This window comes from Canis lupus, chromosome 15, assembly GCF_003254725.2.
Source record: "Canis lupus dingo isolate Sandy chromosome 15, ASM325472v2, whole genome shotgun sequence".
Taxonomy (NCBI): Eukaryota; Metazoa; Chordata; class Mammalia; order Carnivora; family Canidae; genus Canis; species Canis lupus.
In genome coordinates this window covers 6,500,389-6,619,138 of record NC_064257.1, presented here as the reverse complement: position 1 = coordinate 6,619,138, position 118,750 = coordinate 6,500,389, and the positions used below count along the sequence as shown (strand labels likewise).

The 118,750-nt window shown below is 47.9% G+C and overlaps 2 protein-coding genes across 3 annotated transcripts; one reads left to right on the top strand and one right to left on the bottom strand.

Moving 5' to 3' along the window:
* Positions 1-698: 698 nt before the first annotated feature.
* Positions 699-19,564, top strand: TFAP2E (transcription factor AP-2 epsilon). The gene is made up of 7 exons (XM_025419957.3): positions 699-725; positions 1,304-1,768; positions 2,185-2,236; positions 13,134-13,356; positions 14,645-14,763; positions 15,206-15,347; positions 15,894-19,564. The coding sequence occupies exons 1-7, from the start codon at positions 699-701 to the stop codon at positions 16,171-16,173; spliced, it is 1,308 nt and encodes a 435-aa protein (XP_025275742.1). The 3' UTR covers positions 16,174-19,564.
* Positions 19,565-23,620: 4,056 nt separating this feature from the next.
* Positions 23,621-57,122, bottom strand: PSMB2 (proteasome 20S subunit beta 2). Of its 2 annotated transcripts, none has more exons than XM_025419956.3 (6): positions 56,905-57,122; positions 51,549-51,671; positions 48,293-48,363; positions 27,429-27,591; positions 25,857-25,906; positions 23,621-23,856 (listed from the first exon to the last, which is right to left on the bottom strand). In XM_025419956.3, exons 1-6 carry the CDS (start codon positions 56,993-56,995, stop codon positions 23,749-23,751), a joined length of 606 nt encoding a protein of 201 aa, XP_025275741.1. In that variant the 5' UTR covers positions 56,996-57,122; the 3' UTR covers positions 23,621-23,748. The 2 variants fall into 2 exon arrangements, with proteins under 2 accessions (XP_025275741.1, XP_025275740.2); XM_025419955.3 differs by having other exon boundaries at positions 56,939-57,103.
* Positions 57,123-118,750: the final 61,628 nt, after the last annotated feature.

Below are 118,750 nucleotides of genomic sequence, written 5' to 3'. Positions count from 1 at the left end.
CTGGCACTGCACACCCGCAGGCATACACGTTACACGCTGACACACGCGTGCCCTGGGCCAGTGGCTGGAGTCTGCCGCTCTCACACTGCTTCCACGTTGCCGAGGCCCCATCCGCAGTCGGGCCAGGCGCCTGCTGGAAGGGTTGACACCCATTTTACAGGCCAGGAGGCTGAGGATGCGCAGGAGCAGCGTTTGCTTTGCTCAAAGGCAAGTGAAGGCGACAGGGCCCATCCCAGGCCAGGCCCCCGCATCCTGGCCTCCAACCCCTCTCGGTTCGCGCACAGCTGGGAGAGCTGCGCCCCGCTGGGGCCGGTTCCCGCCCCGCCACCCTCCCCGCCGTCCCGCCTGCGCCACGCCTCCCCCTGAACTGTCGCCGGGAGAAGGGAGGAGCGGCCACCGCGTGTCTCTTTAATGCGCGCCCTGGAGGCCCAGCGCGCCCCCGCCACTATAACTGGAGCGCATGGAGCGGCCGCGCTCAGACGGCGGAGGGCGGGCGCCGGCGCCCCGGGACCCGCTTGCCCGACCGCGCCCCGCGCCCGCCCGGCCCGGCGCCCCCCATGGACCCGCCCCGGGGCGCCCGCCGCTGAGCGCCCGCCGCCCGCCTCGCCCCCCGCCGCGCCCCCCGCAGCCCCGCGGGCTCCGCAGGCCCCGCGCGTCCTCCTGCAGCGCCCGCCGTCGGGCGAGGGCTCCGCCGCCCCATGCTGGTGCACACCTACCCCGCCATGGTGAGTCGGCGCCGGGCCGCGGCCGGCCCCTAAGCATCCCCCGGGCCGGGGCCGGACCCCCGTAAGCATCCCCCGGGCCGGGGCCGGACCCCCCGTAAGCATCCCCGGGGCCGGAGCCGGACCCCCCGTAAGCATCCCCCGGGCCGGGGCCGGACCCCCCCCGTAAGCATCCCCCGGGCCGGGGCCGGACCCCCCGTAAGCATCCCCGGGGCCGGGGCCGGACCCCCGTAAGCATCCCCCGGGCCGGGGCCGGACCCCACGTAAGCATCCCCCGGGCCGGGGCCGGACCCCCCCGTAAGCATCCCCCGGGCCGGGGCCGGACCCCCGTAAGCATCCCCCGGGCCCCGCGGCCGGACCCCCCGCCCGCCGCCCCGCCCCGGGCACCCCCGGCCCGGCCCCGCCGCGCCCTCCTCCAGCCATCCCCCGTGTCGCCCCCGGGCCCCCGCGCGCCGCTCCGAGGGAGACCCCAGGCCCCGCGGGGCGCGCAGGACGGGTCGGACCCCGCGGGCCGGGGTGGGGGGTGCCCGGGGCGGGTCCCTGGGCGGCGGCCGCTCGCCTGACGCGCCCCCCGCCCCCAGGAGCGCCCCGACGGGCCGGGCGCGGCTGCCGTTGGGGCCCGCCTGCCGCCCCTGCCCCCCGCGCCCTACGGGCCGGCGCCGCCGCTGAGCCACACGCCCGCCGCCGACTTCCAGCCGCCCTACTTCCCGCCGCCCTACCCGCAGCCGCCGCTGCCCTACGGCCCGGCGCCCGACGCCGCCGCCTTCCCGCACCTGGCGGCGGACCCGTTCGGCGGCCTGGGCCCCCTGGCGCAGCCGCAGCCCCCGCAGCCCGCCTGGGCCGCGCCCCGCGCCGCCGCCCGCGCCCACGACGAGCCGCCCGGCCTCCTGGCGCCGCCCGCCCGCGCCCTGGGCCTCGACCCGCGCCGCGACTACGCCGCCGCCGCCGCCGCCGCCGCCGCCGCGCCCCGCCTCCTGCACGGCCTGGCCGAAGCGCCCCTTGGCCTCCCGGGGCTGGCGGCGCCCCCCGGCCTGGAGGACCTGCAGGTGAGCCCCGGGAGGGCGCGGCAGGTGCCGTCGGGGCGCAGCAGGTGCCCTCGGGGCGCTGCAGGTGCTCTCGGGGCGCAGCAGGTGCCGTCGGGGCGCAGCAGGGGCGCTGCAGGTGCCTTCCAAGCGCGGCAGCCCAAGCCCCTTCCCGAGTTCTCCGTGGCCCCGGCACCCCTGTGGCCCCGCCCCAGAGCCCGGGGGGGGGGAGGGGGGTGCGCTGGGGCCGTGCCTGCAACAAAGAGAGGCCCAGGCATCGGCTAAGGTTCCAAATAAGGTCGCGGGCCAGAGGGAGGTATTGGGGCTGCAGCCGCCAGGCCGCCCCCGAATGGGGGTGCTGAGCGCAGGGGAGTGGGGCCTGGGGAGGTGACGGGGCCTAGGTCCCCAAGCACCCTTACCACAGCCTCTCCTATTTTCAGGCCGTGGATGAGCCGGGAATGGGTTTCCTGGACCAGTCTGTGATCAAGAAAGGTAAGGAAGGCACAGCAGGTGGCTGCGGGGGGCAGAGGGGGAGTGCGGGCTGCAGGGGGGAAGTGGGGGAGATGATGCAGGCTGCAGGGGGAACTAGGGGAGACAGTGCGGGCTGCAGGGGTAACTGGGGGAGATGGTGCCAGCTGCAGGGAGATGGGGGAGACAGTGCGGGCTGCGGGGGGGGCGGGGGGGGGGAACTGTGGGACACGGTGTGTGTGTGGGGGAACTGGGGGAGACGGTGCAGGCTGGGGGGACAGGGGAGGCGGTGCGGGCTGAGGGGGACGGGGACACGGTGCAGGCTGGCGGGTACCGGGGACACGGTGCGGGCTGCAGGCCCTACCCTGTGGAGCTTGCCTCCTGTGCACCGCAGGCTTCAGCTGCGGCCGGCAGCTTCCTAGCCCAGGAGAGAGAGCGGGGCGGCAAAGAGGGGTCCCCTCCAGAGCTCAGGCACATGGCAGGTCGGGGTGTGGCCCCCAGAGCCTGCAGCCTGGGCACACTGAACCCCCGGGGCTCACTGCAGCTGGGGGCCTGGAGTTGCACGGAGGGGCCTGGCCGCCCCTGCCCAGGGGAGGGAGCACTCGGGCTCCGGAACTAACTGGCCGTGGGAGTTAAACTACTTCGCTGATTCCTAAGAGGCCGAACGGAGTGCAGTTCCCGGGGTTCCCTAAACGCCCTCCTCCTTCCAGAGCCTCAGCACTTCCCGGCTTCCGAGCCTTCCTTCCCAGCCTGGCCGCCGCAGAGTGGGGTGGGGGAAGCGAGGGTTTTCCTGGGGGCATTTCCTGTTCTTGCCGGAGCCTCTTTCCACATTTAGGGTGATGGGACTTGGCGTGTGGATATATGGGGTGTTCGTCCGAGGGTGGGATGTCCTGCCCCTGGATGTCCTGCGTGAGTTCGGGCTCCTGTGTCTGGCGTGTTCCTTTCCCAGGTGTCTTTCTGGTGTTTCTTGGCTTGGGAGTGTGTCTCCGTTGCTGAGTGTGTGATGCGTGCCCAGGATGTTGGTGTACATTTCTGGGAGTTTGGGAGTCTCTCTGTGTGTGTCAGGGTCTTTGTTGTGTCCTGGAGTTTGTTCTTTGCTCCAGAGGATCTCTAGGCATGTGAGAATCATTCCTGTGCCTTTTGGGGGGTGCCTGTGTCTCTGCACTAGTGAAAGCTGGGGACGTGAGACCTGCCCTCCAGTGGATTTTCCCGCTGGAGGACCCAGTTCTGGACGTGCCAGGAAAAGGTGAGAAAGTGAGAGAAAGAGACACACAGAGAGTCAGAGGGGTCCAGGCTTCGGGTGGGCTCCTTAGATTTAGGGCAGGGGCCCCAGGAGGAATTCCATGGCACACACGAGCCTGTGGGGCCTGGTCAGGTGCCGCTCCCTCAGGATTTGGCTCCGGTTGTTTTCCGAAAGAGCCGTTTCAAGCCCAGGCATCGTTTGCACTTCACCTGTTCTCGGGGGAGGCTGGGCTGAGGCTGGGGTAGGATGGGGCGTGAGGCCTGACCCTCCAGGGGCCGGGGCTGGGTTGCCAGGGGCGGAGAGCTAGTTGGCCAGCCTAGAGTGTGGGGGTACAGGCCCCGAGCCTGGAAGAGAAGGGCCTCTTAGTGTTGGCCTGTGTCACCCGGATGCAGGGATGTGGAGGGGAAACCAAACCGGCTTCCAGGAGCCGCTGAGGTGGTGGATGCGGCCCTGACTTAGTGGACTTTTGGGAACACGCAGGACGGAAGAGCTCCATCTGCGCTTGGCAAGGGCCTGCGGCTGGGCTGCGTCCCGCCCCGGACAGACAGTGTGGCTGCGGTCCCCAGCTCCCCACTTCTGCCCAGGGGGTGGCCTGGAATGGGGTAGGGAGGGGGACTAGGCTCACTGACTCCCTGGGGGCCAGCCCCCCCCCATCCCAAGCATGCCCGGAGCCTGCGAACCTCTCCGCGGGAAGTCGTAGAAGGCTCCGCTGGGGCTCAGAGTGCCTTGACCTCCAGTCCAGAGCCAGGCCCCGGCCAGGAGACTGGCGGTGACGAGGCCCTGGATTGGCCCGGACATGGTTTCTCTCAAAGGATGGGAGCTGCCATATATTCTGGGTTCCAGGCAGGCACCGGGCTCCCCAACAGTGGCTCCAGAACCACAGGGAGGACCGCGGGATTGTCCTGAGTGTGACCCACTGGGCCCATTGGGCCGTGCAGGTGCTGGTGCCTGCTGGGCCTCGGGGGGGCGGGGGTGGGTGTGGGTGCCCGCTGGGCCCCTGGGGAGCAGATGTGGATGTGGGTGCCCACTGGGCCCTGGGGACCGGGGGTGGGTGCTGGTTCCCCACTGGGCCCTGGTGGGGGGCGCTGGTGGCCAGTGGGCCCTGGGGGGGGGTGTGAGTGCGGGTGCCCGCTGGGCCCTGGGGGGAGGTGGGTGCTGGTACCCGCTGGGCCCTGGGGGGGATGGGCGCTGGTGCCTGCTAGGGCCTGGGGGGGTGGGTGCTGGTGCCCACTGGGCCCCTGGGGGGGTGCGGGTACCTGCTGGGCCCTGGGGGGGGTGGGCGCTGGTGCCCGCTGGGCCCGGGGGTGGGGCGTGCACATCCCCTGCACCGCACACAGTGCCAGCTCTTGGCCACCTGGGTGCCCCCCTGGGCCAACGTGGCTCACCCGGGAGCGGAGTGGCCAAGAGAGAGGGGTGGGAGCCAGGCTCGTGCGGAGGGAGCGCCTGGGTCCCCAGGTGCGAGCTGGGCCTTCCGTGGCAGCACCAGGGAGCAGGGGACAGGGCCCACAAAGCTGTCCCCAGGCCCTGACCCGGCGGCCAAGCAGGTGGCCGGGTGTGAGCAGTTTCCTCAGGGACTTGCACCGTCTCTGTCTCCGCAAGACCCCGGGCGGCCGGTTGGTGTCCTCCTGGGCCCTCCGGACCACGCGACAGCTGCGGCGACACCCAGACGGCCCTCGGGCCTCTGTCACCCACGGGAGGCGGCCGGGCCCTGGCCCCCTGGACGGGGGGGGGGTGAGTCGGGCGGGGCTCGCTGTGTCGGTTGTGCGGCTCCGCAGCCCCACCAGAGGGCCGCTCGGGTTGAGGTCCTGGGCACCAAACCCCAGAAGCCGAGTGGGGGTTCGATGAGGGGAGCCTGACCTTGGCTGTGAAACCTTCGCTGCCCCAGGCACTCGGCCTGCAGGGGGAAGGAGGAGCCAAGCCTGCGCCCAGGACCCCCCTGGGACGGGGTGCTGGCCTGCTGGCCCTGGGTGTGGGGGCCCCTGGGTGTGGGGGGCACAGAGGAGAGGAGAGGCTGCGAGCGCTGCATCTACTGCCCAAGTCAGGTACTCCCGGTTTTGCAACCTGCCGAGCAATGGGGGCTGGCGGGGGCCAGACCTGGGGGGAGTATTGTCTGGTGGAGAAACACGGAGAGGTGTGAGACGAGGAGGAAGCTGAGTGCTTGAGGCTGGGGGCTTCCTCCAGGAGAGGTGAGCGCGGGTCTTCCAGGTGTTCCACGGGGGTTTGTTGAATGAATGTGTGACGGGGTTTGAAGTCAGAGTGCGCTGCAGAGACATCCGGCCAAGCTACTGTCCCCCAAGGAGACACAGCACGTGCAAAGGCCCTCCACGCGGGTAGGGCCAGGCCGCCTAGTCTGCGTGGGTCCAGGTTGTCCAGCCGCAGCTGGGGGGCCGCGGTGCAGGGAGGAGAACTGAGACGAATCACGCCTCCCTTCCAAGAAGGTGGCTGGTCAGCTGGGCCTGGGGACGGGCCTTCCTGCTGGGCTCTGTGGTCCAACCCAGGGTCTCCAGGAAGGGGCTGAAGTCAACGGCCACCGTCCCCTCCACTGTCCTTGGCTCTGGGGCTCCAGGAGGCTGCGGGCTTCCGGGTGAATCTCCGCAGGGCCAGGCCTCGGGTGCGGAGAGCGAAGTGCTCACCTTTGAGGCAAGGATTGGATCAATATAAATATATTTTAAAAAAATATTTATTTGTTTGCATTAGAGAGAAAGAGTGCAAGTGGAGGGAGGGGCGGAGGGAAAGGGAGAGAGAATCCTTAAGCAGATTCCCTGCTGAGCACGGAGCCCCACTCAGGGGCATCAGGGCCCCTGAGAGCATGCATCGGGGCTCCTGAGAGCATGACCTGAGCTGGGGTCGGGAGTCACGTGCTTAACCCAACGAGCCACCCAGCGCCTCAGGTGGATGACATATCTTAGCGGTGCAGCATTTTTAAAATTTATTTATTTATTTATTTATTTATTTATTTATTTATTTATTTATTTATTTGAAATATATTTTTTAAAATGGTTTTCTCTTTATTGGACCCCACTGACTTTTTTTTTTAAGATTTATTTATTTATTTATTCACGAGAGACACAGAAGGCGAGGGAGGCAGAGACACAGGCAGAGGGAGAAGCAGGCTCCATGCAGGGAGCCCGATGCAGGACTCGATCCCAGGAACCTGGGTCACTCCCTGGGCCGAAGGCAGGCGCTCAACCACTGAGCCCCCTGGGGCGTCCCTCTTAGTGCAGTATTTTAAAATAGGAAGCACTTGCCACAAATCCATGATGAACAAAAAATCAGAGTTTCACGTAGAGAGAGGAGGGGACCCGGCACTTGCACGTTCCTGCCTCACTTGCCTCCCGGGCCCTGGTCGCCCCAGAAGGAGAGGGGAGGCCCAGTGCCGAGCAGGTGGGGGTCTGGGTGGTGGCTGAGGCCAGGAGGGCGGGCAGGTGAGCCCAGGTTAGTTAGTGGGAAGGAAACTTAGCCAGTGGGTCGGGGGGTAGTGGGCTGGGCAGGGTGGCCTCCCCACCCGTCTGCCTTCTCCAGCCGCACCCCTTGCCCCCATGCACCCTGAGTGTGGGCTGAGGAACCGCAGGCATCAGAGGCCCTGGAGGTGCCTGTAGAGCCAAGGTTTCCCGGGTGCCTCTCGCAGCGGGGGGCCCTGCAAGCTCGGGCAGGAGCCTGCCTTCGTCACGCAGCCACTGCAGTCAAAAATGTACATTCCTGAAATCAGCCATGTAATGGTATAATTCGATGATTTTTAGTCAATGTACAGAGTCCTGTAGCCGTCATTCCCAGCGTTCGGCCCACGGCCTGTGCATCACCCTGAGATCTCTGCGTTCTGCCTGTGGCTCATCCTCACTCCCGCCCAAGGCGGCCCCATTTCCAGACACGCTGCATCCGTGGAATCCATAAACATGCCAGGGGTGCATCCAGCAACTTCTCCCTGTGTAGTGTTTTGGAGGCTCACCTGTGTCAGGCAGGTGTGAGTAGTTCTGCTTGGGTCCCTTGTTTCCTTGTGTTGTGGGGCCGCACCCCGCGGCGTGCGGGGTCACCCGTTGCTGGGCGCTCGGGATTTTGCACCCTCGGGCTGCCGTGCTCATGCTGCTCCGATCACTCACACACGTCTGTGTGCACACCTGTGTTTTCATGGCGCTTCGGTAAATCCCGGGTGGTGACATCCTGGGCGTCACGGTAAGTTGGTATTTAATTTCCTACAGGCCTGGCACGCTGCTTCCCAGAATGTTCTGTTCCACATTTCTGCTCCAACAACAGGGCTCCGGCCTCACCTACACTTGACATTGTCTTTTTTTTCTTTTTAAGATTAATTTATTTAGGGACGCCCGGGTGGCCCAGGGGTTGAGCGTCGGCCTCCTTGATCACATATGTGATTTTCTACTGTTTCCTTCAAGTTCATGATTTGTCTTTCCATTTTTTTTAAATAGTGCCTTCCGAGGTGCAGAGGTGCACAATTCTGCTGAGGTCCCGCTTTATCACTCTTTTCTTTTACGGATCGTGGTTCCAGGGTTGAGCCTTGGAACCCACTCCCCAGGCCAGGGGCACAGGGAGTTTTTTCCTGCCTTTGCTTCTAGACGGAATTGAAATTTCAGTCCGCTTCCTGGGAGAGTCTTTTGCCTCCTCCCCAGATTCGGTGCTCGGACCGTAGCTGCCCGCCGTGGACGCAGCGTGTAGACAAGTGGGTGTCTTGTGTGACCGGCTGGACGACCAGGAGCTCTGGTGTTGGTGGTAGGAGTGTGTGCGTGTGGAAGGCTTGTGCTTGTGCCGTGGGGGGAGGCCGGGGAGGCAGGGAGGACGCCACGGGCGTCAGGCGGTCGGGGAGCCAAGCACCAGTGTCCCTGCTCTGCAGTCTGTGCTGCTTTCATTCTACCTTCATGACTGTCCCTTTCTCACGCCACCGCCTCCCCAGCCTTGGTTCCCATTCCTCGTGCCACTTCTTTTCTTTTCTTTTCTTTTCTTTTCTTTTCTTTTCTTTTCTTTTCTTTTCTTTTCTTTCTTTCTTTCTTTCTTTCTTTCTTTCTTTCTTTCTTTCTTTCTTTCTTTCTTTCTTTCTAATTGTATTTATTCATGAGAGACACAGAGAGAGAGAGAGGCAGAGACCCAGGCAGAGGGAGAAGCAGGCTCCCTACAGGGAGCCCAACGCGGGACTCGATCCCAGGACCCCGGGGTCATGCCCTGGGCCTAAGGCAGCTGCTCAACTGCGGAGCCCCCCCCAGGCATCCCCCTCTTGCCATTTTGGAGGGAAGAGGCCCCAAGGAAAATGGGAAAGATCCTGGGGCTCGGGGAAAGGCACAGAGCCTGGACTTCCTTTCACACACACAGACACACACACATGCGCGTGCGCGCGTCTACCTGTCGCACACCTACGCCGGTGGCACCTGGATCTGCATTAACCTGGCGCAGGCCCTGAGCCGAACTCCCATCAGGAGCTGAGGCCCTCGCAGCCATCGGCTCACTTGGGGCCATGTTCCCGCTGCACCCAGGACCACGGAAGCTGTGACTGCGCAGCAGGGACCGGGCCTCACGCGGGGGGGTGGGGGGGCACCTGCCAGTCTGACCCCGGAGCCCCGTCCACGCCGGGCGTCACGGTTTGTGCCGCCACCTGTTCCATGTGCGCGGCCTCTCCCGGGGCCTGGCCTTGGGGAGCCCCTGGTCGGAACACAGTGGGGCTGGAGGACAGAATTTTCTATTCCTTCTGACTTATTTCTGTTCCTTTGCCTTCGGGGTCATGCGAGAGGGAGGCCGGTCATTCCACCCTTCTTTTTCTTTTTATTTCATGGATTTGTAGAGTTGTTTGGTTTGGTTTTTTTTTTTTTTAAGTCAAGCTTGAGGTGTAGGTAACCTTAAAGGCACGTGTCTTTGCATTTTGACAAATGTCAACACATAGTCGTGCAACCACTGCAATAGGGAACAGCTCCATCACCCAGATGAGGTTTCCTCGTGGCAGAGGGACACAGGGGACGAGGGACACAGGTGAGCAGGGAAGCTGTGCACAGGCTCGGGAGGCGCCAGAGCAGGAGGTGGGGATGGCACACTGTCAGCCCAGTGTCACGGGCCCGTTGGGCTAGGACGCCTTGGCCCGTCACCCCGGGAGGAGGCTGCGGTCAAGGAAGGGTCCACGGTGGGGACGCCTGGGTGGCTCAGTCGGTTGGGCGTTCTGCCTTTGGCTCAGGTCACGATCTCGGGGGCCTGGGTCGAGCCCCATGTCAGGCTCCCTCCTCAGCGGGGACCCTGCTTCCCCCTCCTCCTCTCCCTCTGTCGCCACCCCCCTGCTTGTGCGTGCTCTCTCTTAAATAAATAAAATGTTAAGATAAAAAAATTTTTAAATGAAAGGTCCATGAGGCAGGGTGGGGCCAAGAGCAGGATCAGAGACTCTATTTTTTTTTTTAAGATTTTATTTATTTATTTGAGAGAGAGAGAGCGCGCGCACAAGCAGGGGGAGCGGCAGAGGGAAAGGGAGAAGCAGGCTCCAGACCTGGGGCTCGATCCCAGGACCCCGGGATCATGACCTAAACCCAAGGCAGGCGCTTAACTGACTGAGCCCCCCAGGCATCCCCACCCTCCGAGACTGTTTCTAATTAAAATCTTGTTTACATTAATTTAAAAATATACGGCATTAAAGGGGCGCCTGGGCGGCAGAGTCGGTTGTGTCCCCCTCTCGGTTTCAGCTCAGGTCGGAACCTCAGGGGTGTGAGATGGGGCCTCAGGTCAGGCTCCGCGCTGAGCCTGGAGTCTGCCTAAGGTTCTCTCTCTCTCAATCTCTCGCTTTCTGCCCCCCCTAAAGTTATAACCTGCAGTAAAATACCGTTCATCTTGCTAGATGAGTTTCTGGTGCTTCCCAGGGCACGTGGCTCTTTTGCTTCCCCCTGGGGTCCTGCCCCGGGATGGGGACTTGCCTGCAGTGGGACGTGTGCTGCTCACCCCCTACACATCCTGCGCTTTTCTCTTCTTCCACTCGTGACCTCTCTGACCTCCTGGCCCGTGCCTGAGGGGTGGTTTCACTACCAATGGAAAGGACAGGGATGCCCCCCTCTCCGTTCAGGCTGCTCCGCTCACTCATCCCACAGGCACTGATACCCGCTTGTGCTGAGGCCCTGCCGTCCAGGCACCCTCCTGGTCGGGGAGGAAGAGCCATGGAAGCTGGGGTGGGGGTTCAGGGCGAGGAGGCCAGGTCTAGACGGGGCTGGGAGGCTGGGGGCGCAGATGGTGCCCGCACTGAGGCTGGGGACGGAGGGGCCTGCTCAGGAGCACGGAGTCCTTCTGTGCGGCTCGAAGAGCTCATAGCCTAGTGGCCCCCCTTCGCAGGTGGCACTCCCCCATGTTCCCTTTGGCCTGTGCTGGGTTTTTTTTAAGACTTGGGATTGGTTGCCAGGCTCTAAGAATCCAGAGCCTTCACAAAGAAATCCCAAATCCTGGAGTCATCGGTAACCAAACCAGCCAGGAGTCCTGGCCACGTTGGTGTGTCCTGTGTGATCACCAACAGCCGAGTAGCAGGTTTCCATAGGGCGGCACCTGTCCCCCACACCTTGCTCACTGGCTACCTGTTTGCCGCCCCCCTTCGACGTCTAGAGCCACTAGGCACCTGTGGCTGTTGGGCACCGGCAACGGGGCTTGTGCGAATTAAGATGCGCTGGAAATGTAAGGCGTGCGTCGCATTTTGAAGGCTAAGTACAAGGAAAGAATGTGGAATCGCTCATTAATAATCTTTAAAATACGGATTACGTGCTTCCATGATAGTGTTTTTGGCATATTGGGGTAAAATAAAAATATTAAAATTAACCTCACATTTCTTTTTGCTTTTTAAAAATGGGGCTACTAGAAAACTTAAATTTATAGTCTATGTATATATAAATTATATGCGTATATATAGGACAGTATATTTTTGCTGGTCAGTCTGGGTCAAGAGCCTAAAGGACAAATGGGGGCCCGGGCAGTGGCCAGAACGCAAAGTGGGCGAACGAGGGCGTCACCTGGCAGGTGCTAGGATGGTTAAGGATGTGGACTTTGGAGTCTGATCAGGGCCCAGGACCCGTCTGTGCTCCCCGCCTGCTATGCCGTCCGTCTGAACCCCTCTGGACTCTCTGTTTCTCCGACGTGCAGTGGGGACGTAATAGCACAGACCTCGCAGAGCTGTGGGTGTCAAGCCCTTGTGTGCAGTTGACGCCCGCCGAAGGATGGGCCACGTCGTTCTGGCCACGGCAAGGAAGCTGGGATTTGACTCAAGGGGCGTGATGGGCAGCGCCGATCTTAGTCTGGAGGGTGATGTGCATGGGAGGGGCCCTGGGCCCGTGGGTGCAGGAGGACGCGGTGCCGGGAGGGAGGGGGCGGTGCGGAGGGCGGCACCCGGGGCCTGGCTGGGTGTCCGGGTGCGGGTGCGAATGCACCCCCGTGTCCCCAGCCTTGCTTGCCTCTCATGCCCTGGCATGCGGGCCTCACAAGCGGTTGCTGGATGGCTGCAGGACTGCGGTGCTGCCTCGCAGACCCGCGTGCAGGGCTTGCTCCCGGTGCCCCGCCTGGCGGCTCTGTGGCCTCCCCTCTCCGGGCCTCACTCTCCCCAGCTGCAAAATGGGAGCAGCAGACACGGGCCCCTCGTGGGCTGTGCTCAGGATCCCGCAACATCACCCGTGCGAGTGCAGAGTGTGGTGGGTGCTACTGAACTAGCTGCTGGCCTCAGGCTTCCCAGGCAGCCCCCCCACCCCGGGCTGCTTTCTCCCCCGAGGCTCTCCCTTCCCCTGAGGCTAAGCAGCTGGATGGAGGTTAGACCACAGAGAGAACTTTCTTTTGGAATCAGGATTATCCAAGTGGGGGTGTTTTTTCTGAGTTGTTTTGTTTTGAAGCAGGCTCCACGCCCGGTGTGGAGCCCAACACGGGGTTTGAACTCCCGACCCTGAGATCATGACCTGAGCTGAGACCAAGAGGGGGCGCTGCACCCGCTGAGCCGCCCAGGTGCCCCAGGTGCTCCCTCCGGGGAGGTTTTAGGAAAATTAATTTCTGGGGGCGCCTGGGTGGCTCTGTCAGTTATGCATCTGCCTTCAGCTCAGGTCATGATCCTGGGGTCCTGGGATCGAGTCCTGCATCAAGCAGGGAGCCTACTTCCCCCTCTCCCCCTGCTTGTGCTCCCTCTGTGTCTCTCTCTCAAATGAATAAATAAGAAAGAAAAATAAAAGAAAACCTCTGAGAGTCCCTTCACCGCCCCACGCGGATTAGGAGGCAGAGAGCTTTGGGGCGGCCCGTGGGGTGTGTGTCTTCACTCCGGTGTCCCTGAGCGGCCCACAGTGACGTGGCGGGAAGGGCGACAGGGCCCTAAAGGGGCCGGACCCGTCCCACCCTGTGAGGGACCCCAAAGTCCCCAGACACCCCCCCCCCGAAGCAGGCAGGGGGAGTGGCGGGCTCCTGGCACAGACCCCACTGGCCTGGCCTGGAGTCCCGCCTCCGGGTCCCCCTCCCTCGGGTTGCACCTGCCCGGACACCCGGACTCTGCAGCAGCCGTCGGGGTCCCAACGGGGCGCCCGCCAGCTCGGGAAGGGGAACAGGTGCGGGGAGCACAGGAGAGGGGAGCCCCGCGGCCGTTTGCCCCGCCCGTCCGCTGCGTGGACTCGGGGAGTCCCGCTCACCCGCGGGCCTCAGTGTCCCCTTCCGTAAAGTCCGGCTCAGCCACGCCCCCGCTCTTGCTTCCGTCTGCAGCCCCTGTGCCCCCCAAAGCCAGCGGCCTGGCGGCCCTCTCGCTGCCCAAAGACGGCCTGGGTGGTGGCGTCGTGAACCCCAGCGAGGTCTTCTGCTCGGTGCCAGGCCGCCTGTCGCTGCTCAGCTCCACGTCCAAGTACAAGGTGACGGTGGGGGAGGTCCAGCGGCGACTGTCGCCTCCCGAGTGCCTCAATGCGTCCCTCCTGGGTGGTGTCCTTCGCAGGTAAGACGGCCAGCCACAGCTCCTGGCCGAGCCCCCGGGGCCCACCCCACCCTGGGCCGCAGCCCCTCGCCACCTGCGCGTCCGTGGGGACCCGTGCATGTTCTGGGGGAGGCCGGGGCCCTAGCGGCTCCCACTGGCCCGGGGCTGGGGGCAGGTGGACGAAGAGGCCCGGCCGCAGGCAGGGGACAGACGACCTCCCCGTGTCAGAGCGGACCGGGCTGGGTCTGGCGAAGAGAAATGCCGTCCTCATCCTTGCCCCCAAAGGGCCCCAAAGGGCTCCCTGCCCCCCGTGGAGCACAGGCCTCTGGTCTGGAGGTCCGTGCACCGTCTTCCTTGGCGTCTGTGTGTCTGTGTGGGTCCCTGTCCCGGGGAACCCTACCCAGGGTATTTGTGCTTCGGGGCCACGAGTTTCTTGTGCCTTTTGGTTTTTTAAGATTTTAGTTCTTCATTTGAGACAGAGAAATACAGAGAGGGAGAGATGTCAGAGGGGGAGCGGCAGAGGGAGAGGGACAAGCAGGCTCCCCGGGAGCAGGGGCCCACAGGGCTCGATCCCGGGACCCCGGGGTCACGACCTGAGCCCAAGGCGGACGCTCAACCACCTGAGCAACCCCCCCGGGTCCCCAGGGTTCGATGTGTCTGAGGATGGTGGGGGGTGGGGGGCACCCAGAAGTCTGTGTTTCCTGTGTCTCTAGAGTGTGTCCCTCGCCGTGTGACCATGTGTGCTCGCAGAGACGGGCAGGTGTGTGTTTACCTGTGCGCAGCCCCACACGGAAGCTGCGTTGTGCAGGTCTGGGGGTTCGCCGTTCCCGGCCCCCTTGGGCTCCCCGGGGGGCTCGTAGGAGTCCATGCGTGTCTGTACATGTGTCCCTGGGACCTTGGCTGGCGTGAACGTGTGTTCCTGTGTCGCTCTCTGCGTGTGGGTCTGTTGGGGTGCGTGTCCATGTGGATGCGTGCTTATGCCTTGTCCCCTGGTGACCATGTGGCTCGGCTCCTGTGCTAAAGTGGGGGGAGCCCCCCAGACCCCGTCGGTCCTCCCGCACCCCGGCTGTCCCCGCTGCCATGGAGGGGCCTAGAGAGAAATGGGGGGCTCTTGGAGCCATGGCCCAGGCCCCCCAGCCCCATCTCGGCCGCACAGCCAGTGAGGTTGGGAAGAGGTTGGGCCCGGGCTGGAGGGGCCCCAGGGGGCCGCAGGGGTTGGGGCGGCGGGGCCCTGCTGGGCTGGCGCAGCCACGCGCCTCTCTGTGGCCTTCACGGTGTCTGTGTGTCCGTCTGTCCCCTCGACGCCAAGGGCCAAGTCCAAGAACGGGGGCCGCTGCCTGAGGGAGCGCCTGGAGAAGATCGGGCTCAACTTGCCCGCCGGCCGTCGCAAGGCCGCCAACGTGACGCTCCTGACCTCCCTGGTGGAAGGTGAGCGCGGCCTGGGGGCGTGTGACCGAGCTGGGCGGGACTGCCCCGACGCAGCGTCCACGCAGACGGGCGTGTGCGGGCCTTGTGGACGGGGGCGGTGGTGGCCGGGGCTTGCACGTGGTGAGGGGAGGGGGCGCAAGCATCCCTTTCCTGGAGCCTGGGGACCCTGGGTCAGTCTCCTGGAGGCCGGGACCCTGGGTCAGTCTCCTGGAGGCCGGAACCCTGGGTAAGTCGCCCGGAGCCCGGGGACCGTGGGTCAGTCGCCGGGAGCCTGGGCCCCTGGTGAGCTCGCCTGCCGCCCCAGGGCTTCGGGGGCCCCAAGGGGCGGCAGCGGGGTGTGCAGGGAGGGAAGCCACGGAAGCAGGCGCAGGTGCAGCCGGCCGGGGCTGGGGCTGGGGTGCGCGCCCCGGGCTCCAGGCCCCACGCTGTGCGCAACCCGCAGGAGAGGCCGTGCACCTGGCTCGAGACTTCGGCTACGTGTGCGAGACCGAGTTCCCGGCCAAGGCGGCGGCGGAGTACGTGAGCCGCCAGCACGCCGAGCCCGCGCAGCTGCCCGGCCGCAAGAGCATGCTGCTGGCCGCCAGGTGAGCACCCTGCCCCGCGCCCTGTCCCCCCACCCCGTGGCCCCCCCTGCGACGGAGCCTCCGGGCGCCGCGCAGTCCCCAGCAGGTGCCACCCCAGCCTCCTGCCCAGGCCTCCGATCCCTGAGCAGCCACGCGGCCGGGTCCCCGGGACCGTGAGGCCTTGGGCTCCGGCCTGAGCCACGTGCCGGGTGCAGGACCCTAATCCCGGCCACGGACTGGGCGCGCCTCGCACCCCAGCTTCGTCCCCGCGGCTGCTGGGTGACAGCACCTGTTGGCACGAGGACAGCGGGCGCAGGGGGCGCAGCACCGAGTCCTCCGTCGTGCCCACCGCCAGCTGCCATCCCGAGGCCACTTCCGGAAGGTTCCCCGTTCTCCCCAAATCCGTGAAGCTCAGGGTGTTTGCGACGGGAGGCCGGGGAGCAGCCGTGACCACGGCGGGTGTGAGGCTCTGGGCGCGGCCGCGAGCAGCGGCGGCCCCGGGGGTGGGTGCGGCAGCCCCCGGCAGTGGGTGCGACCTCTGTCCCGACGCCCGCACCTCCCCGGCAGGCAGATCTGCAAGGAGTTCGCCGACCTGATGGCGCAGGACCGCTCCCCGCTGGGCGCCAGCCGCCCGGGCCTGCTGCTGGAGCCGGGGGTGCAGGGCCGCCTGACGCACTTCAGCCTGCTCACGCACGGCTTCGGCGGGCCGGCCATCTGCGCCGCGCTCACCGCCTTCCAGAACTACCTGCTCGAGTCGCTCAAGGGCCTGGACCAGATGTTTGCAGGCCCGGCCGGCGGGCCCGGGGAGCCCGAGGCCCCGGGGAAGGACGCCAAGCGCCGCAAGTGACGCCCGGCGGCCCCGGGGGCTCAGAGCTGCAGGCGGCGGGGACCCGGGTGCAGGGACCCCTGGGGCTGCCCCCCAGCCGCCACCTGCGTGCCGCTGCCCGGGCGGCAGCTAGGGCCTGGCTTGGGGCACTGGAGGGGAAGGGGGCAGCCGGCGGCCTGAGGACGGGGCGGCCCAGATGGGGGGAGGAAGGCGCCTCCTCCTCCAGGACGGCAGCCATCAGAGGCCTGTCTGTCCCGGGCAGTGGGGCAGTGGCCGTCGTCCCCAGATGCGCAGGGTTAAGAAAGGGTGCAGCCCCCCTGTCCCGACCCGAGGACGCGCTCACTGTGTCCTGCGCAGAGGCCCTGGAGCGGGACTGCAGGGGGCCGGGGGCTCCGGGGGACACGGGGCCGGGGCCGAGATTTTGTACCTGCTGCCGTTTGTCTGGACCCCGCCGTCCTTGCACCCCTGCGACTCTCCGGTCGCTCCCCCATTTTCTTAATAAAAGCTTTTTACCGCGTCTGTAGCCCAGGCCGCGGTGGGGCCCCAGGTGGGCACGGGCCCTCGGGGAGTCATGGGGGTGCTGAGGGCACCAGTGGGAGCGCCAGGGGCAGGTGGCGCCGTTACCGGCTTTGCCACGAGTCCCAGGCCCATGGACTCCTGTTCCTTCTGTCTGGGGGGCCAGGGCCGTGGACTCCTGATTGGCAGCCTCCGTGCAAAGGCGACCGTGTGCCTGTCGGTGCGTGTGACCCGGCACCAGGGCGTCGCTGGGGGGTCTGCGGCAGTAGGGATGCGGGGACCCCGCGTGTGTCCCACGCTAACCTGGCCACTCTCTTGAGTCCGATCCTCGGGCGGCTCTTCCCTCCTCTGTGCACAGGCCCCTACCACGTCAGCCCCCCAAGCAGTCCCGTTCAGTCCCCTGCGGTTCAGGCCTGTGACAGGCCCCCGTCCCCCCGTCACCCCCACTTTTCTCCCCCGCCTGCCTCGGCCTGGCTTCCTTCGCAGCAGCCTGCTGCCACCCACTAGCAAGGTCACCGACGGCTGCAGTGTCCGGTTCTGGACTTAGGGGCACCCGACGCGACCGACCACCTTCTCCTCGGCGACTCTTCTCTGGCTCCCCACGCCCAGTTTCCTCTGACCTCTCGGTGTGACCTTCCCTGGCGGCGCCTCTCTGCCCTCCAGGTTTGCGGTGCCCATGCACGTGCGACGTCTCCCCGGGACTCACAGGGTCTCAGATGTCCGTCCAAAATGGGGCGCGTGACTCGGGTCCCCCAATCCGACCTCGGCCACACTTCCCCTCCACCCAGCTGCTTACGCCGGAAACTGGGGAGTCCCACCCCTCCAGCCAACCCATCAGAAGGCCTGGGCGCTGGTCTTGTTGGCCGGGGCGCGGGACTCGATCCCAGGACCCCAGGGTCATGCCCTGGGCCGAAGGCAGACGCTCAACCTTCCCCCCCCCCCCCACCCCCCGGTGCCCTTAAGCTCTGCTCCTCACCATCCCCTGGGCTCCGGCCACACTAGCTTCCTGCCTGTTCCTGCAGTGACCACTTAGTCTCACGCCTCACGGGGGCCACAGCGCCCGCTGTTCGCGTTGTCGGGAATGTTCTCCAGCCAGTTCCTTGCAGGTGGTGTGGCCACAGATGTGGAGTTCTGCGGAAGTGGAGGGAGCGTAGCTCTAGGCACCGTCCCCTCGGGCAAAGGCCCAAGGATGTGCGTTCTTCTGCAGAGAAGGGCCACTGCCTCATCGCGTCCGTAGGACGGGAGGACTGCAGGGGAGGCTGGAAGTGTGGGTGTTCTGCTTCCGCCAAAGCCCTGGGCCCGGCCACAGACCCCCGACTACAGAAGCTGTTGGGGACAATGAGAAGCTGAGAGAACACGTCGACAGATAGCACGTAATGCTTAGCACGTAGTAAACCAATAAAAGGCTGTTAAGTGTCTCTAAGGTGGACAAGGAGGAAACCGGTTATTATTATGAGTTATTCGGGGCTGGACAACTTGCCCTGTTAACCACGGAGTCCTAACCAAGTCTTATTTTAGATATGGGAAAAGTCTATCTTAGCATAACTTGACAAAGGTCACAGAGCGAGCAAAAGGGACTCGTGCAGGCGGGTCTCATCCCGCGCCTCCACTCCCACTGCCCCACGGGCCCTCTGCAGAGCGCAGGGAGCGGAGCAGGTCCAAGGCTCTGGTCCCCCAGTATACAGTCAAGGTGGGGACAGTGCAGAGGAAGGAACGCACGGAGGAGAACATAGGTGGCCTAAGAAGCTTCTAATGGGGTCTCAGCATTTGGTTCCTCCCAGTAAGGTTTGTTCGTTATTCCACAGGCGGGAAAAACTGTGTTTTAGCCTCTGATAAACTGGGTCTTTCCCTAAGGAGAAGCAGATGATAATTCAAGTATATACAGACAGATTGTGCAGCCTCTTTTTTGCAAAGCAGGTAGATGTGGATTAAATGGGAGAGTTGGGCAAGCATCAGCTTTTGGAGTTTACGTTCATTTAGAGAAAAGACTTTCCTGTTTTTCTTTTGAGGGATCACGGGGCTCCAGGAGGAGTAAGAGTAGCCTTTAAACACCTGCCCACTTTCAAACCTCGTGAAGTGAGGTGGGCGAGGCCTTCCTCCTAAGGCGTGTTCCTAACTCACACGGGAGGGAGCGGAAGGCAGCCGGTTACAATCCCCGATGCCCCTCCTGCTCGTGCAGCGTCGCTGCTTTGGGCAAAGGGCCATGGAAGGAGGCAGTGACAGGAAAGGAGGCAGTGACAGGACTCGGGGCCGGCTCAGTGGGGACTCGGGCAAAGCAGCCTCAGCCACTGCTGCTGCGCAGGGAAGCCAAGCACCTGTCAGGCTACCTCAACTCTGTCCGCTTCCCTAACCTCTTCCCTAGTCCGGGCTGAGCTTCCCGACCCTGAGGCCGACCAGCCGCTCTTCTCCATCCTGGCCCCTCTCCCCCCAGGTCAGGGAAGGAACAGATCGTTCTCCACGTATTAATCACCTAAAGCAGATGGGAACCAATCGGAAGACCATCCTGAGCAGTTTGGGCAGGAGTGTTAAAAAATCAGTGACTTCCCAGGGTTTTCCAAACTTGAGGCAATCAATTTAGAGGGACCCAGTTGGCATTTAAAAAAGAATCTGGGGGTGTCTGGGTGGCCCAGTTGATTGGGCATCTGACTCCTGGTTTCAGCTCAGGTGATGATCTCATGGGTTGTGGGATGGAGCCGCCTCCTCCTCCCCATTGTCCCCCCACTCAGGGGGGAGTCTGCTTGAAAGTCTCTCCTTCTGCCCCTCCCCCATTTTCTTTCTCACCTTCTTGTAAATAAATCTTTTTTTAAAGATTTATTTATTTATTTATTTATTTATTTATTTTTTATGATAGACATAGGAGGGAGAGAGAGAGGCAGGGACACAGGAGGAGGGAGAAGCAGGCTCCATGCAGGGAGCAGGACGTGGGACTTGATCCCGGGTCTCCAGGATCGCGCCCTGGGCCAAAGGCAGGCGCTAAACCGCTGAGCCACCCAGGAATCCCCTAAATAAATCTTTAAAACAAGTAAGTAAAACAAAATCTGATAGAAAGATTAGAAAACATCAGAACGGACCACTTTATGACTCAATCGCACACATAATCTGTATGAAAGGCTTCATGCTGGGGGATCCCTGGGTGGCTCAACGGTTGAGCGACTGCCTTTGGCCGGTGCATGACCCTGAGTCCCGGGATGGAGACCCACGTTGGGCTCCCTGCATGGAGCCTGCTTCTCCCTCTGCCTGTGTCTCTGCCTCTCTCTGCGTCTTTCATGAATAAATAAAAATCTTAAAAAAAAAAAAAAAGGCTTCATGATGCAATGCTTAACCTTCTTCTTGTAGGTATCTACAGGTGTGACGTCAGATGCAGGCTAAGTCCATAGAACTTCATTTGGATCCAGGGCTTTTTTTTTTAATTGGATCCTGGGCTTTATGAGGTCCCAAAGAGGGAAGGGACTTGGGGAGCTAGCACGAGAGAGGATTATGAAATGCCTACCATGTCAAACTAAAGAACTGGGTTTTATTCTATAAACAGTGGGAAACCGTCAGGAAGTTTTAAGTGAATGGATGGGCACTGGGTGTTATGTTATAGGTTGACAAATTGAATTTAAATTAAAAAAAAATTTAAATAAAAATAAAAAATTTTTAAAAAATTATAAAGAGTTTTAAGTGAAAAGAGATACAGATGATCAAACTTGTAGAGCACAGAGAAAGAACTAGAGAGGAAAGAAATGAAAAGTAGAGAAGGCAGGAGGGTGTTAAAACAGTCCAGGAAAGAATGATGGGGGATACATCAGAATACTAGAGATAGAGATTTTTACTAAAAAAGATTTAGGAAGTGGGATCCCTGGGTGGCTCAGCGGTTTGGCGCCTGCCTTTGGCTCGAGGTGTGATGCTGGAGTTCCGGGATGGAGTCCCACATCGGGCTCCCCGCATGGAGCCTGCCTCCCTCTGTGTCTCTCATGAATAAATAAATAAAATCTTAAAAAAAAAAAAAAAAGATTTGGGAGGTCAAACTGCTAGAACTTGTTGGTGACTATGTGAAGGTAGAAGAAAAAGAAGGCACCAAACAGGGCACCTAGCTGTGTATCAAGTGGTATCCTGGCCTGTATTCCAGAACAAAAAAAAGGACATCAGTGGGAAAACTGAATAAAAGCTGGAGTTTAGTTGATAGTAATGTACCAACCCATGTTGGTTTCTTCGTTCTGATAAATGCACAGTGGCTACTTAAGACGTTAACACAAGGGGGAACCATGTGAGAGGTATACAGAAACTCTGTATTATCTTTGCAACTTTCCTGTAAAACCAAATTTATTTTAAATTAAGTTTATTTAAAACAAATGATGCTGGAACGCCTGGGTGGCTCAGCGGTTGAGCATCTGCCTTTGGCTCAGGGTATGATCCCGGGGTCCCAAGATCAAGTCCCACATCAGGCTCACTGCAGGGAGCCTGCTTCTCCCTCTGCCTGTGTCTCTGCCTCTCTCTCATGAATAAATAAAATCTTTTAACAAAAAAATAATAAATGTTGCCAGGGCATCTGCTTCGCTTATTTGGTCGAGCATCTGATGCTTGATCTCAGGGCTGTGAGTTCAAGCCCCACGCTGTTTATAGATTATTAAAAAAAAAAAAAAAAAAAAAGATGCCTAGGTTTCTGGCTTGGGGATTTGGGAGCTAGGTGACTATTACTAAGATGGAATGCTGTAGAATTTTGGAGGAAGGAGATGGTAAAGCTCAGCTTTATACATATTTGATGTCCCTATGGCTAATAAGTTGATCTGGAGCTCAGGAAAGAGACCTGGGTTGGAGAAAGACTGGGAATCAGGGTGGGCTGGTGGGCTTATTTACCTAGACTGGTCTGGGGACACGTAACATTCAGAGGCAGAGAACTACTTCATTCCTGGGGAGGTGTGGATGCAAAATACGGAACTTACCAACAATTACATACTTACGGAGCATGTACGCGTGCCAGGCCCTGTTCAAAATGCTTTACTTCATCTCATGGAATCCTCATAACCATCTCCCATGGAATAGATACAATTTTGACCACTTCACAGATGGGAAAACCATGAAGCAGGAAGGACCACCTGTATTTTAGTAGTACTCAACTGGGGCAAGCGTCGGACTCACCTGTGGAGCTTTAAAACTGGATGTCCTAGAAAAAGATTCAGGCATCAAGCCAAAAGCCCAAACCCATGCATATTCATAGTGGCACTAGAGTGCTGGGCCAGCTGTGGTGAAATGAATCATCTCTTTCCCCCATTTATCCAGTGACTTTCTCCTTATGGTAGAAAGCATTTACCATTGTTGTGTCAAAGAGTTTATGACATTCTCATCTGATATTAACACAATACTGTTAGTATGACTGTTCTAACCTGTAGGTAACAGAGAGATGGTATTTTCAGATAAAACCTATCTGTATCTGGTATTAAGAGTAGCAGAGAACTGGATAAAGTAGGCCTTATCCTAGTTTAAGATCAAATGGGGGGAATCCCCGGGGGGCTTAGCGGTTTGGCGCCTTCCTTCAGCCCAGGGCGCGATCTTGGGAGTCCCAGGATTGAGTCCCGCGTGGGGCTCCCGGCCTGGAGACTGCTTCTCCCTCTGCCTGTGTCTCTGCCTCTCTCTCTCTCTGTGTCTATCATAAATAAATAAATCTTTAAAAAAAAAAAGATCAAATGGGGTTTGAAGTGCAGTTCCTGGGCCACCAGCAGCAGCATCAACTGGAATGGTGGTTGGACTGAGTGATTAGTAAATACTTTTTTTTTTTTAACTCAGCAAGCTGTGTCAATACAGCTCAGTACATAGTCCCCCCCAGAGGACTGGGGCTCAGGCTCAAGTTTGAGGACCACTCTCTAAAGAAACTTTCACCCAGAGGTATTCTATTATGGTTGAAGATAAGAACTACTTGGGAAGCTTCAAAAAATATTCCTGTCTGGGCCCCAAACCTACTTAATTAGAATCTGGGAGTAAGGGAAGCCTAGGTGGTTCAGTTGGTTACGCATCTACCTTCAGCTCAAGGTCACGATCCAGGGGTCCTGGGATCCAGCCCCAAGATGGGTTCCCTGCTCAGCAAGGAGCCTGCTTCTCCCTCTCCGTCTGCCCCTCCCTCCGCTCCTGTTCTCTAATAAATGAATAAAATCTTAAGAAAAAAAAAAGATTCTGGGAGTGAGTACAGCCTCATCATGTACCCCAAAAAAAGAAAACTCCCCAGGTGATTCTGATACAAACATCCAGTTAAGAACCACTGTTTTAGTGGCACCAAAAACCATCTACACTGTTCATTCCAAAAAAAAAAACTAGGAAGTAAAACAGATATCTGGTTAACTGCCTATAGTACAACTTAATAGAACATTACACAACTGTCAACAAGAAAAAGATAGCTATACACACACACACACACACACAGATACAGGACAATCTCTAGTATAGTGTTAAAGAAAAAAATGTGTAGAACATTTAAAAGTATTTTTAAGAGGGAACGTGTGTGTGTGCGCGCGCGCGCAAGCACAAACATGGTTTATACAGGAACAACTTAGATCTGAAAGGATAAGAAATTAGTAGATGAAGTTTACCCTAGGAAGGGAAGCAAGTGACCAAATTATGGGGAAATAAGTATTTTTTACTATGTGTCTCTGCATATCATTTGCATTTTTTAGTAAGTGTATGTATCACCTATTCAAATTGATTAATTTTTAAAATGTTAAGCTTTGGGGCAAAAAGAACCACTACTTTAGGGGAATGAGACATTAGCGAGCAAGATACATGAAAGAGCGACGGGAAGGAAGCTGGGCAGTGAACTAGAAGGTGGGGCTGTCAGCTGCTGAAGGGCAATTAAAGCACTAATGAAGGGAAGAGGTTGGAAGGAAAGACAGTCCTAGCAAAAAGTCCAATCCAGATAATCCTCACTCCATTTCTGTCCTGAGATGGTCTTAGGGCAACTGAGACTCAAACCACAAAGTGCTTAATTTATCCAGATTCAGCTTTATTCTGAATTAACTATCTATCAAGGATACATGTCAAAAGAGTAGAAAAAGATGAAGGAGCCAATCAAAAAAAAGTTCCCTGGCAAGTGGGAGGGACAGCATATGGTTAGGAGCCCTGTTTAGGGAAGGAAATGTTGTCCAGGTCATGGATGCCATTTTTGTCAATGATTCGAACACTGAAGGTTGGCAGGTTCAGGATGAAGCGTTTCTGGAGCTGTGGAGAGACATGAAGAAAATTAGTCAAAAAATATTTACTGAGCACTAACTACAGGCCAGGCTCTCTGAGGCACTGGGCATACAACATGCGCATAGATAAAAATCCCTGCTTTTGTGGAGCTTATATCCTACTGGGGGTGGTCCGTACTCAGACACCAAAGAAAGCCCAAACTGCAGCTGGAGGCTGGGGGGCAGTGGGCAGGACCTGGAAGATGCAGCTGGGAGCTGGTCTCTGGTCAGTCAGCTGATGAGAGAATAAGACAAGTCAAGGCTCTATTCCCCAGTCCAGTAAACACAGGCTTTTTAAAACTCTCTCAAGGTAGTAAGCCAACAAAGGAGTGACTGCCCTAGGAATAAGCTTTGGACCAGAGCAATGTACTCCTACGTCCCCAGATTTTGCTCCAGGCACCCCCACCCTCCAACATTATATAAGGACTGGGTGTGTGTAGCTGGGAAGTGGAATGGTGGGAAGAACAGTGGGAAGGATGTTGGCAGAGATGCTCTTAGAACAACCCTGCCTCTGACTCCCGCAATCCCAGCCGACCTGTGATTAAAAGAACATCTCCCGGGAAAAAAAAAAAACATCTCCCGACCTGAGAGGCTGCTCCAAAGGAGCTGCGCTCTACGTGCATGGATGCAAATGGCCCCTCTAGCCTGGCTAGAGATTACTGAGGAACACAGCTGTAGGAAATCTTTGCTTCTGTGGCCACCGTTCCTGGACGCCTCACTTAGTCTTCAGGGGGAAGGCATAAGGCTATGTGCTCCTTTAGGAGCGTATCCCAGAAATGCCCACCTCCACAGGCCTACACCCTCCTTCCCAGATTTCCCATCTCCTTTATTGCTGAGAACTGGGCACCAACAACGCATTCCATTTCCAGAGTGTCCTCTAGCTGATGACTCCTGTGTCCAGAAATAAGCTCCAAAATCAAGAAAAAGGTGACAACAAGGAAATGTAGGTTTCTATAATGATCATCCTTAGAATCCACAGTGAATAAAAGCCCAAAGCACTACTTTCAAATGCCAGTGGCTTCTCTCTAGTTGCCTCCTGTAACACTTATGACTGCTGGACTAGTATGGCCTCTTACCTGCATGGTTAAGGAAAGCACATGAGTCAATTCTCAGCTTTTGCTTTGGAAAGGGGATTTGCTAACAAGAGAGAGAAGGGGGTACTGTGGACTGAAAATGACAGGACTGTGTAAGAGGCAAATTGACATTATGCCCAATGCTCCCACCTGCTCCCACCCTCCCACTGCCATTAGACCACAAATTCAAGTTTATCCTTAGGCCCCAAGAACAGTAGAAGAATTAAAAAGCCTAAGGGAGATGCTTTCTCTTCCTTATCCCCCAGACATACCCCAAAAGCCTTAGACTCTGAGGAGTAGTAGTGGAATGCGTGAGGTCTGTATCCTAGGACTCGTAAACTAGAGGCTACTCTCCTCTTCTGTCTAAAGCTTCCCAGGGCTTTCTATGGCCTCTTGAATTCTCAGGGAAGGCTCTCTCCAGGACTAATGCACTATTGAGAGAGCAGACAGTATGGCAACTGCAGGTGGCACAAAAATAGGCACAAAGTTTGGGCAGTAGTAGTTCTTAAAGTATGGCTCAGCTACCACCTGCAGCAAATCACCTGGCACTGTGAATTCAACACTCAGGCTCTACACCAGGACAAATGAATCAGAACTGGGGGTGGGGATGGGAGTGGGGTAGTCATGAATCTGTTTTATTTATTTATTTATTTAATTTTATTTTTTTGAATTTTTTTTTTTTTTTTTTTTGAAGTAACTAAATGGTAAAACGGACATCAATGAGGAGAAAACCCATGAGGGGAAAAAAAATCAGCTTGTTAGCCACCAAATTCTATCCCTGGTAACAAGTTCACATCTGGTTAGTGGGTATTTATTATACCTTCTGGCAAAGATTAGAAAAATACAACCAAGGAATGGAACAACACTGGCAAACAGAGATAAACATTCCTTTCAGGATCCTGTGGGAGCTACTCACCTCCTCCAGACATTTCCTAAGGAGCTCCACGGCCCTCTCCCGAGAGATGGCTGAAAGAGAACACAGAGGCCATGCACTCAGGGTGTGGCCAGGAAGTCCAGCTCTCTGCCACAACTTTTACATTTCAAACTTCTTCAGGTCAGTATGTCACACAAATGGAAATGGCACACACACAAAAAAAAATGCCTAATCTTTAGCTTGCGACAAACTTATTCCATATGCAGTGGAAGGCGCCCCAGACCCCGTACTCTGGCCGCCACCGGCCGTGGCAAATTGATTTGCTACAGAGAAGGGTAAGCATGACGGAATTCTGCTTCCCAGGGCCAGGGCCAGCCTCTAGAAGGTCCAGCAGCTTGCCTCTTTATAGCCCATCCCCCTCACCCTACACGCACCACCACCACCACCCCTTTTAGAACAGAGCTTAAATCAGTTCCATCTGCCCAGGCCAGCTGCAAATCAGGGGAAAGGAGGATAGGGCCAGAGTTTTAGTCTCATTTTCCCAGCTGGGTCTCAGTTTAACAATGGAAAGAGAATTCATGGGCAGGGCTAAGACTCTCATAAAACAGAAGCCAAAGGAACTGTCCACAAGCATGGCAAACTGGGATGACATATTATGCAGTTAGGCTTCAGGGGTGGTTAGTCGTGGTTTCGGTGGGCAAGTCAGCTGCATTACTGACAGATGCCAAATCAAGAAACAGTCACTAATAGGTCAGGCTAATTCTTTTCAGGATGTGGCCTAGACCTCTGTCATGGCTAAGGTTGAGTGAGAGGGCAGCACCAAAAAAGACTGGAGAAGCCAGATTTCTCCTGTACTGACAGGGAAGAATGGAACTTAAGGAAAGAAATGGCTCCCTGTGCTGCACATACAGCCTGTAAGAGCGAAAAATCCCAAGTGCCTATTGCTCACAGTGGCTAAAGTCAAGCTTAGGATTGGAATCAGAAGATACAAGTTATGAGCACAAAAGCATCCCTGTGCTGGAAGCTTTGCCAAGCTAACATTTCACTGACAAGTAGAAAGCCAGCTTTTTCTTACAGGCTGAGCAGCCATTAGGTGATGAGAACCAAGGGAAGGGCCCAGGTTGTGGCCTTCGAAAGCATTAACGTTCAAGCAAAGAAATCCTCAGTTGTCATGCTGGGGAACCTGTTCTTCCTCACAAGCTCAAAACAAACATACAAATCATTTGGTTTACTCTCTCATTCTTTATAGCTGAGATGGTAATAAGCATCTTGGCAGGACAAAATGAGTTAAAAAACTGAAAAATTAAAAAAAAAAAAAAACTGAAAAATTAGTTTTACTACTCCAACACTCTTTAAAACAAACAAAAAAACCCCAGCTCTGGACACCAACAGTATCTCTTTTTGTCTGGCAAAAAAGGGATTTTTACTAGCCTTTTAATAATCCTACTGACCTGCAGGCGAGAACAGCTTCCACAAGGTACCTGGATGTGCTTCCTAAGATCCATGCGCTATTCAAACCCTGACCACCCAACTCCAAGGGGTAGTGTACAAAACCGGGAAGCAACTCAGGACGGGACTCTGCTACTACTCCCTACCTGGAGTGCGAGGACTTACTTGGTGTGTAGTATCGGTCCAGGATACTGAGAGTCAGGAAAGCACCATAGCCATGGGCTGCAAAAGGGGCCTTGGCCAAGGCTGCCAAGTAGTCCATGTAGTAGAGCGCTGGACCCTCATGCTCATCGTAGCCAGCCAGGAGGAGGTTGACATGATACGGGGTCTGCGAAAGAAAGACACGGTCAAAGCAATGACACCAACATCCCTTTCTGTGACAAAGGGAACATTCCCATTATTGATGAGTAAGAAAACAGCAGTAGCTAAGCAAGTCATGATGAAAGTAAAAATTGAGGGGAATTTAAAGGCCCAAGAGTGTGGTAAGACGTAAAGGGAGGTTGGCTTTTTTTTCTCTGGAGAGCTTTGAGAGCACTTAGAGGTATTCAAAAAAAACTGCTTTCTTCTTAAAGCCTATGAAAGCATTTCTTTTTTTTTTTTTTTTTTTTGCATCAAGGATTTATTTTATTTTTTTATTTTTTATTTATTTTTTATTGGTGTTCAATTTACTAACATACAGAATAACCCCCAGTGCCCGTCACCCATTCACTCCCACCCCCCGCCCTCCTCCCCTTCCAACACCCCTAGTTCGTTTCCCAGAGTTAGCAGTCTTTACGTTCTGTCTCCCTTTCTGATATTTCCCACACATTTCTTCCCCCTTCCCTTATATTCCCTTTCACTATTATTTATATTCCCCAAATGAATGAGAACATATGTTTGTCCTTCTCCGACTGGCTTACTTCACTCAGCATAATACCCTCCAGTTCCATCCACGTTGAAGCAAATGGTGGGTATTTGTCATTTCTAATAGCTGAGTAATATTCCATTGTATACATAAACCACATCTTCTTTATCCATTCATCTTTCGTTGGACACCGAGGCTCCTTCCACAGTTTGGCTATCGTGGCCATTGCTGCTATAAATATCGGGGTGCAGGTATCCCGGCGTATGAAAGCATTTCAAAGGCAAAGCATCGTTGCTCTTATATCTTTCCTAATTGCTGAAACCAACACACACAGTTCTGAGAGTGTCAGGCCACAGACTAAGAAAGCAGCAACCCCAATTACCTCTTCCAAAATAAACAAGTTCAGTCTGGGCACCAAAATCTCAAGTGGTAGACTGTATGCCCCAGTATTAAAGAAACAACTCTTGGGGTGCAAAAGGACAGTAGGTCTCAAAAATTTAAGTCAAATCACTATACATTTTTTTTTTTTTTTTTAGTTTTTAAAAAAATTTTAAGTAGGCTCCACACCTAATGAGGGGCTTGAATTCACAACCCCTACCTAGATCAAGAGTCAGCCAGCCAGGTATCCTTCAAATCACTAAACTTTTAATGCAGGGAGTAATAATGGAAGTCCATAAATATGTTAGACTGTGGCAAGAGTAATACTAGGAGAACCGTAGATTTAAGTGAAATGCTAGTAATATTTTTCTCATGTAACAAGGCTCTCCTAAGGTAACTAAAAGGTAACTTATATCAATGAGACAAATACAAGGTAATAACAGGTGTCCTTTCTTTGCATTACCAGCAAATCTCATGCAAATTTCTACAAAGAACCTTGACTAAGTCTGCCTTGCTCTTCATCTCCAAATGGATGATTTTTTTTTTTCTAAACCAGCTATTTACCATGTTAAAGTCAGCCTGTCTATGCCCCTAGGCATCAGTGGTGAGATTCCCATTTTAATGGCTTTCTTTTTCTCTGTAAAATGTGTTTTTGTCTTACATTTGCTCCAGTGGGTAGTGAGGCTCTGCTTAAGGCTATGTGCCCATTCTTAAATTTATATATTCAATTAAATTCACATTAAATGAAACAATATATTTACACACCCTTTTATAGACCATAAAGAAGTCAGAGCTAGTGACACTGTACATTCCTTTAACAATGATTAACATGGGCACTAGGAAGCTTGAAGAAACAGATGTTAGAAGAACACAGGAAAACATCATATGCTACTTGGAACTCCAAGCCAGTTATCCTAGTAACATTTCCTAAAGACTACAGAATAGCCCTAAACTGCAAACAAGTTTCTGCCTCGGGAATAAGATGGTGGACAGGCTGAGAGGAGGAAGAACTGACCAGCAACAGTCAAGACTTAATTGACGAATTATTGAAAATAATTACCTGCCTGCCTAGTGGGCAGCTTGCTACACTCCGCCAGCCTCCAGGCTCCACACTCTCCGCCACATTCTGCAACTATGTTCTTAGTAAGTCTGATCTTAGACAAGACATTTAACCCCTATGAGTTTTTATTTCCTTATGTGTAAAACTGGGTTAATTAATCCTTCCCCTTTCCATTTTCCAGGGGGTATTGTGAGAAAAAATAATAGAGGTGAGGCATCCTAAACTCTGGAAGAAAAGATGCTGCCTAGGGATCCCTGGGTGGCACAGTGGTTTAGCGCCTGCCTTTGGCCCAGGGTGCGATCCTGGAGACCCAGGATCAAATCCCACGTCGGGCTCCCGGTGCATGGAGCCTGTTTCTCCATCTGCCTGTGTCTCTGCCTCTCTCTCTATCATAAATAAATAAAAATTAAAAAAAAAAGATGCTGCCTAAATCTCCCTATATTAGCCATACCCCAGTCTCCTTTTAGTAGCTTACCACTTTAAACAACAAAGACAAAACTGTTTAAATTAGCTAAAGATAAAAATATATATCTAATAGAATTTTTTCTAAGTGTGAAAACAGTCCTGTAAAATCAGGCCGACATAGAATACCTTCGTGTTGTTATGATTCAAAGTGGAACAGCAAAGAGGAAACAGAGAGAAGGAAAGTGGGGGCAGGGGAGAGACAGACGGCTGAGATGCGGATTCTAGCATCTCAGCAAATCCAAGAAATTTCATAATAAAGTCTCTTACCTATTTATTTATTTATTTAACACAATAGCTTTTTTTTTTTTAATTTTTATTTATTTATGATAGAGAGAGAGAGAGAGAGGCAGAGACACAGGCAGAGGGAGAAGCAGGCTCCATGCACCGGGAGCCCGACGTGGGATTCAATCCCAGGTCTCCAGGATCGCGCCCTGGGCCAAAGGCAGGCGCTAAACCACTACACCACCCAGGGATCCCTCTTACCTATTTAAAAACAAAAAAAAGGTTCATCTTTTTCTTAAGAGGCTAACTACTATTCTTCATTCTCAGGCCAAAATACCCACTGTACAGTCAACCAGAACAATTTTATCAAGTTGTAACGGTGAGTTAAGGATGCACTCAGCTACCCAAAGAAGTCTAAGCAACGGAACTCAGATATGCTCTGTCTCCAGGGAGGATCCTGCCCATCCTATGAGACTGCACTGTGTTTAAAACATGGGATTTTAAAGGCCACCACCAAAAGATTTTACATGAAACTGTATCAATGGAACTTCAAAAGCAAACTGTACTGCCAAACTGGTCTATATAATATCATTTATTTATGCTGAAGCATCTGATACACTCATCAAAGTTGGTATTCAGAAGCCACAACACGTGGTAGAGAAGAAAACTCACAAATTATTGTGTGACTTTGAATTACCAACTTTTGCAAGTGTGAGATGCTCAAGCATAAATAAATGGTGTTATCTAGACTAATTAAATCAATACATCTGTGTAACAACTTGCAGTTTCTGAAATTCTGACAATGCTCCATCAAAGATCCCTGGCTCACACTAGTTTTTTTTTTTTTTTTTTTTTTTAATTTCAAATAAAGTCTTGTATACTGTCACTCTTGCTCCTCTCAGAATCACGGTGTTCAAAGTGACAAAGCCATAGTTATGGGTTTCTTGACTGTTATAGTCCCTCATATTGATTCCTCACCACTTTCCTGGAATGAGACAATTTCCAAGCACTTCAATTTTGTGCTATTCTGACAGCATACACAGTGTGTGACTACTGGTGGTGTGTTTAGGTAAATTCTTACCTGTAAGCTACAACTCACCTATTCAAATATTTATGTCAATTCTAAGCTCCACGAAGGCAGGATTATGTATGATTTGTTCAATGATATACAAGCATATCATACACGCTCAATAAGTATTTGAATGAGTAATAATCATACCAGAAAGCATTACACGTTTTAATTTATATGTAGCTACTGCCTAGGTATCACAAGATGATGAGGAAAATCACTAGACAAATGTCATAAAGTAGTACTAGGTCTTATTTCCAAGAATTTACTCATGTTTATGGAGGGCCAGCTCTCTCTGAATGTACATACATTGTTGCTTTTTGCTAGACTCCTGGGTCCTTCTATTTCTACCTCCCTTTAGACATGGTTGCTAAGTAAAGAAAAAATGAGGCTACAGGTTAGGCACTTAGAATTCAACGAAGCAGAGAACAATAGCATAAATAAGTATCTTTGGAAGAAACAGATGGCTTACACTGTACAGTTAGACCTGAGTTCGAAATCTGGCTGTCTTACCAATCAATGTGTGGCTTTAGAAAAGCTAGTCACTTCTCTGAATCTTAGTGTCCTCATTAAAAACATGGGCTAGGGGCAGCCCCCGGTGGCGCAGCGGTTTAGCGCCGCCTGCAGCCCAGGGTGTGATCCTGGGGACCCTGGAGTGAGTCCCACATCGGGCTCTCTGTATGATGCCTGCTTCTCCCTCTGCCTGTGTCTCTGCCTCTCTCTCTCTCTATGAATAAATAAATAAATCTTAAAAAATAAATAAATAAAAAATAAAAACATGGGCTAATACCTACACAAAAGAGCTACAGTGAAGATTCAAAGAGATCATGCATATAAACAATAAGCATAGTGCCAAGACACAGTAAACACTCAATAAATACTAAAATTATTACTAGAGAAACACAATCATCTATGAAGTTCATGGTGTCCATGAAATACAGAGGGCAAGTACTCAGGAGAAGCCCACTTACTCCTAGCACTGAAATACAATTTCTCATAGGTGTCTTCAAAAGGGGACACAGAGAGATGTTAGTAACAAGTGCCCAGCACACTGCCGGACACATGGCAGAAATGCCGTGAATGACAGTTTCCTTCCCTCCGCTTCCCTGACTTGTTTCAGAGGCCTCAAGGTGATTGTATTCACTGTTGAAGACATTCACAAACATCTTAACTTAGAGCATATCCACTTCACAGTCAACCAACCCTAACCTATCTTGAGATTGACACAGGCTTGGAGACTTAAGAGATTTTCTGGAAGTCTGAAAAAATAAAAACAAAAACAAACCCCACATGCAGACTTGGAGAGTTAAGTACCATTTATTTATTAAGTACTTTCATGCTGTTTCTGCTGATATAAATATATCCATCTGAGTGCCAAGACTCACTTTCTACTTATTTTTTCATCAATTCCTTTCTATCCCATGATTAGCTTTACCTGTGAGAATCTGCCAATTATTCTGGGGAAATGGAAACACTAATCACTCATGACAGATTTGCTGGGAAACCTCTATCCTTTATAAAGTAGTTCTTGTTCTGTGCATGATATAATCGACTCTTTGGTTGTCACCACTATTCTAATTATTTAGATAGCAAGTCTAGGTAATAAAACAAAGTTATGAGGTCCCCAAGGCAAGAACCGTATCTTGAATGTCAAGGCATCTTTCACAACAAAGGGTAGGACCAAATATTATATACAATTCTGAACTAAACATCCAGATGACCAATAAATGAATCCAAACATTTAGATGAGACATTCTCTGCCCGATAGCCCTGAGGATTATCGTCAACCGTTTGCAGTGTAAACACCAGAATACTTAGTTTTAAAGATATATCTATCTAATTGACAAAGAAAAAAATTTTAATGAACCGTCCTAGTAATTCAAAATGAATTTTAGCTTCTAAAACAAAGTACTGCCAAAATTTTGCCTCTGTTTACAAGTGTAAGGGGGAATGCTAAAAAATGTGCTCTTTTCCTCCCTTAAAAAAATATATGAGGGGGACACCTGTGTGGCTCAGCAGTGGAGCGTCTGCCTTTGGCTCAGGGTGTGATCCCGGAATCCCAGGATCGAGTCCCCATTGGGCTCCCTGCATGGAGCCTGCTTCTCCGTCTGCCTTTGTCTCTGCCTCTGTCTCTGCCTCTGTCTCTCATGAATTTACACACACACACACACACACACACACACACACACACACACGAGGGGCACCTGGGTGGCTCAGTTAGGCATCCAACTCTTGATTTTGGCTAAGGTCATGATCCCAGGGTTGTGAGATTGAGACCAGCAACAGGCTCTACAATAGGGGAGGAGCCTGCTTAAGATTCAGTCTCTCCCTCTCCTTTTACTCCCTCTCCCACAATACATGATATAAGGTTATTTTTAAATGGAGAGCTTTAAAGTCATTTTGAGATTTCTTCACCTATACGACAGGGACAATAATAATAAACTGCCCATTACAAATGCCTGTTAGATAGTAATACAGAGTAGTTATTATGACCATAATCAGCACCGTCACTTTCAGGATCTGACTGCATTAATAAGATCAAGATGTCCCACAAAGAACCAATCAAATCACACACACCCTTTATTGGGTTGCGAAAAGGGATAAAATTTAAGCTAGGGAAATTAACCAATAAGCACATCTCTTGTGCACTTCTCCCTGGGACTGAAATGGACTTCCTAAGTACCCAAGTCCGGCAGAACTGAGCTCTGTTTCACTGTGCATATGGAGGGTTGGGGGGTGTACATGGTACACACAAGCAAACTTCCCTCAAGTTAGGTGGAGCATTTCCAGCCTTCCAACTCTGGTACATACAACTCCGTATATTCCCTCTCTCATGAAAAAGAAACACTGTAGTGATTAAGAAAAGTGTGAAATTCCATAAATTTTACAGCTAAAGAGAACAGTTGTGATAAATACACAGAAACAACAAAATCAGCGACGAGAGTCTGGGCGGTGACAAGCAGCGGTGTGACATCTGGCGGAAGCCAAAGTCACAGCAAGGGGGAGAGAGGTGGGCGTGAGGAAGCATCCTGCCGAGCGTGGACACAGAAAAAGAGAGGAATTGACAGTCTTCCTTTGGAGCCAGGCCAGCCTTTGCCACCTCTAATTGAATAGGATGATGTCGCTATGAGTGAGGTGCTCTGGAGGTGCAGTTTCTTTTGCACTGTGCTGTACCCTGGAACATTACACAGTGTGTAAAGCATATTTCCATTCCTGGAGTGATCTGGAAGGAGATGCAGAACTACCAATAGGACAAAGGAGTCTGTCTAGTGAGGACAGTGTTTTAATCAATAGACTTCTAAATAAACTAAACAGAGACTGGGTTTTATTTTATTTTATTTATTTTAAACAGAGACTAGGTTTTAAAGGGACAGTGCATGCTAATTTCTTTTACCCCATCAACTGTCAAAGCTTCCTAAAAATCTCATCTTTGGCATTGAGAGTATTTCACAAAAATGCCATCTATAGAGTTGAAGAAAGCTCAACTAGTCTGCCCAACATCCCTTTTACAAATGTGAGGACTCAATTTTAAAGAAGAGACAGTGATGTGCCCTAAGCCACACAGCTAGTTAGTGTCAGGACCAGAGTTTAGGCTTTCTGATTCCAAGCTTGCATGCTTTTCTAGGAAACCATGCTGCCTCCACAAAATGGAAATTAGTGTGAAAATACGATTCAATATGTAAATGTCAGTTTCACACTCAAATATTTCAGAATATACTATTTTGCATACCAGTATCTATTGCTATTTCATGTATCACATCTTACAAGACCAATAATACTTTTAAGTTTTATTATTTTTTAAAGATTTTATTTATTTATTCATGAGAGACAGAGAGAGAGAGAGAGAGGCAGAGACACAGGCAGAGGGAGAAGCAGGCTCCATGCTGGGAGCCTAATGTGGGACTCAATCCTGGGACTCCAGGATCACGCCCTGGGCCGAAGGCAGGCATTAAACCACTGAGCCACCCAGGGATCCCCAAGTTTTAAAGAGATAAATTTAATGTTGGACCGCACAGCTCCCCTATAGGGTCTGAAACTATATAAAACATGTAATAAGTACTCAATAAGCACCTGTGATAAGCAGATATCGATACCATAAATGCTTTGCCAATGCCCAATTTTACAAATTCATTAATAAACAAAATGGATCAGTTATCATTTTCTTATACTAATGCTCTGAACTCTGAATCAAGAGCTTGTTTCCAATCATCAATAGAATTCACTAGCTACTTGCTTTGCATGGGTTTGATGGAATAATTGTGAAATTTCAGTATCGGGGCACCTGAGTGGCTGGGTTGAGTACCCAACTCTTGATTTCCGCTCTAGTCATGATCTCAAGGTCATGGGATTGAGCCCTACATCAGGCTCCATGCTCAGTGGGGAGTCTGCTTGAGATTCTCACTCTCCCTCTGTCCCTTCCCCACTAGCATGCTTGCTCGCTCGCTCTCTAAAATGATAAATAAACTTGAAATTTCAATGTCAATTTTGCCATTTTATTTAAAAGACTCTGTACTTATGTTGGAATTGCACTGTTCACTATATAAAGACTAAAAAAAAATCTCAGAGATTTCAGCAACTTCTGTCTTCACAACCTATGAACCTTTTCTAGCTCTAAAAGACTGTGGCTCTATGGATGGGGCTGGGGAAGATCTACCCATACTGCCCAAACAATATAGTTCATGTGTATTCTGACTTTAATCCTCTGCAACACAGTCCTTTTTAAGGAAATCCATCAATCTCTTTAACAACAATGCTAATTATGCCTTAAGTATAAACGTACACAATTTATAAAAGGCTTTAACCAAATCCTGCAAGAGCTGAGACCAGAACACAGAGTTATTATGAAATGGGCAGATATTCCAGCCAACTTTGCTTTTGCATTTGAAATGGGATTATAGGGCAGTCCCGGTGGTGCAGCGGTTTAGCACCGCCTGCAGCCCAGGGCGTGATCCTGGAGACCTGGGATCGAGTCCCACATCAGGTTCTCTGCATGGAGCCTGCTTCTCCCTCTGCCTGCGTCTCTGCGTCTCTCTCTGCATCTCTATGAATACATAAATAAAATCTTAGACAAAAATGAAATGGGATTATATTTTATTATTATTTTTAAGTAATCTCTGTATCTATACCTAACATGGGGCTTGAACTCACAACCACAAGATCAAGAGCTGCATGCTCTACTAACTGAGCCAGCCAGGGGCCCCTTTATTCTAAACTTAATAGATGTTACTTACTGAGCATTTACTATGTGAAAAGCATTATGGCAGGTGATGAAAATGGAAGCCTGGTTGTGGAAAGAGCTCATAAAATAGACAGGGATAGGAGGATTCCAGATGAAGGAAACAGTACATGTGAAGGTAAAACAACATGGAGGACATGGACTGTGTGGGTACTGGCGATGATGGGAACATGTATGCTGAGTGAATTAGGTGATTTTAGCAGGAAGCAGAAGACCTGGGGTGGTGCTGTCATTGGCTTCCTAAAGAATATGAACTTCAGCATATCAATCAAAGAGGATCCGGTGAAAACCACTCCTATCCCCCTGCTGGGCCAAGCCTTTTTCATGTCACAGGACACTCCAGAAGTGGTAGGGATAGAGGGGGAGAAATGGAATATGAACTTTAGTTAGAAGGTAGAACTGACAGGTATTAATACCTAATAGAACAGAAAATGAAGGAGAAAGAGGCGTTAAGTAGGCTCTCAGTAAGGGGAAAGAAGGTAGAGCAAACATAAAAAACTCAATTTGGATCCTATGAGCTTATTCGGTTGAGCTGTCCAGAGGCAGCTGGAAAGAGAAAAGAGTATACAATCCAAATCAGGATTTGATTTGAATGAAGAGCCAGCTAGTTGGGATGTTTTTCATTTCCACAAACACTCATTCCTGTATTCATATGTGGAAGAAAGTGACCCATTACAACAGGACACCAGAGCAGAGCCATTCCTAGGCTGCCATGAGACCACCAAGAAACTGAGGGTGACGTGTGTTTGGGGGGTGGGGAATACAGAGAAAGCTTCCCTGGAAAACTGAGTCTTAACTATTAAAAGCTAGCCATCTGGAGATGTGGAGGTACATTCAGGCGTGAATGCCTGGTAAACAGGCAGAGTCAGCAAAAGCAAAGAGACAAGAAAGAACACACAGCAGACTGGGGAGTGTGAACGACTGGACATAAAGTGGAGAAAGTGAGTGTGACAGGGGTGAGGCAGGTCTGGAGAGACCAGGCAAACAGTAGATGGCGACTGATGAGCAGAGGCTGATCTCAAAGACTGCACTAAGTTTGGGGAGACATTCTGGGGAGTTGGGAAAAAACTGGACTTTCAAAATCACAAGCTGGGACCAGCTCTGTTATCCACTTTGAGGGCAGGGAAAAAGGAGGTATGAAGTTGGAAGCTGTAAACAGTCTTGGCCTAATCCTGCGACTGAAAAAAAGTAGGGAGTTTAAACTGATCAGGATCAGAATATTATCTGAGCTTCACAACAAGGAAGCTAAATTAAACGGACTGCTTGACTTGCCTTGTTTTCTCTTGTTTCGGATACATTTATCTTTGTAGCACTAAAAAACAAAATGGCCCATGTTTACAGAGTCTCACACTAACTTGAAAAATATAGAAACAAGCAAACCTCTGATCTTTAGAGGCCCAAGACAAAAGCAGCATTATCCTGAAAATGAGACTAACCAAAATTTCCCTTTCTCTTTTCTCCACCGTAGGTCCTTCTCTGGAAGTCTACTTGGTGTATCTGTTTGATGCTGGCATGTGAAATCATCCTAATATAAGAACTGTCCTCACTTTCCTTTTATAATGATTAGCTCGTGTCAAATGTTTTGCTTACCACACTGGCAACAATCCTTACAACGGCTGAGTTCTTGAACTTAAGATCGGCAATGTTATTGCAATTACAACCAAGATGTTAAACTTTAAAAGCAAACATCTTTTAAATTATTTGAATAAACTATGATTTTAAATGCTATAAGTCAGAAGATAGGGATGTATTTTTGTGAAAAAAGCAATGAAGACCCAAGATCAAATGCAGCTTTATCATTTTACATTTGTTACTTGAGTTGTCATTTGGTCCTGGAGCTGCCAAGTGCCCCATCTGAATATGGGGATAGGATTGCTTGCCTGACAGCTGTGAGGAATAAAGAATGCTAGTCTCTCTTAAAGTTCCTGAAAGAAGGCCTAGTAAGTAGTAGGTGCCCAAATAATGTCAACTGAATCTGAAACTAAGGAGCAAAAAATTTGAATATTGTGCATATTTCAATTTTTAACAAAACTAGATTTTAAAGGTCCCCTTCAAGAATTCCAAAATTTCTGTAAATTTTACTTCTCTAAAGCCATCACTAACCCCAAGTTTGAACAGTTCTCCTGTTAAAGTTGTAATCTTACCGTAATTAGAACTTTAGAAATTTAATGAGTTGAAATGCAACATGGCACAGATGCCTTATTATACCAACTAGTTAACACGGGATTTGTTTTCTACATTAATTTTACTTGCTAATCAAAAATACTGCTTTCTCCTAAATAACATCAAAATAAAATTGCTGATTGTGCAATGGTAAAACCAACACCACCATGTCTGCAACAAGACCACTTGAACTTTTTTCATGAGCTGGCAGTTTCCAGGGAAAATTTAAGATCCCATATACCTTTAAGCCAGTTCTCAAAAAATTAAGTGCAGAAGCCATGCCTTGTATACTACAAGGCAAATATTAGGTTGTACATACTAAGCATACCCATGAGTATCTATGAATATTGAACATCAGAGCTGATTCACCTTCCCGAGTCAATAAGTAAGTCTGCTAGAAAAGATACTTAGGACTATATATGACTGTGTATGTTTCTGGATGTCCACAGCAATCAGATATAGAACACTAAGGAAACCGTGTTTACGAGCCCCTCTATTAGAACACAGTGCTCCCCATTAGCAGCCTATGTTCAACACAAGATAGTCTTACCTCTTCAATTGACATAGAAGCTCCTCATTGGTCTCCCTGCTTTTCTCTTCTTTCCCCAAACACTTCACCAAAGAGGAGACAATGGTCTAACCAAATCTTATCTGATTATGCTAACTCCCCCTCTTAGTCAACAAGCTTCCAGAGAGCCCCACTGCTTTAGCAAAAAGCTTTTTCATCAGTGTTCATAACATGGACTACCTCTCTAGTTTCGATCTCTTCCATTCCCCTGAAAATCTCAGCCATATTTAACAAACTATTTAGATTGTGGATTTTACATATGTAGAACACGTAGTAAAAGCTAAATAGAGATAGGTATTTATATATGTTTTTCAATCAATAGAGCCCTAATTTGTATACAGTACAAATTGTATACTAGTTAAAACAGAAAATTAGGAGGAGACTTAGAGAACTCTGTCCTTGTCCCAAACATCATTAGAAAAACCCTGTGCCTCACTTAACACACTCCCTTACACAACTCTCTGGTGGTCTGTGCTTCTGGTTTTCCTTTTTGCTTTACCTTTGCCTTAATGACCGCTGGTCCTTTAAGGCTCAGGTTAGGTTCTGTTCCCAGAGCACCGATCTAACTGTATAGCCATTGTGGCACTTGTCCCTCTGCAGTGCAATTTCTCCATCTAAAGGCACTCACTGAGCTCTGCACCTGTTTCCCCAGCCCCAAGGACAATGCAGGCAGATTTACTGAATGAATGATTATCAGCACCAGTGGGACTTCTCAGCTATGGAAAACTACACGTTAGGAGGCATCAGAACGGCAATATAGAGTTTCAGCAGGTTATTTTAGTTTATAAAGATTCAGATATCATTATTTCCTCTCCCTGCCTTTTTTCTTTCCAATCTAGTTAATCCTATTTGTTCTACCGTCTACACTCCAAAGCAATGGTAAATTTGAACTTCTTTTCTTCAATTTTTTAAATAAAGATTTTATTCATGAGACATACAGAGAGGGAGAGACACAGGCAGAGGGAGACGCAGGTTCCCTGTTGGAGCCCAATGCGGAACTCAGTCTCAGGACCCCAGTATCACATCCTGAGCCAAAGGCAGACGCTCACCCACTGAGACACCCAGGTGCCCCTTCTTTAACTTTTCAAAAAATGTGTTATGCTTTCTTGCCCTTTTACCCTTTTTATTTGCTTAAACTTTTTTTGTGCACACATAAAGGTGCATACAATATACATACATAGCTTAATGAATAAAATGATTATACATGTAACTACCTTCTAGATTGAGAAATAGAACAGTCAACTCCTTCCCCCTTCAAAAATGTCCCACTGTCCTTCACTTTAGATCACTTTTTGGGGAGAGTATAGGAAAATCTCACAGAATTTTTGGCATTAGCCCCTGAATTCACATGCCTGAGTGATCCTGGGCCAGGCCAAAAAAAAAGAGACACCAGGTTGAATCACATATTGTACACCTGAAACTAATATAACACCATATGCGAACTATACTGGAATTAAAATTTAAAAATAAAACAAGCATTAGAGATTGGGACGGGCACAGGAAGAGGCATCAAGATGTCAGAGTATATGTGTACTTGTATCTGTGAGCATGTGTGAGGAAATGCCCACACACACCACGTTTGAAGCAATCCTAAAAGGTAGGATAAACCTGTACTTCTAGTGGTAAATATTTTCAAAACAAAAGCATGTTTTTACTAAGCAGACACAGTACTCTGCTGCTCCTGCCTTAAACCATACCTTAATAGGAAACCGTGTAATTTTCACTACACAAGTTTCAAAAACAGTATGAATTTACTGTCAAAAACAAAACAGTATCAATTACCTTCAACCCCATTGTGAGAAGGAAAGATGCTCTAAGGTACAAGGTGGCATTACGGGGTTGCATGATCCCGGCTACCCAATAAGCTCATTCCTTTCAACCAGAACGGGGTTCTCTCAGCTCACAGCAGGCATCCACAGGGTAGCACAGATATGCTCTCTGAGTGAGAAAGCAACACCTTCTCACATACAACCCCCTGGAGAGAGATGGGGAGTGGGAGGGAGGAGGGCTTTACACCTGCGAACTCCTAATTCCATCAGCACTAGGGCTGGGAAAAACAGCACATATTTAAAAAAAAAAAAAAAAAAAGAAGGATTCCTGATAAAGCCAGTCACTTTCAAAGAAGGATCTTCTTAAACCATTTTTTCTTAGAAAATGAGTAAGTGTAATGATTCAACATATAGGTCTTTGTCTTCCTAATGGACTTAGTCAAACCCTAATGACTGCGTAAGTAAAGTGCTTTATTTAAAGGGCAGCTGTCAGAAGTCTTATTCTACTTGGTAGGAAAACACTATAAGCACAAAGTGTCACATTAAGTCATCTCAACTTTAAGGCATATCTGTCACTGGGCCGTTAGATAATCAAAATGACCACTAAAAATAGAACAGAGCTATCTCCAATGGGACAGACATAAGCCACCTCAATCCTCAGCAACTCCTGTGAGATGTGACCTGGGATGCACATGTGTTTTGCATACCACTGAATATCCATCTAAAGGTAGCCATATGTTTTCAGTTTTTATTGTATGTCCTATTCAGGCTAGGAAACAAAGTAATCAACAGACATATAACTCTGGGCCCATCATGAAAATCTAGTTAGCTGACTAGCTGCCTGGGGTCTGGGGGGAAAGAACTGTTCTCCAGGTCTAAATGGACTGCTGCTCGCACTGAAATTCCATGAGTTTCATGATGAACCTCTTGATTTTTTTTTTTTTTTCAATTTCCTCATCACCAAAAGTAAGCCAGCTTTGTCTGTCAAGATGCCCAGGCTGTGTGGCAGTGGTGTCAAAGGCTGCCATTTGCTTGAAGGCACTGCCATCTGTGGCAGCAAAACATTTTGTCTCCGGAAAATAAACACATCTGTCTTTGCCAGTGTCCTCCCACTGTGTCGCCCATCTGGAGCAGGTGAGCTGGAAGGCAAGACTAGGCATGGGTGAGACGGAGGTGAACAGGGGAGACACGGCCTCAAGGGAGATGGCACATGGAGGAAGAAGGTAATGCTGTGTCATGTCACATCCTGCTAACCCCATTTGACAAAAAGCATGTGAAATTACCCTTGTTAGGGATATTTTAATCATATGTAACAAATGGTTAATCGTGTTTAGAGGACAAGACCTGCAAAGCCAAGGTTTCACCAGGGCCATCTGCTCACCATGTCACATGACCTCACTGATACCAATAAACAGATGATGTCTTTGTGACACCCACCAAAGGCAAGAGGACAATAACTCTAGGGGTCAGATTAGAGGCTCAAAGCAACCAGGATTCTTCTAGGACACACTATACATGCCTACTATAAGCCAGATGTAACACACTCAAATTCAGGCCAGGGTTTTGGGACAAGTCATGGTCACTTCTAGAAATGACTAATACTTGAAATTCTTTCTGACATATTGTTTCCCTGAAAAAATGAATTTAAGTCTGGTTATGGTCTTGACATTAGATCTTTAAGTTATACCATTTGGAGTCTAGAAGATACTATTAAATTTCCAATCAAATTCCTTCTTTATCCCAAGGTTTTTTTCAATTCTCTCTCAGGGAAGCTAGTACTAAACCTTCTGAAACAGAGCTCTTTCAATTACACCACTGGTTTTCAAACTTTGGTGGGAAGGGGACAGCAAAGCTGCTTTTATCAAATAAAATTTTACATGGAACCTCAACATATAAAATAAATAATAGTGCTGATCTATGTGAAGCAGAGCTAAAGTTTTACCATACTGGTCTTCCTTGGTGACTTTCCTGAGGCAGCTTCAGGAATCTGTGATCCTGGAGCCCCGGGATCGAGTCCCACGTCGGGCTCCCGGCATGGAGCCTGCTTCTCCTCCTGCCTGTGTCTCTGCCCCCCTCTCTCTTTCTATGTCTATCATGAATAAATAAATAAAATCTTTTTAAAAAATTATGTTATTATCCACCCAGATCTCCATTTTGCGTATGTAGAAACAGATATGAATCAGCCAAATCCGGTATCTTTGGGGAATGTGGAGTTTCATGGCAAGGTTTAGAGTAGAACACTGCCCTCTTTGGTATGTAATCTTCAGGGCTTTACTTGTTGGCCATAGTGTTCTCATAGAACCTTTTCTGCCAAGTACTTGGTAAGCCTTTGGTAATTTATCTTTTTATAGGGCTATATTTGTTAATATTTAGCACCTAAAAAATAGAAGTAAAATATATCAGCCAGCCTAGCGTAGTGGTTTTCAAACTCTGTTCCATGAAGCTGCCTCAGGAAAGTCACCAAGGAAGACCAGTATGGTAAAACTTTAGCTCTGCTTCACATAGATCAGCACTATTATTTATTTTATATGTTGAGGTTCCATGTAAAATTTTATTTGAAAAAAGCAGCTTTGCTGTTCCCTTCCCACCAAAGTTTGAAAACCAGTGGTGTAATTGAAAGAGCTCTGTTTCAGAAGGTTTAGTACTAGCTTCCATGCCGGGAGCCCGACGTGGGACTCGATCCCGGGGCTCCAGGATCACGCCCTGGGCCAAAGGCAGGCACTAAACTGCTGAGCCACCCAGGGATCCCTGGATAATAACATAGTTTTAGGGCATTCAAATACTACACCAAATATGCCACCTAATTAATTTCAAGCAAGAAACAGTCCCATTAACTTATCACTCCTCTTCTATAGTCCATTAATCAAATCATAAAGAGAACTTAAATAAGCATCATTGCAAACTATGCTTATAAGCCATTACAAAATTTTCAAAATAATCCTATTAAAAATCCAACTAGTTGGACAGCCTGGATGGCTCAGCAGTTTAGCGCTGCCTTCAGCCCAGGGCATGATCCTGGAGACCTGGGATTGAGTCCCACATCGGGCTCCCTGCACGGACCCTGCTTCTCTCCCTCTCCCTGTGTCTCTGCCTCTCGTTCTGTCATGAATAAATAAAATCTTTAAAAAATAAAAAACAAAAATTTTTAATGAAGGGCACCTGGGTGGCTCAGTTGGTTAAGTGTCTGCCTTCAGCTCAGGTCATGATCTCTGGGTCCAGGGACGGTACCAGCATCAGGTACCCTACTCAGCAAGGAGTCTGCTTCCCCCGCCCCTCCCCCCATGCTCATACACACACTCTCTCAAATAAATCAATAAAATCTTTAAAAACATTTATTTTAATGAAATTCCCTTCCAGTATATAAATATACAATAACATTTTCAGTGGTATCTATGGACCAACTAGATGACATTCACTCAGCAAACATTTACTAAACACCTACAATGAGTACCTATTTATATGTTACCCACATAATCCTATATGGAGATTTTTTTTTTAAGATTTCATTATTTGAAAAAAGAAAAGATTTCATTATTTGAGAGAGAGAGAGAGAGAGAATGAGAATGTGTGTGTGTGTGCATGGGAGCTGGGGCGGGTGGTAAAGGGAGAGGAGAGAATCCCAAGCAGACTTCACACAGAGCATGGAGCTGGATACAGGGCCTGACCTCAGACTTCATGACCCCCAAGATTATGATTAGAGCCCAAATCAAGAATTAGATGCTCAACCAATTGAACCACTCAGTGCCCCCCTATATGGAGATCTTGACATTTTAATAAAACTGGAAATTTTATGCTTCCCCAAATGCACATATTTGTACCACTAGTCCAGTAAAGTAAGGAGACAGTATGAAAGAGGATGGTATTTGAAGTTAGAATCTTACCTCAGCCTTTGACAGGCTATATATGTGTCTTTGGTATACTTGGACACATACCAGAAATACTTAAGCTCTTTATTGACCAGTCTAAGTAGGCTTATAAGTAAAATGGGGATAACATTCATCTTATGGTGTCTAGTGAGCACTAAATAAGGTCACATATATAACTAGGTAGAGTAGCACTAAGAGAACCTCCTATGACAATGACATCTGCAATGTCCAATATGGTAGCCATTACCCACATGTGACTATTGAGCACTTGAAAAGTGGCTAATGTGAATGAGGAACCAAATTTTCTTATAGAAACAAAAGCTTATTTTTCATTCAAAGCCCAAGAGACTCTCACCTAGGAATTAAATTTAATTTTAAATTTAATTTAATTATTTTATTTAAAATTTTAATTGCCATTTATGACTAGTGGCTACCATAGTGGGATGTGTTGATCTAGAACAAAGCCTTGCGTAATAAATGATCAATGTTGCTTTATTTCTATCTTCCTTATCCATATCAATACTTTTTCTTTCTTTTTTTTTTTTTAATACTTTTTCATATCTTCTTTACCAGCAAATACATTCAACTGAAATAGCACAACACAGAATCTCCCATAAGAAACTAACTTATAACTATTAAATTGCTTCTTCGGGACGCCTGGGTGGCTCAGTGGTTGAGCGTCTGCCTTTGGCTCAGGGCGTGATCCCAGAGTACAGGGATCAAGTCCCACATCAGGGTCCCTGTATGGAGCCTGCTTCTCCCTCTGTCTATGTCTCTCCCTCTCTGTGTGTCTCTCATGAACAAATAAAATCTTAAAAAATAAATAAATAATTTTTTTTCTTCAACCAAGGAGCAATAACAGCACTGAAACAAGTGATTAGTCATATGTGCCACACACTGTGCTAACAGCTTTGCAAGATTACTTCATTTACTATTTATAATAATTTTGTAAGTAAGTGCTATTATTTTGTAAATAGAAAAATTAAGTTAGAATCTGTCCAAAGACGCACAGCTAGTAAATCAGTGAGCTAACTCAGACAGTCTAGGGGCGCCTGGGTGTGGCTCAGGTGGTTAAGTATACAATTCCTGATTTTGGCTCAAGTCCTGATCTCAGAGGTCATGAGACTGAGCCTCGCAACTGCTCCATGCTCAGCACAGAATCAATCTGGTTTTCCTTCTCCCTTCCCCGGGCCCCTCCCGCTGCTCATTCTCTCTATCAAATAAAATAAAATAAATAAAATAAAAATAAAATAAAATAAAATAAAATAAAATAAAATAAAATAAAATAAATAAAATAAAAAATAAAATAAAAAATAAAATAAAATAATAAAATAAAATAAAAAAATAAAATAAAATCTTTAAAAAAAAACAAAACACAAAAACCTCAGCAGCTTAAATCCAGGGACAGTGCTTAACCACAATGATAAACCTGCTTGCATTTTAAAGAACCAGTTTACAAAAAATTCATTATATACTCTGCAACAAATGTCCACCCAACCACATACCACCCCCAAACACACACCCCAAATTAGAAATCAATTTGAGCTACAGACACAAAGTTATACATGGTAAGTGGCTGACCCAAAATAAGTCTCATGTACCAACTGATGTGACTGTATAAATGTACCAAATCTAGTGATTTCACACTTATTAGAAAATCACCTTTCTCCCCAGAATAAAAGGACTAAAATATAGGCTCATATTTTAGAGCTAACCATCTAACTTGATAGAAGGGTGTGGGAGCAGAGACTGGACTCAGAACCATAGGCAGAGGTAGTCAATATTTACTAGAGCCCTATGTCACGGTCTACAAGGGATATTTATCTGTTAAGACATCAAACATTTCTGCTAGGAGATTAACTAGATCCACTGCATTTGCATGAAGCACATTGCCACTCTTATCTCCATTCTAAAAGGAGCTTATTTCACTTAACATCTGCTGTATTTATGATAAAGTATTTATTGTGCCCAAAGCTGAAATTCTTATTCCAGTCCTGCCTGACAAGTCAGAGGAATATTTTACACAGCAAGCCACAGCATACTGTTTACCAAATGCCACAGGAATGTCTGAGCAGCAGAAAAGGTCGTATCTAACCCATTTTCCTCTCTCACAGAGCAGTGAACAAGGAAAGGCCACTGACCTTTAACCCAGATCAAAACAATGTAGGTATATCTCTAACTCTTCAAACCCCATGATTGTTATATTGCACAAGTCCCTGGGCCAAAGGTAGCACTGAGAAAAAGATAATCTATTTATTGAGAAGTTCTCAATCCAGTTATTAGGTACTAGAAAATAAACTGTTTTAAAGAGTTGTAATAAGAAACTTTAAAAAAATAACATCTGTACGTGTTTAGATTTCTGTCATAACTCAGCTTAAGCGAGTGCAGATAAAACTAAAACCATAATAAAAACATGAATACCATTGATGTTCCAGCAACACTACTGAAAAACCAATGTGAGGCAGATAAGTCAAGCAATTACAGCACCATTAGTGTAGCGGTCTGACCTGCTGTGTGACCTGGAGCTAGTCCCTTTGCCACTTTATGCCATTTCATTCCGTATCAGTGATAGAGAACTGACTACTATATCTCAGTGGAATAGTGAGTAGATTAAATTATTAAGCAAAATGCTTAGGGCAAAAGTCATATGAATGTTAAGTATTATGATTTACAAGCATTCATTTTCCTAGCACTCCTGTGGGGTTAGGAAGTTATCTCGATTACATAGATGAGTAAACAGGCACAGGGGGTAAGGTCACGTGGTAAGGCTCCATTCACTTAGTCCCAGTGGGAAGGGAATAATACACACCTTTAGCAATCATATGCACTTTCTTGGCACATCCTACACAGTCTTTAATACAAGTTCTTAACTTGATGCTGCCATCTTTTAACATACTGTTGATGGAACAAAAACAGCTCTACGATAGCAACAAGGCCAAAGCAAGTGAAGATGAATAATTCTGTGTGCTTTGGCAAGAATAATCACAGAAAGACACATAATCTCAAGATGAAATTTGCATTGTTATTTTCAAAGTTTCGCCCCCACTGCCATGTAAGAACCTTCAGCCACAGGAATTAAGGAACATGGTTTGCTATGAAAACACTTTGGAAAAAAAAAAAAAAAAGTTTAAAGGCTTTCATAGGCCTTCATGTTGGTGTGCTCCATCCAAATTCTCTAGGGAAGTGTACATTTGCCCTTTGGGATTTAATTAGCAACTACACAGAAAAAGAAAACAAATCCAAAGAGACTTAAGAATGAACAAGTACTAAGGAGAAGGGTGTAGGAAGTCCAAAAAAAGGTAAAAATACTTTTCTTTGTATAATAATAATATAGAAAAAGCACTGTAATTTTTCTACCGTCACATAAGGCTGCTTGCTATATTGCTTACCCGACTCCGAAGACAGTCAGCCAAGTTTCGGCGCGTGAAATTAGCTGCTGCTGTGGGAGACAATTCGTAACCTGGTACAAGAGATAAATAGTCATACTTAAAGTAAACCAGAAGGAGTAACAGCACCCCAAACCATTCCACTACTCCTTTTCTCACATCTTTCCACTCCCTGTACACCCAGAGTACATGAAGTACACAGAATGAGGAGTACAATCCTACTTCTTATCCCTTTTCCCACTCAACAGCTGTGAAATAGCTGGTTAACACCAACAGTAATTCCTGGTCACAACACAGAACCAAGGTAACTATTGCATGGTGAGAGCAAATGCACAGCCTTGCTTAAGCTGTTCATTCATCAACAGACTGGTTTCCTCTATAGAAGGAAGGGGGTACAAATATATAGGTATTGGGAAAAAAAGAAAGAAGTCACAAGATGCTGATTTTTTTTAATCATTTTCTTTTTTAAAAAATGTATTTATTTATTTATTTATTCATGAGAGACAGAGAGAGAGAGAGAGAGAGAGAGAGAGGCAGATACACAGGCAGAGGGAGAAGCAGGCTCCATGCAGGGAGCCCGACGTGGGACTCGATCCTGGGTCTCCAGGATCAGGCCCTAGGCTGCAGGCGGCGCTAAACCGCTGAGCCATCCAGGGTGCCCAAGATACTGATTTTTAAAGTTTATTTTAAAAGAATATTGGGGGGCAGCCCTGGTGGCCCAGCGGTTTAGCACCGCCTTCAGCTCAGGGCCTGATCCTGGAGTCCCCGGATCGAGTCCCACGTCGGGCTCCCTGCATGGAGCCTGCTTCTCCCTCTGCCTGTGTATCTGCCTCTCTCTGTGTGTGTCTCTCATGAATAAATAAATAAAATCTTTAAAAAAAAATAAAAAGAATATTGGGAAAAGAGAGGCTGGAAGTTGGGGTTGCCTCAGGGTCATACTTCATATGGTTTTCTTTAAAAAAAAGTTTGTTAAATATGATTTTCAAAAATACAAGCAATAGAAAAAAAGTTTCCATCACTATCAACATTTTAAAAAATAGATATCTCAAGCATAAAACCTAAAGTTGCAATGGCAACAAAACTATAGCCCAGAGGGATGCCATCACATGTGCGTTTAATGATGCACTCACTCTGGAACTTAGCCCCCACCCCTAGTAAAATGGGACCAGAGCCAAAAGCCATGAATGACCCACAATTGAGCAGACCCATGCAGAAAATGTCACTTTGGAAAGACCAACAGCATGTGGTTAAGTTGTTCCCTACAACATTTCAAACACCTGTGTTACAGCAGATATGATTTAGGTTAAAATTCTAACAAATATTTATTGAACAGCAGCTATATTTCAGGGTCTATGCCAGGTGCTTCCATAGTTTACTGTATTTCATCCTTACAACCAGTCTATTACTGCATATAAATCATAATGCAAGCAACTCTGAACAAGCAGGAAATACTTTACAATTCTATACCTAATCCCCTAAATACCACTAAGGATTTGATAGTTATCTGAAAAGCAGAAAAGGTCTGATGCCTATTTACATAGAGACTTTTCCTCCCTTCCCTTAACTCAGTTCTTGACCTTTAATATGCGTAACAACTGCTACGTAGGGTAGGGTTACACACACAAAACAACACTGACAGGTAATTTAAGAGATTTTTTTTAAGTTGTGTTTTTTTTTAAGATTTTATTTATTTATGAGAGAGAGAGAGAGAGAGAGAGACAGGCAGAGGGAAATCAGTCTCCACGCAGGAAGCCCGATGTGGGACTCGATCCTGGCTCTCCAGGATCAGGCCCTGGGCTGAAGGCAGCGCAAAACCTCCGAGCCACCGGTGCTGTCCAATTTAAGAGATTTTAAAGGCAATTTTAACCATACACGATTTTTATTTTGTGCAGAGTTTAAACCATGACAGGGGATCCCTGGGTGGCGCAGCGGTTTGGCGTCTGCCTTTGGCCCAGGGCGCGATCCTGGAGACCCGGGATCGAATCCCACATCAGGCTCCCGGTGCATGGAGCCTGCTTCTCCCTCTGCCTGTGTCTCTGCCTCTCTCTCTCTGTGACTATCATAAATAAATAAAAATTAAAAAAATAAAAAAAATAAATAAATAAAATAAACCATGACAGCCATGCAACATGCAACCCTCTCAACTCTTGTTTACTATCCTTTCCTCACCCAAGAGAGGGCAGTGAAATATTGCTGTAGCTATACTGTATTTGAGAAACATTGGCATCCCTCATCTGCCATGTAGGCACAAAGTTGAACCACTGAAAAATAATTTTTGAAACATTCTCAACTTGCTTAAACCTAAGTGCCACATGCTTTAGGTTCTTTTTTCATCTGAGTTCTCTGTGGTACTAGCCAGAGTGCTTAATAGAGAGGAGACCCTCAAACTGGAACTGAACGCATGATGCTAAATTTGCTGCCTAAAATCTATATAGATGAGTCCTATCTAGCCATTTTATACAATTATACTCAAATTAAGTTCTTTTACGGTTCCACATACCAGTGCTGTGTATAAGTGTATTAAACTGTGAAGTAAGCAACTGAAGGTCCTTTCTGCTAGGGTGTCACGATAAACTTTCCTGGATCACATGGCCAGTGGTTAGTGTCATTTGATAGTGAGGCTTTCTCTAATGAGGATATCCAGTGAGGAATCCTCTAATGAGGATTGGAGCTCATTAGCCCCAGAAAGAACTCACAAAAATCCTAATTATCTTTCTGAACAAGAATCTACCTAAAAGGCAAGGTACTCTTCTATGACAGTAAATCTCCCACAATTACAGAGTTTTAAGTTTACAAACTTTTATAATTCATTAATATAAATATAATTCATTAATATTATTATCCCATTTTAGATGTGAGGCAAATAAAGACCCAGGGAGGCTAAGTGACTTGTCACATTATAAAAAGTAAAACCAAGTTTAGCTGAAATCTTTTAGCTCTGAGGTTCAGATATACTTTGGCTCCAAAAACATCCTCCGAAATATCTAACACTTAAAAAGTCTGATACTACCATATTCATCTCCAAAGTAGCCCTCAAGTATCAGTGGTAAAATGGTTCCCTTTTCGACTCTGGGATTTTTGCAGAAAATCTTTAGGATCAGAAGGAGGATCTAGATAAAGTTTCAAAAGTAGGAAGAGTCAAATAAAAATATGACCACACTGGTCTGCTCATGTGTAGAATTGTCAGTAGAGCGTATTCTTTTTTTTAGTTCAAATTTAAAGAGGACTCAACCAAAGTTACATTCCAAGTATTACCCACCATTTCGCATCTTATAAAGTTGCACATTTTTCTGAATATATTCTGCAAACTGTACAGTGTCTCCAGCCTCTCCAACACATAGGAGTAAGATTTTTTCACTCATCTTAAACATCTTGTCATGATCTGCACAAAGAAAAAAATAGCGTTAAAAATTACCTCATCAAAAAAAAAAAATTACCTCATCAGAAATTTACTATTTTATAGGCAACCACAAACAGGTTGATCAATCACCATGTTGAATAATTTTACTAATCACTGTTTTTAGAAGACTTTAATGGGCAACTATGTTAATTATTCTCTTTCACGCTCCATGTTAAACGCACTGGCATATTGTATTAAGGTCAATCCCAGTTGGAGAATATATTTGAAAGCGGACAACTGAAAATACAGTTAAATGCGTTTGAAGGTGCTTGAAACACAAAAACTGAACCTTCAAAGAAACTGAAGGAATCAAGCCAATGGCTTGATCTTCAGGTTTATGATTTCAAAGCCCTGAAATGTCTCTACAAATACAAATGTTAGTTATTTTATTTATTTACACACAAAAGCACCTAAGAACCAGTGCTACAATGAAAATTAAGGATCACCTCGAGAAAGAACAAATCAACTTAGAATATAAATCAACTTTAAAGGTAAATCAACACCACTTCAAAAGCAAAGAGAAAATTAAAATGACTGCCAGAGCAAAAATTCTAACACTAATATTTTAACACTGAGCTATTTAAAAACACCTAAAACATCCCAATAGTCTACTCTTATCTAGTTGAACCAGACTCATTTAGATTACATAGATAAATATTCAAATAGCAACTAGTGCCTAAGGAAGAAAACTCCATATTCAGTCTGTAGTTTCAGAAAAAGCATAATTCTCCCTATCTCACTCTCACTTTTCATTTTTCAAATAGTACTGAATAATCTTCCCTGGGAGACATGTTTCCTGTCTGAAAGCTTATGAAATGTCAAAATCCCTTAATAGGATTTAAAGAACAAAATGTTACAAATATTCTACAAACATTTGAGAGTTGTAGAACCATAATACAGCTTCTTAAACTTTGGAAAAAACACATAAATTGTACCTGCAGATAGTATCAAACTGCCTTGAAACTCCTAAACAAACATACTTTTATTTGTTATAGGCTATGGAGACTCAAAGACTGTTAGAGTTTGCAAACTTGGTCATAACGAAAAAAAATTCACTTATGGATATACTATCTATGCAAAGAAAAAGGAGAAGAGTATTAACTGCCACTGGCATCTAACTTCTTGCCGGTGACAAGAGTATAGGCAATTTTTATTTCTTTCTTTCTGCTTTTTAGCATTTCCTAAAATGCCTATGCTAAATCTGTATCACTTTTTTAAGAACACATTACTTAGTTTTCATTTTTTGGGCAGCCTGGGTGGCTCAGTGGTTTAGTGCCGCCTTCAGCCCAGGACGTGGTGCCGAGGTCCTGGGATCAAGTGCCACATCAGGCTCCCTGGATGGAGCCTGCTTCTCCCTGTGTCTCTGCCTCTCTCTGTGTGTCTCTCATGAATAAATAAATAAAATCTTAAAAAAAAAAAGTTTTCATTGTTTTAATAATGAGGAAAAAAGCTGTTTTTATTTTGGAAAGAAGAAAGTTTGTTTACAAAGAACTAATGTCACACTTAGAAGAAATGTTAAAATTCTAGGCAGTAAACTGTTTTGAAGTAAACTATTTTAAGGTCATTTTGAAATGAACTTATTAATACAAAGCCAAAGTGTTTTTTAAACATTTATCATGTGTCTAGTGAGTAATAAAGGGATATATTATACATACTAATGGCTCCTGAGGAAACAGCCTGCATAGCACTAGGGAATTTCTGATCCTTGACAAGGAACTTAGAAGATCCACATAGATGAAACAAATGGACAACAAACTGAACAACATCAGTAAACAATACTGTGAAAAGGCCAACTGCACTAGAACCCAAAAGACCTTGGTTATTTTTATTTTTTTAAGTAGGCTCTGCAACCAAGGTGGGTCTTGAACTCATGACCCCAAGGATCAAGAGTTGCATGCTCCACATACTGAGCCAGCCAAGTGCCCCAATAGACCTTCGTTATAATCTGGCCTCAGCACTATGTACTTGGGCCCTAGTTTCCAAAAATTTTATTTTTTTTTATTTTTATTTTTTTTTAATTTTTATTTATTTATGATAGTTACAGAGAGAGAGAGAGAGGCAGAGACACAGGCAGAGGGAGAAGCAGGCTCCATGCACCGGGAGCCTGATGTGGGATTCGATCCCGGGTCTCCAGGATCGCGCCCTGGGCCAAAGGCAGGCGCCAAACCGCTGCGCCACCCAGGGATCCCCCAAAAATTTTAAATGGTTATACTATCACCCCTACCTAACTCATAGTTAGGGAAAACTGTACATGTATAATATTATTACCTAGCATGTGTAGTTCAGATTACACCTGCTGTATGAATTCAGGGAAAAAAACACTCTGTGTGGGTTTAAATGCTCTGAGTAATTTAAAACAGACCAGGAGACCAGAGACATGAAATATAGCATATAACCAAACTGAAGACTTGGGGCACTTGCATAAGCAAGCAATCTCTGGGAAATATCTTCCCTATATCAAAATATCTTAAAAAGTGATGAGAAAAAAAAAAAATCAAAGTATCATCCTTATTTTATACTCAGAAAACAAAAAAAATCCCAAAAGGTTTACTCATTTTCAGCATTCTTGCTTAACCTACAAGTTCCTTCATGAAACGAAAGGTAGGAAAAGGTCCTCATGGAATCCTAAAGCTCCTATCATAAAACATTTTATACCAGAAAAGACAATAGGGAAAATTAGAGTTGAGTGGAATTATTTCCAACCACTTTTCAAGAACTAACTCAAATTCATCTTTTTTCCACACCACAGTGATCTTTCTTTCCTCTAAATACCCTTAGGCTTTAATCCTGAAATCAGTAGTTGAAAAATTAACCTAATACTGACTAATGAAACTTCTTTTATCATACAAAATCATTTTGTGGTACTTATTTCCTTGTCTTCTTTCTTTTTTAAAAGATTTTATTTATTTATAGGAGAGAGAGCGAGCGCGCGCACAATCAAGAGGAGCAGCAGAGGCAGAGAGAGAAGCAAGCTCCCTGGGAAGCAGGGAGCCCCACATGAAGCTTGATTCCAGGACCCTGGTAACATGACCTGAGCTGAAGCCAGACACCCAACCTGTCCCTATTTCCTCGTTTTCTTAATGCCTTAGACCCCTGTATGGATTATATAGAATAGCGGTAAAGGTACTGACGTGGTTATTGTGCTACCTGCTAAAATCACCTGTATTATCGAAGGTCTTAGGTTTCAAAATGGACAGACTTACCCTCAAAACAAATGGACTCCTTTAGAAAGCAGGATCTACAAATAAAATCTCTACGAATTGATCACGGAATTACATAAAGTCATTTGACTTGAGGAATAATCCATACCATAAATGTCTACCAAACCATTTCCAGGCCTCTCTCTTCTTCAGGTATCACAGAACTCCAGCAAAGTCCCTCAGAGTGCTTTCCATCTCCCCAAGTGATGACAGCCTGACAATCAGATGCCTGTCACTTATAAAAGCAGTCATGGACACTTACTTCAGAAAATCCCAGATTTAGTAATTTTTCTTTACTTAAACCAAAGATGAATCATAACCTGCCCTCAAAGCTTTCCCTAGTCTTGGGACGCCTGGGTGGCCCAGCGGTTGAGCGTTTGCCTTCAGCTCGTGACCCCGGGGTCCTGGGATCGAGTCCCCACTGGGCTCCCTGCATGGAGCCTGCTTCTCCCTCTGCCTGTGTCTCTGCCTCTCTCTGTGTCTCTCATGAATAAATAAAATCTTAAAAAAAAAAAGAGCTTTCCCTAATCTCTACAATCAAAAAGAATCTCTTCTTCCTCTGAATTACCTAAACACTATCTTCTTCCTCTGTGCTGAGTTTTTTTTATATGCAGCAAAATTTCCTAGCTTGCACTATAATAATTCGTATACACATCTGAGTGTCTTATTAAACTGTAACTTTAAAGAGAACAGTCCACATCTTCTTCTTTGCATCCCTTCAGAAGCCAGCACCGTAATGGGCAACACAGGTGCTCAAAGTCTATTGGCCAAATAAACATTAAGCCACCTGAGCCAAAGTAGAATACTTTTTCAACAGGAGCATGTCTATGATCCATCATGAAAACACACTCTTAGATTTCACAGGAAACAACCGAGATCTTTAAAAAAAAAAAAAAAAAAAAAAAACCCTAGGTATTGGGACTCCTGAGTGGCTGGCTCAGCGGCTGAGCATCCGTCTTTGGCTCAGGGCATGATCCCAGGGTCCTGGGATGGAATCCCATGTTGGGCTCCCTGCATGGAGCCTGCTTCTCCCTATGCCTGTGTCTCTGCACCCCCCCCCCCATGAATAAATAAAATCTTTAAAAAAATTATTAAGTCTGGCCTATGGGGAGACAGTATACTATAGTAGCTACCAGCAAAAAGGTCAGAGTCAAACTGCGTGGTGTGAATCTGGGTTCTGCCTCCCGTGGCCTTAGGCGAGTTTCTTCCCCCTGGGCCTCAGCACGAACACCTGTAAAATGAGATGATCGTGCCTATCTTAATAGGTTAAATGAAGGGATCTCTGGGTGGCTCAGGGGTTGAGCATCTGCCTTCAGCTCAGGTCGTGACCCTGGGGTCCCTGGGATGGAGTCCCACGTTGCGCTCCCTGCGTGGAGCCTGCTTCTCCCTCTGCCTGGGTCTCTGCTTCTGTGTGAGTCTCATGAATAAATAAATAAAATTTTATTTAAAAAAAAAAAAAAGGGTTAAATGAATTCATGTAAATCGGGCAGCCGGGGTGGCTCAGCGGTTTAGCGCCGCCTGCAGTCCAGGGTGTGACCCCAGGGTCCTGGGGTCGAGACCCACCATCGGGCTCCCTGCATGGAGCCTGCTTCTCCCTCTGCCCGAGTCTCTGCCTCTCTCTCTCTCTGAATAAATAAATAAATCTTTAAAAAAAATAAAAACGAATTCATGTAAATCACTTAAGACCCCACCTGTTACCCAGGCGCGTAGCCGCACTGCTGCCCCCTATGCGTCGCTCCGCTAAGCCCGGCGCCGGACTTCCTGCACCCTAAGGCTCCAGTCCCCGAACTCCACTGGGACACTTGGCAGCCGGCGGTGCCCACGGCCTCGGCGTCCCCAGGAGCCCCCCGCCCGCCCGTTTCCCTCGTTACGAGCGACCACAACAGGAAGACGTTATCAGAGGTGCGGGGACCGGGGAGCCTGGCGCCCCGCGGGGTCCCCCCCATCCCCCTCCCGCGGCCTTCCCCCTCCCTCCCCTCGCCCAGGCCCGGCCGGGCCTCCCCGCCTCCTCGCACCGTCCTTCATCTGGACAATACTGCTGGCGGCCACCTGGTCGGAGGCGACGAGGACGTAGTCGGGGCCCTGGATGCCGATGAGGTACTCCATGGCGGCGGAGGCGACGGCCCGGCGCGCCGGGCTCCGCTGCGGCTTCTGGCCTCGCCGGTGAGACAGCACCGCCGGCCGGAGATCCCGCGCGACCGCCCGGGAACGCCGGCGCCTTCGGATGACGCATGACTCTCGCGAGAGGTGGGGGAGTGGGCGGGGCCTCAGGCGCCGGGAGCTCCGCGCTCGCCCCCGGGTTGCCTTGGGTGACGCCGCGTGTCCTCGTACGCTGAGCTTAAACCCGACGTGGGGGTGACGTCACGAGCTGCACGGGAAGCGCCGAGCACGCGTGGGTGCCGAGAAGGCACGTCCCTACGAGGCGGTAAAGTGCCTCCGGAAAGTCCCTCCGTCCGTGCTTCGCAGAAGTGTTCCGGTTCACTATCTGAGCGCGGAGGCTAATTGCAAAAGCTCGACTGACACTTGTCCCCGCTGCAGATTATGTGCACTTGTTACTTCTGGTGAAGAGCGACTCGAAGGGAGGACTCTTACTTTATTTTAGACTTACCTGCATTGCATGCGTGTTTGCAATTCTCCTCTAGCGCTCCTCTCTTTTAAATAGGGCCAAGCAAAAAAAAAAAAAAAAAAAAAAAAATAGGGCCAAGCATCGTTTGCATGTTTTTGCAATGCTCCTGGAGCGCTCCTCTCTTTTAAACAGGGGCAAGCATCGTTTGCGTGTTTTTGCACTGCTACTGCAGCGCTCCTCTCTTTTAAATAGGGGCAAGCATGACCATCTCTTTGTATCTTGCAGCCATTCTGGGGAAATCTGAAATACTCCCTGATTGGTTCCGGACACTCACAATTTGGCCTTCCCAGCTTCCTGGGAAATGGCAAAACAGTTGCAATTCCAGTTCCAACACTACTGTGCGATTCATTTGCTTCTGCAGAAATCTGCAGTCCTCTCACTCCCTTCAGAACGTTTCTTCCAGCTCCCGGCCTGTGAAGGAATGCAGAGCCTGAGGAGTTAGGGGCAGTCCATCTATCATGGGCTGGATGCTGGATGCCAGGGGCAAGTGAGGTCATTAAGTCAGCCATACCGCTAAAAACACAGATGCATCCATCATCCTAGAAAGATTATTTTCTCTTTTTTAAAGATTTTATTTATGAGAGACACAGAGGCAGAGACACAGGCAGAGGGAGGAGCAGGCTCCATACGGGGAGCCCGACCTGGGACTCGATCCAGGGTCTCCAAGATCACACCCTGGGCCGAAGGCAGATGCTCAACCACTGAGCCACCCAGGGAACCCTTCATTTAACCTTTTAAATAGGCATGATCATCTCCTTTCATTTTTTTAAAAGATTTTATTTATTTATTCATGACAGAGAGAGGCGGAGACACAGGCATAGGGAGAAGCAGGCTCCATGCAGGGAGCCCCACATGGGACTGGATCCCGGGACCCCAGGGTCACACCCTGGGCCCAAGGTGGCGCTAAACCCCTGAGCCACCCTGGCTGCCAAAAAGATTCTTTTCTTAAACTCCACTGTGAAAGAAGTCTCCTGAGTCTCTCTCCCGCCCCCTTTCTTTGTGTGTTTGTATATTTTTTTAATTGCAAAAAGTACACAGTTGTACTATACACACAAATCATACAGAAGAAATACAGAGTTAAATCTCTCTCCTCCTCCCACCAGAGGTAACTGGTAACTACCCACCAGATATCTGTATCCTTCCAGACCTTTTTTCCCCCCTTTGTACATACCAATATTCATTCATTCATTCATTCATTCATTCATTCACAAAAACTGCAGCATGCTGAATTGGAAAATCCAAGTTTTAAAATGTACCCCCTTGCCGCCCAAAAGACCCAATGATCTTTTAAGCTGTATCTTCCCTCTTCCTCCCAGGAAATTCCCTCTAGTTAAGTCACACTAGAGAGTCTCTAACTTCTTGTTAGGATAAAAGATAGTAGATTTGCAAGACCTACCTTTTCTCACCAAGAATCAGGGTGAATCCTTTCTCTACTTAAAGTCTTAAAATAGGGGCACCTGGATGGCTCATTCTGTTCAGCCTCTGACTCTTGATTTCAGCTCAGGGTCATGAGATCAAGCCCCATGTTGGGCTCTCTGCTGGGTGTGGAGCCTGCTTAGGATTTTTTTTTCTCTCTCTGCCCTTCCCCCTCCTCCCTGTGTAAAAAAAATAAAAATTAAAGTTAAAAAATTAAGAAATAATTGAGTATTTAAAGGAAAAATAATAATATATGATGGGGTTCATAGCATATTTGGAAATAAAAGGTAGGGCAAAAAAGCACAAGGACCAGGAGGGAAGAAATTGGACTGTATTGCTCTCAGGTTCTTATATACAAGGTAGTATAATGCTTCACGTTAGACAATGATAAGTAAAAGATGTATGCAATAAACCCCAAACACTAAAATAACAGGATTATAGTTAGTAAGCCAACAAAGACCTAAAATGTAATAAAATAATCAAAAAAGGAGATAAAACAGAAGGAAAAAAAGGAACAAAAGCATATGGAAAAAAACATATGGAATAAATAGAAAACAAATAGCAAGATGGTAGATTTAAATCCAATGATATAAATTATCACGTAAATAAAATGATCTAAAAATACAATAGTGACAGAAAAGCTCCATGTGGTTGCCTGGAGATGGAGAGGGTGGGGAGGGATGGAATGAGAGTGTGCAATGGGCATGAGGGAATTTTCGAGGGTTATGGATATGCTAATTATCTTGATTGTGGTCATGCAGGCATACAGCAGAGATATTGCGGGTTCAGTTCCAGGCCACTGCAGTGAAGTGAAAATCACAATAAAGTGAGTCAAATGAAATTTTGGTTTCCCAGTGCATATAAAAGTTATGTTTACACTATTCTATAGTATGTTAAGAGTGTGTAATAATATTATGTCTAAAAATTGATTTACATACTTTAATTTAAAAATACTAAAAAAATAAATAAATAATAAAATAAAATAAAAAATACTTTGTTTCTGGGGCGCATAGGTGGCTTGGTTAAGCATCTGACTTTTGATTTGGGCTCAGGTCATGATACTGGATCAAGCCCCATGTCAGGCCCCATGCTCAGCACAGGGTCTCCTTCTCCTCTCTCTGCTCCTCCCTTACCCCCTCAAACAAATAAATAAAATAATAAAATTAAAAAAAATACTTTGGTGCTGGGGCACCTGGGTGCTCAGCGGTTGAGCATCTGCCTTTGATTCAGGTCATGATCCCAGGATCTGGGATCAAGTCCCATATCGGGCTCCCTGCAAGGAACCTGTTTCTCCCTCTGCCTGTGTCCCTGCCTCTCTCTCTGTGTGTGTCTCATGAATAAATAAACAAAATCTTTAAAAGAATACTTTGGTGCTAAGGGGTGCCTGGGTGGTGCAGTTTGTTAAGCCATGGACTCTTGGTTTCAGCTCAGGTCCTGATCTTAGGGTCTTGAGATGGAGCCCTGTGACAGGCTCCGCACTTGGTGGGGAGTCGGCTTGAGCTTCTCTCTCTGCCTCTCCCCTGACTCTCTCTCTCTTTATAAAATAGGTAAATAAATAAATCTTTTAAAAAATACTTTATTGCTTTATTTAAAAAGCTATCATCTAAACTTTCAGTGAATTGTAATCATTGATCACAGATTACCATAACCAATACAATAATAATGAAATGTTTGAGAATTACCAAAATGTGACATAGAGACATGAAATGAGCAAATGGTGTTAGAAAATGGCGCTGATAAACTTGCCTGACACAGGGTTGCCACCAACCACCCTTCAGTCTTTAAAAAATGAAATTATTGGGCAGCCCGGGTGGCTCAGTGGTTTAGCACTGCCTTCATCCCAGGGCGCGATCCTAGAGACCTGGGATCGAGTCCCATGTCGGGCTCCCTGCATGGAGCCTGCTTCTCCCTCTGCCTGTGTCTCTGCCTCTCTTTTTCTCTCTCTCTGTGTCTCTATTGAATAAATAAATAAAATCTTTTTAAAAATGAAATTATCTGCAAAGAACAATCAAGTGAAGTACAATAAAATGTGCTACAGCTGTAGTTTCACAGGTGTGTGCATATGTCAAAACTCATCAGATAGTATGAGCCTTTTATTTTTTTGAGGTTTTATTATTTTTTTATTTGAGAAAGAAAGAGTGAGAGAGAGCACGAGCTGAGGGGAGGGAGAGGGAGAAGTAGACTCCCCGCTGAGCAAGGAGCCCAATGCGGGGCTTGATCCCGGACACCAGGATCATGACCTTAGCTGAAGGCAGATGCTTAACCAATTGAGCCACCCAGGTGCCCCTATTTTATTTTTTATTTTTTTTAAATTTTATTTTTAGGTTATCTCTACACACAATGTGGGGCTCAACCCCACAACCTGAGTTGCAACTCAGACCTCCTACCCGAGCTCAGTCTCTTCTGGATTCCAATTTCTTGACTAGAAGCCAAATCAACTCAAATGACAAAAATGCGATCATCTCTATGCATGTCAAATTGCTAAAAATAAGAGTTAATATATGCACTGATAGCTAATATGACTAATTCCTTGGTGCTACCCAAATAAATCTCTGTCATGAAAGAAAAGAGGGACACACAGTGAAAGAGGCAATACAAAAGCAAAAGGGAACATTTCAGCAGATCTTCATGCTAACAAACTGCCATGGCTAAAGGCTCATAGAACAGAAAAACACATACATGGAGAAGTTCGAAGATTATATTATACGTCCACAAAAACCTGACCCTCAACTTCATATTTTATATCAATTAGCACCACAGGGACATGGACCAATTTACATATAAGCTAAGAGAATACACAACCTAGTGATGATCTGAAATAGAGTCAAAGAGTTATTTGAGTTTTTTTATTTTTATTTTTTATTTTTATTTTTTATTTTTATTATTTTTATTTTTTATTATTTTTATTTTTTTTTATCAGAGTTATTTGAATATGTTTTCTTGATCAGGCCTGAGAAATCTTGGGTTACATTTCCAGAGTGCCTTCCAGACTCTTTTTGTATTTCCAGTTATTCTTATTTTTCTCACAGTTGCTTGATATCTGTTGTTTAGGGTCTTTTTTTTAAGACTATTTTTAATCTTTATTAAATATTTTATTTATTTATGAGAGACACAGAGAGAGAGGCAGAGACACAGGCAGAGGGAGAAGCAGGCTCCATGCAAGGAGCCCAATGTGGGACTCGATCCCAGGACCCCAGGGTCACGCCCTGAGCCAAAGGCAGACGCTCAACCACTGAGCCACCCAGGTGTCCCTGTTTAGGTTCTTAAATGCATCTACACAGCCACTGCCCTGATTCAGTATATTCAGTATACAACTCAAAGACAAAACAAGATAAAATCACGTTAACACTTAAACTAAAAATTGGTCCCTCCCAAGTGAAGCTTCATTTTCACGGAAAATCAACCATCATGGTAAATAGCTAGATAAATATTGTCGGTCTCTCCTTGTTTGACTGAGTGAAGACTAAATGGGAAAACAGAGTTTTAAAGTTCTCAAATTCTTATGAAAATATAGACTTTTTCTGAAGCCATTGTATCAAGCAAGAATATGTTTTAAACCTAATTGGGACGCCTGGGTGGCTCAGTGGTTGGGCACCTGCCTTCCGCTCAGGTCGTGATCCCAGGATCCAGGATTGGTCCAGCATCAGGCTCCCTGTGAGGAGCCTGCTTCTCACTCTGCCTGTGTTTCTGACTCTCTCTCTCAGTCTGCGTCTTTCATGAATAAACAAATAAATCTTTAAAAAAAACCCTATCTAATCAAAATTAAGAGCTCTCTAGCTTTGGTAACAAATAATCCTCAGAATGGGTTTTAAACCCTTTTTATTTCAAGTAGGCTCCATGACCAGCATGGACCCCAGTGTGGGACTTGAACTCATGACCCTGAGATGAAGACCTGAGCTGAGATCAAGAGTCAGATGCTTAACCAACTGAGCCACCCAGGTGCCCCTCTAAACCCTTTTAATCAACCAACATTGATTGACATAATCAATTACATCAGTGAACATCCTTTTGCAATCCAACAACTCAGTGACAACTCCTTGTTTCTAATAATCAGCCAAGATCGGATTAATTCTTTTTTTTTTTAACTTTTTTTTTTAATTTTTATTTATTTATGATAGTCACAGAGAGAGAGAGAGAGAGAGAGAGAGAGAGAGGCAGAGACACAGGCAGAGGGAGAAGCAGGCTCCATGCACCGGGAGCCCGACATGGGATTCAATCCCGGGTCTCCAGGATCGCGCCCTGGGCCAAAGGCAGGCGCCAAACCGCTGCGCCACCCAGGGATCCCAAGATCGGATTAATTCTAATGAACATACTTGTCAATACCAACAAATGAACTGTCCACTCAAATGACCACACTTCAGAAGATTGTCAACTCATTCGTACTTTTGAAAATCTACCACTTTTTGAATTCTGTGCTTTCCCAAAACTCTAAGATCAGCAGTCTGATCTTAGAAAAACTGTGCCTGGTCAGCCTATACTTACATAAGCAGTAATTAAGCTTTGTACATTTTGTTTTAGATATTGAGTGGTGGCCTCATCTATTGACATATGGAAGCGTTGAGTGGACTAAGAACAAGAAAGGACTCTGGGACAGCATCAGGCTGCAATATATGCACCCCAGCGCTTGGGCCATTTGACCCAGCTGATTGCATGTTACTGAGGCATCAAAGGAATATGCCACATGGATCTTCTGGTAATCAGCAATGGAAGAGTTGCAACTCAGACCTCTAGAAATCTAGAACAGGCGCATACCAACTTGGTAGAAACCAAGTGTCTCACCATAGGATATCAAATGACCATGTAGCTTGAACTTCCCATTATGAGCTGGGTTTGGTCAAGCCTCCCAGGTTATGAGGTCATGTGGGCTCAGCAGTAATACATCATAAAATAGAAGTGGTACATTTGGGATCAAGGCTGAGCAAGTCCAGAGCCTACAAGTAAACTGTACAAACAATCTGCCAGAGGTAGTTAATCTTAATCATCATAAGGAGCTAGGACTGCTTCTACATGATGAAGGCATGGAAAAGTGTGATTGGCACTCAGGTGATGCGCTGGGGCATCTTTTGGTGCACTTTTGCTCAGATTGAATTATAAATGTGCAATTATAGCCACCATAGCCTGAAAAGTGTCTGCTGACCAGGAGGCCTTACTCTTTAGAAATAAGAGAAGGGCGTCTAGGTGGCTCAGTTTAGTTAAGCAACTGACTCTTGATTTTGCCTCAGGTCATGATCTCAGGGTCATGAGATTGAGTCCCATGTTAGGCTCCATGTTAGGCATGGAGTCTGCTAAGATTCTCTCTCTCTCTCTCTCTGCCCCTCCCCAGTCCACTAGCATGCCCATACATGCACACACTCTCTCTCTCTAAAAAATATTAATAAAATATATTTAAAAAGAAATGAGTGTAAATATATATCAAATCATCGCATTGTACACCCTACACCTACACAGTGTTATGTCAATCATATCTCAGTTAAGCTGAGGAAAACAGAAATGACAGTATGGATCAACTCACCAGCCAAGCCAAAAGGTAAGGTGATCTAAAATGGGTAGTAGAGGGGCAGCCCCGGTGGCGCAGCGGTTTAGCACCGCCTGCAGCCCAGGACGTGACCCTGGAGACCCAGGATCAAGTCCCACGTTGGGCTCCCTGCATGGATCCTGCTTCTCCCTCTGCCTGTGTCTCTGCCTCTCTCTCTCTCTCTCTCTCTCTGTATCTCTCATGAGTAAATAAAATCTTTTAAAAAATAAATAAAAATAAAATGAGTAGAAGAGGGAGATGATGAGCATCGGTTACAGCTCATGAACCAAATGCAACAGCAGAGGCCAAAGTTTATTCCACTAACCCTTCTCTTGCAAGTTTTCTCAGAAATTGTAGCCAGTCGTCATCCTGGAGGTCATGCCTAGATGGAGTGAATTTAATGTCAGAAGTAATTGGGGGTGACTGGGACAAGGGGTGAACTGCAGAGGATCTATCAGTGTGTACACACCCCAGCCACACTGATTGATAACAACTCGCACCTGTTGTCTTAGTCATCTTGGCCTACCACAACAAAATACCACAGACCGGGTGGCATAAATAACAGAAATGTGTTTTCTCATAGTTCTAGGGACTAGGAAGTCCAAGATCAAGGAACTAGCAAGATTCAGTTCCCGGTAAAAGCTTTCCCCCAGGCTTCCAGATGGCTGACTTCTCACTATGTCCTCACATGGCCTTCCCTCAATGCATGCGCACTGCAAGAGAGACAGGAGAGAGAAAGAGAGAGAGCTTTTCCTTTCTTTTTTTAAAAACTGAGATATAGCTGACGTACAGCATTGCATTAGTTTTAGGTGTACATAACGGTTTGATATATGTATATACTGTGAAATTATTGACACGTTAGGTTTATTTAACACCCATCACCATATATGAGCTACTTTTTTTTTTCTTGTGATGAGAATATTTAAGATCTACTCTCTTAGCGATTTTCAAGTATACAATAGGGCAATACAGACCATAGCTGCCACGCTCTACGTTATATCCCCAGGACTTTATCTTTATCTCTTTCTATTCATAGAAGCCACCCATCCCCTCGCCCAAACCCTCATCACCTAATGCAATCCTAATTATCTTGCAAAATACCATCTCTAAATGGCATCATATTTGGGGGGTTAGGGATTCAACATACGAATTTAGGGGGACATCAATATTAGCCTATAAAGGCTACCCTCTCTTATGGAGAACTGTCAACTCCCTCCGGTGGGAAGCTGCATTCATCTGAGCAATAACTGATTGACACAGGGCTGTGAAAGCCTGGCTCTTTTGCTTCAATGGGGAACTGCTTCTGAGGTCCAATTTATGTTCCAGAGCTTTCTCGCAGAATCAGCTGAGACCACATCCTTGCCAGCTTTTTACACCCTGTCTCATCCTGCTTCTCTCTTCCTTCCTCCAGAAATGACTCCCCCAATAAATTACTTGAACAAGAATCACGGTCTCAGATTCTGCTTCTTGGCAACCCCATCCAAGCCAGCGTACTGGTCAGAATTTTTATGTGACCTTAGGGAGAAGGTGAGTCCCCCCAAAAAACATTCCTGAAATAAAATTTCTTGTTAGCCAGAGTGAGTGAGGGCTTATGTAATATTTATCTCATGTAGAAAGATATGCCACATCTTACACGTGAGCGTTGTAAAATTCACACCCATTATGGGTGAGTATCTTGTTGTCATATGGTTTGTACCACACTTCTTCAAGTAAATGGATTTATTTTTTAAAAGGTGCATCTTCCATTGCCAGATGCAAGTCAGTGCTTTTTAAAAAAGCATTCTTAAAAAATAAGTAAATAAATAAATAAATAAATAAATAAATAAATAAATAAGCATTCTTTACCTCACTTTTTGTTAAATTCCAGATAGTTCACAGGGTTATACTACCTTCAGATGTACCATATAGTGATTCAACAATTCCGTATCTCCCCCAGTGCTCATCATGACAAGTGGCCTCCTTAATCCCCATCTTCTACTTCCTCCATCACCCCACCCACCTTCCCTCTGGTAACCATCAGTTTGTTCTCTACAGTTAAGAATCTGTTTCATGGTTTGTCTCCCAGTCTCTCAGTCTCTCTATCTCTTTTTTTTTCCTTTGCTCACTTGTCTTGTTTCTTAAATTCCACATATGAGTGAAATCATATGGTATTTGTCTTTCTTTGACTGACTTATTTTGCTTAGAACAGTCCAGAAGTTGACAGAAAGCAGTCTCATGCCGGCAAGGCACCATCTGCCAGAACCATGGTTAATCGAATGACCATTCCCCGGCCGAGCTTCTGGGTTCCCTGTTTCATTTACTTCTGCCAGTCATTGCCATTCGGGTCATTAGACACCGGAAGTCATAAGCAGCATTTCTAAATCTCCTTTATAGGTATTTTCGTATTTGTATTACCAGCCTCTTCCTTTTCTACAAAGGACCTTTCTATAGCCTATCTTTGGCCTTCATAGTATCTACTTTTGCTTTAGTCTACATGTTCATCTTTCCTCAGCACGTTTCTATCTAGCACTTTCTGCATTGTGTCAGGAAGATTTCTTCCAGATATACATTTCTTATATGTCTATAAAATGGTCTCTATGCTTAACCATCATGTTTGTCATGTTCCAGAAAACTCAGTTCCTCCAACTTGGATAAAATACATGGTGTTCAACAGCTTGGGTTTTAGGGGCGCCCAGGTGGCTCAGTTGGTTAAGTGTCTGACTCTTGATTTCAGCTCAGATCTTGATCTCAAGGTCTTGATCTCAGGCTTGAGATTAAGCCCTACATTGGGCTCCACACCGGGCCTGGGGCCTGCGAAAAGAAAGGAAGGGATCCCTGGGGGGCTCAGTGGTTGGGCATCTGTCTTCAGCTCAGGGTGTGATCCCGCGGTCCTGGGATCGAGTCCCACGTCGGGCTCCCTGCATGGAGCCTGCTTCTCCCTCTGCCTATGTCTCTGCCTCTCTCTCTTTCTCTCTGTGTCTTTCATGAATAAATAAATAAAATCTTAAAAAAAAAAAAAACAAGCCTGAGTTTGAGTCCTGGCTCTACTACTCACAAGCCAGGAGACCTTGACCAAGATGCTCATCTTTTTTGGGTCTGTTTCATTTTCTATAACTTTCTATAACAAAGTTGTTGTGAGGATAAAATGAGATCAAAGTGCTTAGCCCAGAACCTAGTATGTGGTATGAATTTCATAAATGATATTATTATTATTTATTCACCATCCATTTTCAAAGGCAGCTGTTTCAGCTCAGAGTAGTCCAGCAGTTATGCAGAGGGCCAAGCAATACCTAGGGAGTAGTGTCCATCAGAGCCATCATCACCATGGGGGGAGTGGATGTACCAGGGCTGTGCCAGAAGAGACTGGGTCAGAGGGGAGTCAGGCCAGATGGAACACAAGGTACCAAATCAAAAAATAGAAGGAGGGAGGGCAGCCCATCAAAGCCTCAACTAGAGAGTCAGTGCAGGAGGGAAGGCCAGGGGTAGATAAGGGTGTGTTTGGGGTAACCAGGGAAAAGTTAAAATACAAATGGTTGACCTGTGCAGATTTGAAATAAATATCCTGAAAGACAATATCTTTCCTGGCCCATGATACCCTGAGATGATAGAGACAGAGCCTTAGAAGAAAAGAGCCAGGACAGATAAGAACCTTCTCATATTTCAAGTTTTCTCTCCTTCTTCCACACTACTGACCTGGGAACAAAGAAATCTAGTTTCCAGTTAGAAGACTTTGGGATGAAGCCAGTTCCGAGGTAGAGGCTAACTTGAAAATCAGGGACCTAGAGATTGGACAAATTCTGTGACTAGATCTTGTGCTCCAGGCCTTAGTTCCTTTACCTGGAAAGGAAAACATCTCCCTGAAAAATGGCCCAGTTCCCCCCTATCATCCCTGGGGTATGTGATTGGCCTAAACCACAAACCCTAGAGCTGGCTGAGGTTTTCAGCAGCAGGCCCCAGCCTTCCAGGGGCTGCCAGACAAATGACACCTTCTTGCCCCTCTCATTACCCCCAGGGCCCAGGACGGTCGCATCTGCTGATGGTCCAAAACACAACTCTTCCTGTAGGTCTCACAGAAGCTGACACAACCCATGTAGAACTAAAGTGGTCCATGATCAGAGATCTGCTGCCACCTGTACTGAGTCTGATGGAACCGTGCACATCACTGCTAAACAATTGTTATTTACCATCTACAATTGTTCCAAACTCTTGCCCAGAGGCATGGGAATGGGTCTAATGAGGTTTAGGGAATCCTGTAGGGAATCCTGTAGGGAATCTCCTTCTTGAGAAGCCTGTAGTATTCAATACAGTGATTCTGGGATCCTTTAAGAAAAGTCATAGAAGACTTCGAGGATTCTGCATAAACACTATTTGTCCTCAAATTTCTGGCCCCCAAGGAAATTTTACAGAATCAGGAAGCCCAGTGAGCCTCTTCCCAGGACGGAACTAAAAGGAATTAGGACCATGTTAAGCCCTGCCTTATACCTGTCCCTTGCCCCCATTCTCACCCCAAACCAACCTCCACGTGCAGCCCAATGCTAATTACTCACTCATGATCCAGTGGAAGTTGATGAGCTCTCTGGCTAACGGCCCTTTAATCTAGTGGTTTCTGCTTCATAGCATCCATCCTTTATATCCCTATTTCCTAAGAGATCTAGAGTTTGGGACCATGGGGACAGGAGAAAGATACAAATGTGCCCTGACCCCAGCCACCCAGAATTGATTTGAATTGCTGAGACTCTGAGCTGAAAGCCTATCCCGATCCTGGTCCTCCTTGCTGCTTATCCTCTCAGAGCATTTGCTTCCCTGATGCCTCTCCTGCCATGAGGAAGTGTGGCAGGCCAGTTTGCTGCTGGCACCTGCCACACTGTAGCATAACAACAGCACTAATAGCAGAAATAATCGTAGTGACAACAACGGCTTGGTATACATGCAGAAGGTACTTGTCATCTCCCCAGGAGCCTCTTGGCCTGGGGCTCAATTGTGACAATGTACCTGGCCCCTGGCCCACACTGTTGCAGTTGCACATCAGATTTATCAGAAAGGTTGACATTATCATTACTGTCATCACCATTCTTGATAACTATTAATTTATTCCTGCAAAGCACATTTACTGAGGACGAACTGCATGCCAGGTACTGTGCAAGATGCTAAAGGAGTTACAAAGATTAACATCTTCAAGAAGTCTGCAGGGAGCAAGAGAGATCAAAAAGAATTCCAAAATAGGATTATGCAGACTGTTATATATGGATATGTTTTCAGTGCCTAGAAAATATTAGACCATAGTGAGTGCTCAATAAATGTTTCAATGAATATTGAATTAATGAGCGAATGGATCAATGAATGAATATTTAAAGAGCAATCAGTTCTAAGGAGGGGGGTAAAGGGTAACTTTGTTGGAAAGAAGTCAAGTAAGGATTCCAAGGAGGTGACATCTGAGCTGAATTCTGAGAGCTGAAAAGGCAGCACAGTGCATGGGTTAAGAGCAGAAAGTCTGGGTTTGAACACCAACTCCATATAGTTTGCAGCAGGTTACATAACTTCTGTGTGTCTCAGTTTCCCCATCTATAAAATGGGTTCATAATGGTACCTCCTTTATGGGGTTGTTGTAAAGATTATATGAGTTAATATTCATAAAATGCTTACATAAGCATAAGTAGCACATAGTACTACACAAGTGTTTGGTAAATGAAAACAACTGGCTAGGAATTCATCAGGCTGACAGACTAGAAAGTTAAGAGTGTGAAGAAGAACATTCTAGACAATGTAATGGTATTGAGGTTTCCAACAGAATGTCATCCTTAAAAAATGGTGGTAAGGCTGTAGGGGGCAGGGTTTGCCAGGGAATCTTGAATATCAGGGTAAGCGATGTGATGAACCATGACTTATTTATTTTTATTTATTTTTAAAAAAATTTGGGACACCTGGGTGGTTCAGTGGTTGGGCAGCTGCCTCAGCTCAGGTCATGATCCCAGGCCCCGGGATCAAGTCCTGCATCGGGCTCCTGTGTGGAGCCTGCTTCTCTCTCTGCCTATGTCTCTCTCTCTGCGTCTCTCATGAATAAATGGATAAATCTTTAAAAAAATAAAATTAAAATTAAAAAATTTTTTTAAATTGAAAAAAAGCTTTTTAGAAAGGGAGAGAGGGGAGGGAGGGACAGAGAGAGAGGGGTAGAGAGAGAATCTTAAGCAGGTTCCACACCCAGTGCAAAGCCCAATGATCTTACAGCTCTGAGATCATGACCTGAGCAGAAATCAAGACCTGGACGCTTAACCGACTGAGCCACCCAAGCACCCCGAGCCATGACTTTTTTAAAATAAGCTTTTTGTTTTGGAATAATTTTAGATTTACAGGAAAGTTGCAAAGTAGTGCTACAACTTTCAGGATATTCTTTACTTGGTTTCCCCTAATGGTAACATCTTCAAGGGAGCCATTGCTGCTAAAGCAAGAGCATGACATAGTCAGGCACATGTTTTAGAAAAGTTGCTGTAGCAGTTGTGAGGGGAAGGAATTAAAGGGAGAGAGACTTGGGATCAGCAGAGCAATGAGGGGGCTGTTAGCACCCCCCAGTAGGCAATCATGCAGTCAGGACAGAGGGTAATGAGGAGGGCTTGGATGTGAGAAAACCTCTGACTATGAATGCTCTAGAAGAACAACCAAGAGCACAGTTAGGGGTTACAGGGCCTGGGCTGGATGTCCCTCTGAGGCATTTGCCAAGTAGCTTTCCATGTGAGTGGATTAGCATCTCTCACCAGGAGTCTCCAGTGGAGAGCTCAGCAGGCCGGCAGTGGGGAGTCCGGATGTATGTGCAAAGGCCAGGCTGGAACAGGTAATGGCCAAGGCTCCTTCCCAGTGCTCTGGGGCCCAGTTCTGTGTGCTGTTCCAAGTCAAGAGGTGGCTGATGGAGCTATTTATTCTTGGTAACTGGTTAGATCCGCTCATCTTCCTGACCCTCATTTGGGGGAATGGACCCAGATGACACCAGACCAGTTGATGCAAAGTCATCCCTAAGATGTTGTTCATTTGTACCAAGGGTAAGTATGATGTAATGGTTAAGTGTATAAATCATGGCACTAAGCAGACTAGGTTCAAATCCCACCTCTCTACCACTTACCAACGGTATAAACTTGAGCAGGTTACTTAACTTCTCTGTGCCTCAGTTTTCTAGTCTGTAAGGCAGACATAATAATAGCGTCTGCCTCATAAGGATAATGTAAGAATTAAATGAGATGATTAATATATGATGAGAGCGTATGACAGCTCTTAGGATATATTAGGCCTTATATATTTAATTTGTTTGATTAATATGTTTAAATGTTTCAACGAATAATTAATAACACTGCTATTATCTCCATTTTTATATGTGAGCAGATACTAAATCAGAAACACCTTGAAAAAAAACCTTCCATGACCAAATAGCTTCTGCATTTGGTAATTGTCCTGCTAGAACAATAAAAAAGTTAAAGCAGCAGTTTAACACAAGATCTTTTCTAGGTAGAAGGCTATTTGGCAACAAGAAACAGAAATGCACCCAAGGCAGATTAATAAAGGGTTGTTTATATTGGAAGGACACAGGGGAAACTCTGAACCTCTCTCCAGCAAGAACAGTCGATATGCCTCAGAACTAGAAAATCATCAGACAGCGACTCCCTACACTGTTCTCTCATAGGACCTCATGATTTCTTGCCTCTATGTTGTTCTTCATGTCTGATCCATCCTTGTCTCAGGGAACCAGCTTCCTCTGTTTCCACATACACTATAATGGCTGTTGCCCAAGGAGGAAGCAAATGTTCTTCTCCTGCTCCCATCTAATCTCTATGACCAGTGGATAGGATTGAGGGATACAGAGGCATCCTCTTTCTGGTAGACCTATGGATGGGAAGAATGTAAAGGACATCTCTTGAACATGGTCCTCTTTCCTGAAATTAAATTAAACAAATGATTATTGACAAAATGTTTGTCAACATCGGTGGGATTTAATATTTGAATGTAGAAGATAAACCCAGAAATTTACCTAGAGCCCTAGAAACACCCTTTTCCCTGGTGGCTTGGCTGAGTCCAGCTCCTGCCTGCCTGGCTTCCACTGTTTCTAAACTCAGTTTCCAGAACCCAGAGGCCTCCACCAGAAGGTTTGATCGTGTTGGGAGGGTAAAGGCCCCAAGAATTGTTTCTGGCTATTTCACATAACCTGAGAGAGGAGAAAACCTCCCCTAGGCCTACGTCAACAGAACTCCCTCCCAGATTTGTCACACCTCAAGGACAGGGCTTGAAGTGAGTGGACACCCAGGTTTGAAGAATGAACCTACTCTTCTAGAAGCAGGAGTCTATGCTTTGTATTAGCTACATTTTGCAGTGCTTCCCAACTTTACATTCACTAGGTGTTCACAGGGATCCTGCAGAGCTGAAATTTTTGTCCCCATTGCACAGCAGAGGAAACTGAGGTTGGAAGAGGTGAAGTGACTGGCCCAAGGCCACACAGTTAGCAGTTGATCTGAGACTGGAACCTAGGCCTATTGGACTCCCAGTCCAGAATTCCACTGTATTGCTCTGTCTGGCAATGGTTTGGGGAGCAAGATTGTAATCTGGGGAGAATATATGGAAAACTAAAGCTTTCAGGAGGCCAGAGGTACAGGGTTAACCAGTTTCTCAGCCCCTCAAGGACAAATGGCCTGATGAGGCTGGTTGAGGACTGTAGAGAATGAGGAATCGATCTGCCATCCCATGTGAAAATGGATTGTAGCCCCAGCCTGTGTGTGTCAATGGAGCTGATTAGCACTTGCGTGAGTTTCTAGCCATCGATTGGTAGGTGAGAATCATTCCAGGAGCAGCAGGGAGCTAGTCCTCTTCACCTCCATCCCCACCAGCTTCCTCCCTCCACAGAGGTTTCCTTCCCCTTTCTGTCACCTGAAGTCTCCCATCCTTCTCCAACTCCCAGACCTAATGGGTGCTCAGAGGATGGCATACCTACCCACCTCATTCAGTCATGCTGGAAAGAGTTGGCATAAGGACATATGGCCTTTTCAAGAGGCATTGACTGTTTGGAGGGATCAGTGTGAGTGAGTGGGTACAGGATTTAGCTTGGAGCTTATGACATGCTATGGAAAAAGCAAGAGTTGTACCACATATTGACAATGTGACCTTGGGCAAGTCATTTGCCCCTCTGGGCCCTGGTTCTCCACATGTATGTGTGATGGTTAATTTTACATGTTGACTCAACTGGGCTAAGAAATGCCCAGATAGCTGGTAAAACATTATTTATTAGTGTGTCTGTAAAGATGTTTCTGAAAGAGTCTGTAAAGATGTTTCTGGAAGAGCCTGTTAAGATGTTTCTGGAAGAGATTATGATTTGAATTGGTAGACTGAGTGAAAAAGATCCACCCTCACCCATGTAGGCAGGCATCGTCCAATCTGCCGATGGGCACAAATACAGCAAAAAGGCTGAGGAAGGGCTAGTTCTCTTTCCTCTTCTTGGGCTGAGATATCCATCTTCTCTGCCTGCAGACATCACAGCTCCTGGTTCTCAGTCCTTCGGACTCAGACTGAATTATACCACCTGCTTTCTTGGTTCTCCAGCTTGTAGATGGCATATCGTGGGACTTCTCAGCCTCCAGAACCATGTGAGCCAGTTCCTATAATAAAATCTCTCTCTCTCTCTCTCTCTCTCTCTCTCTCTCTCTCTCTCTCTATATATATATATATATATATATATATATATATATATATATATCCTATTGGTTCTGTTTCTCTGGAGAACCCTGAATAATACAGTATGGGATTAAAAATAACTTTTCTCACTGGATTGTTTGGATTAAATAAGGAAGTATATATAAAAGTACTTTGCAGTCCCTGGCACATAGTAGTCAGTTGGAATTGATTCTCCATTCTCCTCAAGAGACACCCACTCTGGGAAGCCTTCTGTAGTTAATCCCAATTCTCTCTCTCTTTTCATCACTTGAGTGTCATGTGCAAGCGACAGCAAGAACCTCAATATTTGCCATGACCTGGGATCCCTGGGTGGCGCAGGGGTTTAGCACCTGCCTTTGGCCCAGGGTGCGATCCTGGAGACCCGGGATCAATCCAATGTCGGGCTCCCGGTGCATGGAGCCTGCTTCTCCCTCTGCCTATGTCTCTGCCTCTCTCTCTCTCTCTCTCTCTCTCTCTCTCTCTCTGACTATCATAAATAAATAAAAATTAAAAAAAAATAAACTAGTTTAAAAAATATATATTTGCCATGACCTGGAGGAGTTCTGCATCCAAGAAAGTTCAGCCCATAGTGCTGGATTGCCTTTTGGGGAGCAAATTGTCGAATTGCAGGAAGGGGACCAGATAGGCTCAGATTCATCAGACCCCCAAAGTTCATCTGGACTTAGCTGTTCTAGCCCGAACTTGTTACATGGGATCTAGGGGTGTCCTGAGCATTCTTGTGCCTGGTAGGGTGTGACTTCTCCCATTACTCTCAATTCTACATAGTCCACATGGTAGGCTTCCTTCACTAGGTTTCTCTCCTGTCCCTCCAATGCTGGAGCTCTGTCCACTTGGTTGGATTTCCTGCCTTGAACTTGTCCCAGGGGTGTGGACTTATCTACTGGTGACTGGTTCTTCTTTCACAAGAGCTTGGCCTTCCCTTTGCCTTAGTTGGGCACTGTGGGACCATTGAAGGTCTCTGATGCTGCAGCCAGAAGGAAGCATCTTCTTGAATCCCCAAATTTGGAGAGTGTGACTTAGAGTTATAAACTCGTATTAACCCTCGGGCCATAGTGGTAAGTGAGAGGATCATGGTCAGAACCGTGGATAGAAGCAACAGGGTGTGGGGTGGCTGGTGTTGAAGATAAGCTCAGTAGCCTGACTCCACGCTGATGCAGGGAATAAGGGGCCCAGAGTCAGCACCATGGACAGACGCCACAGATTCTGTTACCTCAAAGTTGGGTCTCTAAGAGCCTGGACCAGTCAAGATTCTTCTGATTATAAGAAATGGAAACCTACTTTAAGCTAGCCTAAGCTAATCTTTGGCTGAGTTGGATGACTGAGGTGGAGCCTATGGTGGCACTGAATGTCCAGATTTGTTGCAATGAGCAGTGGGAAATTATAGGCACATCCCCCTTGACCTTAAAGTATGATGTGATTTCTTTAATAGCCGGAGGGCTATCCAAATTATCCTTTCTTCTTGAGTAATTTGAAGAAATTGTTATTTTCATCCAGTTTATTAGTGTAAACTTGTTCATAGTATCCCCTTATTAACCTTTTAATTTTTGTAGGATCTGAAGCAACATATCCTTTCTGGCTCCTGATTTTGACATCGTCAATCTGTATCTGCTTTCCATGTTTTCTGATTAGTCTGACTAGAGATTTATAAATTTCATCGACTTTTCATTATTCCTCCCATGACCTCCACTGTGACAGTTTAGGACACTATCATTTTATTGGGGCAGGCTCTCAAGAGGCCTTTATGCCCTGGTCTCCCAACTCCAGTACACTCTGCCTACTGCTGCCAAATGATGCTTCCTCAAAAGGCTCTTTCATCTGAGACTTTCACTGGATCTACATTGCTTTTGAGCAATTTCCAGACCTCTTCACTTGACACCCCCTCCCCCACCATCTGACAGACATTCACATCTCCAGTCATCACCCACTCCTCCCCTGCAGGAATCCTCTTCTTTTCTAGCCAAACGGGCACGTTTGTCATTCCCATTAAATCTAGGTGATTTCTCAGCAATGTGCTTCAACAACTCTTCAGTTGTGGCTGCTGAGGAAAAAACACCAGATTTGGAGTCTGAAGGCCAAGATTGGAAATGAGAATTATCCCATTTGCAGGCTATGTGGCCCATTTTCTTCATCTGAATATAGGGTAATAATGCTTACCTTGTGGAGTTTTTCTTAATTCATACAGCAAGTATTTGATGAAGGAATATGCCCTGAGGCCTACCTGCATACGTGTGTGCATGTATGTACATACATGCATGTATGTGTGTACTTGCATGAGAAGCAATGCTGCTGCTCCAGCACCAAGGGATGTGCCCTGAAGACAAATACAAAGATTGATAATAGATAGTATTTACTGAGTGCTCACTATACAGTTAACCCTTGAACAACAGGGGATTAGGGACGCTGACCTCCTGCACAATTGAAAATCACACGTAATTTTTGACTCCCCCACCTTAACTACTAGTAGCCTATTGTTGACCAGAAGCCTTACCAATAGCATCAACAGACGATTAATGCACAGTTTGTATGTTATATGTATTATATACTCTAATCTTACCAAAAAAGTAATCTAAAGAAGAGAAACTATCAAGAAAAGCATAAAGAAGAGAAAATGCATTTACAATACTGTGTTATATATTTTTAAAAATCCAGATAAGTGAACCTCTGCAGTCTAAACCTTTGTTTCTTAGGGATCAATTGTGTTTGTTTACTGAGTGACTATCGTGCTAGGCTCCAGGGCTGCAGCATTAAGCAGACAACAAAACTGCCCTCTTGGAGTTTACATTTAATCCTTACATGCTAATCTGACATTTAATTTCTGGAAATCTGAATTGTAGATTTTTTTTTCTTTTTAATAAATAATTTTAATTGTGGCACAATGCACATAACAGTTACCATTTTGACCGTTATAAAAGTTCAGTTCAGTGGTATTAAGTACATTCACATTCACATGACCACCAACCCCCTCTAGAACCCTTCATCTTACATCACTGAAACTCCATACCCACTAAACATTGCCCTTACCCCCAGCCCCTACCAACCACCATTTTACTTTCAGTCTCTGAATTTGAATAATCTAGGCACTAACATATAAATGGAATCATACAGGGTGTTTTTGTAACTTGCTTGTTTTGTTTTATTTTGTTTTTAAGTAGGTTCCACTCCCAGTGTGGAGCCCAGTGCGGGGCTTGAACTCATGACTCTGAGGTCAAAACCTGGGCTGAGATCAAGAGTCAGACATTTAACAGACTAAGCTACCCAGATGCCTATAACTGGCTTATTTCACTTAGCATAATGTCCTCAAGCTTCTTCCATGTTGTAGCATATGTCATATTTCTTCCTTATTAAGGCAGAATAATATTCTAATGTACATTCATTTTTTGTTGTTTTGAGAGAGAGAGAGAGAGCATACAGGGAGTGAGCAGAGAGGGGCAGAGGAAGAGCGAAAGAGAGAATCTCAAACAGGTTCCACACCCAGCACAGAGCCTGACTCCAAGCTCCATCTCACAACCCTGAGATCACGACCTGGGCTGAAACCAAGAGTTGAATAAGTAACTGACTGAACCACCCAGAGGTCACATACATTTCTTTTTTTCTTTCTTTCCTTTAGGATTTTGCTCATTTATTTTAGAGAAAATGAGACTGAGAGAGAGTGTGTGTACAAACAGGGGGATGGGCAGAGGGAGGGAATCTCAAGCAGACTCCATGCTGAGTGCGGAGACCCGTGCAGGTCTCAATCTCATGACCCTGACACCATGACCTGAGCCAAAACCAAGAGTAAGATGCTTAACTGATTGAGCGACCCAGGCGCCCCAACATTTCTTTTTTTTTTTAAGATTTTATTCATTTATGCATGAGAGACATAGAGAGAGGGAGAGGCAGTGACCCAGGCAGAGGGAGAAGCAAGGTTCCATGCAGGGAGCCCGACATGGGACTCGATCCTGGATCTCCAGGATCCCACCCCAGGCCAAAGGCAGTGCTAAACCACTGAGCCACTGGGACTGCCCCCCAACATTTCTTTAAAAAAAAATGGTGTACATGGTTTGTAAAGTCAGCTGGCACGACAAATATCATAAGAAACAACAGCTCATACCCTACCCCCTAGCCTCACTCCCCAAGACAATCACTTAAAATCATTTGAGTTCTGTCTACCAGTATTTACCTCTCAATATCTAAATAATGTGCTTTTATGCTAGTTTTTAATCCATTATGAAAGATAATTTTATAGCACTCCACCCCTACACTGTTCTCTCTTGCATCCTTCTAATATAATTATATCACAATTTTTGGTTACACCAATAGTCAGGGTTTGTCTTTTTGATTTTGCACATATGGTTCACTGCTTGACACTAATACTGTGTTAGCTTTCTTATGTAGTTTTTTTTAAAACCTTCCCTTGTATTAACAGCCTTTTTAAAATTTCCTTTCTCCCATTTTCTTAGTTTTCTACTTGCTTATCACAATTTCTCCCCAAACTCTTCAAAAGAATATAAAAACCTTCTAGATGCTAATTTCCACATAGCAAAGCACATCAGATAATCTCTTAATTCCACTTTTGTTTCTCCTTAAGGTATCCCTCCTGGAGCCTTCTATCTACCTGTGCGCTTACGCTCTGGGCCTTCTGCACGATAGCTGGTCAGGGAATCTCCTTTGTAATTTTTCGGGGCTGACTCTTCTTTCCTGGATCCCACATCTTTTTCTTTCTTTCTTGGTCAAGTCCTTCACTTTGACGAATATCCATTGGTAGCTGCCTGAGAAAGAATATATGAGAGGTAAAATTTTTGAGACTTTGAATTTCAGAAAATTCTTCATTTTACTCTCACAGGCGATGTGTATGGGAATTGGCTTGGTTCCAATGCTGGTATGGGAATTCTTTAGACTTTTGAAGGCATTGTTCCAACGTGGCTCTTGAGAAGTCCATCGCCAGGCCTGCTTCTATCGTATCCTTTGTGTGTATGCGGTCCTCTCTGTATGGAAACTTTTAAGATTTTACCTCTGTCCTTGTCCACCTAAAAGTTCATGCTAGTGAGACTTGATATGGGCCTATTTTAATTTATTATATTTGTCACTATGATAAGCCTTTTCACTATGATAAGCCTTTGATAAGCCTTTTCACTATGAAAATTCATTTCTTTTATCAATTTTCTAAAAGATTTTATTTATTTGGGAGATAAAGAGAGCATGAGCAGGGGGAGGAGCAGAGGGAGAGGGAGAAGCGGGCTCCCCACTGAGCAGGGAGCCCAGTGCAGGCTCCATTCCGGAACCTCAGGATCATGACTTGAGCCAAAGGCAGATGCTAAACTGACTGAGCCACCCAGGTGCCCGGAAAATCCATGTCTTTTATCTCTGAGAAATTCCTTCTATTATTTCTGTGAATCTCTTTTTTCCATTTTATTTGATCTATGTGACAATACCTAAGGTCTTTCCTCTGCTCGGTTTCTCCAGCGAAGAACCCACCAGTCTCCACCTGAGTGGGTATGCACCTGACCACAAGCATTCTAGAAACCATGTCTCATGAGCCCTAGAGTCTTGCTTTTCAGACTCTCTCTTAATGCTCCTCCTTTCATTAGGACATTTCTTCTCTGATTTCCACAGTGCTGGGCTGGAGCCTCTCCGGTTCACTTTTTATTTTTATTTATTTATTTTTTCCGGTTCACTTTTTAAACAGGATGAAACCTCTAGTCTCCGCCAGGTTACGGAAGGTATAGTCAAATATCTGTGTATAATAAGGAAGGGGTCTGTTTCTTATGTTCCCTTGTTCCCATTCCCATGTTCTTTTTTTTTTTTTTAAAGATTTTTGTTTATTCATGAGAGACACAGAGAGAGACAGAGCCAGAGCCAGAGGGAGAAGCAGGCTCGCTATAGGGAGGCTGATGTAGGACTCGATCCCAGGACCCCAGGATCATGCCCCGGGCCGAAGGCAGGCACTCAACCACTGAGCCACCCAGGAGTCCCCCCATCCCCATGTTCTTATCCCCATGCCTCACTCCCACCTTCTGCTGTAAGTGTTGCCTCCAGTATCTGCTCTTTCCCTGGTCCTGGGTCTCCAACTGGATGACTCCTCCTTGCCATCTTCTGTTGTAGAACCTGGTATGTAGCTATCCCCCTCTTCCAACTCTTCTAGCCACTTGCTAATCTTCCAAAAATGTGTTGACATCTGTGGTCCACCATTGCCTCTTTTATATTCCTTTACTTTTATTTTAGTGAGGCTTGTTGAGGGAGCAGATATAAATGCATGTATTCCATCTGCCACACTTAACCAGAAATCCAAAGACTGCACTCTTAATTACCATGCTATATTGCCTCTCAAATGAGACAGTACCTCTGGGATCCCACAGCCCAATGAGGATGAAATGAGGTTACACATGTGAACATACTTTGTAAGCTCTAAAGAGCCCTGTGAATGAGAGCATCTATGTTAAATTCTCCTACCAGTGTTCCCTCCTTCCTTCTCTCTGCTCTCTGATTTCTCCTCATCTCCAAGGTACAGCTCAGGCTTATCTCCACCTTGGAGCCTTCCCTGATCAACCCAGCTAACAGGATGGCCCTGAGCCCTGGGCCCCGAGCCACCGCAGGATTCTTGGTGCACCTCCCTTGGCCCCAAGCAACACTACCTTATTGCACTGTGGGCACAGAGCTACTGGCCAAGATGCATAGTAAAATGTGGATCTTTCAGTGTGTAACAAAAGAGCTTCCCTCTTGCCTACATGCAAGAGACACAAGCTAAACAAGAATGAGGTTTGGGGGCAAGGGAAGGAGTGTTTGGTTTGTTTGGTAGCGAGGTTAGGAGCGAAAGTAGCTTCTGTGGCCCTGCAGTCCGAGCTGTGGCCACAGTACTCCAGGCCTGCCTTCTCCCTCTTGCATCCCCTCCTCCCTCCAGTTGCTTCCTCTGGGCAGAGGGACCAGCAGGGGCTGTGGCCGCACCAACAAGTCTGTGCCTCTGGTCCAGGGGCCAGGTCCTTTCACTCCTTCCTCTTACCAGGGCTTTGATGTGGATTCTCAGAGCTTCGATTCCTATCCACAGAGGGCTTAGGCCAGGGTGGTAGTGGGAAAGGGACGGGTCTCTGGCCAGAAGCAGTTGATCTCGATCTCAAAAAGATCATTAGGAGCGTTGCTCACAATAGCTAAAATGCGATCAGTAAAGTATGCTGTATACCTGAAGAGTATTCATCCTGAGAAGAAAGGACATTCTGACCTGCGAGAACCTGGACAGATCTTGAAGACATGATGCTGGGGAAGTAAGCCAGCCGTAGGAGGACAGGTGCCGTCCAATTCCACTTACACGAAGGGCCTGGATTAGTCACATTCAGAGACAGAAAGGGGAACGATGGGAATCAGAGGCTATTGTTTTTGTTTTGTTTTGTTTTTTAAAGATTTTATTTATTCATGAGAGACACACTGAGAGAGGCAGAAACACAGGCAGAGGGAGAAGCAGGCTCCCTGCGGGGAACTCAGGGCAGGACTCATCCCAAGACCCCAGGGTCCAGACCTGGGCCGAAGGCAGGTGCTCAACCGCTGAGCCCCCCAGGCATCCCAAGGAGCTAGTGTTTAATGAATACAGAGCTTCAGTTTTGGGGGTGACTGGTAGTAGTGGTTGCACAACAAAGTGAATGCACTCAATGGCCCTGAACTGTACACTTCAAACGGTTAAAATGGTAAATTTTATGTTATGTGCGTTTTAATCACAACTGAAAAAGTGGAAAAAGAAGAGGTCCTGATTATTTTCTAAGAGGTGGAATCCATAGGAGTCTTTACAGAACATCTCACCGCAGTAAAATGTGCCATCTCGTGTCCTCCCCCCGACTGGTGTTGATTATTATGAAGGAAACTGAGCTTTACCTGAGAACCACAGCTGCAGGGAGCTCTCTCCAGGTCAGCACTCCTGTCCTGGAGTCCCTTGGAAACACACAGGTGCGTGCGTGGACACACACACACACACACACACGCACACAGAGGCACGCACACTCCCACTCCCAGACTGTCCAGCACAGCTCTGTGTGCAGTGGCAGCACGACCTACCCCGTGTGTGTGCACCAGGGGAGAAATCTGGTCCCTCTCCATTCCCTGCTGTCCTTTCCAGACCCTTCATCCTGGAGACACTTGACACAGGGACTGATCCGGCTGGAAACAGCCAGCGGGTGCAGCCAGGTGGGAGAACGGCCAAGAGGAGAAAAGACAAGGCGCAGGTCAGGTCACTCTGGTCGGCCTCCACCCTGCTCCAGACTGTCCCAGAGCTTGGGATCCCAATTCCCCACTTCTTTTCTGTCTAGAGCTTGTCATTCAACATGCGAGCCACTCCCCATTGCGTGGCTCTTGAGCACCTGAAATGTGGCCAGTGTGACTTGAGATGAGCTGTAAGTGTAGGATAATATCCTTAAAAAGCATTTAAAAACTTAGGAAAGAATTAAGAGTGTAAAATATCTTGTGGGAAAAAAGATTTTTATCTTAAAATTTTAAATTTATTTATTCATGAGACACACACACAGAGAGAGGCAGAGACACAGGCAGAGGGAGAAGTAGGCTCCACGCAAGGAGCCCGACGGGGACTCAGTCCCGGGACCCCGGGGTCACGCCCCGGGCTGCTGAGCCCCTCAGGCTGCCCCGGAAAAATGTTTTTATATGAATTACTTGCTGAAATGATCGCCTTTCGAATATACTCCTGGGTTACATAAAATATATTATTAAAATTAATTCCATCTGTTTGTTTTTACTTTATTTCACTACGTTGTGGCTCGCATCATATTTGTGCTGGACAGCACTAACAGCACTAGCCGGCAGCTTATCCTGATCCCAGACTGCTTGGCTGGGCCCTGACCCACCACTTGGATCTTGTCATTCCTTTCCAGAGAAATGGAACCCTTGTCACTGTGGGAGTCCCTTGGTGAATGGAGTAACAACCGGATTAATGCCTACCCCACTTGACGTGGACATCACCTCCTGCCTGGACTCCTTCCCATTGTGCTTTCTGGCCAGAGCACGCGGTATCGTCCTCCTCGGTATGCATTCTGCTCCAAGTCCCAGCACATGTTGGGTCTGTGGCCTAGACATCGGCTCAGAACTCTCCAGGAAGCCCCTGATGGGCTGGGCCCACACCATCTGCTAGGGGAAAGCCAAGTGGCCATGACAAGCGCCATGCCTTTTTCTGATTTTTTTTCCTCTTTCCTTTTTATCCTCCCCCCCTCCTCCCCCCACTGGTTCTTCTCTTTTTTAAAAGTCTAATTCTGAGCAGCCGGCTCTGTTCAGCCTGACTGGTTTGTTATGGCTTATAATCTGCGCCAGGATTAATTAGCTAATTACTGACAAACGTCCGCTGGCAAGATTCAGCTCCAGCTTGTCAGCTTGAAGTGTTTAATTATTTTAATCATTTACTTTCATCTTCAAAATTTATGCTGCCAAGAGAGTTGCAGGGCATCTTTTAATTATGATTTGGGGTTTCTGCTAGGCTATGTTCTGTTCCTGGGAATAGGGGATATTATTTTTTACTAGTCTTCCACCAGGGTCTGAACCCCCTTCTACTCCCAGGGCCCAGGATCATTCTCCATGGATTGGAGGTAAGGAGAGAGCCCAGATCCACTCTGGACACCACCTCTTCCGTATCTCCAGGACATGATGTGCGCGGGGACATGATGTGAATTTGCATTGTGTGGGTACCTACCATGTGCCGGACATCATGCTGCATATTATCAATATTTCACATTTGTGAGTACTTGTAAGTACAGAGAGTGTGGAAACAGCCTGAGAACTGAACAGAGTGGTCCAAGGTGATCAACGGTGAGAAGAAATATAAGGAATGAGCTTATTTTATTCATCTATGGCATAGTTTACTCATAGTCAGGTGAGGTCCTCTAAAATATAAAGCTCTGTGGTGTCACATATGCATACACCACCCAGATCGATGTGCCCTAGAGACTCTTTTATGTCTCCCCCCCCCCCCCAAGGAACACCTCCCAGACGTAACCACTGCTGACTTCTATGACCGTAGTTGTCCGGTCTTCACTGTCATATAATGAGATTATGGGGTATGTCCTCTTTTATGTGTGACTTCTTTCACTCAACATTTTGTCTGTCAGAGGAAAGGTTCTTGAATATAAATAATAGTCCCTGGCTAAGGCTTTGGTTTGGGTCCAGCTGAGAGATTCAACTCAAGTCTTCAGAGACTTGGCCATGGTTTTCTTTGTTATTAGCATCGGCCCGAAAGTGAGTTTGGACGTCATTTTTCTCCTTTGTTCCATCTTCTTCTCTACTTCCTGATTTTCCCTCTCCTCCTCCTCTCTCTTCTCTTCCCCATGGCCATAGACACATTTATCACCATGTCTTTTAGGACGTTTTTTCTGAGCTTCAGTACGTGCCATTCTGGATGCAAAGGTTAGGTGTTTCTTTTTTTTTAATTTATTTTTATTTTATTATTTTTTTTTTAGGTGTTTCCTAATGACTCCTGGTATTCAGAGGGAGATTGTGAAGGTCGAAAGATTGTGTCCCTGTTAGATTGGATTCTATTCTCAAAAAAAAAGATGTGTTGGAGTCCTAGCCCCTAGTACCTTGTAATGTGACCTTATCTGGAGATAGGGTCTTTACAGGAGTAATCCAGTTATAATGAGGTTGTTAGGGTGGGTCTTAATCTGATATGACCTAGTATCCTCATGAAAAGGGGAAATTCGAACACAGACACACCCATCGACACCCCCACATGAAGATGAAGGCAGAGATGGGTGTGATACTTGTACAAGCCAAGAAGTGCCAGAAATGGCCAGCAACCTACCAGAAGTTGGGAGAAAAGCCTGAAAAAAACTCTCCCTCCCAGCCCTCGGTAGGAATTGATCCTGTAGACACCTTGATCTTATAATTCTAGCATCCAGGACTGTGCAACAACAAATTCTGTTATTGAAGTCACTTAGTTTGTTGTACTTTGCTATGGCAGCCCTAGCAACTAATCTACCCTCAAAGGGAGCTCTGGTAGGTCTTCCTGAATCTGTGTCAGCGGACCAACAACAACCTCTACAGGATCTTCTTCTTATTTTTTTTAATTTAATTTTATTTATTTTGAGAAAGAAAGAGGTGGGGGTAGAAGGAGAAGGAGAAACAGTCTCAAGCAGATTCTTCACTGAGTGTGGATCCTAACTCAGGGCTCAATCTCACGACCCTGAGATCACGACCTGAGCTGAAACCAAGAGTTAGATTCTCAACCAACTATGCCACTCAGGCACCCCAACTGCAGGATTGTCTATGCTGGAGCCTCCAAGAGTTAACCCAGCCCCAGGCTAGGAGTGACTGAGGCGACAGCTCAGAGCTGAGAGACTAAGGAGAAGAGAAAGATCAATTTAATGAGCTCAGTAATGTCATTAATGAGGCACCAGGCAACATCCAGGGGGCTTCTGTGATGGCCTCCACCAGGACTAGATAAATTGAAGGATGCCAGGAGCCAGGCCATGCCAACTTCTGATGAGATGTGATCTGTCCTCTTTATGCTCGGGATGGAGGTGGGAGTGGACAAGAGAGTCCTTGTCCAGTGGCCAAGGTGGTGTGGGACTCCTCTCCCCACTCTGGACTCGGGTGTAACACAGCACGTGGCATCATACTTCCTCGCGCACAGTGCATACCCGAGTGCTCTTTCCCACAAGCCTGCACTAACTGCCGGCTCTGCTCTCTGTGTGTTTCCCTCCTCCCATTCCCACCCACCCTTTAGTTCCATCTGGAACAGTTTGCTTCCTAGGAATGCAGTTGGGCATCTTGCTAGCCTGTCTGGCAAATGCATAGAGAACCTTCTGCCCAAATCCTACAAAACTTTTTTCCCCCTGCTATTTCACAAGAGAAATCCCCCCACCTCTCATCCTTCCTCCTTCCAAGGATCCCATCCCTGAGGTCAGAGCCTGGTCTTACTGCCTTCCACCAGAGCCTTAAGATTGCTCAAGAAGCCCTCTTCTGCCCTATAGCCAATGGCTCTCCCTGTCCTCTCCCTGAAGGCTTAAGTGGGGTCTGGGTCCGTCTTGGTCTGTGTCGCCAATCACTAAGACTAGTTTATGATGACCTGCATGTGGAGCGAACATGGGACAGATTTCCCACCACGAGCTGTCTGATACTCCTAATCATAGGTGACTCTCAGTCACAGATGAGCATGAGCCCTGGGCCCGGGGCCTTAAAATGAAGTAAGGAATGAAGAGAGGAACAGGATGGGACCTGGGCTCTAGCCCTGGCTCTGCCTTTATTTTATTTCTTTTAAAGATTTTATTTATTTATTTATTTGAGAGAGAGAGAGCGAGTGAGCATGAGTGGGGTAAGGGGTAGAGGGAGAGGGAGACTCTCTGCTGAATAGGGAGCCTGACATGGGGCTCAATCCCTGGTCTCCAGGATCATGACCGGAGCTGAAGGCAGACGCTTAACGGACTGAGTCACAGGTGCCCTGGCTCCGCCTTTAGGACAGCCACAAGCCACTTTCCTTCTAAGTCTGTTTCCTCACCTGAAAAATGGGGACAGTGATCTCTACCGTATAGGATTATGTAGATTAGGTAAGGATATAAGATGTAAGCTGCGTGTAGTATATTCATACAATGAAATATTATTCCATATGTCATAAAGAGGGAGGAAAGTGACACAGGTTATGACATGACTGAGCCTTGAGGACATGACGGTCAGTGAAATAAACCCGTCACAAAAGGGTGAACAGTGCATGATTCTACTTCCACGAAGTCCTAGAGCAGTGAAATCCATGGAGGGGGATGTAGAAGGGTGGCGGTTAGAGCCTGAGGAGAGGGGGTGGGGAATTGTTCTGTAAAGGGTCTGTTTGCAAGGTGAAGAGTGGGGCTTACACACCAATGGGAATGTGTTTAAAACGTGAGTAGGAAACAAGGTGAGCGTGAGGGGCTGGCGAGTTGTGTGGAGGCATTGAACAGGAACGGGAAATGTGTCTGGATTCCAAGTGGGACATCTGGGCTGGAGGCAGAGATCAGGGAGTTGAAAGAACGTGACTTAGGCCTAGACGAGCTTTATAGAGAAGAGGATCAGATTGGAGTCCACCTCAGCATTTAAAGGGTGGGTGTAGGGGCACCTGGCTGGCTTAGTTAGTAAAGCATGTGAGTCTTGATCTCAGGGTTGTGAGTTCAAGCCCCACACTGGGCATGGAGCCTACTTAAAAACAAACAAACAAGTAAATAAATAAAGCAAAATATATAAAGTATGAGTGGAGACAGAGGAGCACAGGACAAAGAAGGAGGAAGAAGGTGAACACAGAGTTCTGGTCACAGAAGCCAAGGAAGGAGGGGATCTCAGGAGAAAGACAATGGTCAAAAAAATAAATAAATAAATAAAATAAAATAAATAAATAATAAATAAATAAATAAATAAATAAATAAATAAATGAAAGACAATGGTCCACGATGTCAAATGTTTCAGGCGGGTGTGAGAAAGGCCACTGGGATTGGCATCCAGATGTCTTGGTAGCTCTCTCCGGAGCGGTGGGGCAGGGGCCAGACTGCAGTGTTTTGAAAAGAGAATGTGGAAGGGAAAGGGGTGTATCTTGACCACAGCTGTGATCAAGAGCTGTGCTAGTGGAGGGAAGAAGGGGATTCGCATGATGCTTTGGGGTGAGCCCATTCTGGAATGGAGAAGATGTCAGCAAGTCCCCAGGTGAGGGAAGGAGCCCGCAGATCCGGTTGACAATGTGGAAGAGTGAGGAGCTGACCAAGAGCAGCTCGGTCCGGCTCCTCCGGGGCATCCCCTGCCTCTGCTCTGCGGGCAGGGAGCCCAGACCCTCTCACGCTCCACCTCTGCTACCGAGACAGGACCCCTTTGCTCTTGCACACGGGCAGGTGCGGGTGTGCTGACCCTGAGATCAACCCCACAGACGCCCGTTCCCACCCCCGGACTCACATACACCCTTCCCAGCACACCGCCGGCACAGAGGACACATCACTAACTTGTGTGCAATTTTTAGAGACTATTCCATTCTATGTTCTTCACAAGGTTGTGAAAAGCACAGTGAAATGCAAAGCACGTCTAAATGCTCTGCAAAATATGAATAGTACAAATATTAGCACTGTTATCATCGTTATTGACATGCAGGCTCACACAGATACACGTTCCCAGGAGCCCTTGAACGCATGCAGAGGCTTTCATTTTCACCTTGCACACACAGATTCACACACAAGCTCATATCGTTTGACAGGGGCCTATCTCTTCACACCAGCCCGTGAACCCACTAACACACACTCGCGTACTGCCCTGTGGGCCTACAGAAATGGGTTAGCCCTCATGCGCAGTCAACCATGGTCCCATATAAACCCACCCATGTCCAATTCATAAGCACACTCTCGCAGACAAGGACACTCATGCTGCCACTTAGGCTCACATAGGTGCGAGTAAGTCTGTGCACACACACTCCCAGAGGCCCACGGGGCTGCACAAAATTAAGCTGAAAGTCTTCCGGCCTGAGGAGGGTTGAGTTGACTTGACATCCATGAGCCAGGGAAGACATCTTGGTCTTGGTCAAATGATTTTGCCAACCTGTAGCTTTGCGTCAAGACATTTGTGTCATCAGAGAACCAATCTGTCTGGGGCCAAGGCAGGGAAGCAGAGAGAGAGAGAGGGAAAGAAGGAGAGAGAGAGAGAGAGAGAGAGAGAGAGGTTTGGAAGAACAGAACTCTTCCCTTTCTCTCCTTGTCGGCCTCTCTCTAGATGCCCAGGGGCCCCCTGGCCCTTCTCACAGCTCTGAGCAGAAGCTGAGGATCCTCCGAGCCACAGTTCCTGGCCTTCGAGAACCCCCATCCCCCAGGCTAATGCCGCAGTCATCAGATCTATCCCAAAGGATGTCTGTACACACTCAGCTGCCCCAAGCTCTCCTCCTCTCCTGCTTTCACTGCTGCACCCCCAGAAGGTGAGCCGTGTGCAGAGGAGTCTCCAGTTGGGTGGTGAAAAAATCGAGTGAGAGAAAGGAAGAACTCTATCCAGGGAGCAGCACATGTTCGTCTCATCAGGCCTCAGCCTGGCGCACAGGCCTTTTCACAAAGCCCCAACCAGCTCCCAGCCTCGCCTTACACAGCTGCTTCGATCCCTCTTCTCAAGCCCACATCTCCACCACCTCCTGGCTTCACTCTCAGCACATAATCTCACCTCTTTCTTTACAGGGAACATACATAGTTTAAGGACCAGCAGAAGTAGACCCTTCCAGCTTCCTGAACACCCCCCAGTAGAAACCTCCTCAAATTTGTTCCTATCCTTACCTCTTCCTGTCTCAGAAATATCCACAACTAATTGCTCATTGGTGCTCTGCCTCCCATCCCATCTCACCTTTTCTAGAACTTTCCTCTATCAACTATCCCCCGTCTCCTGTATCTTCAGTCTCTTGCTCCCCACAAGATACTTCTTGCATTTAAAGATGCTCAGATCTCTCCCACCTTAAAAAAAAAAAAAAGTCATTCTTTTACACAACACTTCCTTCTGCCTGCCATTCTGTCTCTCTCCTTTCATTCATTACCAGTTTTCTTGGAAGAGTTATGTCCATTCACTGTATCCACCACTTACCACGCTGCATTTCCCAAATCACCACAATATTCTCTGCACTCCACCCACCCCCACACAGCTGCCCACCAAAGGCACCTGCCATGTCCTTTGAGCTGACCCAGTGGCCACTTCCCAGTCCCTGCAGCTGGAAGCCCATGCAGCCTATTGGACACTATTGACCAGCCAGTCCCTCCCTGGGACTCTCTCCCCTGGTTGTCTTCTCCCTTGGCATATTTTGATTTTCCTATCTTCCTCCCGCCTCTCTGGCCACTTTTTATTGGCTTCTTCTTCCTCTGTCCTATTCTTTTGACTTTCATTTTTTTTAAGATTTTATTTATTTATTCATGAGAGATGCAGGCAAAGGGAGAAGCAGGCTCCATGCAAGAAGCCCGATCCCAGGCTAATGGGACTCGATCCCCGGACCCCAGGATCACACCCTGGGCCGAAGGCTGCGCTAAACCACTGAGCCACTCAGGGATCCCCCTTTGTAAGTACATTTTGCCCAGAGAGGAAATTTTAAAAAACATACACGGGAGAAATCTCATTGTTCTCATTATTTTCTATGTATTGTCATTTTATGCTCAGTGAACTCTCAGCAGTCTTGCCTCTCATTAAGTAACTAGGACCCTATAGTACACTTTCTTCACTTTGTCTTCACTAGCAGGTCCCTGGGTGGAATTAAGCATTCTCCTTAAGGGTCTTCAAGTTTACATGTAGCTCCTCTCACTGAATGAATGAACAAATGAGTAAAAGGATGGATGGGGCGGGAGGGTTTTAGGGAGCCAATGGTTGAACTGAGCCCTGAAGGACCAGTTGTTTAGGTGAGGGTAGGGAAGCGTTCTAGGCAGAGACAATAAGATGTTCAGATGCCTAAAGGCAAGAGATAGCATCCTGTATCTCAAAAGTTGAAAAGGGTTTAGCTAAAGTGAAAAGGATTGTAGAAGGCAAGGGGGAGGGGTAGATGTGAGAGTTGAAGCTCCAGGAGAGGGTGGAATGTAAATGCAGGCCTTGGTAAACCACCTTTCAGAATTGGATTTTGTCATATAGGCAATGAGAGGCCAATGAGAGATTTTCTGCAGCAGAAGGATATAGTCAGATTTATATTTTAAAAGGATAATTCAGATGAGGCACAGATAGTAAGTAAGAAGAGGCAAGAATGGATCCAGGGAGTCTAGATAGGCATGTGTTGTTCGAATTATGATTAAAGCTGGAAGTCTCACTTGGCAAAAAGAGAAGTTGATGTTTCTTCCTTTTGCAGATCTTTAGGAGGCAGAAGTTACAGAATTAATATTGATCAGACCTGGAAAGTTGAAATAAGGGATCCCTGGGTGGCTCAGTGGTTTAGCGCAGCCTTCGGCCCACGGTGTAATCTTGGGGTCCGGGGATCGAGTACCACATCGGGCTCCCTGCATGGAGCCTGCTTCTCCCTCTGCCTGTGTCTCTGCCTCTCTCTCTCTCTGTGTCTCTCATGAATAAATGAACAAAATCTTTAAAAACAAATCTTTAAAAAAAAATGTACTTACAGAGGACCAAACTGGGTACTCTATACTGACCAGGAAAACCGATTTCATAACAAATCACATTTAGGGACGCCTGGTTGGCTCAGTGGTTGAGCATCTGCCTTTGGCCCAGGGCATGATCCTGGAGACCCAAGATCAAGTCCCACGTCGAGCTCCCTGCATGGAGCCCGCTTCTCCCTTTGCCTGTGTCTCTGCCTCTCTCTCTGTGTCTCTCATGAATAAATAAATAAAATCTTTTTAAAAATCATATTTATTGGGCATTACAGGCACTAGATGAAGCATGTAATGTGTTTGATCTACCACAATCCTTGAGACAAGAGAAGTCTTATGATTCCCATTTTGCAGATGAAGAAAATAAGATCCAGAAGAGTTAAGTGATTTGTCCAAAGTCTCACAGCCGATTTGTAGGTCAAAGTCAGACCTACGTCTATGTGAACCCAAAGCCGACTCTTGATCTTGGCATTCTTCTGCCCATTATGACCGCAGGGGTAGGTTAAGAGGGAAGTTCAAACACACCAAGGCGATGGGGAGCCCACCAGTACTTTCCACACTTAAAAAAAAATGATTTAATTTATTTATTCATAGAGACACAGACAGAGAGAGGCAGAGACATAAGCAGAGGGAGAAGCAGGCTCCCTGCTGGGAGCCCGATGTGGGACTCGATCCCGGGACCCCAGGATCATGACTTAGGCCAAAGGCAGGCGCTAAACCACTGAGCCACCCAGGCGTCCCAGTATTTTCCACACTTAACGTCCCCATGGCACGCATCCTATGCTTGCTGACAGTTTGACAACTTACACAGCAGCTGGCTTGCTCGGAGGAGATCTCTGTTAATTAAAATAGCACAAAGGGAGATCAGCGCACAAACCATGTCAGTGGGTAATTAATTCAAAGGAGGGCCCAAGCGTGCAGAAATGCTCAGCCTCTACCTGCTAGAGCCTAGCTCCCCCCATTGCCCCCAGCTTAAAGCTGCACTCTGTCCCTGTGGCCATGAGCTGCTACCTGACTCCTACCTCCATTGGTGGGGGAAGGAGGCCCTGTCCTCTGGGGCCAGAACCTGAGTTCTGGGTTCCTACTGGGTTCTGGCCATCTCCAACTCCTCCGAACCGTTCATCTCTCCCAGAGATCCAAAAGAACAGGATGAGCCAGAGATAAACCATCTAGGACCCAGAGCTTTGGGACATCATCTCTGAGAACCTATTAGTCTTTGCCTGGCCCTGCTGCATCAAGCAGACCACTGCCTTATCTCTCAGGGTCTCGAATTATCCTGTCTTGGAATCTGGTGTATCGGGATGAACCGAATCCAATGCCACCATCACCTCTGCCTAAGGCTTGAGCTTGCTTCCCTCCTGGACCTAGTGCCCGGTCCTGACCCTCAGGGCTCTGCTGGATCCTAACCTCCTTCTTGTCCTTTCACTCATTTCGTTATCATCATAGCTCCACCAGATACACTGCAAAAGCATATTTCTCCATTGCACAGATGAACAAACCGAAGTTCAGAGCAGCAAGGTGACTTGTCCAAGGACAGCAGAGGCTTTCCTTTCTCTGCTCAGAGGCTATGCTCTTCTGGGATTCTAGCCATGAGTTTAGCTACCCCTTGCTTTTCTGTTTTTAATAAACTTTTTATTTTTAAATAACTCTAGATTTTTAGGAGAGCTACAAAGATACTACAGAGAGTTCCTGTCTACCCCTTACACAACTTCCCCATCGTTAACATGTCACATGGCCACGGTACATTTGTCAAAACTCAGAAATTGACACTGTATAGCTAGCTTTGAGTCAGACAGCTTTTTCTCCCTGAGGAAGGAGCCATAAATTTCTCTTTTATCCTCCATAGGTCCAACAAAGAGTGTCAATGCTCACAATGTGACCCCTTCCGTGCCAGCATGGGCCCTCAGCATCCCTATCTTGCTCTCCCCAAATATGTTAGCCTAAGAGACCATCAAGAAGGAATAGCTGTAGGGCCAGAACCCAAACTTCCAGGCAGTGTCTTCAGGTGCCCCACACATCAAGTCCTTCCTTTCATTAGTCCCCGAAGTTACCTCTTGCCCACAAACATCCCTCTGCTTGTTAATCTCTTCACTAATCTCTGCCACTAGTCTTCATGGGCATCCACCAGTGTCAACTTCATCCTCAAAGCTCTCAACCAGATTCAATTCAACAAATATCTATTGGTAACACAGAAACTAATCCAATCCAGTCTCTGGCCTTGGGCAGCTCCTGGTATCCGGGGGGGGAAATATACACCTCTGCCCATGATTAAAACATTATATGGTAAGTGCACAGTGGTCAAGAGCTTGAGGTCTTCAAACACAAAGGTATGTGACTTTGGGTAAGTGACCTTAGGTTCCATGAACATCAGTTGTTTGAACTCTAAAATAATAATAAGAGTAGAACCTATATCATAAAGTGTTTATGATCAACTAATTAAAAAAATACCTGCTACTTATTAAGTAGTCACTCTCTGATAGGCATTGTAGCAGTTGTTTTGTCTAGACTTACAGCTAAAAGTTTCCTTGTCTTTAAGGTCAACGCTAGGGATGATGGTGGCCTGAATCAAGGCAAGGACTTGGAGAAGGATAGATGGATTCAAGAAACATTTTAGAAGTCAGTAAATGACTGGATTTGGAAGACTGAGTTGATCATGATGTCTGACCATGTAGATTGGGGCACTGAGAAGGTACTAGTGACATTTACTGTGAGAGGGAAACCAGAGGAATAGCAAGGACACTGCCTGGTTAAAAGTCCAACTCTTGGTTTCGGCTCGGGTCATGCTCTCAGGGTTGTGAGATGGAGCCCCTTGTCAGCTTCTCTCTTCCTTTCCCCCTGCCCCTCATCCCTGCCTACTCCCTCTCTTTATCTTTATCTCTCTCCTTAAAATAAATAAATAAATCTTTTTAAAAAAAGTCTCATGCTCTACCTACTGAGCCCGCCATGCTCTACCTCCACTGAATTATTTGGTTCAAAGACTACAATTTTTATGTTTGGAATTTATTTCAAATTCACTTATTTTTATAATATCTTATTTGTGACTTGTGTATTTGTTATTTTCTCTCTCCTTGACCATTTTATACCCTATCAGAGTACTCCATTATCTATGCTTTGCAGGCTGTCTCTTCTGCTCTTTGATTTCCTTATTTGCTTCATAATTTTAATTTGTGAACACATCTTCTGGGACGTCTTCTTTCAAAAGATTCTATAAATGCCCTGGGTTGTGCAGTAGATTGTGGATTGCCTCTGACCAATGTAGTTCACTGGCTCTGGATCAATTTTTATCTTAAGCTGGGGCTATTTTGAGGTTGAGATTTCTATATCCGAAAGATAGTGCAGAATTGTAGCCTTCTACTCACATATTGGTCGGCCAGAGGGTCAGTTTTCTCAGGGTTGACACAGATACTTCTGGTCTGGATTCAGTGGCCTATTTCCACTTCTGTCCATATCCCCCAGGAAATGAGCAAGTAAAGAATTTTGTAGGTCTAGATTAACAGAGAATACAGCCCTTTTCTGCCTCCATCTTTATGCAGGGAGCCCTATCCTATCCTATAGTCTTGACTCCAGCAGGCATCTAGTGTTAAAAGCCCAGGCCATTGGGGGAGGGGAGGTGGGTGGGAGGATGGGCTAACTGTGTGATGGGCTTCAAGGAGGGCACTTGAAGTAATGAGCACTGGGTGTTGTATTGCAACTGATGAATCACCAAATTCTACTTCTGAAACTAACAATGCAGTGTATGTTAATTTAATCGAATTTAAATAAAATTTTGTTTTAAGATAAAAGCCCATCCCCAAGACTTAAATCTCAACCCTGTCACGGGCTCTGTTGGCCTTGTCTCCCACTCACCTCTGAAGGAATCCATGGTGTTGTTTTGGCATTGGAAATCTTACCTTTGTTGTTTTCAAGCTCAGATACACTTTTTTTTAATTGGAAGGAAAAAATCTAAAACGATCTATTCTTCATTTCTATGTGTTTGGATCAAAATGTTAGCTCAGTCTGACATCTCAGGCAGAAACGCTGAAATGTTATGAAGACATGATTACAAAGGTTTGACAATAACACAGAGACAGTGATGTCCCAGAAGACAATAGAGAAAAAGTTTCAAGAAAGGGAATCGAATGCATCACATGAAATATTGCAAGTGGACAAATGAAATAAGACTGGAATGGGTACCATTTAATGTGAAACATGAAAGTCATGGATTACCCTCTGACAGTGTTTCGTGGGGTAGTGGGCGACAGAAGATTGTAACAGTGAAGTAAGGGGAGAAAAGGAGGCGATGGAGAGGGAGGAGATTCTCTAGAGAAATAGAAAGAGGTTCTCTCTCTGCAGTGGGACTTTGCAGAGAGAAGACTGGGCTGGTGGTAATGGGACAAGGGGTTGGAAGAAGCCATTTGTGGGCTGAGGGAGGGAAACCTGTCGGCGATAATAGCTATTGATAATGGCTATTATCGGAACAAGAAATAACAAGTGTTGGTGAGAAGGTGGAGAAAAGGGAACACTTGTGTACTGTTGAGAGGAGAGCAAATGGGTGCAGCCACTATGGAAAACAATATAGATTTCCTCAGACAATCAAAAATAGAATTGCCATGTGATTCAGCAATTCCACTTCTGGGTATTTTATCCAAAGAAAACAAAAACACGAATTCAACAAGATATATGCGCCCTCGTGTTCATTGCAGCATTATGTACAATAGCCATGACGTGGAAATAACCTGTGTCCTTTGATGGATGAATGGAAAAAGAAGATGTAATATATATGCATAAAGTGAAATACTACTCAGCCATAAAAAAGAGTGGATCTCTCCATCTGCAACAGCAGAGATGGATCTTGAGGACAATATACTAAATAAAATGAGTCTGAGAAAGACAAATACCATAGGACTTCACTTATATGTGGAATCTAAAAATCAAAACATGCAAATAAACAAAACAAAAGCCAAGCTCATAAATACAGAGGATGGGCTGCTGGTTGCCAGAGAGGTTGGGGAATGGAATGTGGGTAAGACAGATGGAGGGGAACGAGAGGTACAGACTTCTAGTTACAAAATAAATAAGGAATGAGGATGTAACGTACAGCAGGACTGTACTTAATAATCCCATAGCGCATATCTGATGTTGCTAAGAATGTAAGTCTTTATTTATTTATTTTTTAAAAGATTTTATTTATTTACTCATGAGAGACAGAGAGAGAGAGAGAGAGAAGCAGGCTCCATGCAGGGAGCCGGATGTGGGACTTGATCCCAGGACCCCAGGATCGCGCCCTGGGCCAAAGGCAGGCGCCAAACAGCTGAGCCACCCAGGGATCCCAAGTGTAAGTCTTTAAAGTTCTCCGGGGCAGCCCCGGTGGCTCAGTGGTTTAGCGCCGTCTTCAGTCCAGGGCGTGATCCTGGAGACCTGGGATCGAGTCCTGCATGGGGATCCCCACGTGGAGCCTGCTTCTCCCTCTGCCTGTGTCTCTGCCTCTCTCTCTCTCTCTCTCTCTGTGTGTGAGAAGTCTGACATCTCTACCCCTCCCCACCGCTCATGATCTTCCCCCCCATCAACGAAATAAATAAAATCCTTCAAAAAAAAGTTCTCATCACACGAAAAAAAAATGTGTAACTATACATGACTAGACTTACTATGGTGATAATTTCGCAATACATGCAAATATCGAATTATTATGCTGTATGTCTGAAGCTAATATATGTCAATTATACCTCAAAAATAATGATGATGATGATGAAAACAAAGTTGTTGTTGGTCTTTCCCAGAAAGAGAAATCAGAATCGAGAGAGAAAGAAAGATGGGAGAGCCGAGATCGTTTGAGTTGGGGGGTGGAGGTGGAGGGGTTCACATCCAGGCCAGGTGGAGCCATAGCTTGGCCCTGGGTTGGGGGCTGAGGAGCACAAGAGGTCGGGGTTTGGGGAGGATCCGAGCCTGTGGGATGAGGTGGGAATAGGAGAGGCAGCATCACTGAAAGCCGCCCCCGCCCCCGCCCCCCCCCCCCCCCCCCCCCCCCCGCCAGGGCAGAAAGGCCAAGGGCTCCCACCCCTGCCCGCCCTCAGCAGGCCAGCCTGGAGGGGTAACAGTCGGGCAGATGCTGCAGGAGGCCGCGGGCAAGGGAACCCAGGTGCTACTGACAGGGTGGAGCTGGCACAAGTGGGGTGGGGTGGGGTGCAGGAGGGTCCAGAGAGAGAGCGGAGGGAAAGCGGTAGGCACAGAGCAAACTGGGGCAGCGAGCGGAAGCAGGAGTGGGAGGACTGGGGGAAAGTGCTTCCAGAACTGGAGCTTGGAAATGGTTTTTCATACGTAAATTGTTTCGTGGTTCTCTTTGGGACCGATTGGTAGATGAAGAGTGAATGAGTGAATGAATGAATGATCAATAGTAGATCAAAGGAAAACACAGAAAGAGAGAGAAGTTGGGGAAAGAGGCAGGCGGGGGGGGGGGGGGGGGGTGGGGTGGTAAATGGCCAGGTGAGCAGAGGAGTACAAACGCCCGGACAGATTGCCTTCTCCCCGCCAACTCGATCTTTCTAGACTCAGTCCTGTTCTCTGTATTCCTCCGCTTTTTCCTTCCTCCGCTGTCCTCCTGTTACCCAGGGGCTCAGTGCCAACCGTGGAAAGGGGCCCGGGAGGCAGTGGGCGAGCGAGCGGCCGCTTCTGAAGGCTGGCACCGTGGGGGGGACGGGGAGAGCAGCTCAGCTGGGGCAGCAGTTTGCAGCTGCAGCTGAGGGGAGGGAGGGGGGGCAGAGGCGCCCCAGGCGTGGAAGCTGCAGAGGTGTCAGAGACAGAGACTTAATGACAAGCCCGGGGTCCACCTGCACAGATGAGCAGGGCTGGGAGCTGGGAGCTGTGGGGAAATTGGAAAAGGGACACGCTCATTTTTCAGCACACTTCTCTCTCCTTGCACACACACACACACACACACACACACACCTTTAATAAAGAGCCAGAGGCTTACTCTGTCCTGGCTCTCACTCCATTTGCACAAAAGACCCGCGGGAAAGAGGTTGTAAAGAGGGACAAGGGGGTCCTGAGATGGGATGGGGTTGCTTTGTCCCTGGGGAAGGCCCAGCCAGCTCTGTGTCTGGTGAGGGGGCCGGGGGGTGGGGAAGGTTGGAGAGCCAACAACCAGTCTGGGGGGCTGACCTGGTGTCAACCCTTGAGCAGACACCTGGCCAGAACCCCAAGCCTCTGGAGTCTCAGCTCCGCCCCTCAGGCGAGGCCCAGCTGCAGCCTGGGGACCCCTGAGTGTCCTCGCCCCGGAGTCCAACACTGTGGGGTCACAGGGACCCAGGGTACTCACTAAGCCTCAGGCTCTGGGTCCTCCTTCCCTGAACCTGCAGCTGGTACAAGGGGAGCAGGGCCGTGCCAGGGGCTGGGCCAGGGAGAGGCCTGGCGGCTGCAGTCCCCCACCAGGACCCCTTCCTGCCCCAACAATCCCCACCCCGTCGCTGGGAGCTATACAGACAGCACCGTGGAGGGGGGGCACCCCTCAGCTCCGGGCAGGGCGGAGAACTGGAGATTTCCTAACGCCACTGCCGTGTCTATGCGCACATAACATAACCGTGGCCTGCAGCCTGGTTTCAGGTGACCACGCCAGTCGTCTCCGCTGCCGCGTACTTCTAAGAACTCAGGGAGATGTTCACACGCGGCTTGAACTCATGCCTGCCACTCAGGTTGCTCAGGGTGGGTGTGCAGGTTGGGGACTGTCCAGCTCCAGGCCCCGCTCGCAGAACTGCCTTTGCACCTCCAGTCAAGGTCACTGACATGAGTTCAGGTTCTCCTCTTTTTTCCAACAGGCCTAAATCACCCAAGCAAAGAGGTGACTCCCCCCCAAATCGGAACTTGAGTGATTTTGCAACACCCGATTTAAGCTCTCTGCACTTGGTCCTTGTAGGCTTTTTCCCCTCCAGTGGGTATAAAACAATTATTTTATTTATTTATTTATTTATGATAGTCACACACACAGAGAGAGAGAGAGGCAGAGACACAGGCAGAGGGAGAAGTAGGCTCCATGCAGGGAGCCCGACGCGGGATTCGATCCCGGGTCTCCAGGATCGCGCCCTGGGCCAAAGGCAGGCGCCAAACCGCTGTGCCACCCAGGGATCCCAAACAATTATTTTATTAGTCGCCGACCACAAGTAATTCATTTTGCAACCACGACATCACCTACGGAGTCAGCTCCACCCCAAGCTCTGGGCTGCGTGACTCGGGGGCCACCTGCCTGTGATGCTGTTGAGGATGGAGCGCACGAAGTCACCTGGCTCTGACCGCGGGTGCAGTCAGTGACCGACACCCTACACCTCCCACGGGAATGGAGCTCGCGGGACCACGTTGCTTGTTTGCATGTATGTGTGAGTGTGTGTGTGTGTGTGTCAGTGTGTGTGTGTGGTAAAATACACGTAACATAAAGTTTACCATCGTAACTATACATATTTTTAAAGATTTTTGTTCAAGGCACCTGGGCGGCTCAGATGGTTAAGCGAGTTCTGCCTCTGGCTCAGGTCATGATCTCGGGGTCCTGGGATCAAGCCCTGAGGCCTGCTCCCTGCTTAGTGGGGAGTCGGCGTCTCCCTCCCCCTTCTCATGCTCTTTCTCTCTCTCAAAGAAATAAATAAAATCTTTCTAAAAAAATAATAAAATCGGGATCCCTGGGTGGCGGCGCAGCAGTTTGGCACCTGCCTTTGGCCCAGGGCGTGATCCTGGAGACCCGGGATCGAATCCCACATCGGGCTCCCGGTGCATAGAGCCTGCTTCTCCCTCTGCCTGTGTCTCTGCCTCTCTCTCTCTCCCTCTCTCTCTGTGACTATCATAAAAAAAATAAAAATAATAAATAATAAATAAATAAATAAAATCAGGGCAGCAAGGGGGCGCTCAGTGGTTTAGTGCCGCCTTCAGCCCAGGACGTGATCCTGGAGACCCGGGATCGAGTCCCACATCAGGTTCCCTGCATGGAGCCTGCTTCTCCCTCTGCCTGTGTCTCTGCCTCTCTCTGTGTCTCTCATAAATAAATAAATAAATAAATAAATAAATAAATAAATAAATAAATCTAAAAAAAATAAAATCATCTATTTATGGACAGAAGCATTTAAACTATCCTGCATTTATTTACTTTTATTTTTATTTTCTTTTTACTATCCTGCATTAAAGCACATTATTGATATTAGACTCTTTTCTTTTATTTCCCTGGACCCTCAAATAAGTAATAGTGACCTGGACTGTCAGACTCTGAGAGGTCCCTGACAGGCTCCCCTCCTGAAAACATGAGTCTCAGCTACCATTGTCACACCTCCGATCCCCTCTCTGCCCCTTCCCCCCTTCCCCAGCCCCTCTGTGCAGGCCTTCATTCTCTAAGACTCCCGGGGCCCCTTCATCTCCCATCACCTTGCCCCACTGCCCCACATCCACCATTTTTGTCCCCAAAGCTCTCTCTCTCTCAAATAAACTTTCCTCCCCAATCCAGATAACTACTTCCAATGGTCTGGAGTTGGTTCCCGGAAGACAGACTCCAAGATGGAAATCCGTAGGCAGGAAGGAAGTGTATTGGGGAGGGCTCTTGGGATTAGCATAAGTGGGGGAGAACGGAAGAAGTAGACTTGGGCAGATGAAGGAACTGAATGGTCAACACAAAAGTCACCACCACTCTCATAAAGCGCTCTGGAATCCAGACGGTCTTCAGATTTGGGGGGGCCTGGCTCTGGTCTGTCTCTGAGGTGGATTGCCCAGGAAGGCCATGTGACCTTGGGCCTCTTCAGCTGAGGGCAAATATGGAGAGGGATTCCGCTGGGAGCCCTCAGCCACTGACACTTCCAAGAATGAGGGAATGAGTGTTTTGGCCCCCAAAAAAGGGATCTGGGTGATGTACCGCAGCATGTGGTACACCTGCCACCACTTGGACGTCCTTGGGTAGCTCAAACTTGATATGCCCAAGACTGAACTGCCCCTGCTCCTTTTCTAGGTTCTCATGTTGTGGCCTAATTCCTAGACTTGTCAGGTCTGAGTCAGTTATCCCCCACTCTCCTTTACCCTACATCCAGCTGATACCTCATAGAGGGTGTTAGACTCGGCCTAAAGCCTCATGAACTCATCCCCATCTCCTCCTTCCCCATCACCACGGACCTGGCTGCTCGGGCCCCCACAGCCTTGTTAGGGCACCGTACTTCAGTTATCTTTGAGTATATTTAGTGGAAAGAGCCATGTAGCTCGGAACAGGTGCTGCATGAAAGATTTATTGGGATGCTGTTAAAAAAATGAATGAGGGGCGCTCAGGTGGCTCAGTTGGTTAGATGTCCAACTCTTGATTTTGGCTCAGTTCATGATCTCAGGGTTGTGGGATCGAGCCAGCCCCCCAGCCGCCACCCCCCCAGGCTCCATGGTCATTGGGGAATCTGGTTGAGATTCTTTCCCTCTGTCCCTCCCCACTTGTGCGCGCTCGCATGTGTGCTCTCTCTCTCTCTGTCTCAAATAAATAAATCTTAAAAAAAAAAAAAACAGTGATTACTCAATCTCATTAAAAATCAGGAAGGAGGGCAGCCTGGGTGGCTCAGAGGTTTAGCGCCTCTTTCAGCCCAGGGCATGATCCTGGAGTCCCAGGATCGAGTCCCATGTCGGGTTCCTTGCATGGGGCTTGTTTCTCCCTCTGCCTGTGTCTCTGCCTCTCTCTCTCTCTCTGTCTCATGAATAAATAAATAAAATCTTTAAAAATATCAGGAAGGAAGGAGAAAAGGAGGAAAATGAAAATAACAGTTTTCATAACATATTAATTCTAATATACATAATAATACAGAGTATATTTTGCTAGGTATATATACAGTTATATCTGATAACTATTGATTTTGTATTTATTAAATTTGCAAAGAAGCCTTCATTTCTCAAGAGCAATAGAGACCCTTTGATCCAGAAATCCTGAGACTCTACCTCAAGCACATGGTTTGAAATATGAGGGGAAATATGAACAAAGATGTCAATTATAGCATTATTCGTGATGGTAAAAAAAAAATGGAAGGATCTTAATTATCTAACACTAGGGGATGAGTTAAGTATGTTGTGGTTTGTTCTATGTAACATGATAAAATTATCAAAACTAATGGTCAAACAGTCAATGTAACAGCATGGAAAATGATTACTGCAATGTTGAGTAAATAAAATTGGGATTCATCATGCTTACACATCATGGTTGTGATGATGTAGAAAATATGGTTGGGGAAACAATCTGAAAGAAAATACACCAGCACGCTGAGTCATTGTATTAGAACAGAAGAGTCATTCCTGGTAGCGTTAGCTCCTCTTCTTTCACCATAATCTCCTCCTCATCCTTGGAGATTGACATTATTTTCTTATATATACTAGAGGTGAAATTAGTGGGTTGTGGAATTATAGTAACTCTATTCCAACCTTTTGAGAAATCCCTAGATTGTTTTCAAAGTAGCTGCATCATATTACATCCCCACCAGCAGGTCATGAGAGTTTCAAGTTCTCCGCATCCTCACCAACACTACTTATTATCTGTTGTTTTGGTTATAACCATCCTTGTGGGTGTGAAGTAACATCTCTTTGTGGTCTGATTTGCATGTTCCTGAGGGCTAATGATGTTCACTATTATTCATTTGTAACTGAAAATAATTTTTTTGAACAAAATAAAGTTGAAATGTTCCCGTTACAAAAGTAATTCATGCATATTATTAGATATTTTGAAAAAAAATTTTTTTTTAAAATTTAACTGTACCCAAACAGCACCATCTAGAGGGCATCAGTGTAAAAATTTCAGTATTTCCTTTGATTTTTTTTTTCTTTCTACTCTTTCTAAAATATGGCTGAAGTCACATGACGTTTGCAATTTTGCTTTAGGCATTTTTACCTAATACGATAAAATGGAAACTTTCCCATGACTGGGTGAACAATTTCCTTAGCCATTCCCTTTGATGGACCTTTGATGGGCCTTTCCAGTTACGTATAATATTGTAAACAATGGAATAATACAGTAGTTTGATGCTGTTTTTTGATCTGTGTTCCATTTATCCAGTGTGGCTGAGATCTTTGGGGGCAAAGAACCTGTTTTCTCTTCCCTTTCCATCCACCCACATCCTCCTGGGACAGTACTTGGTACAGAGGACTTACTGAGTCTTCACTGCAGGACAGGCACTGCTCTGAGCACTTGACACACATCAATGCATTTAATCCTCTCAATCTTCCCAGGACTAAGTAATATTTTTATCATCTCTGTTTTCTACGTGAGGAAGTTGAGGTAGAGAAATTCGCCCAAAGTCATCAGCAAGTAAAGCAAAGAGGTGGAATTTGAATCCAGGCAGCCTGGTTCCCTGAGTCTGAACTCTTAACCAGCAGCCTATACTGCTTCCCTGTGATGCTGGAGGCAGAGGGAACTGGTGATGGGAGACAGTCATCGGCGCTTTGGGGGCCGGTTGGTTTGATGTGTGAAACCTGGCACCCAAGCTTGTCTCTTAATTGGGAAGGGAGTGTCAGGAGGGCTTGGGGGAGGGAAGTGATTCAGATCCAACTCACAGGCTAGGCGCTTCCAAGTGTCTCCAGCCTCGCGCCTTTCCACTAGCCCACGAAGCGCCAGTGGTCTTTCTTGTTGCAAATCCCATCTTGTCACTTCCCTGCTCAAAGCTCTCTACCACCCTCAGGATAGAGACCCCAGCCCGCACCCAGCGGCCGAGCTTCTCTCTAGCTCCATCTCTCTCCACTCTCCACCTGGCCTCTCTTTGCCTTACCCACAGGCCCTACAAACCCCGCCACACAGGGTCTCACTCTTGTCCTTATTGGATTAGTACCCTGGACAGCTCTTTCTACCTCACCCCTGATGACTTCGGCCCCCTCAAAGTCCGCTTCCGCGCTGCTTGCTTCTAGAAGGCATGCTCCGAACCCCTTGACTGGATTCTGTTCCCCTTCCCCCGCCACAGACCTCTACTTCTCTCTTATAATTGCTTTTCTTAAAAACAATACTTTTTTGTTATAGAAAATTCAAATATAAGAAAAACAAAAGGGGATATGCTCACCCACAAACTCCAATTATCAGTTCACAGTCAAGCTGGTTTCACCCGAGCTTCCAACTACCTCCCTCCTCCTTTATTATCTTGAAGCAATTAATATAGAGCATTTTATTTCATCTGAAAACATTTAGCAAGCGTCTCTAGAAGATAAGGACTTTCAAAATGATAAGTACAGTATCATCATCATGCTTTTAAAAGCAAATTTTCTTTTTTCGCCTTTTTATTTTGAAAACTTTCAAACTACAGAAAATTGCAAGAGTAATTCAATGAACAACCCTACGTTTCTTTTTTTTTTTTTATTGGTGTTCAATTTACTAACATACAGAATAACACCCAGTGCCCGTCACCCATTCACTCCCACCCCCCGCCCTCCTCCCCTTCTACCACCCCTAGTTCGTTTCCCAGAGTTAGCAGTCTTTACGTTCTGTCTCCCTTTCTGATATTCCCCACACATTTCTTCTCCCTTCCCTTATTTTCCCTTTCACTATTATTTATATTCCCCAAATGAATGAGAACATATAATGTTTGTCCTTCTCCGACTGACTTACTTCACTCAGCATAATACCCTCCAGTTCCATCCACGTTGAAGCAAATGGTGGGTATTTGTCATTTCTAATAGCTGAGTAATATTCCATTGTATACATAAACCACATCTTCTTTATCAATTCATCTTTCGTTGGACACCGAGGCTCCTTCCACAGTTTGGCTATCGTGGCCATTGCTGCTAGAAACATCGGGGTGCAGGTGTCCCGGCGTTTCATTGCATTTGTATCTTTGGGGTAAATCCCCAACAGTGCAATTGCTGGGTCGTAGGGCAGGTCTATTTTTAACTGTTTGAGGAACCTCCACACAGTTTTCCAGAGTGGCTGCACCAGTTCACATTCCCACCAGCAGTGTAAGAGGGTTCCCTTTTCTCCGCATCCTCTCCAACATTTGTTGTTTCCTGCCTTGTTAATTTTCCCCATTCTCACTGGTGTGAGGTGGTATCTCATTGTGGTTTTGATTTGTATTTCCCTGATGGCAAGTGATGCAGAGCATTTTCTCATATGCATGTTGGCCATGTCTATGTCTTCCTCTGTGAGATTTCTGTTCATGTCTTTTGCCCATTTCATGATTGGATTGTTTGTTTCTTTGGTGTTGAGTTTAATAAGTTCTTTATAGATCTTGGAAACTAGCCCTTTGTCTGATATGTCATTTGCAAATATCTTCTCCCATTCTGTAGGTTGTCTTTGAGTTTTGTTGACTGTATCCTTTGCTGTGCAAAAGCTTCTTATCTTGATGAAGTCCCAATAGTTCATTTTTGCTTTTGTTTCTTTTGCCTTCGTGGATGTATCTTGCAAGAAGTTACTATGGCCGAGTTCAAAAAGGGTGTTGCCTGTGTTCTTCTCTAGGATTTTGATGGAATCTTGTCTCACATTTAGATCTTTCATCCATTTTGAGTTTATCTTTGTGTATGGTGAAAGAGAGTGGTCTAGTTTCATTCTTCTGCATGTGGATGTCCAATTTTCCCAGCACCATTTATTGAAGAGACTGTCTTTCTTCCAATGTATAGTCTTTCCTCCTTTATCGAATATTAGTTGCCCATAAAGTTCAATATTAGTTGCCCATAAAGTTCAACCCTACGTTTCTCACCTGTTCACCAATTGTTAGCACCTTGCCACATTTGTTCTCTGAACCGCCTGACACTAAGCCACAAATATCCTGGTCCTTTATTCCTATACATTTCCGTGTATATTTCCCCCGAACAAGGAGATTCTTTATTTTTTTTAAAGATTTATTTATTTATTTATGATAGACATAGAGAGAGAGAGGCAGAGACACAGGAGGAGGGAGAAGCAGGCTCCATGCTGGGAGCCCGACGTGGGACTCGATCCCAGGACTCCAGGATCACGCCCTGGGCCAAAGGCAGGCACTAAACTGCTGAGCCACCCAGGGATCCCCCAAGGAGATTCTTCTATGTAACCATAATACGCTTTTCATAGTCAAGAAGTTTAAGAGGGATATGATAAAATATGTATAATGCAATACATGTTCACATTTTTGCCAAATGTCCCAAAGCTGTCTTTTACAGAATTTTTTTTTTCCAGTTCAGTATCTGACCCAGAATCATGCTTTGCATTTAGTTGTCTTTTTACCCCGTTTAATCTGGAACAGTTAATTCTTCTTTCGTGTCTTGACTTCAATGTTCCTAAAGAGTGCCTGCCTGTTTCCTACCCTGACCTTGAATTGGGGTTTGTCTGGTGCTTTCCGTGCTAGTTCTGCACCCCTCAGGTCCTGCACCTTTGGCAGAAGTGCTACCTAGGTGACAGTGTGTCCTCGGGGCTTCATACCAGGGAGTGGAGGGCCATTTGTCTCACTAAGATGATATTTTGATTGCTTGATTAAGGTGTCCTGTAATTGCTTTTAAGTGTTTAAATAATCTGGGGGTTTTTTGTTTGTTGTTTTCCTGCCAGACTGTGAGCTGCATGAGGGCAGAAGCCATGTCTAGAGCTCCACCTCCATCTCTGGATCCACCAAGCAAAGCAGGTTTAAACTGGGGATGTGCACCTGCCCTGCCCCCCCTTCAGCCTCACAGAGCCTCTATGAGGGACTGAGACCTCAGATAAAGAAAATGAGGTTTAGAAAGGGCCTGGCTCCCTAACACAGTGATTTCCTCCCACTTTCACCTCACCTGAACTGTCCCTCCCTTCTAAGACTCTCTAGGGCTGGCACCTGGGAAAAGCCCGCCCCCCCCAGCCCCCCCCCCCAATAAAAATTGGTTTCAATGGAAACAGAAATTCCCCCAAAGAAGGAAATCACATTAGCTGTCCAGAGCCTAGGGGCTGGAGGAGAGAGGTGGGAGGCCCTATTTGCATTTTTTCCATTAACAAGCTAGAGTCAGAGCTCGCTTGCCTGGGGAGATAATTTGAGAGGGAAATCTTTGCATATTTTATTTAAAAGCACGCTGCGTTAGGCGGGTAATAATGCGGAGTGCAGCGATTAGGTGAGGCCTGCGGGCGCCGGGGGTGGGGTCTTTTCCTCCCTGGCTCCCACCACCCAGCCCACCCCCAAGTCCTGGGAACCAGCCTCCTTGAAGGAACAGCCTCCTTAGGCCTCAGAGGCCGGTCGGGGCTCCAGCCTCAGCCGCCTGGACACTTTCTTGCTGAGTGAGCCCAAGAGGAAGGGCTCCCAAACGGAGACACTGGCCCTGCGGTTCTCAGCGGCTGGGGTGGGGGTGGAGTGGGGTGGGGTGGTGGTGGTGGGGATGGGGGTGGGGATGGGGGTGAGGTGGAGGTGGTGATGGGAGTGGGGGTGGAGTGGGGTGGGGGTGGGGTGGGGTGAGGGATGGGAGTGGGGGTGGAGTGGGGTGGGGGGGTGAGGGATGGGAGTGGGGGTGGAGTAGGGGTGGGGATGGGGTGGAGTGGGGTGGGGGTGGGATGAGGGATGGGAGTGAGGGTGGAGTAGGGGTGGGGATGGGGTGGAGTGGGGTGGGGGTGGGGTGGGGCGGGGAGGGCAGTACCGGGCTCTAGGGGGGGCTCTGAAGATGTGAGAGAGGTGCGTGGGCTCAGCCACTGCGGGGGGCCCTAATGGCACCTGGCACCTGGGGACACGATGCTAACACCAGCTGCCCGGGGCACGCGCTCCCGGCGCGCATGCGCGAGCCTGGTCCCTAACTCCTGCCGGGGCTGCTAGGGCCTCTGCCCAGCCCTGAGGTCGCGCGTGGGCCAGAGGGGCCGGGGGCGCGGGGGCTCCACGAGCTGTCCCACTCTGTGCAAGTCACTTCACCTCGCTGGAGTCTGTCCTTCCTCTTTTTTTTTTTTCTTTAAAGCTTTTATTTATCTGTTAGAGGGAGGGAGAGCGTGCAGGAGGGGGGCGGGGGGTGCAGCCTCCCGCTGAGCTCACAGCCCTGCGCGGAGCTCCTCACAGGGCCCCGGGATCATGACCTGAGTGGAGAGCAGATGCTTAACCCACTGACCCCCCGGGCGCCCCTACTGCCTCTTTTATTAAAAAGGCACAACAGTGTCTCCTCCTCGGCGAGAGCAACGGGGAGAGAGCGGGGGGGGGGGGGGGGGGAAGGTTTCAAGTAGGGGGGGGCGCAGTAGGGGACGTGAGGAGCTCCTGGGGGTTAGTGACCCTTCTCCCCGCCCAGTTTGCGAGGCCAAGGCGACCCTAACCGGTCCCTGCTCACCAGTGGGGGACTCATCAGGTCACAGGTCGGTTAACCCTGCTTGCCCTGGACCGTAGCTTCGCCGCCGGAGAACGGCCTTCGCTGCACCTGCCAAATACCAGAACCGGAGGCGACTTGAGATAATCTCAAATGTTATGAGGCGGCCCGGTGCTAGAGGTTCTGCGGGTCCTCGCCGTGTCCAGCCGGGCCAGAGCAACCTGCCTTCTCCATCCCCTCCAACCCCGCCTCGGTCCCCTCCTCCGTTAGGTGAGGGCAGGGCCATTGACTCGCCTCCCCCAAAATGCTTTCGCGTGCGTGCACCTCCCCCCCCCCATGACCTAGAAGGTCTTCTAAAGAATTAGGGGAGTGTCTGTGCGTCTCACACAAAAAGAAGTCTCATTATGGAGAAGAAGGTGATGATTGCACCTGAGACGAATTGGGGGGAGGAGAGGGATAGTGGGGAATCAATAAAAGATCCTGTTCCTGTCTGCCTGAGTTTGGGGATAGGAAGGAATTCGGGGTGGGGGGAGGCTGGGGGGCTCTATGGGTATCTGCCTTCCGCTTGGGTCAGGACCCGGAGGTCCTGGGATGCACATTGGGCTCCCTGCTCAGCAGGGTGTTTGCTCCTCCCTCTCCCTCTGTTCCTCCACCTGCTCAGGTTCTCTCTCTCTCTCTCTCTCTCTCTCTCTAATAAATACAATCTTTTTCTCCTAAGTCACTTAAATAAACAAAATCTAAGGAGGGAGAGGAAGAGGAGTGGGAGGGGAAGGTGGCTTGTGAGTCCTGGGAGGACCCGTGAGGATTCCAGGCCCTCTGGGCCCAGGAAGCAGAATAAGTAGGACCTTCCCTTCCCTCCATTTTCCCCTAAGAAGGAGGAAACCGTCATTTAAAGCATTAACTGGGGGGATCCCTGGGTGGCTCAGCAGTTTGGTGCCGCCTTTGGCCCAGGGCGTGATCCTGGAGACCCGGGATCAGGTCCCACATCGGGCTCCCACTGTGGAGCCTGCTTCTCCCTCTGCCTGTGTCTCTGCCTCTCTCTCTCTCTGTGTCTCTCAAGAATAAATAAATAAAACCTTTTTAAAAAATAAAGCATTAACTGTATAAATAATAATAGTAAAGCATTAACTGTAGGGGTGCCTGGCTGGCTCAAAGAACGAGTGACTCTTGATCTTGGGGTCATTAGTTCAAGCCCCACATTCCGTGTACAGATTTCTAAAAATAAGTCTAAATTTTTTTTTTAAATTTAGAGCATTAACTGCAAAAGTGTACCAGGAGGCAGACACCAGCTATCATTTCTCCCTCCCCCTTCCATTCCCATGGCAAGCTCCCCCTCTTCTCTGCTCAGAGCCACTTAGCCCCAGGTGGGCTGGTGGGGATGTTCCCTAACTTATAGAACCCTTTCTAAGTGCAGATGTTTCTCGGGCAAGGAGTGTATAACCTCGCTTCTTCCTGCTCAGGGTTTGAGGGGGAAGGTGAGAATGCAGAATAGTTTGTGGGGTCCTACCATCAATGGAACCCACATAAAGTAACTTCTGTTTATTCACCTGTAAAATGGGAAAATAGAGAAATGGCCCCTCGGAAGGCCTGAAAGACACCCATGCCCCTCGTCTGCTCTTTATCTCTACCTTATTCCCACCCGCTTCTCTGTCCCACTCCCATCTCCCCTCCTTCCCACCCTGTTCCCCAGCTCCTTCATTCACAAATATTCCACTTCCAGGAATCCTAAAAGTAGAACCTCCCATGGAAAGTATTCCCAACCTTGATGAATAAAAGCAACCTTCACTTTTCTTTTTAAAAGTTACTAATCAGATAAAAAAAATAAAAAGAAAAAATAAAAATAAATAGTTACTAATCACAAACGATAAAGGTGACCATTTCAGTAGACTTCATTACAATGAATTTCAAAACAGCATAAAAGGGACACCTGGGTGTCAGCGGTTGAGCATCTGCCTTTGGCTCAGGGTGTGATCCTGGTCCCTGCATGGAGCCTGCTTCTCCCTCTGCCTGTGTCTCTGCCTCCCTCTGTGTCTCTCACGAATAAATAAATAAAACCTTAAAAAAAAAAAGGTCAGCTTCTGAAATAACATTTGCTTCTAGAAAGGGTGAAAAATCATAGCAAAACCAATTAACAAAAAAAAAAAAAAAAAAAAACAAACCCACAACGCATTGGCCTGTAACAATTTTGCAATTTATAAAGCAATTTCAAGAGCACTTTTTTATACTTATAATAATCCTGTAAAGTAGATGATACTTGCTTTCTTACCCCCTTCTAACAGATGTGGGAGCTGAGGCTCCAAAAAATTAAATGACTTCGTCTCTTAGTCACAGGGCTAATGAGCTTGAGAACAGAATGGAAAGCTAGTTTTCTAAGGGCCACAGGGAAGAGGAGGGGAACAGAGATGGGAAGTCCCGAGGGGCTTGCTTGAGGTGAATGGGATGAAACCAGACACCACCGAGGTGGGAAAAATACACTCAGGACAGGATGCTAATGGCATTTGGGCGCGGAGACATGCACCTGCATGTTCTAGATGGAGCCTGTGTTGGGCTCTTGCGGGGCCAAATTCAGTCGACACCACGCAGGCCCTTTTGAGGGACTTGTAAGCTCCCGTGATGATACCCAACAACCCTGGTACAGAAGCCCTCTTTCCAGAGGACTGGCTTCTGGGGTGCCCAGGCTGCACCCGTTACTACCCCATATGCCACCAAACCATGAAGGTGCTGGGTGCGCCGCAGACAGAGGTATGCCTGGCACACAGACGAGTGGGGTATTTTACCGACCGTAATACATGCCCCAGCATCCCAGGAAGTGACGTGATGCCAAACTGTTGAGAGTGAACATTTGTGACAGTTGTACAGACAAAGCCCCTTTCTGCACCGCAGTTGCTGGCTCAGAAGGACTCCTCTGTCTTTGGGGCAGTGGCCTGCTTCTGAACCCTCCGGCCCCGGGCCTGGCTCCCCAGGGCGAGGCCCCTTCCCTGTTCCTACAAGGCCCTTCCCCTCACCTTCTTTCACCCATTCTCCAGGTTGACACCAGCTCCTCTGTGAACTCTTTCTTGATCGGCCCTTACCTCCCTCATTGCACTTTGCACCCCAGATGCAGTCTTTCCATTCTCCACGTTCCCAAATCTGATCTCCGGAACACTCAGTCGATAAAGAGGATCTATGGAAAAAGGGTTCCCTGCTCAAATAGGTTTGAGAAGCCCTTTTCATACAGCGCTCTCCTCTCAGGAACTCACAAGACATGCGGACACAGTAAAGGCCCTGAGGAGTCCTGCGAGAAGAGGTCCAGTTTGCATGGTTAAAGCCGGTGTTCCCCAGGCCCCTGTGATCTCGGAAATCTTTTACTTCCTGCCTATTATTCTGGAAAGTGTTTCCATAGCCCTGCGTACACAGTCCTATTAGCACTTGTCACACTGCACTCTGATTACTTATGTCTGGGCCTGCCTCCCTGGAGAGACAGTGACATCCCTGCGGCCGGGACTGTCTCTGCTCCACCTGAGTCCCCAGTGCCTAGCGGAGCCTGGAGCCTGGTAGACAGCAACAAATATTTGTTCAATGCAGGGATTTCCTGTCTGGGACTAAGATGAGGACCTGAAGGCAGCTTCCGGGCAGTGCCTGGGAGGAGGTCTCTGGTGACAGTGGTGACGGGAGCAGGGTGACACAGATCCGCTTGCAGACTGTGGGGTTCTAGGCCTTCTGGGGATATGATCCGTCCTGAGGGGTCTGGGACAGAGGGTGTCCAGCATCTCTGGGGGTTCAAGCCCCTCAAGTGGCCTCTGGGGCTGCCGTGGCCCAGGAAGGGCAGGACCTTGTTCCCGCGGTGTGGGTAAGGCAGGGCCAGCTGGGGGGGGGGGGGGCCTCCCTGACTCAGCCACTGCCCTGTGTAGCTCCCTGGACCCCGGGGCGCTGAGGGCTGGTTCTGTGAGGAGCGAGGCCAGGCGGGCGATTTCATTCCTTCCCCTGAGAGGAATCAAAATCCCCGTGAGGGCTCTTGAGGGAGGTGTTTGTGGACCAACCGGGAACCTGCAGCCCCGCAGGCGCTGGGGAAGATGGGCCAGAGGGAAGCAGGGAAGGCCTGGCCTGGGGAGTCAGCGGAGAGCTGCGGGGGGGGGGGGGCGGGGGAGCCCAGCAGGAGGGCCTGGCGAGGCCCTGGGGAGGAGGACCCTTGCTGAAGGTGGGGAGGGGGGCGGGGGAGACGGGGGTGGGGGGGAGGACAGGGGTGGGGGGAGCCCAGCAGGAGGGGCTGGAGAGGCCCTGGGGAGGAGGACCTGTGCTGAAGGTGGGGAGGAGGGAGGGAGGGACAGGGGTGGGGGGGAGCCCAGAGGAGGGGCTGGAGAGGCCCTGGGGAGGAGGAAGCCCGGCATCTGGTGACCCAGGGCCCAGGGTGGCTGGTGGGACGGGAGGCGGGCTCAGCTTGGGGATGGGGGGGGCTGGGTCCTGCGCACCTGGGGGGCGGGGCCTGAGGACGTGAGGCCGGGAGGGCGTCGCGGGGTCACCGGGAGGGGCCCCGGGGGAGGTGGAGAGCCCGGGTGCTGGGGGAGTGGGGGGCCAGTGCCGGGCTGGGGGATGGGGGGGCGCCAGGGGCCGGGCCACCCCCGTGTTCTCACCTCCGCGCCCCAGCGGGGAGCCCCGCCCGCCGCGCCGCCTGGGTTAATCCGGCAGTTTAGGGGCGCTGCCCCCGCCAGCAGGGGCGCGGGGAGGGGCGCGGGGGGGACACGGGGGCGGGGGGCGGCAGCTGTCCCGCGGGGCCGCGACAAAGGGCCTGCTGGCTGCGGCTGAGCCATTTGAGCCATTTTCACGCCTGTTGGGATTAGGCGCCGGGCCTGCCCCTCCCCTGCCCCTCCCCTGCCCCCCGCCCCGGGCTTTGTGCTGGGGCGCGGGCTGGGGAGGGTGCCAGGTGTTGGGCCACCAACGTCTCTACCCCGCTGCTCGCATCCCATGGCCCCAGCCCTCCCTCCTCTCCGGTGGGGGGTGCAGGCATCCGGGGAGCCCTGACCCTATAGTGGGATGAACCCCCTTTCCTGGAGTGGTTAGAGGGCCCTAAGCCCGAGCCAGCGCAGGGGTGAGGTGGGCGGGAGAACCCCCCAGGCCCGGAGGAGAAGCAGACCCCCTGGGGGGCACCTCTCCCGGGCGGGGCACCTTCTTTCCCCTGAGAGGGGGGAGCATGCATGCAAGGTCTGTGGCCAGAAGTGTGCATTTGTGAACGTGAGCGGGTTTGTGTGTGTGTGTGTGTGTGTGTGCTCGTGCATAGGTGTGCGCCTCTGGCCTCTATGTCTGGGGGCGGCCTGGGAGGTGTGCACTTGTGTATGAGTGTGGGTTTGAGGTCTGGCTCAGACCCCAGAGCACCCCCATCCCCTGCTCCTCTGCTCGCGGCCACTTCATTAAACTCCCAGGGTCTGGGATTCCAGGCCCTTCAGCAACGCTTTTCATAGACAGTGCGTGGCCCAGCGGCTCCTGCTACCTCATGCCCCTCCTCTCCAGCTCAGGAGCAGCTCCCAGTGGGTGGGCTGCTAAGGGCTCAGGTGTGAGCCCTTTCCATGTGTAAACTCGTTTATCTCTCACACGATCCTGTGAAAGTACAAATTATCCCCATTTGAGAGCTGACAAATGTGAGGCACAGCTAGTAAGGGAGGATCCGAGACAAATGGGTCCAATTTGCACTAGACATCACCATCCTCTGTGGCTCCAAACTTTTACTCCTTCTCTAGGCCCTTCTTCCTCCAGGGAGCCTTCCTGGATCAGGGGCTCACAGATTTCACGGCTTCCTGGTCCTGTCACCTATTCACGGCGAGATTAGGAGCCGCCAAAGGCTTATGGGGCCCGGAGACAGGTCCCAGGCTGCCACCAGGGGGGTGTTGGGCCTCCAGAGCCCCGCGGGGGGGGGGCGCCCCCAGCACGTGCTGCAGCCTCCTTATGCCCCCAACTCCTTAAGCTCCTCCCTGGTGCACGCTTCTGTCCCTGCACCCCAGGCTCTCACCGCATCTGCCACACGTAAGGGCAACGACCTATTAGGAGACATTGTGGTCACAGAGCTAGGCCTCTGTCTCTCCCCCAGCACCCAGGCCGGACTTTCTCCCCACCGGACCCTTCCACACCTCACCCTGTCCCTGGGGCCTGCTCAGGGGCGGCTGTGGCCCTGCCCCTGTGGGTCTGGGGGGTGCACCCCCAGCTCGTCCCTCCTTCCTCCTACCAAGCAAGACTCCTCAGGGAGCCCCAGAAACCCGGTTAGACATCCCTGCTCCTGGTCATGGGACTGGCTGGCTGGCTGGCGCGGGTGGCTAACTGGCTAATTCGGTCCGTAGAGCACAAGCCTTCCCTCCTATCACAGTCCCAGGGACTAATCTCCACCCAATGACTTTAAAACAACCTCCCAAGGAAAGAAGCTTCTGGCAGAGATCTGCACAGGGGCCCGCTTCCCCTTCTGAGGCCCAGGGAGGCTTGCGTCACCCCTGGGGTGTTAGGCTCCTCTGTGCGCTCAGGCTAGGCCTGCTCAAGGGCGCAGCGGGCTCCACAGGCCCTGGTGGCTTCTAATGCCCACGAAGCACCTCCAGGTTCATTTCCTCATTACAGTTGGCACCGTGAAGAGTCCGAAGCAGCCTAGAAGGCCTCTGGACCCTGTCTGCCCCACACCAGAAGTAGAGCAGAGGCACCGGCACTTCCCGCCATCGGCCTCCAGCCTACCTGCTGGGCGACGGCATCCACTGGGGTCTTGCCTCAGTTTCTCTGCCCCCACACTCTGCTGGCCTGGCTGCGGCTCTAACTCCCTGCTCTCGTCCAGTTTCTCCTCTCACTTCCCCCCAACACCAGGGGCTGGACCGACAGGGGCCCCATACAATTCACCACACTGGTTCCTTGGTCTGGCTTTATCTTTTTCTTGGTTCAGACAGCTTTTTTATGGAAAGGAATACTAGGCAGCTTTATTTTTAAAAAGCCTTTATTTTTTTAAAGATGCCTTTCAAATTTTAGACTCCAACTCCATAAGGAAAAATTTGATTTCTGTAAAAGAAACATTTAAGTGTGCATCACAAAAGCACTATTTATAACAACTCTCATTAATGCGGTTTACTATGTGCCAAGTAGAGTTCTGAGTGTTTTGCATATTATATATTCATCTAATCCTTGCAGCAACCCAATGAGGTAGCTGCTACTATTGTCCCCATTTTAAGATGAGGAAACTGAGGCACAGAGAAGTTAATTCACTTGCCCAGGGTCACGGAGACAGAAGCAACGGTGCCAGCATCCAAATCCAAGGTCTGTGCTCTTAACCCCTGCCTGTGCTCATGAAGAGCCTTCATACATTGAAGAAAGACCCCCTCTAGAAATTCACTATCTTGTGCTCTGAGAGCTTGACGCTGTCTCCTTGTTAAGAATCTCCACGGCTAAAGTTGTTAACCTTAAAAATAAAACTGTCGGTTATTTTCCCCAGAAAGATGGGCCTATTTGACAACAGCAAAGAATTGCCATTCAGAATAAACAAGCTTCAGCAAACTGTAGACAAGTTTGGAGACCCAAGGAGAAGAATGCTCCTTTATAGAGGAAAGGGGGGAGTTGGGTCAAGACCTGTTAGAAACAAACAATACATTGGCCTCACTCGGAAGCTTGAAGTGCAGTGGCGGCCACTGGCTGAGCGGTGACAGTCTCTCGCTGGCTGGGCTGTTGCCAGGCAAGGAGAAAACATTTCTTCCTTCTGCTTGGGCAGCAAAGTATAGGCTTCTTCCTGTTGGGAAAGCCCGGTAGACCCTTCCTGTTGGTGATGGAACGGACTAGGAGAGATGGGGAGAGCTCCCCCTTCTGGCCTCCCTCCTCCATTTTATTTATTTATTTATTTATTTATTTATTTATTTATTTATTTATTTATAAAATATTTTATTTATTTATTCATGAGAGAGAGAGAGAGAGAGGCAGAGACACAGGCAGAGGGAGAAGCAGGCTCCACGCAGGGAGCCCGACGTGGGACTCCAGGATCACATCCTGGGCCAAAGGCAGGTGCTAAACCCCTGAGCCACCCAGGGATCCCTGCCCTCCTACAGTTTAAATGAGGTTTCCTTTATTTTTATTTTTATTTTTTTAAAGATTTTATTTATTTATTTATTCATGAGAGAGAGAAAGAGGCAGAGACACAGGCAGAGGGAGAAGCAGAGAAGCAGGCTCCACGCAGGGAGCCCGACATGGGACTCCAGGATCACATCCTGGGCTAAAGGCAGGTGCTAAACCCCTGAGCCACCCAGGGATCCCTGCCACAGGCAGAGGGAGAAGCAGAGAAGCAGGCTCCATGCAGGGAGCCCGACACGGGAGTTGATCCCAGGACTCCAGGATTACATCCTGGGCCAAAGGCAGGCGCTAAACCGCTGAGCCACCCAGGGATCCCCACCCTCCTCCAGTTTAAATGAGGTTTCCTTTATTTTTATTTTTTTAAATATTTTATTTATTTATTTATTCATGAGAGACACGCAGAGAAAAACGCAGAAACACAGGCAGAGAGAGAAGCAGGCTCCATGCAGGAAGCCGGATGTGGGACTAGATTTCGGGACTCCAGGATCACGCCCTGGGCTGAAGGCAGGCACTAAACCACTGAACCATCCAGGGATCCCCAAGGTTTCCTTTAATTAATTTTCAATTATTTCGGGATGCCTGGGTGCCTCAGTGGTTAAGCATCTGCTTTTGGCTCAAGGAGTGATCCTGGGGTCCTGGGATCGAGTCCCACATCAGGCTTCCTGTGGGGAGCCTGCTTCTCTCTCTGCCTGTGTCTCTGCCTCTCTCTCTGTGTCTCTCATGAATAAATAAATAAAATTTTAAAAGAATTTTTTTCAATTATTTGAATTTAGCTATAGCTCTCTGCTGGAACAACATCCCTCAATAAGTGGAATTGGTTAAAATTGGTTCAATAATTTTGTTTAAATGCCAAATGTCAAGGTGACAAGAATTATTAAGAGTTATTAATACCTTGGGGCTCCTGGGTGACTCATTCTGTTGGTCGGCCGACTCTTGATTTCAGCTCAGGTCATAATCTCAGGGTCCTGGGACCAAGCCCCCATCAGGCTCTGCATTTCGGTATGGAATTTGCCTAATATTCTCTCTCCCTTTCCCTCCTACTCTCTCTCTCAAATGGATAAATAAAATCTTTAACAACAACAAAAAATACCTCGAGTCATTGTTTCAGTGAAAAGTACACTTTGTGGGGTTTATTTATTTATTTTTATTTTTTCTTTGTGAGGTTTAAAATACACGTATCTTGTTGGGGAGAAGTATAGGGGAACATTAGATTTCTCTGAAATGTTTCAGTTTACATAAGAAGAACATAATTTTTATTTGTGTAATTAAAAAGCAATAAGAGTGGATCCCTGGGTGGCGCAGCGGTTTGGCGCCTGCCTTTGGCCCAGGGCATGATCCTGCAGGCCCGGGATCGAATCCCACGTCGGGCTCCCGGTGCATGGAGCCTGCTTCTCCCTCTGCCTATGTCTCTGCCTCTCTCTCTCTCCCTCTGTGACTATCATAAATAAATAAATAAATAAATAAATAAATAAATAAATAAATAAATAAAAAGCAATAAGGGCAGCCCCGGTGGCGCAGCGGTTTTGCGCCGCCTGCAGCCTAGGGCGTGATCCTGGAGACCCTGGATGAGTCCCGCGTCAGGCTCTCTGCATGGAGCCTGCTTCTCCCTCTGCCTGTGTCTCTGCCACTCTCTCTCTCTGTGTGTGTGACTATCATAAATAAATAAATAAATAAAATAATTAATTAAAGAATTTGTCAAAGAATTTTAAAAAAAAAGGAAAAAAAATGTGCCTCTATTTAATCAATCAAAAAATGCCTTCATGGGATCCCTGGGTGGCGCAGCAGTTTGGCGCCTGCCTTTGGCCCAGGGCGCGATCCTGGAGACCCGGGATCGAATCCCACATCGGGCTCCCGGTGCATGGAGCCTGCTTCTCCCTCTGCCTATGTCTCTGCCTCTCTCTCTCTCTCTGACTATCATAAATAAATTTAAAAAAAAATGCCTTCTGTGGTAGGCAGCCTCAGTAATTGCCTCCTGGCGATTACAGCCTTATAGACCCTCCCTTTGAGTAACTTGCTTTTTTAAAACAATTATTTAATTATCTGAGAGAGAGAGAGAGAGCAAGAGCATGTGAGCAAACGTGGGTGAGTGTGAGGGAGGAGGGCCCGAGCGAGAGAATTTCAAGCAGACTCCCTGCAGAGCACGGTACCCACATGGGGCCCCATTCCATGACCCATGAGCTCATGACCTGAGCTGAAATCCCGAGTTGGATGCTTAACCAACTGAGCCACCCAGCCACCCCTTGAGTATCTTGCTTTTAACCAATAGAATATGGCGACATTGAGAGGTCATCCCTTCCATGAGTAGGTTGCAGAAAATCCTGACCTCTGCTTGCTATTGCTCCATCACCTTCTTGGCTTGCATGCTTTGGTGGGCGAGCTGCTATGTTGGAAGAACCCATGTGGCAAGGAACTGAAAGTGACTTCCC

Bases quoted from the DNA above. Each gene is read 5' to 3' on its own strand.
- TFAP2E (XM_025419957.3), top strand. From the start codon at position 699: ATGCTGGTGCACACCTACCCCGCCATG. The intron at 13,357-14,644 runs GTAAGACGGCCA...CTCGACGCCAAG, and splicing joins CTGGGTGGTGTCCTTCGCAG to GGCCAAGTCCAAGAACGGGG. The intron at 14,764-15,205 runs GTGAGCGCGGCC...CGCAACCCGCAG, and splicing joins CCTGACCTCCCTGGTGGAAG to GAGAGGCCGTGCACCTGGCT.
- PSMB2 (XM_025419956.3), bottom strand. From the start codon at position 56,995: ATGGAGTACCTCATCGGCATCCAGGGCCCCGACTACGTCCTCGTCGCC. The intron at 51,672-56,904 runs GTGCGAGGAGGC...TTCTTTGTGCAG, and splicing joins TATTGTCCAGATGAAGGACG to ATCATGACAAGATGTTTAAG. The intron at 23,857-25,856 runs GTGAGTAGCTCC...GTCTCTCCACAG, and splicing joins TTAGGAAATGTCTGGAGGAG to CTCCAGAAACGCTTCATCCT.